The sequence below is a fragment of the Salminus brasiliensis genome, chromosome 23, assembly GCF_030463535.1.
Source record: "Salminus brasiliensis chromosome 23, fSalBra1.hap2, whole genome shotgun sequence".
Lineage (NCBI taxonomy): Eukaryota > Metazoa > Chordata > Actinopteri > Characiformes > Bryconidae > Salminus > Salminus brasiliensis.
In genome coordinates, this window is record NC_132900.1 from 5273563 (window position 1) to 5399818 (window position 126256).

At 41.5% G+C, this 126256-nt stretch overlaps 6 protein-coding genes and 16 non-coding genes across 24 annotated transcripts in view; 15 read left to right on the forward strand and 7 right to left on the reverse strand.

Moving 5' to 3' along the window:
* pde1cb (phosphodiesterase 1C, calmodulin-dependent b) overlaps nt 1-26702 on the forward strand; it is a 116204-nt gene extending 89502 nt beyond the window's left edge. For 2 of the 3 annotated variants that reach the window (XM_072668700.1, XM_072668702.1), the window contains 12 exons: nt 1-96; nt 304-444; nt 4868-4968; nt 6759-6887; nt 7887-7988; nt 10124-10244; nt 12731-12812; nt 14425-14545; nt 17397-17569; nt 19332-19556; nt 20314-20376; nt 21685-26702. The exon at nt 1-96 is cut by the window's left edge and continues 21 nt beyond it. In XM_072668700.1, coding sequence (XP_072524801.1) covers nt 1-96; nt 304-444; nt 4868-4968; nt 6759-6887; nt 7887-7988; nt 10124-10244; nt 12731-12812; nt 14425-14545; nt 17397-17569; nt 19332-19556; nt 20314-20376; nt 21685-21701 — 1371 coding nt within the window. In that variant the 3' untranslated portion in view covers nt 21702-26702. The remainder of the gene's footprint in view (nt 97-303; nt 445-4867; nt 4969-6758; nt 6888-7886; nt 7989-10123; nt 10245-12730; nt 12813-14424; nt 14546-17396; nt 17570-19331; nt 19557-20313; nt 20377-21684) is intronic. The other variant, XM_072668701.1, reaches the window with a different exon arrangement.
* A 15449-nt stretch (nt 26703-42151) lies between these two features.
* neurod6b (neuronal differentiation 6b) lies at nt 42152-43051 on the forward strand. The gene has a single exon (XM_072669114.1). It carries the CDS (start codon nt 42152-42154, stop codon nt 43049-43051), a length of 900 nt encoding a protein of 299 aa, XP_072525215.1.
* Nucleotides 43052-53762: 10711 nt separating this feature from the next.
* trnal-uaa (transfer RNA leucine (anticodon UAA)) lies at nt 53763-53845 on the forward strand. The gene has a single exon. It is a non-coding gene; the product is annotated as a tRNA-Leu (tRNA).
* A 428-nt stretch (nt 53846-54273) lies between these two features.
* trnal-uaa (transfer RNA leucine (anticodon UAA)) lies at nt 54274-54356 on the forward strand. Its single transcript has one exon. It is a non-coding gene; the product is annotated as a tRNA-Leu (tRNA).
* Nucleotides 54357-56435: 2079 nt separating this feature from the next.
* trnal-uaa (transfer RNA leucine (anticodon UAA)) lies at nt 56436-56518 on the forward strand. Its single transcript has one exon. It is a non-coding gene; the product is annotated as a tRNA-Leu (tRNA).
* A 1629-nt stretch (nt 56519-58147) lies between these two features.
* Nucleotides 58148-58230, forward strand: trnal-uaa (transfer RNA leucine (anticodon UAA)). Its single transcript has one exon. It is a non-coding gene; the product is annotated as a tRNA-Leu (tRNA).
* Nucleotides 58231-59425: 1195 nt separating this feature from the next.
* On the forward strand, nt 59426-59508 carry trnal-uaa (transfer RNA leucine (anticodon UAA)). Its single transcript has one exon. It is a non-coding gene; the product is annotated as a tRNA-Leu (tRNA).
* A 757-nt stretch (nt 59509-60265) lies between these two features.
* Nucleotides 60266-60348, forward strand: trnal-uaa (transfer RNA leucine (anticodon UAA)). The gene has a single exon. It is a non-coding gene; the product is annotated as a tRNA-Leu (tRNA).
* A 797-nt stretch (nt 60349-61145) lies between these two features.
* Nucleotides 61146-61228, forward strand: trnal-uaa (transfer RNA leucine (anticodon UAA)). Its single transcript has one exon. It is a non-coding gene; the product is annotated as a tRNA-Leu (tRNA).
* A 1197-nt stretch (nt 61229-62425) lies between these two features.
* On the forward strand, nt 62426-62507 carry trnal-uaa (transfer RNA leucine (anticodon UAA)). The gene has a single exon. It is a non-coding gene; the product is annotated as a tRNA-Leu (tRNA).
* Nucleotides 62508-63264: 757 nt separating this feature from the next.
* trnal-uaa (transfer RNA leucine (anticodon UAA)) lies at nt 63265-63347 on the forward strand. The gene has a single exon. It is a non-coding gene; the product is annotated as a tRNA-Leu (tRNA).
* A 795-nt stretch (nt 63348-64142) lies between these two features.
* Nucleotides 64143-64225, forward strand: trnal-uaa (transfer RNA leucine (anticodon UAA)). The gene has a single exon. It is a non-coding gene; the product is annotated as a tRNA-Leu (tRNA).
* A 757-nt stretch (nt 64226-64982) lies between these two features.
* trnal-uaa (transfer RNA leucine (anticodon UAA)) lies at nt 64983-65065 on the forward strand. The gene has a single exon. It is a non-coding gene; the product is annotated as a tRNA-Leu (tRNA).
* Nucleotides 65066-65641: 576 nt separating this feature from the next.
* trnal-uaa (transfer RNA leucine (anticodon UAA)) lies at nt 65642-65724 on the forward strand. Its single transcript has one exon. It is a non-coding gene; the product is annotated as a tRNA-Leu (tRNA).
* A 1200-nt stretch (nt 65725-66924) lies between these two features.
* On the reverse strand, nt 66925-67007 carry trnal-uaa (transfer RNA leucine (anticodon UAA)). The gene has a single exon. It is a non-coding gene; the product is annotated as a tRNA-Leu (tRNA).
* Nucleotides 67008-67727: 720 nt separating this feature from the next.
* On the reverse strand, nt 67728-67810 carry trnal-uaa (transfer RNA leucine (anticodon UAA)). Its single transcript has one exon. It is a non-coding gene; the product is annotated as a tRNA-Leu (tRNA).
* Nucleotides 67811-69233: 1423 nt separating this feature from the next.
* trnal-uaa (transfer RNA leucine (anticodon UAA)) lies at nt 69234-69316 on the reverse strand. Its single transcript has one exon. It is a non-coding gene; the product is annotated as a tRNA-Leu (tRNA).
* A 3038-nt stretch (nt 69317-72354) lies between these two features.
* Nucleotides 72355-72437, reverse strand: trnal-uaa (transfer RNA leucine (anticodon UAA)). The gene has a single exon. It is a non-coding gene; the product is annotated as a tRNA-Leu (tRNA).
* Nucleotides 72438-85132: 12695 nt separating this feature from the next.
* xcr1b.3 (chemokine (C motif) receptor 1b, duplicate 3) lies at nt 85133-86686 on the reverse strand. Its single transcript, XM_072668708.1, has 2 exons — nt 86602-86686; nt 85133-86509 (listed from the first exon to the last, which is right to left on the reverse strand). Exon 2 carries the CDS (start codon nt 86488-86490, stop codon nt 85459-85461), a length of 1032 nt encoding a protein of 343 aa, XP_072524809.1. The 5' UTR covers nt 86491-86509; nt 86602-86686; the 3' UTR covers nt 85133-85458.
* A 241-nt stretch (nt 86687-86927) lies between these two features.
* On the reverse strand, nt 86928-88297 carry xcr1b.2 (chemokine (C motif) receptor 1b, duplicate 2). Its single transcript, XM_072668707.1, has 2 exons — nt 88207-88297; nt 86928-88006 (listed from the first exon to the last, which is right to left on the reverse strand). Exon 2 carries the CDS (start codon nt 87996-87998, stop codon nt 86928-86930), a length of 1071 nt encoding a protein of 356 aa, XP_072524808.1. The 5' UTR covers nt 87999-88006; nt 88207-88297.
* A 1129-nt stretch (nt 88298-89426) lies between these two features.
* Nucleotides 89427-92714, reverse strand: xcr1b.1 (chemokine (C motif) receptor 1b, duplicate 1). The gene is made up of 2 exons (XM_072668753.1): nt 92580-92714; nt 89427-92493 (listed from the first exon to the last, which is right to left on the reverse strand). Exon 2 carries the CDS (start codon nt 92484-92486, stop codon nt 91434-91436), a length of 1053 nt encoding a protein of 350 aa, XP_072524854.1. The 5' UTR covers nt 92487-92493; nt 92580-92714; the 3' UTR covers nt 89427-91433.
* Nucleotides 92715-95798: 3084 nt separating this feature from the next.
* On the forward strand, nt 95799-120828 carry fyco1b (FYVE and coiled-coil domain autophagy adaptor 1b). Its single transcript, XM_072668900.1, has 18 exons — nt 95799-95883; nt 98227-98348; nt 98816-98922; nt 100423-100548; nt 103397-103503; nt 106649-106792; nt 107020-107113; nt 107695-109965; nt 110095-110187; nt 111028-111146; nt 111243-111410; nt 111567-111710; nt 112711-112922; nt 113896-114037; nt 114279-114389; nt 114621-114831; nt 115764-115873; nt 117087-120828. Exons 2-18 carry the CDS (start codon nt 98291-98293, stop codon nt 117160-117162), a joined length of 4293 nt encoding a protein of 1430 aa, XP_072525001.1. The 5' UTR covers nt 95799-95883; nt 98227-98290; the 3' UTR covers nt 117163-120828.
* Nucleotides 120829-126256: the final 5428 nt, after the last annotated feature.

Genomic DNA, 126256 nt, shown 5'->3' on the forward strand with positions numbered 1-126256 from the left:
GACGTCTTCGCTCTGAATGAAGCAAGTGGCGACCATGCACTGAAATTCATCTTCTACGAGCTCCTGACCAGATATGACCTCATCAGCCGATTCAAGGTGAATAAATCCTCCCATACACACACAATCTCTCTCTCTCTCTCTCTCTCTCTCTCTCTCTCTCTCTCTCTCCTCATATATTTACCCATCAGGGCTCATAGTGCCCATAGTGTGGTAGTGTGTAGTACTCTCTCTCCCCAGGCTCTAGGTTGTGTGTGTGAGATGTGTGTGATGTTCGGAGAGATCAAGTTTTTCTGTCTGTGGCAGATTCCCATCTCGTCTCTAGTGTCGTTCGTGGAGGCTCTGGAGGTGGGCTACAGCAAGCATAAAAACCCCTACCACAATCTCATGCACGCCGCTGACGTCACCCAAACCGTACATTACCTACTGCTGAAGACCGGCATGGTGGTAGGTTTACAGACACACACACACACACACACACAAACAGACACACACTGCAGAGTGAACTGTTCATTGCTGTAGCTCAATCGTGATCTTAAAGGGCCCATGTCTTATAAAACCACTGCTTCTCGCTTCTGTGCAGTAAAAGAAGGTGATGTACCGTGTAAACAGTGTTTACATTTCAGAACACGCTATTTACTCTTAAGTCCACACAATCCAGAGCCTGTTTTTAATTTATCATGGTTGTGATGTCATAACCATTAATATTTCTGCATATGATCAGCAGTGTAGCTCTGCCTATTCTCACTCTCTGAGCTTAAACTGCTATAAAAATATAGGCTAGTTAATCAGAGCAGTGGTCATTTATTTACATCAGTCACCACTCACTCATGTCACAACCCTGCTGGCCGGCTCAGACTGGTCAAGCTGGTCAAAGTGGATGAGCAGCTTAGCTTTTTTTCGAGCATATGATATGTTTTTGTTTGAGTTTGATGGTTATGCTGGTCTACCTGACCAAGCTAGACCACCAGTACAACCATGACCAGCATGACTAAGTTGGTGACCAGCTTAACCAGCATTCTAAGCTGGTCGACAAACATGACCACACTTCCCAAAATCAAGTGTGGTCACATGCTGCTTAACCATCTAGTTTTGCATCACCAGCATAGAGTAAGTTTTTCACCCACCTTGACCATTAAAACCCAGCTTAGACCAATCCCAAACCAGCTTGAGCCGGATCTTTCAGCAGGGAAACCAGACGGTTTAATTCTATGGGATAAAAAGAGGCTGACAAATGGTCATGTCTGAACGAATAGTGACTGTTCTTTGCGTAAAACCACACAAATGTTATGAGGGCAGTGCAGGTGCATCCTGTTAGCTTTACTTATCTTTGAGCTGTGTCTAGAACTCCACCTGCTGCCGCCTGAATTGATTTGATGTACACTGGATCCCATACTGCATCCCAGTAGAGTACACGCTAATACTGTAAGATACAGACTATATACTAATCTTAATAAAAAATAGTGCATGTACTAATTTGTTTTGGTACTAACCGGAAGTGATGATGCGTTGCCATGCCAACATACATCACTTGCATCATTATCTGCCTTTTTTTTTATAACAGTTGTTTAATTGTTCCAGACGTAAGTGGGCCCTGCCTTTCAGTTTCGTATTGCATTGTGGGATAATAGTGTCTATTGTAACCGTACTTAAAAAAACAACTGGTTCTGAGTTTGCATCCTGGATATTTGAGTATACTCAACCTTGACACTTCTAATATATACTAAATATATATACTAAATACTTCATACTCAAAAACTAGTTAGTATTGGATACACCCACAGCGTTGTCAGATTAATAAAAAGCCATGAAGTCCAAGTACCTCCATATGATCAGACTGTGGCAAGGATATTAAGCGATGTCTAAGGCTTTGAGTGTTCCCAGGACCACAGTAGCCTCCATCATTTTTAATTGGTTGAAGTTTAGAGTTGGCCATCTGGCCCAATTAAGCATGGTCAGGAAGTAGGTCCTGACCAGACAGCCTGCACTCCAATTGAACATATAGGAGCATTGTGTAGTTCTATAATTCCAGACTGTATCCATCTGTTTCTCTGCATACTGTTTTGGCATTCTTTCACCCTGTTCTTCAATGCTCAGGACTCCACAGGACTGACCACCACAAAGCAGGTAGTATTATTTTTTGGGGGGGGGGGTCAACATTCTCAGCACTGCAGTGACCCTGACTGACACTGTGTTAGTCTGTGTTGCGTTGAGATGAGTGGACTAGGCACAGCAGTGCTGCTGGAGTTTTTAAACACCTCAGCCTACTGGACTGAGAACAGTCCACCAACCAGATATTTCCAGCCAACAGCAGCGTCCTGTGGGCAGAGTGTCTAATAGAAAGTGGGCAGTGAGTGGAAAGAAACAGTGTTTAAACACTCCAGCAGCACTGCTGTGTCTGATCCACTCGTACCACCAGCGCAACACACACACTACTAACACACTCGCCACCACCATGTCAGTCAGTGTTACTGCAGTGCTGAGAATGCTGACCCACCACCCAGATACTACCTACCTGCTCTGTGGGGTCGTGAGCATTGAAGAACATGTGAAAGGAGGTTAACAGAGTATACAGAGAGAAACAGATGGATACAGTCTGCAGTTACAGAACTACAAAGTGCTCCTATATGGGCAGATAGTAGATATAGGTGGTGAACATGTAGGTCAGCATACAAAGTTCCTAAGATCACTGTCTGGAAAAGCCTGAGTTTATATGAGGGCTCGCTCTAAACCCCATTAGACTCACAGTACTTGTGATGCATGTGCTATTGTGGTCATATCCAGCACTTTTATTCGAGCCTTGTTTCCGGTAATCATTTCTAAACATGCTGCAATATTTATTACTCTTAGCTAACGACCCGTTATAATTATGAGCGCCCATTATCAGGCTGCCCCTCCGGGGCTCCAGGGGACTTGTGGAATGGCTTGTCGGTGCACCGCCCTCCTTTTCTGTGCACTTAATCAAGTTGATCATTTTATCATGACAGCTTGTCAGCAGCGCACGTTCTGCAGGCAGTGCTTTCTGCGTAACTGCATTATACAGAGGGCCCAGCAGCGCAGCCATCCATCTCACTCAGTCGCACTAACACACACACGTATGCAGAGACACACACAGGCCTTGAGTCTGTTTGGAGTCAACAGGTCATTCATTAAGCCGTTAGGGGGGTGGGGTGGGGGGGTTTGTCTTTTGCGAAATTGTCATTTCTGATTTTTAATGCGCGGCCAGCTTTAAAGAATCAGCGGTTAACCAGTTAGCTTCATACTTATCTGCTCACACACACACACACACACACACACACATATGCATGCCCTCATGCTAACAAATGCCACCACAGACCAGAAGTACACTATATGTCCAAATGTTTGTGGACACCCCAGTAGAATAGGACTCTCTGGAGCAGATAATCATGAACCTATTGGCACCATGCTGCCTAATGCCAGGCGTGGGCTAAAGGGGTATAAAGCCCCCCTGCATTGAGCTGTGGAGCAGTGGAAGAACTGTGTTCTCTGGAATGATGGATGGTGCTCCATCCAATACTTTTGGTATGAGTTGGAAAGTTGGGGTGATGAGTTGATGAGGTTGGGTGGAGATCATCCAACACTCTGACCTCACTAATGCTCTTGTCACTGAATGCAATCAAATCCTCACAGCAATGCTCCTCCAAAATCTAAGATATAACCTTCTTCTCTGGGCAGTGGAGACTGTTACTCCAACAAAAGCTGAATAAGCTTTTATTTAATGTCCTTGGTTTTAGAAGAAACAATGAATGAGCAGGTGTCCCAATACTTTTGCCACTTTAGGGTATATGTCTGAATGGCAGGCCTCCCTGGCCATTTGCTCCTACGTTATATGGATGAGGCAGCCAATCAGAACAGAGCTCATTTACATGTCCAGTTTTAAAGGTACAGTCTGTAATCTCAGAAATAGCCTTTTTAAATTCTGTAAATAAAGAATAAAGAGTCTGACAAGCTAAAAATTCATAATAAATCTTTATGTGTCAGAAAATCATATTTTGGGCAATAAAAACACAAGATTAGGAATATAAGCTATACATCACTGAAGTTTTATCATTAATTAATAAAACAATAATAAGCACTTATAATAAGGTAAACTGAGCTCATAGGCTTACTTGTAAAAAAAAAAAAAACATAGTGCATCCAACAAGACCAAAAACCTGGTAGCTCTTTTATACAGCAATACAAACCTGGTAGCTCTTAGAAATTGCTGAACAGCACACCTGTGGCAAAGTTCTCACACAAAGGTGTGTTTCTTGTATAGAAATATTAACAAATATGAGTGAAGTTATCCTTTTCTTAGTCTGTAAAAAGCATTGCATTGAATTTGATTTTGAACTTTTCTGAGTTCCTGTAGTGCCCAAAGTGTGATCTTCGTATGCAGATGTTAGCACATAAGACAGTTATGTGTTTTTTATCATTTTAGCATTTGTTCTGCAGTGTACGATGCCTGCAGTACCAATTTAGAAGGCCTTCTGGGAATTTGAGAAGCTTATCATTAGCCTCTAAATAATGTAGAGCGGCCCCACATTCAGCTACATGGTGGAAGTCACGACTCAGGATAAATGTGCCTATGGGCTGCAATTTTACAGTGTCAGATTGGTGCAGGACGGCTCGCGAAGCCACTTTACTGGGTTATTAACTTTTAACATGAAACTGAAGCAGAATTCACAGGCCTGGCCTCTTACTCATTAGACGACACAGTCACGATACAGATGAGAAAACCATCAGGGTGTACGAACACTCGCCACTGTGTTTGGCCTTTGCATTGTCTTTGGGTTTACCTTCATTAGCTTTTCTGCTGTGATTTAGTACCTCGTCTTTTCTCTTCTGATCATTTCTCCTCTCTTCGCAGCACTGGCTGACTGAACTGGAGATTTTCGCTATGATATTTGCTGCAGCAGTGCATGATTACGAACACACCGGAACCACGAACAACTTCCACATCCAGACCAGGTAAAGGCACCAGTGCCGTGGGCTTAGGAGGGTCTCAGTCATCCATCAGCTCCCATTCAGGTCAGAGTAGAGCACAGAGAGCAGAATTAATGAATAAAAAGTCAACCAAACGAGCAGGGAAAGCAGGCAGTGGGGTGTTGATGTGCCTTGTCAATAATGAACTGACCGGAGGCAGAGGGGAATTAATAGTGCAGAGTGTTTTGAATGGAAAGAGTGAGAGAATAATAAGAGAGTGCAAAGTTTTGCAAACTTGCTTGTGTTTTTTGTCTGGGTTTTTTATGTAAACAGTAAACTTTAGCAGTAAACTGTCCCTGGACCTGATGTTACCATTTGAACATGAAAAGGTTCACATTAATAGCATTTACACTCCTAAAACTGTAAAGACAGGAGGAATCTTAAATGTAGGCAATAAATCAATTAACTAGAGTAGCTAATATTTAGCTAACCTCAGCTACAGTAGTTGACATTAAACTAACATCAACTAAAGTAACTAATATTTAGCTAACATCGACTAGAGGAATTGACATTTAGATACCATCCTCTAGAGGAATTGAAATTTAGCTAACTTCAGGGAGAGAAGTTGACATTAAGCTAACATCAGCTAGAAGAATTGACATTTAGCTAACATCAGCTAGAGTAGTTAGCATTTAGCTAACATTGACTAGAGGACTTGACAGTTAGTTAACAACAGCTACAAGTAGTTGACATTAAGCTAACAAAAAACAGAGAAATTGACATTTAGCTAACATCGACTAGAGACGTTGACATTTAGCTAACATCAACTAGAGGACTTGACATTTAGCTAACTTCAGGTAGAGAAGTTGACATTAAGCTAACATCAGCTAGAAGAATTGACATTTAGCTAACATTAACTAGAGGAGCTAATATTTAGCTAACATTGACTAGAGGAATTGACATTTAGCTAACATCAGCTACCGTAGTTGACATTTAGCTAACATCAGCTACCGTAGTTGACATTTAGCTAACGAAAAACAAGAGAAATTGACATTTAGCTAACATCAACTAGAGAAATTTACATTTAGATAACATCCTTTAGAGGAATTGACATTTATCTAACTTCAGGGAGAGAAGTTGACATTAAGCTAACATCAGCTAGAAGAATTGACATTTAGCTAACATAAACTAGAGTAGTTAGCATTTGGCTAACATTGACTAGAGGACTTGACATTTAGTTAACAACAGCTACAAGTAGTTGACATTAAGCTAACAAAAAACAGAGAAATTGACAATTAGGTAACATCAACTAGAGACGTTGACATTTAGCTAACATCAACTAGTGGATTTGACGTAGCTAACTTCAGGTAGAGAAGTTGACATTAAGCTAACATCAGCTAGAAGAATTGACATTTAGCTAACATTAACTAGAGGAGCTAATATTTAGCTAACATCGACTAGAGGAATTGACATTTAGCTAACATCAGCTACCGTAGTTGACATTTAGCTAACATCAGCTACCGTAGTTGACATTTAGCTAACATCAGCTACCGTAGTTGACATTTAGCTAACATCAGCTACCGTAGTTGACATTTAGCTAAAATCAGCTACGGTAGTTGACATTAAGCTAAAATCAGCTACGGTAGTTGACATTTAGCTAAAATCAGCTACGGTAGTTGACATTTAGCTAAAATCAGCTACGGTAGTTGACATTAAGATAACAAAAACAGAGAAACTGACATTTAGTCAATTTAACTTCAGGAAAAGTAGTAAATATTTAGCTAACATCAGTCCACTCTCGTCTTGCTGCTATGCTCTACACCTCTGCTGTCCAGGTCAGACACGGCTATCCTGTACAACGACCGCTCGGTTTTGGAGAGCCACCACGTGAGCGCAGCGTATCGCCTCTTACAGGATGACGATGAGATGAACATCCTCTATAACCTCTCCAAAGACGACTGGAGGTAAGGGAACTCTCTCATCTATCATCTAACTCTATCATCTTCTACACAGACCTGTCTCCACACATTACTTATGTCTCCACATTCTTTATGCCGTCCTTCTCTGTCTCCTGTGGTCATGAAGAGATGCCCGTTGGCTAAAACTGTTCACTGTGAGCAATGGGAGAGTCTTTCAGCAGGGAGGAAGGCGGGGAAGCGAGACCTGATTCATCACCAGTTCAGCTTTTGTCTCTTCACATCCTTACTTTCAGTGGAGGCACACTATGCGTCCAAATATTTCTGGACACCCCTTCTAATGAATGCCTTCAGCTACTTTAAGTTGTACTCATTGCTGACACAGATGCAAATGCACACACACAGTTTCTCTAGTTCCTGTGGAGAAGTACTGCCAATAGAATAGGACTCTCTGGAGCAGATACACATGAACCTATTGGCACCATGCTGTCTAATGCCAGGTGTGAGCTAGATGGGTACAGAGCCTCCTAATGTTGAGCCGTGGAGCAGTGGAAGAGCTGTGTTCTCTGAAATGATGGTTGGTGCATTACTTGAATGCAATCAAATTCTCACAGCAGTTTGCTCCAAAATCTAGTAGAAAGCTGTCTTCCCTGGACAGTAGAGACAGTTACCCCAACAAAAGCAGGATCAACTATTTTTTAATACCCTTGATTTCAGAAGAAATAATGAGTAAGCAGGTGTCCCAATACTTTTGTCAATAGGGTGTACATTAATTGTATATACTGTTGAAGGTTTGGTTAGGTGGACTTAGGCGCTCGACTTCATTTCTGGTGATTTTGGTTTTCAGATAACTTCTATAAATCTTCCTCCACACCGTCTAGCGATGAATGGCCCATCATTCTGCTGCTGGTGATGATTTACAGTGCAGTTCAGTTATTCCACAGTTTACCCAGGAAGCTGTGCAGAAGATGGATGGGAGCATTTTTCCGGGTGCAGGTTCTGGCCCAGTTTAATAACTGTTTTGAATGTTTCCGCTGATGTTGCCAGGGAGTTCAGGGCGCTGGTGGTGGAGATGGTGCTGGCCACAGATATGTCCTGCCATTTCCAGCAGGTCAAAGCCATGAAGAACTTCCTACAGCAGCCAGAGGGGTGAGGATAGCTCTTCTCTTCACTTCTCTGCTCCTCTCCTATCTTCTCTCCTTTTCTTCTCTTCTTCTTTCTTCTCTTCTCTTCTCCTTTCTTCTCTTCTCTTCTCATTTCTTCTCTTCTCTTCTCATTTCTTCTCCTTTCTTCTATTCTCCTTTCTTCTCCTTTCTTCTCTTCTCCTTTCTTCTCTTCTCTTCTCTCCTCCTTTCTTCTCTTCTCTTCTCTTCTCCTTTCTTCTCCTTTCTTCTCTTCTCTTCTCTTTTCTTCTCCTTTCTTCTCCTTTCTTCTCTTCTCCTTTCTTTTCTTCTCTTCTCTTCTCTTCTCCTTTCTTCTCATTTCTTCTCTTCTCTTCTCTTCTCTTCTCTTCTTTTATCTTCTCTTCTATTCTCCTTTCTTCTCCTTTCTTCTCTTCTCCTTTCTTCTCTTCTCTTCTCTCCTCCTTTCTTCTCTTCTCTTCTCCTTTCTTCTCCTTTCTTCTCTTCTCTTCTCTTCTCTCCTCCTTTCTTCTCTTCTCTTCTCTTCTCCTTTCTTCTACTTTCTTCTCTTCTCTTCTCTTTTCTTCTCCTTTCTTCTCCTTTCTTCTCTTCTCCTTTCTTCTCTTCTCTTCTCTTCTCTTCTCTTCTCCTCCTTTCTTCTCATTTCTTCTCTTCTCTTCTCTTCTCTTCTCCTTTCTTCTCTTCTCTTCTCTTCTCCTTTCTTCTCCTCTCTTCTCTTCTCTTCTTTTCTCTTCTCTTCTCTTCTCTTCTCTTTTCCTCTCTTCTCTTCTCTTCTCTTCTCTTCTCTTCTCTTTTCCTCTCTTCTCCTCTCTTCTCTTCTCTTCTCTTCTTCTCTCTTCTCTTCTCTTCTCCTTTCTTCTCTTCTCTTCTCTTCTCTTCTCTTCTCCTCTCTTCTTTTCTCTTCTCTTCTCTTCTCTTCTCTTCTCTTCTCTTCTCTTTTCCTCTCTTCTCTTCTCTTCTCTTCTCTTCTCTTTTCCTCTCTTCTCCTCTCTTCTCTTCTCTTCTTCTCTCTTCTCTTCTCCTTTCTTCTCTTCTCTTCTCTTCTCTTCTCTTTTCCTCTCTTCTCCTCTCTTCTCTTTTCCTCTCTTCTCTTCTCTTCTCTTCTCTTCTCTTATCTTCTCTTCTCTTCTCCTTTCTTCTCTTCTCCTCTCTTCTCCTCTCTTCTCTTCTCTTCTCTTCTTTTCTCTTCTCTTCTCTTCTCTTTTCCTTTCTTCTCTTCTTTTCTTTTCTCTTCTCTTCTCTTCTCTTCTCTTCTCTTCTCTTCTCCTTTCTTCTCTTCTCTTCTCTTCTCTTCTCTTCTCTTCTCCTTTCTTCTCTTCTCTTCTCTTCTCTTCTCCTTTCTTCTCTTCTCCTTGCTTCTCTTCTCTTCTCTTCTCTTCTCTTCTCCTTTCTTCTCTTCTCCTCTCTTCTCTTCTTTTCTTTTCTCTTCTCTTCTCTTCTCTTCTCTTCTCTTCTCTTCTCTTCTCCTTTCTTCTCTTCTCTTCTCTTCTCTTTTCCTTTCTTCTCTTCTTTTCTTTTCTCTTCTCTTCTCTTCTCTTCTCTTCTCCTTTCTTCTCTTCTCTTCTCTTCTCTTCTCCTTTCTTCTCTTCTCTTCTCTTCTCCTTTCTTCTCTTCTCCTTGCTTCTCTTCTCTTCTCTCCTCCTTTTTTTTTGTTTCACTCTCTCTTCACTTTTATTCATTTTTTTCCCCATCATTATCTCAGTAATGTTCTCTGACATAAATAATCAACATGATATTTCACTGAACAGACCACATGAAGGAAGCAAAACACATCAACACACAAACAGGTGACGTATTAAATGGATAGAGAAATAAATAAGTCGTAAAATTACATATTGATATTTCCTGTTCTGGGAGTCAGTTCTGTTTTAACAGGAACAAATAAAAGGAGACAGCAGCGAAATGAGAAGAGCCAGAGGCCATAACACTCAGACATGTAACAAATGGTAGACCCAGGCTGGCCATTTCTGAAAGACCTGCTGTGCTTTTTTCTATTACCTGTCAGAAAAAAAATGCTGTCTGATCCCAAACATGCACACACTGCTGGGATGGCGTGCATGGAGTTTATTTGTGACCCAGTTTATTGTGTGTCTGTGTGTGTGTGTGTGTGTGTGTGTGTGTTTGCATGTGTTGCATATACAGAATTGACAAGTCCAAAGCACTGTCTCTGCTGCTACACACGGCCGATATCAGCCACCCGGCAAAGAACTGGGAGCTCCATCACCGCTGGACCACCTCACTACTAGAGGAGTTCTTCAGACAGGTGTGTGTCTGTGTTCTTGTGTGTGTGTACGCATGTGTGTTTGTGTATGTTGTGTGTTAGGTCTATGAGGTATGTTATTACTATAACCGGGTGCTTACACATACTGCATCATTACATATAGGTACATACATATGTGGTAAACATGACATATATTATTATTATTATATACACTATTTGGACAAAAGTATTGGGACACCTGCTCATTTGTAGTTCCTGCTTTTGTTGGAGTAACTGCCTCTACTGTCCAGGAAATAAGGCTTTCTACTCAATTCTGGAGGAGCATTGCTGTGAGGATTTGATTGTATTCAGCGACAAGAACATTACTGCGGTCAGGATGTTGGCCAGCTCATCCCAAAAGTATTGGGTAGAGCACCATCCATCATTCCAGAGAACACAGTTTTCCACAGCTCAATGCTTGGGGGCTTTATACCCCTCTGGCCCATGTCTGGAATTAGGCAGCATGGTGCCCATAGGTTCATGTTTATCTGCTGCAGAGAGGCCTCTTCTATTGGCAGTACTTCTCTACAGGGACTAGTCAAGCTGTGTGTGTGTGTGTGTGTGTGTGTGTGTGTGTGTGTGTGAGCATTTGCACATCTGTGTCAGCAATGGGTGCAACTAACGTAGCTGAATACATTCATTACAAAGGGCGTCCACAAACATTTGGGCATATAGTTTATACACATGGGGCGCATTGTTATTACTCATAGGTCCGTATGTATAGAACAAATATGGGATATATTAGTTTATAAGTTTATATAAGTACTTATTTACAACGTGTGTACAACGTCAGTAGGTGAAACAGCATGTTGTTCTGAGGGTGTTCGCTGTTCAGGAAATGGTGTGGAGCAGCAGATACGGTGTAAGAAACCCCACCACTGCCTCTCTTCTCTAAAGCTGAGTGGGTTCAGGGTTTGTGGGTTTTACCGCTCAGTAAATATGAAACTCTCCAGCTGACTAACTGCTTCTCCAGCTGCCTGTAGCATTTGTGATGCAGTGTGTGTGTGCTGGTGTGTGTGTGTGTATTTACAGTGGATGTATGTCTCTATGTATGTGTATCTGTGTCTGTGTATGTGTGTGTGATATGTTTCTGTGTAATAGAGACAAGAACTAAGAGGCAGATGGGGGAAAGTGTTCCATTTCTGTGTGTGTGAGTGAGAATGAGACTGTGTGTGGGTGTAAGTGTGTAAGTGTCAGCTGTACCACAGGTCTTGTGGCAATACAAAAGTGATGCTTTAACCCTTTATGCAATTTCTTAAAGCAACACTGTCATGCCATGACCTTCACATAGCAGCTTCAGAGTCATGCTGATGCTCCACTGACTGCCGTTCCCACTCCAGGCCAGAATGCTGCTCCTGCACTATGGAACACTGGTGGGGCAGCCTGAGACCTCTCACACTCGTGAGAACTGTGTAACGCTGCGTAATCTGATTCATATTAGTGTAAAATCCTGTGATATTACTTTACCGCCTCAGTCCACATGCTAGCAGTGGTTTTAAAGTAAATGACACTCCTCACCTGCACCTGCTTCAGTGTTCATACCCCTCTAGCCCAGGCCTGGCATTAGGCATGTTTAGGCATCATGTTTATCCGCTGCAGAGAGTCCTATTCAATTGGCAGTACTTCTCTACAGGGACAAGACAAGCTCTGTGTGCATTTGCACATCTATGTCAGCAATGGGTGCAGCCTAAAGTAGCTAAATGCATTCGTTAGAAGGGGTGTCCACATACATTTGGACATACAGTAAAGGTTTTTCTCCAAATGACAATACAAAAACAGCTCTAAAATGCCAGTACCTCACATATTTGTTGGCAGATTTATTAAAGAAACAGCATAATGCACCAGAACAGACCTAAATACAGTGCAAACTCTTTTGTTAGTTAGCAAATTAAAGTAGCATTATGCAAGAATTGATATTTCTTGCTCTTGGGCCCCCCTTACAGCTGGTGTATTTCTGGACATGCTGAGAGATACAGAACCGACACAGAAAGTACAGGATTTTACACCAATTTGACTCAAGTTACACAGCTCTCGCGATCGCTGTTCTGCCCACTTCACCAGAGTTACGTAGTGCAGTTAGCAGTGTGCCGATCCCGGAGTAGTAACGACAGAGATGCTGCTCTCTCTCTATTACAGTCAGTGGAGCTTCACAGTGATTTTGAAGTTGCTATTTTAAGATAAAAAATATTGCATACCGTTGCTTTAATATTATGATGTCTACATTTTTAAAAACCTCCACACTGGAGAGCTTTTGCAAAATCCTCCGTGTGGACTGGAGACCTCAGAGGTCTCAGTTCTGATTCTAGGGACACAACACTGATAGAAGCACCACAATTAAACAAGTCATGATATGATGCAGCATTATTACATGATATAAGGAAGTAGTTCGGGTCCACAGGCCAGATGATCTGCTTCTGAATCGTGGTAGTTTCCTGTAATGTCGAAGTGGTGCTTTAATCTCTTGATCTGTTTTTAATCTGTTTATCCAGGGTGACAAGGAGGCGGAGCTTGGACTGCCTTTCTCACCACTCTGTGACCGCAAGTCCACCATGGTGGCACAGTCGCAGATTGGTGAGTAGCACAATTGCTAACAAAATTTGCCTCTGCATCAGCTAAATGTGGCTAAATGTGGGACTCGGACCACAAGCTGCCCATGACCGCATTTCAGTCTCTCTACTTGACACCCAATCAGAGTGTGGACCATTCTGATTGTTTATTATGAATTATTATTGAATTATTATTATTATTATTACTACAAAAGTTAATGACTACAGTATATTAGTTATGTATATTTTATTACATATTATGATGTATATTGTTGTTCAAAGTACTGAATATTTAATAAAATATTGAATCAGTATATATATATATATATATATATATATATATATATATATATATACAGCTCCGTAAAAAATGAAGAGACCACCCTACATTATCATTCTCTCTGGTTTTACTATTTATAGGCAGTGTGTTTAGAGAAATTAACATTTGCATTATATTTCATAAATGACAACATTTCCCCTAAATTCCAAACAAAAATATTTGTTATTAAGAGCATTTATTTACAGAAATGACAACTGCTCAAAACAACTGCTCAAATAATGGAAATGAATGATTATAATAATTATAATGCAAAGAAGCTATTAACACAGTACTAATATTAGAACTTTTGAAATCACTATGGTGAAATAACCCTGACAGCCAATCACAGCTCTCCTGTCTTGGCAGGCTCTCCACTAGTCTTTCACATTGCTGTTGGGACTTTATGCCATTCATAGACTTCAAATTTAGGTAACTCAGCTTTGTTTGATGAAATGGCGTCTCATCAAAATGAAATTTGATGAGATGCAAATTTAAGAAAAAAAAATTAAGTGGTCTCTTAATTTTTTACAGAGATATATATATATATATATATATATATATACATATATATATATATATATATATATATATATATATATATATATATATCATCGCTCTCCGTTGAAAACCATGCATCTAAAAATGACGACTGTACAGAAGAAGGCAAAATTGTTCTTAATTTCCAATGGAAGTTTATTCTGAGCTATTTAGAGCATTTCTATTGGTCCATTATCCACATGGTGTACAGAAGCAGCTACAGGGTTTAAACCATGGAGAAAACTAAATACGAACAAAAATGGAGATTCATTGTTTTTTATTGGACAGCAGCGATGTGCTGTTTTGCATTAGTACACTCTAAGAAATACGGACCTTACCAATGGTTCTTTGAGCGGTGCCATAGTAGAACCACTTTTAGTTCCATAAAGAACCTGGTGGACCTCATTCACCAACCGTTCTTAAGAAGAAATGTCTTTTCGTAATCCACTTCCACTGTTTTTACGAAGATTCTGACATTCACCAATAGTGACGAGGACAATGGGACCCATCACTATTATTACTAATACACTAAGTATTAGTATATATATATAAGTAAGTATATATATTGGTGAATGAGGTCCCGTGTTTTGTATTAGAAGTGTGTGAAAGTGAAGAACCCTTTAAAAGTCAACACAAGTGAGAGCGAGTGACGCAAATGATCTTCACACTTCACACACCATCTCGATAGTGTCGACATCTCATGGAACCAAAAGTGCTTCATCTATGGCATTGCAGCAGCAGAACTGAGCACTGAGCACTTGTGTGATGTCTCCATATGCAGGCTTCATCGACTTCATCGTCCTTCCCACCTTCACCGTTCTTACGGACATGACGGAGAAGATCGTGACCCCTCTGATCGACGAGGCGGCCCACTCGGGCTTGGCCAGCTTTCGCAGGTCAAGGTCTGGAGTCTTTGGTCCCGTTTGACTGACATTACTGAGAGAGGTTTGCTCGACTGGTTTGCGTTTGCAGGTCATCAGACAGGACGGTTCGAACAGCAAAACGGTTGATTGAATCCATTCAGCTATCAGTGGGGCAGCTTCCGGCCTGGCATCATTATTGCATTGTGGCTAATGCACATTTCACTGCAGAGCGAACACACTGCGATGCAATCACAGCAGTCCGGATATCCGAGCCAAAGGGCTAATCACAAAAGAGTAGCGCAGCCAGACGTGGAGAGAGAGTGACCGCTTGCTGATTCGGCGCAGCGCCTGCTGGAATTACGATGCAGATTTGTGCTGATTAAACAATGGGGCTGGCGTGCATAATCACTCTCCTAATTCAGACAGCAGCTTTTGCTATATAGTGGCTGACTATGGCTTAATAAGACTGCCCGTGTGCCTCGACCCGTGTTAAGTTGTTCAGCAGTCTCAAATGAATTTGCTTATGTGCTTTCTGATGCTCTGTGGCAGGCTGCTATCTCTGAAAGTGGACGAAAGTACATTGCATTGTAATGTATTGCCTAGGCTTGGGCGGTATAACGGTAATACCATATGTACGGTTCCTCAAAACGAGGCCTGTGTTTTAAAATTCAAATTTCTCTTCTGTATCTATCTAGTACACGGCCAAATAAGCTAATCCCCCCATGTGCATATAAGACAGACACAGGGTGGGGGCGCTGTAGGTGATGTCACACCCAGATGTCCTAGTCTACTCAATGTGCCTAAAAAAACAATCTCCAATCAATCTCCATCTGCAGGTTAGGACTCCCCATTCTCAGACTTCTAATCATGGAAGACTGTGGTGTTGATGGGATTGAAACAGGCAGTTAGACAGTCGCTCCACTCTAGAGCTGTGAAGCAGTGTACATTCCTGTGTCTGAGAGAGACGGGGCAGGTAAATTTACTCAGAACTGGGTTTTAATGGAGTGTCATTTCACAGCTCTAGACCGGCCCTGTGGTCTAACTGCTAATCAACAACGAGGAGGAGATGAGTTCAGATCCCTATGAGGCCTCAGAGATCCATTGTCAGAAGCCTCCTAGTCTGGGGACGTTATATGATAAGGGGAGTTCTAACCTACCAGATGGGAATAAACAGTAAACAGATTGAGGGGGCGGAGCCATAGACTAAACAACTTACACAGTCTTGAATCAGATTTAAACAGCGGCAGCTCATTTACTGATTATTTTGATGCTCAGCTCAGTATGTGTTGCGGATTAAACTGAGATGCAGAAGTAAGAAATGTGAGGTAGGTGAACGCCTAACCAAATGAAATGCCCTGTAGTTGGCCGGACTTTACCTGTTGTAGTTTTACTTTGTGTTGTCCAATACTGCTACCAGTGTCTGCTGATATCGGTCTCCTTTAGAGACAACTAAGCCTTCGCTGAGCTATTTTTAATTGCAGCGCTAAATATGAGCATCTGAAAGTGTCATGCTCAGACACTCTGTCTCCCCATAGGAAGTAATGCATACAGTGCTGTGCAGAGAGACCCTTCATTTGCTTAATTTCCAGACAAAACAGCAATAAAGACTGAGGTCTGTAAGCCTGACAGGGCCCAGGTTGGGTTTAGGTTGGGTTCAGGTTGGATTTAGGTTGGGTTCAGGTTGGGTTCGGGTTGGGTTCGGGTTGGGTTAAGGTTGGGTTAAGGTTGGGTTCAGGTTGGGTTCAGGTTGGGTTTAGGTTGGGTTTAGGTTGGGCCCAGGTTGGGTTCAGGTTCATTTTGTGGCGTTTGCTTTCTCTGCTTTCCCTCTTGCGACTCTTGGGACCTGCGCTCTCTCTCTCTTTTTTAATCTTCCTCGTCTTCTTTCTCTTTTTATGTCTCTTGCTCTTTGTCTCTCTTGTGCGCGCACACACACTTTTCCTCCCTCTCTCTCTCTCTCTATATATATATATATATATATATATATATATATATATATATATATATATATATATATATATATATGTCTCGCACACTTTCCCCTCTCTCTTTCTCGTTTTCTTGCACACTCTTTCTCTGTGTCTTACTCTCACTCTCACTTACTCTTTTCTGTCTCTCGCGCTCTGGCTTTCTTGCTTGTGGGGGTGCACTCTCTCTGTCTCTCTTTTTTGTCCTCTGTCTCTTTATGTCTCTCACTCTCTCTCACGCTCTGTCTCTGGATAAGAGCATCTGCTAAATGCCTGAAATGTCTCATACTGTCTGTCTCTCGCTCTTGGGCTCACACACACTCTCTCATCCTCTTTTTTGTTCTCTTACACTCTCTCTCTTTCTCTTTCTTACTCTGTCTCTTTTCTGTCTCGCGCTCTCTGTCACTTGAGCGCTCTCTATCACTTGAGCACACACACTCTCTCCGTTTTCCTTTTCCTTTCCTCCCTTTCTGTCTATGTCTCTTTCTCGCTCTCTCTCTCTGTCTCTGTCTTTTACTCTTTCTCGTTGTCTTGCATGCTCTCTTTCTCTCTGTCTCTGTCTCACTCTCTGTCTCTCTGCCTCTCTCTCTCTTTTTCTCTCTCTCTCTCTTTCTTTGTCCCTGTCTCCTTTTCTTTCTCTCTCTTTTTTCACTCTCTGTCTCTCATGCTTTTTGGCCGCTCTCTCCCTCTCTCTTTTTCTGTGTCCCGCTCTTTGTCTCTTTCTGTCCTTTAAGCTACTGCGTTAGAGCTGTGTCCTCCCATCCAATGTATCCAATTACCTGAACATGCCTTAGCTGCTCAGCACCTGTCTCACTCATGTCCATCTTAAATGGCTACAGGTAGGGCTGCTGAGTGGGGCAACTGTCTAAGTGTTGGTCCTATCAGCGTGACATCATCAGTTGTGTCCTCTTGTTGTGTCCCTGCAGTCTGAGCAACATCACTGGGGAGGGGAAGCGGAGCAGTATGAACAGCGCAGCCTCAGAGAGCAGCGCCGCCCACAACTGCTCCCTGCTGGCCGTCGACCTCAAGCACTTCAAGGCCATCTGGAACGAGCAGGTCTACCTGAACCGGGAGAGATGGAAGGCTCGCGCTGACAAAGGTGTGCTAACACACGCAGCTTGGACTTGAGTAGTAGTACACTATATAGCCAAAAGTATTGGGACACTCATTCATCATTTCTTCCAAAACCAAGGGTATTAAAAAGAGTTGAGCGTGCTTTTGTTGGAGTAACTGTCTTTACGGCCTCTAAGGCTTTCTAGTAGATTCTGGAGGAGCCCTGATGTGAGGATTTGATTGCACTGAGGTCAGGCTGTTGGATGATCACCTCCTCAATTCATCCCAAAAGTACTGGATGGGGCACCAATCATCATTCCAGAGAACACAGTTCTTCCACTGCTCCACAGCTCAATGCTGGGGGTCTTTATACCCCTTTAGTCCAGGCCAGGCATTAGGCATCATGGTGCCAATAGGCTCATGTTGATCTGCTCAAGAGAGTCTGATTCTATTCTATTGGCAGTACTTCTTCACAGGACTAGGCAAGCTGTGTGTGTTTGTGTGTGTGTGTGCATCTGTGTCAGCAATGCGTGCAGCTTAACGTAGCTGAATGCATTCATTAGAAGGGGTGTCCATAAATATTTGGACATCTAGATTTTTTCCTGAGTCATTTTGGAGCATGTCTATTAGTGCATTCATCATGACACTCTGACACCATGTAAAGAAGAACTACCAGACTGAAATTAGATACAAGGATTATCAAATTAAAATAATTGTAGAAGGTAAGTGGGAATGAATGAATTAGTAAAACACAGGGCAGTTAAACACAAGGATGAATCTTGTTTAATTAACTCCACTAATAAGAGGATTTCATTAAAACATTGAAAAGTCTAATAATGTACTCTACAGACAATTAACCCCCTAAACCCTAGTCCTGTTATTCAGCCATTGTCCTAAAGGCGTATTAATGCCACTCTCTAAGCAGTGTCGAGAAAAACACTTATATATAAAACTCGTTTTGCTCAGAGAGTGGCATTAATAATAATAATAATAATAATAATAATAATAATAATACCCCTCTCTAAGCAAAACCAGTTCAATACAGCAGTTTTTCTCAACCCTGGTCCTGGAGGCACCCTGTAGATTCTGTAGATGTCCTGCAGATTTTAGTGGACTCCCTGCTTTTTCACACCCCCTGTAACTCTGAAAGGGCTTGTTAAAGAGCTGATTCGCTGAGTCAGGTGTTTTGGGAGCAGTGAAAGCACAAAAATGTGCAGGGCAGGGTGGCTCCAGGACCTCCAGGCTTCTGAGGGGAACACTGCTGTATAGTACTGAAAAAGGGGTTCCTTAACTTTGATCTTCTTGGTGCTACACAGAACCAGTGTTAAAGGTTCTGTAAAAAGGGTTCTCCTGTATTTGAAGAGCCATATAACCAGGCTAATGAAGCCATGTACAGTGCCTAGGTTCTGTATAGAATTTATAAGAGTGTACGAGTTTGGTAATGACTCTGAAACTCACATGTTATGTAAAGAAACCTTGTATCTCCAAAAAAGTAGCAAAAAACCTGCCTTACTTTCAATGGAAGTCACAATTTCTACAGGTCCATTTATCATGACATTTGTACACAATGTAAAGAACAACTGCCAGATTCCAATTATGTCATAAAGTGAAAAACTACTAAATTTAAGATACAAGGCTTTTTTGCATGACCAAGGTATGAAAGAGTGAAGGTGGGGGAAAAGGTGAGGAGGCCTTATTAGAGTATATGCTTTCTGATAGTGACTGATTATTAAGCTATAAGATTCATAACAGAATAATAGATTCCGTTTAAATTAGGGTTAAACTCTCTGTCTCTCTCCCTCATTCAGAGATGGAGGAGAAGGTCAAACGTGAGGCAGAGGAGAAGGCTCAGCTGGAGGAGGCAGCAGCAAGCCACGAGGGACACACAGAGCCAGAGACACAGCAGCCAGAACCAAAGAGCAAGGGGTCGGACCAGGATGACCCACAGCCTGGGGGAGTGAGTGGACCTCCGGAGGAAAGCCCCCACGATGGAAATGCGCAGAACAAGGAGGGCAGCAAGCAACTACACAACGGTAGCTGCTTTCATGTTAATGGTTATGATAACTAGCACTGACGTGTGTATTACAATGATATAGGACTTGTCAGCAATGATGCAAAATGTACATAATAAAATATAATAATAATAATAATAATAATAATAATAATAATAATCCTCCAGTCCATCCATTCATCTTCTTATCTACTTCTTCTTGGTCAGGGTGGTTGTAAGTCTAGAGCCTACCTAAAGTCAAAAGGCAAATAATAATAATAATAATAATAATAATAATAATAATAATTGTAATTCACCCCCCCATCCTAATACCCTTTCCACCCACCCATTCATCTTCTTATCCAATTCTTCCTGGTAAGGCATCTTCACCCACCCTTCCAAGTGAACACCCACCCACCTTTCCACTCAACAACCCACCCTTCCAACCAACCACCCACCCACCCACTAACCGACTCATCTACCCTCACATCCGCCTCTCACCCATGCATTCACCCTTCCAACCACTCACCCACCCTTCCACTGAACCCCCTCCCTTCCACCCAACAACCAACCCTTTAGCACAAACCTTCCACCCACCCTTCCACCACCCCATGCACCCCCATTCACCCGTCCTTCCACCCAGCCACCCACACTTCCAACATTGGGCTAAAAATAACATATAAATAATAATAATAATAATTGACATTGATAGTCACAGATCCACAGCTGTAGACCATGCCACCATCATTTACAGTATGTACTGTCCTGTCAGAGTGATGACACTGTTCTGTTAAAAACAGGGGAGGTGTCGGAGGAGCTGGGGTCACCAGGGAGTGATGAAGGGGAGGACAAAGCACTCAAAGGTATCACAACCGCTGTAACGCGCACTGTACTGATCTTGAATCAGCCATTATTGTGTCTCATAGTAGCAGTAGGTGTTTGCTATCCTCTAACCGTTCATCGGTAGTCAGCTTCGGACCACAGAGCCACCCTCTGCTAGGTATTACTGGGTGATTTGACCCACACACAGTCTACAATAGACCCTGACGTGTGTAAAAACCCAACAGCATCAGCGTCACTGCTGTGATGGCAATGATCCACTGGCCAAATAATATCTGGCCACTAGTGGTCCTGTGGTCAGAAATTGAGCAATAATGAATGGTGTAAAGGTGCTGACAGACTGTGCAGCAGCAGATGGGCAGTGCAGCACTCTGTAATTGCACGCCTTTACAGTGGACCTGCTGTATAAGGAAGGTGGAAATTGGAAAGTGGCCATTGAGTGGACATACAAGGTTGGAGTTTGGAATAACGAGTGGGTGGAGAGTGTAAATATTGTACTGTTGTATTGAGGGTATGTCCACTGCAGAAATGTATAAGAGCAGTGGGGAAACATGATGATTTTAGGCCATTTGTATTGGTTTGTCAGGGTTTCTATGTGTCCTGGAAAATCTGGAAAACCCAGAAATTTACCCAGAAACTTCTGGAAAATGAGAAAATTGTGGGAAGTGTCCTGGAAAGGTTGACCTATTGATCCACTGAGATTGCAAATTTTAGCTGTAGATGCCATATTAGTTAAAGTTTTAAGGTTGCACACAGGGCCACCATATAAGATGGCTGGGTTAGGACCACTCTAAGGCCCTGTGACTGACCGGGGCCCTAATTGAGTATTTTGGCAGGATTGTTGGGGTTGTGGGATTCAGTGTAATATCTTTTCATGGGGCCCAATATTCCTTGCAGTGCAAGAACTGTCTGCATGGTTATATGGCAGATACACCACCACCATGTTTAACAGTTTTTAAGGGTATACAGCATATACAGCCATTCATTAACACCACCTCCTTGCCTAAACTCTCCCTTACTGTCCATTCTGTCAGCTCCACTGACCATATAGGAGCTTAGGAGGAGCTATTGGAGGACTGACCCCCCCACAGAGCAGCTAGTATTATTTGGGGGTTCGGTCAGCATTCTCAGCACCGCAGTGACACTGACTGACATGGTGGTGGCGAGTTTTTAATGCTGCTGGAGTATTTAAAACCTCACTGTCCACTCTATCAGACACTCCTATCTAGTTGGTCCACCTTGTCGATGTAGGTAAAGTCAGAGACAGAAGCTCTGCTACACAGTTTGTATTGGTCAGTCTCTTAACAGTTCATTCCCTCTTCTGCTTACAGACACTGAAGGGGACTAGCCTGGCCTGTTGGTGGACTCTGACTGTGGCCAGGCCGCTGTGCTGTACACTTGCCTTCCTGCTCCTCTCCAATGGCCTGAGGAATGTTACTGAAGTTCCACAGCGCCCTCTGCTGGACGCAGCCCTTGCTTATGATGTCTGCTTTCCGGCCTTCTGTCTTCTTTCTTTCTTTTGCTCTTTCTTTCTGTCTTTTTTGGAAGGCCATCGGCTTGCAGTCTTTCTTCAGTGACTCCGGAGTTGGTTCTCGGCAGACGGCCAGCGTGTGAGGAGGCCGGGAGGCGGATACCACCTCTGTTTTCTTTTGTGCGCTCTTGTCTATTTGCCTGGAAATTTGCAAAGCAGAGCATGGCAGCCTGCTTCACCCCCATTGGATTGTTTTCCGCCCATTTGTTGCCCTTAAAAGAAACACATTGGGGGGGTGTGTCTTCCTGTATGTTGATACCCCTTTTCTTTTGCCCTTTTTTAATCCCTACATTCTTTTACTGGTTGATTTCTTGTCTGTTTCCAGCGTTTTTCCATCGGTGGCAGGTCTCTTCTGTTCCAATGGCTTTGTTTCACCTTGTTCATTTCATAGTCTATTTATTATTTCACAGCTTCACGTCTGCTCAGCAGCCTCGAACTCAAAACACGGCTCTTCCTAATTCTGCCCGGTTGCCTATATTGTGAGCCACGTTGCGAGAGGTGTTCACGGAGACAGACTGAATGAATGGCATTTAACTATATTAATATTATTTGTACGCTTTTTTTTAAGCAAACTAAGTATAATATCACTCATTGCCCAATCTGATACCACCTCCAGACATTCTATGCGGAAATCTGATATATGACAAATGGCCGATGTCTCTAGGTTATTAATTCATGTTAGAAATATTTTACTGGGCTCTGAGTCGTCCGGCGGACTAAGGCGCTCCCACTATGACCAGGGGATCGCTCTGAATCCCGGGTCATGCTGCCTGCCATCAGCAGCTGGAGCCTGAGAGAGCTCACTCTCTCTCCCCCCATTGCTTCAGTGTGCTGCGGTCTGGCATGGGCGTCTCCTAGCTGATGCATCAGAGCTGGGTACCCAGTGCTTTTCTCTGAGCCTGCTGGTTTCCTGGTGATGTTGCATCGGTGGCTGAATGCACATGTGTCAGAGTTCGGTATATAATATATAATATAAATAAATGTATTTATTTATATTATATATTATATTTAGTTACACCACCATATATGATGTTCACCATATATATATATTATTAAATATATGCCGGATCATTTATGATACACAGTAGGCGCATATATGGCCATATATCAGATTTCCATATGGGATATAGGATGGGTGGTATAGGATACATGTCAACAGCAAATCCGAGGCACTCTTAACTGAACTCTTAATCAGATGTAGTGACGATATGCATATGAAAACGGACACCCATGCTAAATTTGCAGCTGTGTTAATGGAATATGCATTAGGCCTTGCGTACGCCTCCCGGTCTGATGATGGAGTGTCGTTTATAAATGTGCTTTATTATTACATCCCCGGTGTAACCCAGCGCACACCGACGACATTAGCGCTCCTTTAGTGCAACACAGTGGTTCGGTTGCAATACCATGCTTGTACAGCTAATAGAGGACATGCGATATTAACCCACTGGCTGTGTATATGTATTTATATTGTATATTGACACACCTGTGGTTAGGCCTACGCTTTGATAAGTGAGAAAAGCTCTATGAAGTGGCAGTATTCCCTGATTCCCTCCGCTGTCCCTCTTTTAGTACGCCTGAATCTCAACGGACGTGGTTTCCCACCTCCTTCCTACTGCAGTGGTGTAACTAACGCTCAGAGTAAACACATAGTGAGTGACTCATCTGGCTCTTCTGTGCAGCAGATGCCTTTAAAATGGCCTGTTTCTGTTGACGGCAGCGAACAAGACCGTCACGCCGGACAAAGAAGGACAAAGAAAAAAAAATCTATTAGTAGCAACAACAGTCATTTAACCGCAGCGTAAGTAATCGTGCATTTGAACCACACCACTGTGCATCGTCGGCAATATTTACACCGATTTCTCCACCTGTTCTCTGGAAATACCTCTTCTTTCTTGCTCTCCTGTCCTTTTTTGTCCTGAGTAGAGTCGCTGACCTCTTCTGACCTTTCTATTGTATAACGTACCGACTATATTATGCATTTAAAAAACATACTACAACTACAATGTCATATGATAACACTGAGGGCCTGCTTGCTGGTACATTTGTAATTAATGGTGATTTGTGGATTCCTAGGTTCTCCTGTATGTAGTTTTTTTTTTTTTTGGTTTGGTTTTTGTCGTGTACAGCATTTACTCCTGTTACCATATCCGTAAGGCCTGAATTAGCATTTGTAAATAAACTGTATAGTTTCTTTAGTTGGGATATATTTTTTTTATCTGTACAATTGTGTCCAACTGTACACACCTATTAGTAAATAATGTATGTACATTTTGCTTTGGTTTGAGTGACGAGAACAAATCACAAGCACTGACTGGTGAGATTCAGCTTTTTAAAGAAAGGCGCGACGGCCGTTTGACCTAATATACAATTGCATAAGCATGTGGCGTTAAAGGGGAAGTTCACCTGATTTTCAAAACTGCTGAATAATTCAGTCCTGAGATGTGAACACAGTCATTCTGCGTGGATTTGATGTGAAATGCTCCGTTGCAGAGAAACGTCCTGACTAAGATTACGGTACAGTGGTGGGGAATGGAACCAGGCTTCACAATGTTATTTTCCAAAATGACCAGTGATCCCTAACATTGCTAATGAGTTTTATATGTGATGGTGATTATGACATTCTCTAAAAAAAAAAACCAAAACCTGGTATATCTGTAAAAAAAGGTGTGTTATTTGGGGATTACTTTAGTGTATTGCTGTGTATGGTCTATCACTCCGCCATGAATGTATGTTTTAGGCCTAAGCATTACCTCCATGGATAACATGCTTATGTGGGGTCTGTATGGGTTGCCCAACTGTCAACCAAAAAGTTTCGTCCATAGGTTCCATCTAGGCCCCACCAGGGTCAGTGATGGGATCAGGAGGGATTATACATGGGCCCTATCTGAGTTTTACTCTGTACATTGGGGCCTAAATGGGACCCATGTGTGATTAAGATGGGCTGTAACGATTGGGTCATTTTGGGAAGCCCAGCTGGGTCCCAATGACAACACATGCACAAACTCACTCAGAGCCTGTGCCCTCCTGGAACCCACCTAGCCCACATTCCATCGATGTGAGCCCCACATGAACATGTTGGCTGGCTCAGAACAATGTCTCAGACACCCAGATGCTTTTAGTTCAATAGCTATCTGTGATGCAGCTTTCAGACGTCTGATTCCATTCACCACCACTGTGAGGCACTCTTTAACCCCCTTAAGCACCAAAACCACAGAACTTTCCTTAAGATTTTCTTAAAAACAGCTTCACCCTCAGATGACAGATGGCAGACGGTTTCTTTAGAGTTGTGTTTTGGCTGAATCATCTTTGATCTGTGTGCTGTGGTGCATCAAGGAAATGATAAAAGGCTAATAATGTCATATAATACAAGGTCATACTGTGAAAATAGGCCTCTGAGATTCATCGTCAGCTATCTTGACTTTCCTCCGGAATTCACTAGATCCTCGGAATTACATGATCATGCTACAAGCGAGCTAACTGAAGGCTGCTACTGCCAAAGAAGCTTTACTATCAAGCTTGCTGTTTAACATGGGCTGTTATGATGGATATGTCTGGTCTAATGATGTCAGACCAGCCCTGGAGTGTTAGCTCACACTTAGGGATTATTCGTATTCCAGATTTAGTGGATCTACTGATAGCATGTTGATCATTAAAAAGGGAGAACGCTGGTTTAGGCCTGGAGTTCCTATTTTAGACGTGATGCTGATGACAAAAAGCCCACACAGCTTCAGAAATCTATATACTTAAAAACTTTAGGACATTAATTATATAAAATTATATATAATGAATCATATATTAATATAGAATGTATTGGTAATTATAAATGGCAATATATAGATTTACATTTATTAAATACCTCCAAAATAAGATTTTAGAGGAGGAGGAAAGTCAATGGAATGGAGGTCTTAACCCAAGTAATTTTGGAGCATTTCTATTGGTCCATTCATAATTATTTTTTTTTATTTAAACAGCTCAGTGTCCACAGAGTGTCTGTCAGACCACGTAAAGTTACAGAGCGGGGTCTGGTCCGAGTGCTGATCTCAGAGCAGAGTGCAGAAAAGCCTCCAACTGACTCAATAACTGCAGAACTCCAGACCTGCTGCTGCTGGTAGAGCTTAGAGCAAAGAGCAAAAGCTCTTGTAGGTGTAACGTGCAAGTGTCCCAATACTTTTGTCCATATAATGTATCTGCATATTTGGCCTTGTATCAGATTTTCATGTGGGATACTAAACAAATGCAGTCAGTGTACTTGTCCACCAGAGGGCGCCTAGTGAACAGCACAGACAGTGGCTCAAGAGTGAGCAGCTCTTCTCGGCTCTTCATGGGCTTGATGGCCTACAAAGCAGAGGAGGAACTTCCCCTGTATTCCCTTAAAATCTCACAAGTACTCTTTCCTGGAGGAATTTCAAGTCAATCGTTTTAATCCCTGGCACTTTTCCAGCACACAGCACAAATACGGATTCTAATAAAATTTCCAATTGATTTGAATGGCTTTATTTTGATGGATTACTGGACGGTTCATGCGTTTGTGTTTGTGATTTGTTCCGAAGCTCCTAACACTGTAAATCCTGCCTACATGTGATCATGCTAGGTTCTTAAAACTGGGACAGGTGAATGTTTGAACATTTTAATGAAGCTTTGGAGTGTGTGTGTGTGTGTGTGTGTGTGTGTGTGTGTGTGTGTGTGTGTGTGTGTGTATGGGGTGTGTGCATGAGTCTGGGTGTGTATAGGTGTGTGTGAGGGTGTGCATGTGAGCTGATAATGTGCAATTCTAAACGCTGACACTGTGATGTGTGGTGTGTGTAGAAGTCTGTATGATGGGAGGGAGGGAGGGAGAGAGAGAGAGAGAGAGAGAGAGTCTGAATCCATTGCGCTCTGTGACTGCACAGCCATCGTCCACAATAAACATGAACTCAAAGGGCTCAGAACAAAAGCGCCTCTTTTCCTTCCAGTGTGTGTGTGTGTGTGTGTGTGTGTGTGTGTGTGTGCATGAGCTGTGGGAGCCAAATCCTGACCCTACCATCTGTGAGCCTCAGCAGAAATGGAGCTCCTTTAACTGTCCTGTGCCTCAGCTTTCTGTTCTTGGCGGACAGAAGTGGAACCTGACCTGGACTGTCAGGTTCTGTCAGGTTCTGTCAGGTTCTGCCAGGTTCTGCCAAGCATGTCCTAAAGGGGTATAAAGCCCCCCAGCATTGAGCTGTGGAGCAGTGGAACACATGTGCTCCATCCAGTACTTTTGGGATTGGGAGTTAGGGAATTAGGGGTTAGGTAGGGTGGTGGTCATCTAACATCCTGACCTCGCTATTGCTCTTGTTGCTGAATGCAATCAAATCCTCACAGCAATCCACCGTCATAATCTAGTAGAAAGCCTTCTTTTCTGATTTTTGATTCTGGTTTTCAGTGAGTTGAAGTTTGCCCTGAGCTTACAGTAATTGGCCATTATATCAGAAACACCTGCCCTACAGGAGCATATTGTAGGTATTGTATAGAAAAGACCCACCCCAGGACCACCACTGACCTGATACAGTTTGGGGGGTGAGCTGTTCTCAGCTCAGCAGTGGCACTGACCTGGCGAGGTAGTGTGTGTGTGTGTGTGTGTGTGTGTGTGTGTGTGGTTCACATATGGCAAAGTAATAACAGTAAAATTGTCCAAATTCCCCCTTAGCATCAGCTTTGCCCCTACACTAGAAGGGTAAGGCCCAAACACAGGTTCTCTGACATATGTGAAGCCAGACAGGACCTCTTTTCCAACTGCTGAAAAGCTCCACCACACCAGGATATATATATATATATATATATATGCACTGCTTCACAGCTCAATGCTGAGGGGCTTTTTACCCCTCTTGCCCACGCCTGGCATTAGGCAGCATGGTGCCAATAGGTTCATCTGGTTATCTGCTCCAGAGAGTCCTAATCTATTGGCAATTTTGCACCACTAGATGTCACTGTCATTATGAGAGTAAAACCCAGTGTGTGTGCACTGGTGGTGTATGTGTGTGTTTGTGTAGGTAGTCAGGGCATGCATCTGTGTGTGTGTGTGTGTGTGTGTGCACGGACGCACTGCTATTTGCATATTTCTGTAGGGTTTGATGGAATTGCTTAATGGTTGTGTTTATCACATTGAGGGACTATCTTAACAGCAGGCAGGCAGTTATTTAATTATCTAGCAGCTGTTGCTCTCTGCAGCTTTCCCCTCCTTTCACACCAAACCTGCAAACGCGTCATTCTCCACACACTAACTACAGAGGAGCACAACACCAGGCTAGAGGTGAGCCAGCCAGGAGAGAAGTGTCACGGACACGCTGAACAAAGTAAAGTTAGGCCTGAGATCACAAACTTCCCTTCAAACTCAGTCGGTTATGGCTGACCTGATAGGCCTTTGTCTGTGTGAGAGTGTGTGTCTGTGTGAGAGTGTGTGTGTGTGTGTGTGTCAGGGCAGCTTTCACTGACTTTCAGGTTTAAAGATGACTCTATGTTTAATATGCATAAATATCATTTATGTAACAGATCTATAGAATGTTAAATATTTGACTAACAATATACAGATACACTATACAATGACAAAAGTATTGGGACACCTGCTCGTTCACTGCTTCTTCTGAAATAAATAAAAGGATAATATATATATCCTGCTTTTGTTGGAGTAACTGAAGGCTTTCTGTTAGATTTTGGATGAGCATTACTGTGAGAATTTGATTGTATTCATCAACAGGACGTTTGTGAGTTCAGGATGTTGGATGATCACCACCCCACCTCGTCCCCACCTCCCATTCTTTAACTAATGTGTGTAAGAAAGGCCGACTGCATGGCTAGGGGCTTGATTTTACACACCTGTGGCAATGGGACTGAATTCACCTGAATTCAATGATTAAGAAGTGCGTCCCAATACTTTTGTCAGGTAGCGTATCTGATCCATCTTCTACTGTAACTTTCATCATCAATATGAGTCATTAATACACTGCGCGCATGCAGGGCAGAACACGAGACGTGCAGATGCCAGCACTGACGGGGGGCCGTCCTGGGACAGATCCCAAACCTCCGGCGCCTCATTTTTCATATCTAATATATACTTCATATCTGTTTCAGGTGTAACATCTGCAGAGATGCGGAGGTCTCTAATCGGTGGGATATCCAACACAGACACACACACAGTGGAGTCACGGCTGCAGACACTACTTTCACTGCGATTTTTATTTCGATCTCTGTTTAACACGCGCCGCTCGATCACAATGGGATGGGAAAGTGAGGAGGCGCTGTACGCCCCCCAATCTGTCCCGTGCTACTAAAGCGAGGGTGTTAACACTGGCGTTGCAAACGGAGCTGTTAGCACCAAGTGTGAGACCTACCAGCAGTCCATATGCTGAACGATCAGAACAATGCTGCACGAGGGAAGGTGTTAGAACGCGTGTCGGTACGAAGGTTTTGTATGCACCCCAGATTTCCTCACTTTTGGACGCTTTTCAGACCAGTGGAACAGTTGTCGGAAAAGGCCTTTGGCTTTTGGAGAGGTCTTTAGGGATTAAAGCAACACTATGTTGCAATTGTACCTTAAAATAGCAGCTTCAGGATCATGTTGATGCTCCACCAACTGCAATTGGGAGAATGGCATCTCTGTCATTGCCACTGCAGGCCGGAGCGCTGCTACTGCACCATGGAATTTGGTAGAGCTGCCCAAAACCCCTCGACAAACCCCAGACAAGTTACCACCACAAGTTATTACACACCTAGTGCAGTTTAGTTCTATTGATTTCTATACACTGATCAGCCATAACATTAAAACCATCTGCCTAAAATTGTGTAGGCCCCATCAAGGAATGCAATCCACAAGACCTCTGTAGGTGTCCGGTGGTCCGTGTGGCACCAAGTCGTTATCAGCAGATACTTTAATAAGTCCTGTAAGTTCTTAGGTTGGGCCCTTAAGCATAAGCATCAATACACCTTGGCCACCCTGTTGCCAGTTTACCGCTTATCCTTCCTTGGACCACTTTTGGTAGGCATTGACCACTGCAGACTGGGACACTCCACAAGACCTGATGCCTGATGTTTTGGAGATGTTCTAATTACCCAGTCAGACGTCTAGCCGTCACAGTTCGCCTCTTGTTCTTGTTCTTGTTCCTTTTTTTCTGCTTCTAAAACCAACATTACCTTCAAGAACTGACTGTTCACCTGCTGCCTAATTTGTAGATCCCACTCCTGGACAGATGCCACTGGATCCAGATCATCACTGTAATTCACAGCTAAACACCACAGAGCTGAACACACAGATCCAGGAACAGTTTACAGACTGACAATACTTCCCTTGACCTGCCGTGACCTGCCTGCATTGTAGGCTCTGATACCAGCAGTGTTGGCAACTCCTCAGCAAGAAAAGTAGCTGGTTGAGTAGCTAGCTGTTCTAAAAGTTGCTAGAAGTCGCGAAAGGACGTCATCTAATTTACATAATTGTCCATTTGCGTGTCTTTGAAGCTGTAGAATAAAGGGATAACTTTGTGGGAGAGAAGAGAGACAGTAAAAACACCCCAAATATGTAAGAACTACAAATGAACTCTGAATAAATGAACTTTTTTGCCTTCATGACTCTAATGCTTTGCCCAGACTCACATTACATAAATTATTTTTACATAAATTACATAAATCAATTTTGTCCAGTGTTGTTAAATGTTAGCATATCAAATTGAATCAAGACTGTTATGTGGGGTGGAACTGCTACTCTACCTTCAGCCCTCCTCCTTTATCCAGGCTTAGGACCCTAAAAGAGACACTTTGATTTTTTTCTTTCTTTCTTTCTTTAATTTATTTTTAGGTGAGTTTTGAGATGAGTGAGTGAGTGTAAGTCTGTTCGGACTGTGAGACCAAGCACTGTGAGTGTTGTGGGACGGGGCTCACGGCAGCACCCGCTGCTGAGGACAGTCACTGAAGAACCTGTGTGCTCACCTCTGAGTCTCCAAAAGTCTCCAATGACACCAGAAAAAGTTGCTAGATTTGTCGCTAGTCGCTTAAAAAAAAGTCGCTAGAGGGGTCCGAAAAGACTTTGTCGCTAAGTTGGCAACACTGGATATCAGAGCTGAGTGTAGCTTCCTTCTTTAACTGAAGTTCTGAAGCCTGAAGATAGACGAAGCACCATCCATCATTCCAGAGAACACAGTTCTCCACTGCTCTACAGCTCAATGCTGGGGGGCTGGGGGGCTTTATACCCCACTAGCCCCCAGTGGTTGGTGTTGCGCAACAGATAACATCACTACCTGCCAGTGAGCTACCATGATATGTGGGAGATTAGGGTTCGATTCCTGGTCTGGGTGACTATGTTGCACTACACCAATAAGAGTCCTTGGGCAAGACTCCTAACACTACATTGGCCCACCTCTGTAATACAAGTAACCTTGTAAGTCACTCTGGATAAGAGCATCAGCTAAACGCAGTACATGTAAATGTAGTGCACATTAGCACATGGCTCTGTTTGCCTTTTGTCATTGTCTTCGCCTTGTCATTTGTCTCCCAGGTGTTCTCCATTGTAGCCCTGCCCCTTTGTTAACTCCTCTCAGGTGTCCCTCGTTTGTCTCAGTGCAGATGTAGTACCTGTGTTTGCTGTGGTTCTGGGGGGTTATTGTGTTTGTGTGTATGGGTCATGCTTGGGCTCCGGTCAGTTTGCTCCCTCTGTTTGTTTCAGTGTTTGCTCTGGTCATTTCCTGCTGTAGTTTTGTATGTGGCTATTTTTTATTAACACCATTACCCTGCATTTACGTCCTCCTCATCACCGCCTGCCTCCCAAATGTGACTGGTGGTTTGGTTTTCTGGTCCTGAAATGCTGAACATCAGCTCTTTTTGATGTTCACTTTTGGTTGGTTGGTTTTTATTTATGCATTTTGATGGATTTTGAAGCATGTTTTGGCTGGAAACCACCGTAGCAATCTGGCAACCCTCTATGCTCTAAATAGTGAGCTGGTTTCATATACAGCTCTAGTGCCAGGAGCGTTGCTAATGATGGAGGAGTTAGGAATGGGTGGGTTAACTGGCTGTACCAAATTGTGTGAAAACTGGAAGGGGGATAAACATTGTTTCCGAATTTCATGAGGAACGGACCAATAGAAACGCTCCAAAATGACCAAAAGGACTAATTGACTTTCACTGAAAGCTAAGAAGCTTTTTCCTTCTCCTTTCCGGAGACATGAGGTTTATGCATGACCTTGATGGTGGATTTTCTCAAAACTGCTTCATTACTCAATACAATACAGTTTCTGTCTCATCTGTGTTACATCCTGTTTCACATGGTCGCCATGGAAACCACAATATTTCAGGATTTAGAGTTTAATTTACTTTCTTCCCTCAATTTTCTCCATCATTTAATTTGCTGCTTCTTCCAAGATACAATTAAACACACTTTCAGAATGGTATAAAAAAAAAAACTCCCCACTGTCCTTCAGTACCGCTCAGAAATTCCCACCCGTCCCAATCAATCAACCAAAACCAGACACCCATCATTCATAATCCGGAGCGTCACACAGCTTCTTAACCAGCACGTCTGAACCTCGGATCTAAACCACGTCTCGCTCATAGGCTCTGAAGCTGGCTTCTAATGTAGGTTTGCTCCGGATTGATGAATGGTGTGTTTATAGAGGGCTAATAAGCAGACTGTAATTCCTCGGAGGCCGAGCGACAGCTTTTTGCTGCTGTAATGAGAGCTCTCTTTCTTTTCCTTTTTTTCCACGTGTGATTTGGCCCGAGGCAGAACAAAGTCGATTCTCTTCCTCTCGCCTCCCCCGCCCACCAGACCCAACCACCAACATGTTTACCTTATCCATCTTTAAAAACATATGAATTATTCATGACTCCATATTTCACTCATTAACATAACTGATTGGCTCCATCTGTGCAGTCGATTGTGTTCTTTAGCTGTTGTTGGATTTACTCGAGTTAATCCATATCCTCGGATCGGAGATTCATTGATGGAGAGGCTGGACAACTGGAAAAAAGGGAAGGAAAACCATATTGACCATTACCGCGCGAGAATTAACAGATTGAATTTGGCCTCCACCTTTAACCCATCCGTACAGTGAGTACACACATGCACACTAGTGAGCGTGCATGCCCGAAGCCGTGGGTAGCTATGCCTGCAGCGCCCAGAGGGCAAAGAGGGTTAAAGGCCTTGCTCCAGGGCCCAACAGTGGCAGCTTTCTGAGCCTCGGTATCAAACCCACAACCCTGTCATCAACTGCCTGGTGGGCTAACCTCTGAGCCACAAGAAATAGATGTCATAAGGAGGTCATCCTTGTTTTATTTCATCGATTTTACAGAATTTCAGACATTTTCAGCTCAAAATGGGCCTGAAAGTGTAGGAAAGTCCAGCACAGACATAAGTTCACCCTTCATTCAGTTCATTTCCAATCAAAACCAAAGCTGTTGAGTTCAAGCTGTTCATTTTCCAGCATCAGAACAACAGGAAAACATCCAAGAAATGAACACTCTACACTGGAGTCTTCAATTACTAAATCTAATAATGATAATTAATAATAATAATAATAATAATAATAATAATGATGATACCCTTTACCTTTGGTGCAGCTCCCATCCTTCTCAGGAGATCAACTTTCACTTCTTCTGCTGAGATATCCTGCTATCTCTGCTTCCTGCTATCCAAGTCCTGTCAAACAAATTCAATGATGTTGAGGTCTGGACTCTGAGGTGGTCCGGCCACTGTTCTGAGAGCAGCAGCAGCAGCAGCAGCAACTTCATTTGTCTGTTTTTGTTTCTCAATAAGAGCTTCATGATCAGACTCAGTGTTGATCAAGAAGCACAGATGAAAGTTGGCCTTCACCAGTGGACACACGCACACACACATACACACTAGTGAGCAAACACACACAGATGCCTGGAGCAGTGTGCACCCATTGTTGCAGTGCCTAAGGGGGCAGGCCTTGCACAAGGGTCCAGCGGTGGGGTATCTAACCACAGTTTTTCTACTGTTTGTCTACTGAGGGCTGCTTTGGTGGTCTACCAGGCCTTGCATGGTTGTTGGGGGCTTCCAATTTATCTGCATCTTTGAATCTTCTTTGATGATAAACAATAGAACTTTAAATATATTGTCATTAATTACAACTGCAAATGTTTTTTTTAAGTGATGGTAAATGATGGCAAATATAAATCCAGGAGTCTGGGTTCCTCAGAATATGGACTATCTATGGGATCAGAATAAAGACCACTGCTGTGTATATAATACTAGGCATATTGTATATTATTATATATACATTACACTGCATATAGATTTATAGATTTATCAAAAAAACCCACAATGTCCTAACTCTGAATTAAAAACCAACCTGCGTGTATGTGTGTGTGTAACTGGTGACCATTGTCATTTTCTCCACACACCTTTCTCTCAATCTGAGGCTCCACCTGGGCAGACTGGTATGGTGGCATATGGAGCAGGTAATTGGTAAGAACAGCACAGCTGCAGTGCACGGCTCTGCGGCCTGGCCTTCCCTAATCACACACACACATACACACACACACACAGCGGACAGCCCCCAAAAGTCCCACATGCACCGCTTTTACAGCCGTCTCTGCACACACAGTAATTACGCTGGATTAGGACTCCTACTGTACGCTGTGCTTTATAGGCATCATGGCATGGAAACTCAACGCTTGCTTAATTCCAAAGCATCTCCTACATCAAGGATTTCTCATGATCTGGTCTGCTGCTAATCAGGTAAACTACATGGACAAAAGTAATGGGACACCTGCTCATTCATTGTTTTTTCTGAAATTAAGGGTATTATAAAGAGTTTATCCTGCTTTTGTTGGGGGGAACTGTCTCTACTGTCCATGGAAGAGGGCAGTCTACTAGATTTGAGAGGATATGACTCATCCCTCCTCACTCATCCCAAAAGTATTGGATGGAGCACCAACCATCATTCCAGAGAGCACAGTTCTTCCATTGCTCCACAGCTCAATGCTGGGGGGCTTTATACCCCTTTAGTCCACGCCTGGCATTAGGCAGCATGGTGCCAGTAGGTCCATGTTTATCTGCTTCGGAGAGTCCTATTCTCACTATCCATGGAATCAATGGCATCCCTACTAAAGAACCCTAAAAAATCGGTTTTGGGTCATTTAGGGTCATTTCCACTGGCCCATTCATCATGATATGTTCACATAACAGACAGGGCTGAGAAGATTAGGTAAACTGTGGTATTTCAGTACTCTTATGAGCTGCTTAACCCCAGAATTACTGTGGGTTCTTCACTCCTGCAGAAACTGGTTGAATCAATGCCAGATAAATGACTGTGGATCACAACTATGAGTCACGTTATTGTGTTTGACAGGTAGACCAGCAGTCTGAGCCCGACCTGTACCCTCAGAGACCCCTCACACCTCTCTCCCACTCTCGTCTCATTGTGACGGGTCTTCCCCTTTCATTTGCAGCTCACCTCCTCGCGCTGTCCTTTAGAGCTGATAATGTGGTAATTAAAGCAGCTAGAGCTGTCATCACCATCATCACTCAGTTTCATTCTCACACCCAAGCAGAGGCAGTCCACACTGTCACTTAACCCCCCTAAACCAGCAGCCATGCTGCTTATTATGCTCTGCATTTCAAGACTTCACAACTATTATCAATTATTCGGTAAATTAATCAGTAGCTTCTGTACATTATAAATACATTATAAAGTAACTACTATAAACTATATATATATATATATATATATATATATATATATATATATATATATATATATAAAGTACTATACTATAAAGTAACTACTTTATAAATACATTATAAAGTAACTACTGAGTATTATTATCTATCAATTATTCTGCAACTGCTCTCAAATATTCAGTAGGTACTAGGTATCATTTAGTATCTACTGTGAATTATTCAGTACCATTATAAATTTCTAAGTAACTACCAAGTACTGTTTAATGTATACTATAAAATGATTTAGTAGCCACTATAAATTATTGGATCACGATTAAGTATTACTCTGTAGCACCTATAATATATTCAGTGAGTACTAAGTATTATTAAGTAGCTACTACAAATTATTCATTAAGTACTATAAAGTACTGGGTGACAAATACGTAGTATTCAGTAACTATTACAATTTATTCAGTACCTACAATAAATTATTCAGTAACTACTGTATATTAGTGTATATATTACTCATTTGCATCAATGGATCAGTATCTACTAGCAATTATTCTGTAACTACTATAAATACTTGGCTATTTTACTATAAATACTTCAGTAACTACTAAATTTGTTCAATGTATACTATAAATACTTTAGTGATTATTCAGTAACTAATAAAAGCTATTCAGTAGCTACTATACATTATTTAACTATTTTAAATGAGTTAGTAGCTACCATAAATTATTGGATGACTACTATGTATTATTTAGTCACTGCTATAACTTATTCAGTGACTACTAAGTATTATTCAGTAGATTCTATTATTTAGAAACTATTAAGTATTATTTAGTAACTACTATAAATTGCTCAGTAACTACTATGTGACTTGCATCAATGTATCAGTACCTACTATCAATTATTCTTTAACTACTATAAATACTTGGCTATTTTAAATGATTCAGTAGACACTGCTTTAAGTTATTCAGTGACTACAAAATATTATTCAATAGATTCTATAATATATTCAGAAACTATTAATAATAGTAAGTATGATTTAGTAACTACTATATATTATTCAGTAACTACTAAAAACTATTTAGTAGCAACTACAAATTATTTAATAACTACTATAAATGACTGAGTATCTTCTAGAAATGATTGGATGACTACTGAGTATTATTCAGTAGCTACTATAATATATTTAGTAACTACTAAGTATTATTCAGTACCTACTATAATGTATTTAGTAACTATTAAGTATTATTCAGTACCTACTATAATATATTTAATAACTATTAGGTATCATTCAGTAGCTACTAAAATATATTTAGTAACTACTGAGTATTATTCAGTACCTACTATAATATATTTAGTAACTATTAGGTATTATTCAGTACCTACTATAATATACTTAGTAACTATCAGGTATTATTCAGTAGCTTCTATAATATATTTAGTAACTACTGAGTATTGTTCAGTAGCTACTATAATATATTTAGTAACTACTGAGTATTGTTCAGTAGCTACTATAATATATTTAGTAACTATCAGGTATTATTCAGTAGATTCTATAATCTGTAACTATTAAGTATTATTCAGTAGCTACTATAATATATTTAGTAACTATTAGGTATTATTCAGTACCTACTATAATATATTTAGTAACTATTAGGTATTATTCAGTACCTACTATAATATATTTAGTAACTATTAGGTATTATTCAGTAGCTACTATAATATATTTAGTAACTATTAGGTATTATTCAGTAGCTACTATAATATATTTAGTAACTATTAGGTATTATTCAGTAGCTACTAAAATATATATTGAGTAACTACTGAGTATTATTCAGTAGCTACTATAATATATTTAGTAACTATTAAGTATTATTCAGTACCTACTATAATATATTTAGTAACTATTAGGTATTATTCAGTAGCTACTATAATATATTTAGTAACTATTAGGTATTATTCAGTAGCTACTATAATATATTTAGTAACTATTAAGTATTATTCAGTACCTACTATAATATATTTAGTAACTATTAGGTATTATTCAGTACCTACTATAATATATTTAATAACTATTAGGTATTATTCAGTAGCTACTATAATATATTTAGTAACTATTAAGTATTATTCAGTACCTACTATAATATATTTAGTAACTATTAGGTATTATTCAGTAGCTACTATAATATATTTAGTAACTATTAGGTATTATTCAGTAGCTACTATAATATATTTAGTAACTATTAAGTATTATTCAGTACCTACTATAATATATTTAGTAACTATTAGGTATTATTCAGTAGCTACTAAAATATATTTAGTAACTACTGAGTATTATTCAGTACCTACTATAATATATTTAGTAACTATTAAGTATTATTCAGTACCTACTATAATATACTTAGTAACTATCAGGTATTATTCAGTAGCTACTATAACTACATTTACTATATATTTTTAAACAGTGCTAGGAATTATTCAATAACTACAATTAATTACTTTGTAATGACTGAATTATTCAGTAACTTCTACAAATTATTCAGTAACATCTATGGACATATAGTGTACCTCGGCTGATCGACTGTATTTGAGGCAAGGGGCTGAACTTTCTGTTAGCTACATTAGCTTCGTAGCTTCAGTGCAGAACTAAAGAAGCAAACATGTCTCAGCTGATCGATCGTGTTTGAGGTGAAGGGCTGAACTTTCTGCTGAACTGGCTCACAACAAAGTTCTGAAGCGCTGGAGGAGTTCAGCAGGCCTGTGTGTGTGCATGTGCGTGTGTGTGTGTGTGTGTGTGTGTGTGAGCAGCACTGAAGTGGATGGAGTGGACGCACGTTTGGTCCAGGGTGACCTCTGCAGCTCTGGCAGTGTTATGGCAGCATTTAAATCTTTTATGTGGGGACGAGACCCTCTCTCGCTCCCTCTCTCCTTCAACCACACCATGATTTATTACCTGAAAAGAACAGAGAACTAATTAGTGGAGTAATTAATTATATACATTTGCATATTTGCATTTGCAATTAGTGCAGTCAACTGATTAGTGTGAGATGTGGAGTTTGACTCATCAGATGCTGGAGCTCGTGTGGATGTGTGTGTGGATGTGTGTGTGTGCTGGAGCGTAACGCATGGGACGCCAGCTGAGGTGGGCTGGGGGGACAGGCAGGATGGGTGTATGGGTGTGGGCAATGTGTAAGTAAGAAGTAAGGCCAGTATTCCTCCTAGCGGAAGGCAAGAATTCCCAGTTTGCTCCCAACACCTAGTTGCTGGTGCTAGATACTGTCCAAATGTTTGTGGACACTCCTTCTAATGAATGCGTTCAGCTACTTTTAGGTGCAACTAATGCTGACACAGATGTGCAAATGCACACACACACACACACACACACACACACACACAGCTCATCTGGTCCCAGTAGAGACGTACAGAACGTACAGAACAGAACTCAGAAACATGAGCTGTTGAGCTGTGGGGCAGTGGAGCTGGGTTCTCTGGAATGAAGGCTGGTGCTCCATCCAATACTTTTGGGATAGAGGAGTTGGGGAGTTAGTGGGGATGAGGTGGGGTGGCGGTCATCCACCATTCTGACCTCACTAATGCTCTTGTCGCTGAATGCAATCAAATCCTCACAGGAATCCTTCAGAATCTAGTAGAAAACCTTCTTCCCTGGACAGTAGAGCAGGATCAACTCTTTTAACACCATTGGTTTTGAAAGCAACAATGAACGAGCAGGTGTCCCAATACTTTTGTCCAGGGAGTGTGTTCTTCTTACCAACCTGTCTAAACCTCACCTTCACTGGCCAAAAGCATGTTCTGACCACTGGATGTTTATCAGCATTACACACAGTAGTCCTTCACTGCTGTGGGGCAGAGTGAGGGTCCCACTCCTGTCCTGTTTTGATGGAAATCAGCCAGATTTTCTTTAAACCTCCTTTTCCTTTTTTTCTTTTTACTAAATAATAATAATAATAATAATAATAATAATGCTTTTTTATTTGTGACCAATTGTATTGCTTTCTTTAAATGTGTCTTTATCATTTTATAATTATATTATATTTATTATTATTGTTATATAGTCTTTTTTATTTTTATATTTTACAACATTCTATTATATTTTATTCTTTTCTTATCTAATTCTATTGTCCTTTGTTCTTTCCATATTCACTTTAATAAATTCTGTCTTTTTACTTTTGTCATTTTTGTGTTATTAATTCTTTTGCACTTTGTTCTGTTTGTACTTTTTATTTATTTATTTTCTTTTTAACTGGTAAAATACAAAATTTCCTGTGTAATCTATTCAGCTCTATGTTTTTGTTTTGTTTTCTTCTTGACAGTTATTCTTGTAAACTGATTTATACTGTTAATAAAATACCAAAGGACCAATAGAAAAGCTCCAAACTGAGTAAAATCTTTTTATATTAACTTCCATTGAAAGTTCAGAAGGATTGTCCTTCTCCTGCAAAGCTGCAGTTTCCTCATCCTCTCCAGCTTCTTTATAATGTCTCAAAGTGAATTTGAGTGTGTGTGTGTGTGTGTGTGTATGAGCAGCCTCTCTGTGACCTGAGTGTTAGGTGCAGGCAGTGAAGACTGCGGTGTCCTTCAGCAGGCAAGCTAAGTGACAGCGCAGTGTTCCTCTGCTGGCTTCTCTCGGTGTGTGTCGGTGAGTGAGAGCCTCTCTCTGGCTGTTTCTGCACCAGATGATCAGTGCTGAGTGGAAACCCCTGGAGACACACAGACACGTGACCAGCAGAGCCACGAGACGTCAGTGGCAGATGGCAACGGGTACCAGAGCTGGCAGGTTGGCACAAGGAGAGAGAGGGAGGGGGGGGGGTCTGTGTAAGAGAAAATAAGCAATATATGATACGAGAGAAAGAAAGAGAGTTAATATGAGAAAAAAAGTGAGAGAGTGTAAGTGTGTGTGTGTGAGAGAGAGAGAAAGTGAGAGAGAGAGAGTTAGTGGGAGAGAGGGAGAAAGTGGGTGAGAGAAAGAGAGATAGAGAGAGAAAGGGAGTCAGAGTGGATGAGAGAGCAAGAGAGAGTGAGAGTGAGAGAGAAAGAGAGAGAGGATAAGAGAGAAAAAGTGAGTGAGTAAGAGAGAGATGGTGAGAGAGTGTATGAGAGAGAGAGTGTATGAGAGAGAGAGAGAGAGAGAGAGAGAGAGAGAGAGTGTATGAGAGAGAGGGGGGGTGGTGAGAGAGAGTGGGTGAGAGTGAGATAGAGAGAGAGAGAGAGAGAGAGAGAGAGAGAGAGAGAGAGAGAGAGAGAGAGAGAGTGAGTGGATGAGGGAGAGAGAGAGTGGATGAGAAAGAGAGAGAGAGAGAGAGAGAGAGAGCTTAAAGGAATCTCCTCCAGTCTCTCAGTAGCACATGGAAGCTGCTGATGAAGCCGAGAGGGATTTAGGACATGCAGACTAAACACTGAAGGAGAATCAGGTAAGACCCCAGACAGCGACTCACACCACAGCTATGCTTTTATATCTACATCCACACATCATATCATATCATATCATATCATATAATGCTATATGTAACATCTATAACCATCAGTGTATAATATACAATCTACTGTTCTTTGTTGTGTCTGAAGCTGCTGTAGGTGTGTAGACAGACAGACAGACAGGCAGACAGACAGACAGATATACTTTTATTTTTTCTCACTGCTGATTTGCTTGTGCTCTAATTATTATAGAACCATCATACAGAGGTTCAAAGCATCGTCCATTGAAACGTACTTAAAGAAAACACAAATGGTTCTACAGCATTTCTTTATAGAACTGTTTTCTGCACCTGACTTTTTGATAGACAGACAGACAGACAGACAGACAGTTTCTCAGCTTTGAGGATCGTTTCATTACAAGGAGTTTCTCCAAACATCTTCTGTAGAAAAGTGGAAATGGTCCAATCCAAGCGCAGCTCTTCTGTGACACTGCTCAAAAAACTCCTTATAGAACCAAAAGTGGTTCTTCTATGATCTATGATGTTCCAAGAAGCAAAAAGAAGCGGGACAGGCAGACAGACAGACAGACAGATAGATAGATAGATAGATAGATAGATAGATAGATAGATAGATAGACAGACAGACAGATAGACAGACAGACAGACAGATAGATAGATAGATAGATAGATAGATAGACAGACAGACAGACAGACAGACAAATAGATAGCTAGATAGATAGACAGACAAATAGATAGACAGACAGACAGACAAATAGATAGCTAGAGAGACAGACAGACAGACAGACAGATAGCTAGAGAGACAGACAGACAGACATATAGACAAATAGATAGCTAGAGAGACAGACAGACAGACAGACAGACAGACAAATAGATAGCTAGAGAGACAGACAGACAGACATATAGATAGATAGACAGACAGACAGACAGACAGACATATAGATAGATAGATAGATAGACAGACAGACAGACAGACAGACAGATAGATAGACAGACAGACAGACAGACAGACAGATAGACAGACAGATAGACAGTCAGACAGACAGACAGGCAGACAGACAGGCAGACAGACAGATAGACAGTCAGATAGACAGTCAGATAGACAGAGAGACAGATGAGTTCTGTACACTTTGTAGTTGTTTATTATTGTTTATTGTTGTTTTGATGATGTAGGGACCATGCTCACCGTGCCGTTTGAAGAATCAGAGGCTGCGCGCGAGCTCCGGTTCGGCGCGCCCACCGTGGGGTCGAAGGAAACGACTGAAGAAGAGGAAGAGGATGAAGAGGAGCTGGACGGGAGAAGAGGACCAAGGCGGAAGAGAGGAGGAGGAGGAGGAGGAGGGGGGTCTGTAGGTGGCACGGAGCGGACGCGCGTGCGGCGCCAGGAGGCGAACGCGCGAGAGCGCACGCGCATGCACGGCCTGAACAACGCGCTGGAGAGCCTGCGGCGCGTGGTGCCGTGCCACTCCAAGACGCAGAAGCTGTCCAAGATCGAGACGCTGCGCTTGGCCAGGAATTACATCCGGGCCCTGTCGGAGACGCTGCGCACGGGCACGCGGCCCGACCTGCTGGCGTTCGCGCGCACGCTCTGCGCGGGCCTCTCGCAGCCCACCACCAACCTGGTGGCGGGGTGCCTGCAGCTCAACGCCGCGCGCTTCCTCGCTGATCACGTCGGCGGCGTAGGAGAAGGAGAGGCGCATTACGACGTGGCCTACGGAGCCACACCCACCGGCCACGCCCACCACGCCGGCAGCAGCACCGGGACCATGGACAGCGGCAAGCCGCTTCGACCCACCTACGGCTACTGTTCCACGTCTTCTTACGAGCACGGCGGTGGGTACGAGTTAGGCGGCTGTGGCTCCCGGCTGGAGCCCCCCCTCAGCTACGACGGAATCTTCTCGTTCAGGACACGCGAGCACGAGGCGGCGGCGGCGGCGGCGGCGGCTGCTGCGGCGGCGGCGCGCGCCAAAGACTCCCCATACACACACAGTGGCGCGCTCACACACTTTCCCTACGAGCTCCACGTGCATCAGGCCTTCCAGAGCCAGGAGGAGCTTAACCAGAGCTTTCACAGCTAGACTGGGAACTGGGACTGAATTTCTGTTAAATAGGACTGAAGATTCATCAGTTAACCGCTCAAATGCGACGGTTAAAGACATGAAATACAGAAAAAATGACCCTCATTCACAAATGAGATTAAAAAATTGCAATTCGATTGCAAAACTGTAAACATGTGGAAGTTTTTCAATTCTATCAGACAGTGTTTAAAATGTATTCACGATCTTAACGATTAAAAAGAGAGAAATTTGTTGAATATCGTTGCTGTTAAACCCCGTATGTTCCAACCTTGTATCTCCAAAATGGCAAAAAACATCATAACATTCAATGGAAATCATTGTAAAATATTTTATTCCATTCCAGTCATTTTGGAACGTTTCTATTGGTCCATTTATCATTAAATCCAGACATAAGGTAAAGAAGCCAGACTAAAAGTATGTCGAAAAATGAAGATGACAAAAATGGAGATACAAATTTGGATGCAGGGTAAAGAACTGCTAGATTCACGTTGTTTCAAGCAGTAAAAAACACAAATAAACGCTTTAAAAACGGTTAAAATGTTAAAAACGAAACGGAAAGACGTAACAAATCATGAAACGTTTTTTTTTTTTTTTTTGTAGAAGAAAAACAAAAGGGAGCACAAGACATTTCACACTAAACCTCCAGCTGATGTAGCCTACATTTCCATATGTACTTCACAAATATTTTTTCTCTGAAAGCCTGATTATGTATGTGGTTTATTAATAGTGCTTATTTAATACAATCTGTGAAAACTTGCTGTTGTGGCCTGAACTGGGTTCAGTGACTGGTTGTTTACTGGTTGTTTACTGGTTGTTTACTGGTCGTTTGGTTGGAAAAGGAGAATCAGAGTTCAGTTTGAAACGAGTTGAGCTGAGACTTCATTCAAGCTTCGCTAAAATCTGGATCCTTTCAGCAATAAAGGGAATAAAAACAGGAGCTATGCAACAGAGCGAAGCTGCGCGCGTGGATGAATTTGAGCTCGTGTGGATATAAAAATAGTTGCAGTGTTTAAAAGGGGGGTTTGGTTGGTTGAAATCACACATTGTATTGATACAATCACGAATGTTTGTGGATAGAGTGTTTCTTTATATCAGTCTGAATCAGAGAGAGAGAGTGGGTGGGTGGGGGGGGGGGGGTTGGGGTCTGGGATTGTATTTTAAGTCAACATCAAAATTCTTAATAAATCCTGAATGTATCCTGTGATTATTTCCATTGGGTTTATTATTTTATTTTTGAATGCGTCACTGACTATAAAACTAAAAAGGGAAAAATATAATAAATCACAAATCAGCAAACACTGGGTCATTGAATCAATGTTGGAATGACGATCATGTATAATTTCAATGTCGATTCAGTGGTGAAGACTGTAATATTTTGTCTGTATAATAATAATAAAAAAAATCCCGTAATTTCAAACGCAAATTATAGAGTAATAAAGAGTTTTATTAACGTGTATTAGCTTTACCTTCCCCTTCTGACATGTATTTTATTTATTTCTGTTTATTTTCTCATTGCCAAAACTCTTCCAAAACGTTTAACGTTCGCAGTAAAAACAGTGAAACGTTGAGTTGAACGTTAAGGTTTGTAGTTTTGCTATTCCCACACTGAGGCGAATAAAGTGACGTATGGTGACATTATATAAGACGAGTTTACAGCAGAAAGGAAACAACTTTGAATGGAAGTCAATCTAAACCGATTGATTCTGATTTTGTAATTTTGGACCATTTCTATTGGTCAATTTATCAGACATTTTTTGACGCAATGCAAAAAACAACTGCTCGATTCATAATTTGTAGTAAATATTATAATCGCAGTCACGAAAAAATGAGTTTTTTCTATTTTTGAAGTGAATTTTGGATGCCCAAAAGTCTCTGGATGCCCAGAAGCTTTTCACTGTAAGCGCTGAACGTTGTTTTTCTCTCTCTTTCTACAGGTTTAATGACTCTCTATTTGGTAGAATCACACTGGACACACTGGACAACTGTTGGCCGGACACAAAATTCAGTTTTTAGATGGAATCTGATCTTTATGTTGAATAAAGATATGTTAAATGTTATTATGATAAAAAAAAGCTACATTCGGAGGTCACCAGAACACAAGACATAATAATAATAATAATAATAATAATAATAAAAATTCAATCATTAAGTAACTCACATTCAGTTGTTCCCCTCCACTCTGCAGTGTAAATAAAGGCAGTAAGGGGTTTTGCAGGACCGTAAGTCACTCACTGATTTTAGACCGTGTTTGTTAATAAATATTATGTATTATAATAAACGCCTTTACCGTTAGAGCTTGGTAGCCTCATCATTTGTGTGTGTGTGTGTGTGTGTGTGTGTGTGAACACGATAAAAAAGTGTGAGTTTCACAGTTGTGAAAAAAAATGTGAAAATTCTTTTTAGCTTCATGTGTTAATATTTACATTTACATTTACGTTAAAGCCATTTAGCAGACGGTCTCGTTCAAAACGGCTTACAGAAAGGCTTCAGTGTTTACTCAGAAAATATCCTAAGCTGGTTTGAATCGGCTAGGATCCAAAAGACACCTCTAAGCTTAGATATTACTAAATACAGAAGTCAGTATTTATTTTGAGTAAAATCCTAAAGATGTATTTAATGTTTAATTTCACCCCTTTTGAATTGGCAACGGAAAATGAATATATATATATAGTTATATGATAATATTGATGTGTATCTGCAAGGTTTGAGCTTTAAGTTTTAGGACAAACAAGTGTCGCTGCTGGTGGTTTAAAACCTCTTTGAAACCCAGTAAGCCAAATCCATTGGGACTGTCCGATGGGGAATACTGACGACCAAATAAACAACCAAACAAATAAATAAACAGGAAATAAACACGCGCAGTCCATCCCTCACATTATCAGTTATCATTAAATCAATCATTTAAGTATTGTTGTAAACTGGCCTTGTATCGTCGCTGTCAGGCAAAAACGTCCATCCAAAATCCATTTTTGTCGTTTTTCGCTGTTTGACATGATGTGAATCTGACAGCTTAGGTTTAGAAATAGAAATGCTCCAAAGTGGCTTAGAATATTGGAAACTGACTTCTATTAAAAGTTCAGAAGGTTTCGCCTTTTTGGAGATGTTTGATTGTGTGTGTGATAGTTAAAATTTGGGATGCGTTAATATGGGAATTCTGGGACGATCCCAGTGTTTACCACTGCTGATACACATATTTGTAAAACAAAGCAATTAGGACTACATCTTCCATGATCAACACTCAAACACTCAATGTATACTCAAAAAGCTAAACGCGTTCTGAATAGTACCAGAAACATTAGTGGAACCCTTTTGGTGCTATATATAGAACCAAGTTCCATTGTATTGCAGTGCAAAGGTTTTGAAGGATGACCTTAGAACCATTTTAAAGGGTCATACAAAGAACCACCTACGGTTTCACTGTGACAGGTGAAGAACCCCTTTCAAATGGTTCTTGTGTTGAGATGTAGTGGTTACATATATATATATATATATATATATATACATACTATATATATACTACATGTCCAAATGTTTGTGGACACCCCTCTAGTGAATGTATCCAGCTACTTTCTTTAAGTTGCACCTATAGCTGATGTGCAAATGCTGAGGAACACTGGCTCTAAAGCAAACCTCTGAAGACCAGAAGTTCCTACAGATCATGGCAGTCCATTACAGCAGCTGACAGGCAATGAGGGATGGAGTCTGTTTTTATACTCTACGTTGGGCATGAGGCCATGTGTCTATGTGGGATGATACTCAGACAAGACACTGTGTGTTTGTGTGTGTGGGTGTGTGTGTGTGTGTGTGTCCTTTGTCTGCTCTGACTGTGTGGGTTCCTGAGGTGTGTCTCTGAAGGAGCAGCAAGCCCTTTAACACACACACTTCCCCTCTCAGCCCCTCATATCCTCTCCAGCACGGAGACAGCGTGACAGCTGCTCTGCTAACAGGAGGGGGTGAGGAGAGAGAGCGAGCGAGCAAGAGAGAGAGAGAGAGAAAGAGCGAGAGAGATAGGATGAGAGTCTAGGGGGACTGGGTTGGCAGTCGTGCACAAGCCCTTCTCCTTGGTATGGAGGTTAAAGTGATAATGTCACCAAAAATGAAAATTATACAGTTTGTAAATTTAAGCTACGAAGGTAATGTAGCTAATTAGCAATGGAAGCTAATAGCAAAGTCCTTGTAGCCAAGTCACTGTTCACTGGGCGACTATCTTTGCAGCACCATGGGCATGGCTGTTTCCAGTGATAGGGCACCTGGCTCCTATCTCTATGAATGGGAAAAGGGAAAATACTGAAAACTGAAGGTCAAATTATCTGCGCTTTATTATTTAAATCACTGATAAACCCTCAAGAAAAGTTCGAATAGGGTCAGATCTCAACATGTAGGAGGTGGAGTCCTGACCAGTAAGATGATTGGCCCATTTTGTTAAAAAACAGGCCTCTGGCATGTCATGTCACCCAGAGAAAGCAAGGGCAATTGTGCTCTCTCAGGCTCTGGCTGCTGATGGCGAAGCAGCATGACCCGAGATTTGAACCTGCGATTCTCGGGCCACAGTGTCAGCGTCTTTGCCTGCTGAGCTCTTATTTTTCAGAGTAAGTCTTACAGTAATACGATGAAACTGTTCCTTAGCTGTACGTTTTAGCATTACTGTTAAAGATGCAGTATTACTGTTCTCCAAACCTATGGGTTTTAAAGTGGGGTCTGCAATTTTTAATCATAATTTTATAAACTTTGATCCAAAAAAGGCACCAAAGCAAACAGCTGTACTAAATTGCTACTAATGCCTATTAGTAATTAGCCTTACGTCACAATAGCAATAACCTGTTAGCAATATACATTGAGCAGACGCAACATTAGCACCACTGACAGTGAAAACACTGATTATCTTTATCTACAGGTGCAGGATCTGTCAAAGGGTTGGATATGTTAGATAGCAAGTGAACAGTCAGCTCTTGAAGGCGATGTTGGTGTTAAAAGCAGGAGAAATGGGCAGGAATTAGAACCTGAGACACTTTGACAAGAAACAGCAGCCAGACAACTGGGTCAGAACATCTCCAAAAACATTGGGCAGGTCTTTTGTGGGGTGTTCCCAGTATGCAGTGGTCAGTATCTACCAAAAGTGCTCCAAGAAAGCACAACTGGTGAACCAGCGACATGGGAGTCATGGGCACCTAAGCTTTATTGATGTGATTCATGGAGGCCCCACCTCACAAATGACAGGACTTAAAGGATATACTGCTAGCGTCTTGGTGCCAGATACCACAGGACGCCTTCAGAGGTCTTGTGGAGTCCATGCCTTGAATGGTCAGATCTGTTGTAGCAGCACAAGGGGTACCTACTCAGTATTAGGCAGGTGGTACTAATGTTATGGCTGATCAGTGTATATTCACAATCTTCCCTGGGTTCAGCTCTACAGTGGCTCTACTGGTTATTAGGTAAACCTAATTCATTCTGTACTGGAGTGTATTTGGCATGACAGTCCCAAATACAACACTCCACCATTGGCATGCATCCATTCATTGTATATTATATTGTATATATATATATTGTAATTTGTGGATTAGCTGGAGCTCAGTAGTGTAGAATATTTTAAACTGGAAACTAGTATGTCGTAACTCCAATAAAACTAAAAAAGTTTAAAAAGCTAGCCCCACCAATCAATGTAGTCAATCAAATCAGCCGAGACATGTTTGATGTCTGAATTTTGGTTCATCTTAAATTTAATGTTAATTTAATTTTTTTTATATTAAATTCAGGCTTCTACAGTGTTTAGCTTAGCGATGTGCTAATGTCCAGTACTGAGAAAGTACTGAGGAAATTAAACTAACTGGTATTCATGATCTTCCATGACTTGTTAGCTACATTAACCTCATAACTCCAGTTACAAAATTAAAGAAGCAAAGTTTGGGGTCCGAATTTTACTTCTCGACTTTTTCTCAGGTTCTTAAACCTTAATGAAGCTATAAAAACAGTGCTGAGAAAGTACTGAGAGAATTCAGGCTTCTGCAGTGTTTAGCTTAGCGATGTGCTAATGTCCAGTATTATGGTTAACAGGATATCACATAGGTTCACAACCAACATAGGCAAGTTTGTTTAATGTAGCTATAAAAACAGTACTGAGAAAGTAGTGAGGAAATTCAGGCTTCTACAGTGTTTAGCTTAGCGATGTGCTAATGTCCAATATTATAGTTAACAGTACATCAAACAGTCAAATTTGTCAAATTGAGATTATGTTATCGGGTTTGTCGTTATATATGTTATTTAGGTAACTGGTATTCATGAGCTCCCATGACTTGGAAGCTACATTAACCTCATAACTCCAGTTGAAGAAGCAAAGTTTGGGGTCCGAATTTCGCTTCTTTAGTTTTACTCAGGTTCTGAAACGCTAATAAAGCTATAAAAACAGTGCTGAGAAAGGACTGAGAGAATTCAGGCTTCTGCAGTGTTTAGCTTAGCGATGTGTTAAAAAAGTTTAAAAAGCTAGCCCCACCAATCAATGGCTTTTGTTTTTATTTCCAAAAGGACACATTTGGGGCGGAGCCTGATTAGGTCAGTTAAGGTCAAAAGAGAAATCTGTCCAACCAAGTCAATACACCATCAAATGCGATTGGTTAGGACATCACTAAATGTAGATAAAAAGGACAGGGTCCCTCTGAGGGACCAGCTAAAATAAATAGCCTGTTAATATCAATCTGGGTGATTAAAAGTGAAAAATGTTCTGCCCTCATAACGGTGATTTAGTGCTTTGAACCTCCTTTGGCTGCATCCGTGAATAATGGTCGAGGGGGGAAAAATGGGCACTTTTTTGTCACGTCGTCAACCCTCTCCAAAATTTCCAGGCCTTCCTGGGGCCACAGATGGCCTGGGACGTGAAAATCTCCCCATTAAATTCCTAATAATCATTTCTCCTGTGGAATGGGAGAGTGTGGGTGTGAGAGAGGGAAAATGTGTGTGTGTTGGGGGGAGGATTTGGTGTTTTAATTAGATGGCTTTAAGGAGCCGAGGTGGTGTGGAAGCGGCGCATCGTGGGACGGCGAGACCTCGGAATGTCACCACAGCAGCAGCCGGGGGCTCATTTGCATGGCAGATCTGAGGTCGGCTTGGCAGCGGGCCTGAGAACCGCAGAGTAACTTCAGAAGCCGGGGATGTGGGGCCTGGCTGCACTGGGCCAGGTGGGAGGGAATGCTGGTGGGAGGGCATGGGAGCTCCTTGGTAGAGTATACACCCAAAACGTGTAGGAAATGTATAATAGGGGTTGAACCATGACGTCAAAGATTTTACAGGTTCTATAATGTTTATAGTCACATTTTATTTGAATTACATTAATGTAGAAAATAATAGTATTATTAGCACATCAGCGCTGCCGAGCAAAAATAATGTATTTTCTGTTTGTCATTTTTATTTAATTTCATGATGAATAAATAAAATATAAATAATAAAATAAAATATTTGCATTGACTTTCATTAAAAGCTGAGCAGCTTTTTACTCCTTTTTTAAAGCTACCATTTCAACGTTTTCTGCAAGACAAAACCGATTTTTCGTAAAAGTAAATAAGTCCAAAAAAGACCAAAACCTCATGTTTACACAATTTTCCACTTATTTTAAATGTAATCAATCAAATCAGCCAAGATATGTTTGGCGTCTGAATTTTGGTTCATCCTTTTTGCACTGGAGCTGAAATCTAATGTAGCTATAAAAACAGTACTGATAAAGTACTGAGAAAATTCAGGCTTCTACAGTGTTTAGCTTAGCGATGTGCTAATGTCCTATATTATACTTAACAGTACATCAAACAGGCTCAGAAAAATTGAGATTACGTTACCCGGGGTGTCGTTATATATGTTATTTAGATACTTAACTGGTATTCATGAGCTCCTATGACTTGGTAGCTACATTAACCTCATAACTCCAGTTGCAAAATTAAAGAAGCAAAGTTTGGGGTCCGAATTTTACTTCTCTACTTTTTCTCAGGTTCTTAAACCTTGATGAAGCTATAAAAACAGTGCTGAGAAAGGACTGAGAGAATTCAGGCTTCTGCAGTGTTTAGCTTAGCGATGTGCTAATGTCCAGTATTATGGTTAACAGGATATCACATAGGTTCACAACCAACATTGGCAAGTTTGTTTGAGGTTATTCGTGATTTAGGTAGATGTAGGTATGCGGTTAGCATCATGCTAACTGGTTTTCATGAGCTTTTATGACTTGTTAGCTACATTAACCTCAAAACTCCAGATATAAATCAAAGAAGCAAGGTTAGGACAGATCAAACTGGTCAACAAACTGGACAATAACATCTGAGGTAAAGGTAAAAAACTGTGGAAATGAGATGTTTTACCAAAATATTGGTTTAAAAAGATTTACTTTCTTTGAAGTTTACTTGTGGGTAGCAAAAACAGTCAGTAATTAATCTTTATATGCTAAATTCTTTTCATCTTCTACAAATGAAACAGATTGCTTTCATATTACTTTGCCTTTGAGACTAATGTGAATGAATGATCTCTGTTCTGATTGGCTGACATGGACTATGTCCCCCAGACTGAAACACTCCTTATAACTTCAAAGTGAATGGGCAGGGCTAAAATGCCCATATATGCTGTATATGGAGGCACTGGTTTTTCTGGCAGTGCACCGTTCCTCCAACTATGAATTACTGCAGATGAAAGTTAGCCTAGCTTAGGCTAAACACTTTGTGTCTTTTGTGAAGTTACAACATCACATAAAACCCTTCTCTTAAAGTATAAAACCTAGGAGGTTATTCACATATGGAAAAATGGGAATGCTTCGGGAGGGTCAGTCGTCCCAGTGTTCTTACGGGGCTCTCAGCATATTCAGCTCCTCTCATGCCTGAGCTGGTCTTTTGTCTGGGAGTCCATAGAGACCCATGTTGAACAGAGGCGTGCTCAATAGAGTGGCCCACCCCTCCTCTCTGCCAAATCTGTCACTGCTCTATAGACATGCAGTGACTGGGGAGAAATCAGCAACACTGGGTCATGGAACTCAGGAGAGTAATTGTGGACATGTCACCTGACAAGCTCGCTGATGAAGCAGACCCTTGTGTTTGGTGTATTGTGTTGTAGTTCAGCTTTTATTCTCAGTTCAGATGTTCAGTCTATTCTGAATAACAGAAATCACACTCAACATCTGTTCCATTACGGTGAATTAGGAACACACAAGCTCTGATTTGAATGCAAGTTTTCACTGATTTAAGTGTTGTGGGATTTAGCACAGCCAGCAAAAGATAATCATGGTCATATCTACCTTGTGCTAGCATATAAAAGGGAGCATGTGTGATTTGTAGTAAAAGTGTGGAGGCTGGAATAATCTCCACAGGGTCAGAGACAGGGTACAGAGTTTGGCAATGTCTACTTTAGGAGGTGTAGTCATAACACCCAGCTAAAAGGCTGACCTGGCTTAGCCTGGCTTGGTGCTTGATTTTATACTCCTGTAGCAATGGGACTGAATTACAAAAAAACTGCATTCAATGATTAAAAGCTGTGTCCAAATACTTTTGTCCACACAGTAGAGTTATGAAATAATTGAATTTCGGGAGGAGGAACATGCCTGAATCCACTCCTTGTCTGAGTGTCTATGACAAGTCTATGCAACCCTCCACCACCCCGTCACCTCCCCTTGAACCCTGTCACATCAGAGGGGGACGCCAGAGCATCTCATAAACATCAGGACAGTCTTGTGTTTTTTTTTTTGGTATGCAGTGATCAGTACCTACCAAAAGTGCTCCAGGGAAGGACAACAAGTGCCATGGGTCATGGACACCCAAGACATGGATGCCCAAGATTGACGTGATCCATGTAGGCCTCACCTCGCAACTTACAGGACACATTCAGAGGTCTTGTGGGGTACATGACTTGATGGGTCCAAACTATTTTGGAGCCATGAAGGGTACATTCAAAATGCTAGGCAGGTGGTTTTAATGTAATGGCTGATTGGTGTTTAGGGAGATTTAAATAGTATAGATGAGAATTCTATCATTTACACACATACATATTTCATTAATAATTCATAAATGAAAGAAATTAATTATTATAAGTGTTTAAGACCCCCCCCCCCTCCCAAAAGATACCAGATCTGGCTATTGCTAAATTCCTGTATGACCTCATGCTAGTCTTGCCAGCAATGAAGAATGCAGCCCTGTAAAGGTTGTAAAACCTTAAGACATCGATATGACTGAGCAACCAAATGTGCCTTAAGGATTAGGCTGTGGGCACACTTTTCAAGGTCCAGGTGTTCTTGACCTAAACCCTCGGCAGATGTGAGTGTGTGTTTTTATGCTAGTAATTACAGAGCTGTGCACTGGTCCAACAAATGCAACCAAGTCAAAGTCATTCAGTGTCCTGGAGTCTGAGGATACCTGCATTTGCATGGAGCAGTGGACATCAGCTCTGCTCTCGGAGATCTCCCTTCTCCCTTCTCTGAAATGTTCTTAGCAATGGTGGAGAATCATTTGTAGATTATTTGACTCAGAACCTTTTAAAAATGGTTCTTTATAGGACCAAAAGGGTTCTATTATTGCTAAAGAACCACCTTTTCCTTTGAGTGTACGAGTAGGGTTGGTGGCCTTTGTTGTGACTGTCCATGCTGACCATGTTGGCAAGAGCAGATTCATTTTAAGTTAAGCTGGGGATTAAGTCCAATTACAGAACCAGCTCTCATTGTGTACAGTCATCCATCCACATAAGACCACTAGCTGCTGCAACCAGGATGGCCGAGTGGTTAAGGCGTTGGACTTAAGATCCAGTGGGCAAATGCCCTCGTGGGTTCGAGCCCCACTCCTGGTAGAATTGTTATGGTTTGCATATTGAACCTAACTAAATACACACACTTTATATCATTAAATTGCTCAGTGCTGCCAGAGATGCTGTAATTGAACTGTTCATTGTCTTGTGGGTTTGTCCGCCAGCATGCTACGCCAACTATGTATGTTTCATTTGATTAAATGTTCACAACACTCACATTAAAACAATTCATTTAGAAAAATAGCAATAAATAAATGATAATATTTTCAAAATAAAATGACTAAGAATCTGTTGACGTTTTATGGTTGTCCTGTCCGCCATGTTGTCAAATCTGCAGAGGTGGAGTCAGACTCTCCTACTCATTAGGCGGACCTGCCCCATTCTTCCAGACCAGGCATGTCTCAGACCGCCTTCACTGAGCTTACAGCCCAGAAGCAGAGTGTATTGGAAAAAGTGTCAGCGTTGAGAGGACCAGGATGGCCGAGTGGTTAAGGCGTTGGACTTAAGATCCAATGAGGGATTGCCCACATGGGTTCGAACCCCACTCCTGGTAGATATGTCATTATTAGTAGAGCAACTACCTTATTAGGCAAACCAGGCTTGTCTCAGACCGCCTTCACCGAGCTTACAGCCCAGGAGCAGAGTGTTTTGCCCTCTGGATTCCCAGTTTGTCCGGTAAGCAGACGCTCTAACAGTAAAAGTGCAGCTCATCTAAGTTCCACTACAACTCAGCTACTCCAGATAATGAACAGAAACGGCACCGTGCAGCTCCTGCCGACAACCGGTCTATTCCAGCCTATTCCTAAATGTATCCCCGCCTTTATACGATAGAGCAGAGTATGGGTTTAAAAACATTTCTGGCGTTTAGCCTCTTAGCTTCAGTGCAAAACAACAGAACCACACCTGTCTTGCCTGATTGATTACATTCGGAGTACAGGAACACACCATCTATTCCTTTACCCTCCGCCAGGGAAGCTTTATGTGCAGCTTTACTTCTTCAGATTTGGTTTAAACCCCAACTGCTGTTCCCAGGAGCTGAACTCAACTCAGTTAACCAGCCATCAGTAAAAACCCTTCTTCTCACTTCATCAGCAGGCTCTCAACAGCTATTAACATTCCAGCCAGCACTTCTCCCGTCCTGTCCGCAAAACGCACCTCTATCATTCAATCCCATGAAGCTCCTCTCTCCCTCCCATCCTCTGGGATCGTGCCCGTCTCCGGGGCTCCACCCCCTCCCCACCTGGGACAGCCATAGGAGGGGAGAGAGTGGGGAGCAAACTTGGGCCGGATCCAAAAAAGCGTCAGGCGGGACACGCATGGTCTGCTGGAGGCTGGGACTGGGGCGCTAATGGGCCCCACAGCCGGCAGCGCCACCTGGGGATTCGAGGGAGGGGGAGGGAAGGAGAGAGGGGTGCAGAAATGCTTCAGAGAACTGAAATTGATGCTGTTTTTCTCTCTCCTTCAGGTTTGAGTGGGTGAGGTTGAGCTGCTGCAAGGTAAAGTAGGATAGTCAGCCTAACGTGGTCGGTGACTTGGTTTAGCTGGGCATTTTGATCAGACTAAAGAGGACGTCCATCTTGGGATTCATTCGGCTTGTCTGTGTGTTCATTGGAACGGGAGAAGAGCAGGCTAGCTAATAACAACAAAATAGTTAAAATGGTCAAATAGCATTAACATTGTTCAAACACTGCCTTGTTCATATGTGAGTATTGGGTCTATACCTGACTCTGAAGGTGAAGATTGTCAGTTGAATGGTATTTGGCCGTTCACTACAAAGACTCGTCTAGTCAATCATATATTTTTTCCAATAAAAATAAAAATCGGTAAAAGAGACGCTGAATCTAATGAAAGATTGTAGACTATTTTAATTACCAACATTTAACGTCAGGCTGCCATATGGACTACTGGAATATAACGATTACTGGCATATTTATGTTAAAAATAAGCTCTAATAGCATATTTTAGTATTTTTACTTATATTTAAGGCATTTAGCAAAAGTGCTTCACCGTTACTCAGAAAATACCCTTAGCTAGTTTCTATAGACTATAATCCAAAAGATGCCTCTAAGCTTAGATGCTACTAAACACAGAAGTCAGTGTGGAGACTTCAGTCCTCGACTACAGTTAGTCTTGGAAAAGATGGGTCTTTGGTCAGTGTTTAAAGACAGCGAGCGACTCCCAGGGGAAGTTCTTCCACCACTTCGGTGCCAGGACAGAACGGTGTTAGTTTGTTTTTCCTGCTCAACAAACAGGTCTTAGTAGGTCTAAAGGGAAGGACTGACCTGGCCTATAGAAATCACAAGAATCACAAAACTATTGCGCCTTCATTTTTCCAGACATGTCCTCATTTTGGGATGTGTGAAAACTGTCCAGTTAGGATTATCAAATTGTGTAAAAGTGTATTTTCACCAGGAGGTGAAGCTGGATTTAAGGTCCAGATTTAAAAAGCTCTTGGATTGGATTACACCCCTGATAAGTTTAAACCTATGAATCACTCTGGAAAATAATCTTCACTAAAATGTTGCTGTAGCTTCAGTTCATCAGTGTCTGTCTGCTTATATTGGAAACAGTTTCAACTGTAGTCTTTCTGACTGTTTCAGTCATCTGTTCACCCACTGGCAACTTCAGGACAACCAGGATGGCTGAGTGGTTAAGGGGTTGGACTTAAGATCCAATGGGCAGTTGCCCATGTGGGTTCGAACCCCACTCCTGGTAGCTTCTTTGGTTCAAGGGAGGAACTGCAAGCTAAAATATTAAAAGAGCTATTTTAGGGGAAGGATCATAAACAGTGATACTGAAGATAATCAGTGAATAATCCAGTCACTGCTCTTTCTTGTAAGCAGATTGATTAGGAAACGTCCTCTATTATACAGCTGAACTAAATATTACACTGGAGGCCATGTCAAACTGACCAAAGATAGCCTAGCCTGCATTCAAGGAAGGCTCCCATTGTCTAGTCAGAAACCTACTAGCTAATAGTGAATGAAAGTATGACCGGGATAAATCTGTTATGTTTTAGAGCTAAGCTAGAAGCTAAACTAGCAGTAAAGCTGAGCTGACCAAAGATAATCTAACTGCCATAGTTCAGTTAAAAAGGCTGCTAACAGTGATCAGACTGCATTAGCATTATAATATGGACAGTAGTGTTGAGCTGAGATAGTCTGACTTCAGTTCAAGTAAGGCTGCTGTTGTTTAGTGAAAAATGTTTAGTCAATTAGAAGCATTGTAACTGCTCAATGCATGTAAGCATGTTTGGTCAAGCTATTTTGTAAACTTGCAAGACAATGGTAACTCAACATGGTAGAGTTGGACAGCATAGTGGATAACAGTCTCCCTGCAGAAAGAAAATCAAAGGTCACTTCAGACACTTCAGAACTGCAACAAGATTTTAGGAAGTGAAAGCTCATTAAATGAACAGCCCTAGAACCATAGTTAGCAAGTAGCTAAGCAAGTAAGCAAGCAGCTGACGTCAACCAGGATGGCTGAGTGGTTAAGGCGTTGGACTCCAATGGGCAAATGCCCACGTGGGTACGAACCCCACTCCTGGTAGCATGCTTGTGGTTGATGTAAGGAGCCTGATTGGTAGCTTAGAAAGCTCAACTCCTTCAATATCAGAGGTAATGTTGAGCTGTTAAAAGTGTTGTTCTCATGTTATTTATTTCATTTCAAGTATTCAAGAGTATTTTTATCTCAACCCTTTTTCAGAACTTTATGGAATCTGTTTTGAACTGGCAAACAGGACAGAACCAGGTTAGAGTTGGATGGCATAGTGGATAACACAGTCTCTGTGATTTACAGTGTTTCAATCTAATGTTCTGACCACAGTCTTAAATGTTAGTCCCCATCTAACATACTGGTCACTAGAAATGACACAATATCTCTATAGGCTCAGGTGCCACCTCAGAATGATTTCAGTCATATTTAAGACATAGGCGGGTTCATCTTACACTGGGAAATCACACATCTAAAAGCTCCCCTTTGGGGTTCCATGAGGTTGCGTTTTAGGACCACTGCTTTTTCAGTTTAGGAATTAGATTTCTAAAAGCTGCATGTCAGATATTTCTGTGTGAACTATCTATTTATCTACAGGTAACTACCAACTACAGCTTAATCAGGACTAAACTCAGATCCTGATCTCTCCTCAATTCCCCATTTGAATAATGTTACCAAGGTTCAGTCCATGAATTACTCTGGATAAGAATCTTTACTAAAAATGTAGCATAAATATGCTAGTGCTGTAGCTTCAGTCATCAGTGTGTCTATCTGCTTATATTGGAAACAGATTGAACTGTAGTCTTTCTGACTGTTTCAGTCATCTGTTCACCCATTGTCAGCTTCAGAGCAACCAGGATGGCCGAGTGGTTAAGGCGTTGGACTTAAGATCCAATGGGCAGTTGCCCACGTGGGTTCGAACCCCACTCCTGGTAGCTTCTTTGGTTCAAGGGAGGAACTGCAAGCTAAAATATTAAAAGAGCTATTTTAGGGGAAGTTCATAAACAGTGATACTGAAGATAATCAGTGAGGAATCCAGTCACTGCTCTTTCTTGTAAGCAGATTGATTAGGAAATGTCCTCTATTATAAAGCTGAACTAAATATTACACTGGAGGCCATGTCAAACTGACCAAAGATAGCCTAGCCTGCATTCAAGGAAGGCTCCCATTGTCCAGTCAGAAACCGACTAGCTAATAGTGAATGAAAGTATGACTGGGATAAATCTGTTATGTTTTAGAGCTAAGCTAGGAGCTAAACTAGCAGTAAAGCCGAACTGACCAAAGATAATCCAACTGCCATAGTTACCCATGTGGGTTTGAACCCCACTCCTGGTAGCATGCTTGTGGTTGATGTAAGGAGCCTGATTGGTAGCTTAGAAAGCTCAACTCCTTCAATATCAGAGGTAATGTTGAGCTATTAAAAGTATTGTTCTCATGTTATTTATTTAATTTCAAGTATTCAAGAGTATTTTTATCTCAACCCTTTTTCAGAACTTTATGGAATCTGTTTTGAACTGGCAAACAGGACAGAACCAGGTTAGAGTTGGATGGCATAGTGGATAACACAGTCTCTGTGATTTACAGTGTTTCAATCTAATGTTCTGACCACAGTCTTAAATGTTAGTCCCCATCTAACATACTGGTCACTAGAAATGACACAATATCTCTATAGGCTCAGGTGCCACCTCAGAATGATTTCAGTCATATTTAAGACATAGGCGGGTTCATCTTACACTGGGAAATCACACATCTAAAAGCTCCCCTTTGGGGTTCCATGAGGTTGCGTTTTAGGACCACTGCTTTCTCAGTTTAGGAATTAGATTTCTAAAAGCTGCATGTCAGATATTTCTGTGTGAACTATCTATTTATCTACAGGTAACTACCAACTACAGCTTAATCAGGACTAAACTCAGATCCTGATCTCTCCTCAATTCCCCATTTGAATAATGTTACCAAGGTTCAGTCCATGAATTACTCTGCATAAGAATCTTTACTAAAAATGTAGCATAAATATGCTAGTGCTGTAGCTTCAGTCATCAGTGTGTCTGTCTGCTTATATTGGAAACAGTTTGAACTGTAGTCTTTCTGACTGTTTCAGTCATCTGTTCACCCATTATCACCTTCAGGGCAACCAGGATGGCCGAGTGGTTAAGGCGTTGGACTTAAGATCCAATGGGCAATTGCCCACGTGGGTTCGAACCCCACTCCTGGTAGCTTCTTTGGTTCAAGGGAGGAACTGCAAGCTAAAATATTAAAAGAGCTATTTTAGGGGAAGGTTCATAAACAGTGATGCTGAAGATAATCAGTGAATAATCCAGTCACTGCTCTTTCTTGTAAGCAGATTGATTAGGAAATGTCCTCTATTATAAAGCTGAACTAAATATTACACTGGAGGCCATGTCAAACTGACCAAAGATAGCCTAGCCTGCATTCAAGGAAGCCTCCCATTGTCCAGTCAAAAACCTACTAGCTAATAGTGAATGAAAGTATGACCGGGATAAATCTGTTATGTTTTAGAGCTAAGCTAGAAGCTAAACTAGCAGTAAAGCTGAGCTGACCAAAGATAATCTAACTGCCATAGTTCTGTTAAAAAGGCTGCTAACAGTGATCAGACCGCATTAGCATTATAATATGGACAGTAGTGTTGAGCTGAGATAGTCTGACTTCAGTTCAAGTAAGGCTGCTGTTGTTTAGTGAAAAATGTTTAGTCAATTAGAAGCATTGTAACTGCTCAATGCATGTAAGCATGTTTGGTCAAGCTATTTTGTAAACTTGCAAGACAATGGTAACTCAACATGGTAGAGTTGGACAGCATAGTGGATAACAGTCTCCCTGCAGAAAGAAAATCAAAGGTCACTACAGACACTTCAGAACTGCAACAAGATTTTAGGAAGTGAAAGCTCATTAAATGAACAGCCCTAGAACCATAGTTAGCAAGTAGCTAAGCAAGTAAGCAAGCAGCTGACGTCAACCAGGATGGCTGAGTGGTTAAGGCGTTGGACTTAAGCTCCAATGGGCAAATGCCCACGTGGGTACGAACCCTGCTCCTGGTAGCATGCTTGTGGTTGATGTAAGGAGCCTGATTGGTAGTTTACAAAGCTCAACTCCTTCAATATCAGAGGTAATGTTGAGCTGTTAAAAGTGTTGTTCTCATGTTATTTATTTCATTTCAAGTATTCAAGAGTATTTTTATCTCAACCCTTTTTCAGAACTTTATGGAATCTGTTTTGAACTGGCAAACAGGACAGAACCAGGGTAGAGTTGGATGGCATAGTGGATAACACAGTCTCTGTGATTTACAGTGTTTCAATCTAATGTTCTGACCACAGTCTTAAATGTTAGTCCCCATCTAACATACTGGTCACTAGAAATGACACAATATCTCTATAGGCTCAGGTGCCATCTCAGAATGATTTCAGTCATATTTAAGACATAGGCGGGTTCATCTTACACTGGGAAATCACACATCTAAAAGCTCCCCTTTGGGGTTCCATGAGGTTGCGTTTTAGGACCACTGCTTTTTCAGTTTAGGAATTAGATTTCTAAAAGCTGCATGTCAGATATTTCTGTGTGAACTTCATCTATTTATCTACAGGTAACTACCAACTACAGCTTAATCAGGACTAAACTCAGATCCTGATCTCTCCTCAATTCCCCATTTGAATAATGTTACCAAGGTTCAGTCCATGAATTACTCTGGATAAGAATCTTTACTAAAAATGTAGCATAAATATGCTAGTGCTGTAGCTTCAGTCATCAGTGTGTCTATCTGCTTATATTGGAAACAGATTGAACTGTAGTCTTTCTGACTGTTTCAGTCATCTGTTCACCCATTGTCAACTTCAGAGCAACCAGGATGGCCGAGTGGTTAAGGCGTTGGACTTAAGATCCAATGGGCAGTTGCCCACGTGGGTTCGAACCCCACTCCTGGTAGCTTCTTTGGTTCAAGGGAGGAACTGCAAGCTAAAATATTAAAAGAGCTATTTTAGGGGAAGTTCATAAACAGTGATACTGAAGATAATCAGTGAGGAATCCAGTCACTGCTCTTTCTTGTAAGCAGATTGATTAGGAAATGTCCTCTATTATAAAGCTGAACTAAATATTACACTGGAGGCCATGTCAAACTGACCAAAGATAGCCTAGCCTGCATTCAAGGAAGGCTCCCATTGTCCAGTCAGAAACCGACTAGCTAATAGTGAATGAAAGTATGACTGGGATAAATCTGTTATGTTTTAGAGCTAAGCTAGGAGCTAAACTAGCAGTAAAGCCGAACTGACCAAAGATAATCCAACTGCCATAGTTACCCATGTGGGTTCGAACCCCACTCCTGGTAGCATGCTTGTGGTTGATGTAAGGAGCCTGATTGGTAGCTTAGAAAGCTCAACTCCTTCAATATCAGAGGTAATGTTGAGCTATTAAAGGTATTGTTCTCATGTTATTTATTTAATTTCAAGTATTCAAGAGTATTTTTATCTTAACCCTTTTTCAGAACTTTATGGAATCTGTTTTGAACTGGCAAACAGGACAGAACCAGGGTAGAGTTGGATGGCATAGTGGATAACACAGTCTCTGTGATTTACAGTGTTTCAATCTAATGTTCTGACCACAGTCTTAAATGTTAGTCCCCATCTAACATACTGGTCACTAGAAATGACACAATATCTCTATAGGCTCAGGTGCCATCTCAGAATGATTTCAGTCATATTTAAGACATAGGCGGGTTCATCTTACACTGGGAAATCACACATCTAAAAGCTCCCCTTTGGGGTTCCATGAGGTTGCGTTTTAGGACCACTGCTTTTTCAGTTTAGGAATTAGATTTCTAAAAGCTGCATGTCAGATATTTCTGTGTGAACTTCATCTATTTATCTACAGGTAACTACCAACTACAGCTTAATCAGGACTAAACTCAGATCCTGATCTCTCCTCAATTCCCCATTTGAATAATGTTACCAAGGTTCAGTCCATGAATTACTCTGGATAAGAATCTTTACTAAAAATGTAGCATAAATATGCTAGTGCTGTAGCTTCAGTCATCAGTGTGTCTGTCTGCTTATATTGGAAACAGTTTGAACTTTAGTCTTTCTGACTGTTTCAGTCATCTGTTCACCCATTGTCACATTCAGGGCAATCAGGATGGCCGAGTGGTTAAGGCGTTGGACTTAAGATCCAATGGGAAATTGCCCACGTGGGTTCGAACCCCCTCCTGGTAGCTTCTTTGGTTCAAGGGAGGAACTGCAAGCTAAAATATTAAAAGAGCTGTTTTAGGGGAAGGATCATAAACAGTGATACTGAAGATAATCAGTGAATAATCCAGTCGCTGCTCTTTCTTGTAAGCATATTGATTAGGAAATGTCCTCTATTATACAGCTGAACTAAATATTACACTGGAGGCCATGTCAAACTGACCAAAGATAGCCTAGCCTGCATTCAAGGAAGGCTCCCATTGTCCAGTCAGAAACCTACTAGCTAATAGTGAATGAAAGTATGACCGGGATAAATCTGTTATGTTTTAGAGCTAAGCTAGAAGCTAAACTAGCAGTAAAGCCGAACTGACCAAAGATAATCTAACTGCCATAGTTCAGTTAAAAAGGCTGCTAACAGTGATCAGACCGCATTAGCATTATAATATGGACAGTAGTGTTGAGCTGAGAGAGTCTGACTTCAGTTCAAGTAAGGCTGCTATTGTTTAGTGAAAAATGTTTAGTCAATTAGAAGCATTGTAACTGCTCAATGCATGTAAGCATGTTTGGTCAAGCTATTTTGTAAACTTGCAAGACAATGGTAACTCAACATGGTAGAGTTGGACAGCATAGTGGATAACAGTCTCCCTGCAGAAAGAAAATCAAAGGTCACTACAGACACTTCAGAACTGCAACAAGATTTTAGGAAGTGAAAGCTCATTAAATGAACATCCCTAGAACCATAGTTAGCAAGTAGCTAAGCAAGTAAGCAAGCAGCTGACGTCAACCAGGATGGCCGAGTGGTTAAGGAGTTGGACTTAAGATCCCATGGGCAAATGCCCTTGTGGGTTCGAACCCCACTCCTGGTAGCATGCTTGTGGTTGATGTAAGGAGCCTGATTGGTAGCTTAGAAAGCTCAACTCCTTCAATATCAGAGGTAATGTTGAGCTATTAAAAGTATTGTTCTCATGTTATTTATTTAATTTCAAGTATTCAAGAGTATTTTTATCTCAACCCTTTTTCAGAACTTTATGGAATCTGTTTTGAACTGGCAAACAGGACAGACCCAGTGTAGAGTTGGATGGCATAGTGGATAACACAGTCTCTGTGATTTACAGTGTTTCAATCTAATGTTCTGACCACAGTCTTAAATGTTAGTCCCCATCTAACATACTGGTCACTAGAAATGACACAATATCTCTATAGGCTCAGGTGCCACCTTAGAATGATTTCAGTCATATTTAAGACATAGGCGGGTTCTTCTAACACTGGGAAATCACACATCTAAAAGCTCCCCTTTGGGGTTCCATGAGGTTGCGTTTTAGGACCACTGCTTTCTCAGTTTAGGAATTAGATTTCTAAAAGCTGCATGTCAGATATTTCTGTGTGAACTATCTATTTATCTACAGGTAACTACCAACTACAGCTTAATCAGGACTAAACTCAGATCCTGATCTCTCCTCAATTCCCCATTTGAATAATGTTACCAAGGTTCAGTCCATGAATTACTCTGGATAAGAATCTTTACTAAAAATGTAGCATAAATATGCTAGTGCTGTAGCTTCAGTCATCAGTGTGTCTGTCTGCTTATATTGGAAACAGTTTGAACTTTAGTCTTTCTGACTGTTTCAGTCATCTGTTCACCCATTGTCACCTTCAGGGCAACCAGGATGGCCGAGTGGTTAAGGCGTTGGACTTAAGATCCAATGGGCAATTGCCCACGTGGGTTCGAACCCCACTCCTGGTAGCTTCTTTGGTTCAAGGGAGGAACTGCAAGCTAAAATATTAAAAGAGCTGTTTTAGGGGAAGGATCATAAACAGTGATACTGAAGATAATCAGTGAAGAATCCAGTCACTGCTCTTTCTTGTAAGCATATTGATTAGGAAATGTCCTCTATTATACAGCTGAACTAAATATTACACTGGAGGCCATGTCAAACTGACCAAAGATAGCCTAGCCTGCATTCAAGGAAGGCTCCCATTGTCCAGTCAGAAACCTACTAGCTAATAGTGAATGAAAGTATGACCGGGATAAATCTGTTATGTTTTAGAGCTAAGCTAGAAGCTAAACTAGCAGTAAAGCCGAACTGACCAAAGATAATCTAACTGCCATAGTTCAGTTAAAAAGGCTGCTAACAGTGATCAGACTGCATTAGCATTATAATATGGACAGTAGTGTTGAGCTGAGAGAGTCTGACTTCAGTTCAAGTAAGGCTGCTATTGTTTAGTGAAAAATGTTTAGTCAATTAGAAGCATTGTAACTTCTCAATGCATGTAAGCATGTTTGGTCAAGCTATTTTGTAAACTTGCAAGACAATGGTGACTCAACATGGTAGAGTTGGACAGCATAGTGGATAACAGTCTCCCTGCAGAGAGAAAATCAAAGGTCACTTCAGACACTTCAGAACTGCAACAAGATTTTAGGAAGTGAAAGCTCATTAAATGAACATCCCTAGAACCATAGTTAGCAAGTAGCTAAGCAAGTAAGCAAGCAGCTGAAAGCAACCAGGATGGCCGAGTGGTTAAGGCGTTGGACTTAAGATCCAATGGGCAAATGCCCACGTGGGTTCGAACCCCACTCCTGGTAGCATATTTATGGTTGAAATGAGTGACCTGATAGCAGAGCACTGGCGGAGTATGTACTGTTCCGCTGAAAGAATGATGATTTCTGAAGTTTATTGACATTAGAATTCAGTGAATAAATGTGCACTAACATCTAAGTTTCTGATGCTTGTTTGTCTTTTTAGGCGGTTTCTGAGAAAATTGAGCTGGCTTTGGACAAAAGCAGTGAGATTTGGGGACAGCAGCCCACATTGGGTTCTGTAGTGTCCATCATGAAAATATCTTGAAGGCCCAGCTCTCATTGTTTACAGTCATCTGGCTGCCCAGAACAAAATGCTGTGAACAACCAGGATGGCCGAGTGGTTAAGATCCAATGAGCAGTTGCCAACGTGGATTTGAACCCCACTCCTGGTTGCATGTGTATGATTGAGGTGATTGAGAGCGTGTAAAGCTGGTCTTTGTTTTGCTAAGGCAATGCTTAGGCAGTGATAAGCTGCTAAAAGGATCATAGAATAATTACACAAAACATTGTTTATGATTTCTGAAGTATTTTAACTTTAGAATTCAGTGAATAATTGCGCACATAGGAGTGCTGACTTCAACCAGGATGGCCGAGTGGTTAAGGCGTTGGACTTAAGATCCAATGGGCAATTGCCCACGTGGGTTCGATCCCCTCTCCTGGTATTTTCTTTTGGTTTAAGGGAGGAACTACATGCTAAGGTTAAAAAAAGAGTTACGTTTGGAAGTAGTGCCCATCACCAGGTGTTGGACTTGGGCAAATGCTCCTGTGTGTTCAAACCCCACTCCTGGTGTGATGTTTAGAGCTAACGGAAGCTAACATTCACCTCTAGGTGGTTTCTGGGAGAGTTGAGTTTGCTTCAGCAACAAGAAACAAGTAGTACCAGCTCTCAATGTATCCAGTCACCTGGCTGCCCAGAACAAAGGCTAATAAGTGACCAGGATGGCCGCTGGTTAAGGTTGTTGGGCTTAAGATGATAAAAAGTAGTGAGATTTAGGGAAAGCAACCCACATGGAGTTCTGTAGTAAAAGCAATGGTTCTCTTATGGATCACTCCAGAACCATTTGAGGGCTTAAACAAAGAAAAAGTCTTGAAGTACCAGCTCTGTTTGTCCACAGTCATGTGGCTGCCTAGAACTAAAGGACATGATACATCATGATGGCTGTGTGGTTAAGATCCAGTGGATAAGATTGAGATGCTCTCAATCAGGCTCTTCACCTTAAACATAAACATGCTACCAGGAGTGGGGTTCACTACGTACTTCTCCAGTGCTCTCAAAAGAGGTTCAATATAGTTCTGAAAAGTGTTCTCTGATTCAAAGTTACAGAAACTGAGATATGACATCCATCCTTTTAGTAGCTCAACACTCCACCTATCAGGGTCCTCACATCAACCATAAACAATCTACCAGGAGTGGGGATTGAACCCACGAGGGCATTCAGCCATTCAGCCATCAGTCCAACACCTTAACCATTCTGCCATCCTGGCGGTTCAGTTGTGTCTTTCCTGGACAGACGGGTGACTGGACACAATGAAAGCTTGTACTACTTCCAGATGTTTACTTTGTTTAAGCACTCTTGTTGTGTCCAGTCATCTGGCTGCCCAGAACCAAAGTAAGAACCCAAAAGCAGGATGGCTGAGTAGTTGCGGTGTTGGACTGAAGATCCAATGGGTAAATCTGCACATGGCTTAGAGCTTGGTGTTTGTTAACACGGCGACAACAGAACGTTCCCTAACCAATCTGCTTACAAGAGCTTTGAGTGACTGAACCCTGCTCTGATTATCGTCCACATCACAATTTCTGAACATGCCTTTAAATCAGATTTGCACTTTAGATTGTAGTTTCTCTCTTAAGCCACAAAAGCTACCAGGAGTGGGGCTCGAACCCACATGGGCAACCGCCCATTGGATCTTAAGTCCAACACCTTAACCACTCGGCCATCCTGGTGGCTCTCTGCAAGCACCTGATTTAGTTCAGCTTCATATTATATCAATCGATCCCTGATCAATCTGCTTACAAGAAAAATTAAAGATTGGACCCCTCTCTGATGATCTTGCTCCTAAAGTACCTATTTTTTCACTTTAGCTTGTAGTTTCTCTGTTGAGCCACAAGAAGTTATAAGGAGTGGGGTTTGAACCCAGTTTAACAGAATAGATGGTTTGTTAACTTTTATCAATAATTTATTAATAAATCTGATCAGAGGAGGACGGATCGGGTCCTCCTTGTGAGTCTTGGTTCCTCCCAAGGTTTCTTCCTCCAGCTCTGAGGGAGTTTTTGCCACTGTCGCCGTTGGCTGCTCACTAAGGGGCCTTTGATCTTTTATATCTTCTTACGTTATTTCTTTTTTTCTGTCTTTTACTAATTACTAATTATGTAAAGCTGCTTTGTGACGACAACAGTTGTAAAAAGCTATACAAATAAATCTGACTTGACTTGACTTTCAAACACTGGCTTTTGCAGTGGTTTCATACAGAACCCTGATCACTTCAGAACCATTTGAGTGCTCCAACAATGAAGAGAGTATGAACAACCAGGATGCCAGAGTGGTTAAGGCCAAAAGAGGTTCAGCAGAGATATTGAGAATTACACAGCTCAACACTGCCTATGATGTTAATAGAGAGCTTTAGGATCCACCCATCAGGTTCCTCCCATCAACCACAAACAATCTACCAGCAGTGGGGTTTGAACCCACGTGGGCAAACACCCATCGGATCTTAAGTCCAACTCCTTAACCACTTGGCCATCCTGGCTGCTCAACTGTCTTTTTTCTGGACAGCCAGATGACTGATTGAGAGCTGGTACCACTTCCAGATGTTAACTCTTGTTGTGTCCAGTCATCTGGCTGCCCAGAACCAAAGAAAGAACCCAAAAGCAGGATGGCTGAGTGGTTGAGGTGTTGGACTGAAGATCCAATGGGTAAATAACCACAAGGCTGAGAGCTGGTGTTTGTTCCTTGGTGGGCTCTGGTAGAGCTGAGCATGGCTTTTTTTTTATTTCTCATCAAACGCTGCCAGCAGTGGTGTTTTAATACATGCATTTATCCACTGAATTCTAAAGTTAATATGAATCAGAAACCATAAAAATGTTTTATGTAAATATTCTTTCGAAAGAGGTTCCATATAGTTCTGAAAAATGTTCTTGAACCTGAGGCTCTTCACCTCAACCATAACTACGCTACCAGGAGTGGGGCTCGAACCCACGAGGGCATTTGACTAGAGTACTATGGTCACCTTATTGTCTTGTGTTTAGTAATGTCTAAGCTTAAAGGTATCTTGGAACTATAAGTCTATTCTAACTAGCTAAGGTTTTCTTGGGTAAACAGCAAAGCACTTTGTAAGTTGCTCTGGATAAGAGTGTCTGCTAAATGCCATAAATGTAAATGTAAACGTAAATTTGCCCATTGGATCTTAAGTCCAATGCCTTAACCTCTCTGCCATCCTGGTTGCTCTATCAGTGTTATTCTGGGCAGCTGGATGACTGTAGACAATGAGAGCTGGAACTTCTTCCAGATGTTTTCTTCTGTTTGAGCACTCAAACGGTTCTGGAGTGATCAGGGTTCTGTATGAAACCACTGCCTTTACTATAAAATCTGAAGAACTTCATTTAACTGTGTTTATCTTCAGGTGTTAGACTTAAACTCCACATTTTCTCTATGCAGTAAGATTGTGCTAGCCACTATGCTATCCAACTCCTCCACGGTTCTGTGTTGTTTGCCATTTTAAATAAAACACTGGACCAATCATGGTAAACAACTCACAGAACCTAGTAGTCAGTGATTAGAAGGACTATATTTGAGAAATGCTCATGCTGTCTGATCACTATTAGCAACATTTTGAAGAATGGCATCTGTGGTCAGCTCAGCATTACTGCTAATTTACTTCTAGTTCAGCTCTAAAATACAACAGAATTACTTTCATTCAGTATTAGCTAGCAGGTTTTTGACTGGCCAATGAGAGCCTTACTTGAATGCAAGCTAGACTACCTATGGTCAGTTTAACATGGCTACAACACAACAGGTTCCCTAATCCATCTGCTTACAAGAGCTTTGAGGGACTGGATCCCGCTCTGATTATCGTCCACATCACAATTTCTGAACATGCCTTTAAATCAAATTTGCACTTTAGCTTGTAGTTTCTCTGTTGAGCCACAAGAAGTGGGGTTTGAACCCAGTTTAACAGAAAGTGGGGTTCGAACCCACGTGGGCATTTGCCCATTGGATCTTAAGTCCAACGCCTTAACCACTTGGCCATCCTGGTGGATTTCTGGAAGCTTTATAATATATTATATCCTGATATTAATCCTGATCAATCTGCTTACAGGAAAAATGAAAGATTGGACCCCTCTCTGATGATCTTGCTCCTAAATAGTTTCTCTGTTGAGCCACAAGAAGTTACCAGGAGTGGGGTTTGACCCCAGTTCAACAGTATAGATGGTTGTAAAAAGCTATACAAATAAATTGAACTTGACTTGACATTCACATACTGGATCTTAAGTCTAACACCTGAACCATTAGATTTGACACTTCAGAACTTGAAAAGATAAACACAGTTAAATGAAGTTCTTCAGGGGTTCTTTAGTAAAGGCAGTGGTTTCATACAGAACCCTGATCACTTCAGAACCGTTTGAGTGCTCCAACAATGAAGAGGCAATGAACAACCGGGATGGCCGAGTGGTTAAGGTGTTGAACTTAAGATCCGATGGGCAAATGCCTGCGTTCGAACCCCACTCCTGGTAGCATCATTATGATTGCGGTAAGGAGCCTAATTGAGAACTTATAAAGCTGGTGTTCATGTTAATGTCAGAGGCAATGTTGAGCTGCTAAATTTCATATCATTTAATTTCAAGTCTGAAAGAATATTCACATAAATAATTATTTATGATTTATGATTCATATTAACTTAACTGCTGGTAGCTTGTTATGGTTTCTTTAATGAGTTTGATGCATCAACAGTCCAAGATGCCAAAATGGGAAAATCTACATAAGTCCTATTAGGATTATTCCCATAAATGGGAATTTTACAGGAGAAGGCCAAAATAATCTTACCTTTGAATGGAAGTCAATGTAGAAAAAGAGCTTATTCCAACTCATTCATCCAGAACTATGTACCCAGTGTTCAGAGCAGCTACAAGGTTCAAACAAAAGGAGATGCATGTTTTTTTTTGGACAGCAGAGATATGCACTATTGTGAAATATATAGGCCCAATCCTTTATGATGTATATGGCGGTGATGATGGTATATGTCCAGACAAATGCGGTATGGGTCCACTCGCTACCCCAGGGCAGTGTAGAGGATAAACTAGAGTGACTGGAGTAAAATACATTACCCTGAATGATGTGAGAAAATGCACTTTCCCCTCTCTGTCAAAGAATTCTCAAAGCCCAAGGTGTGAAAACAGTCCCCTGCGTAAACTGCGGGTGTCAATTTAAATAGGATGATACTATATTTATAAAGACAAACAAAGAAAAACATAAATTATTTCATTATAAGCTTGTTAGAAGCAAAAATCTGGGTTGGGAGAGCGAGAGAGCGAGAGAGAGAGAGCGAGAGAGAGAGAGAGAGAGAGTCGTAAACAGCTAGGGCAGGTGTTGACGATGCAAATGAAACGGATGACAGATGGCGAGCTTCTCTGTCGCTCACTGTGCGGATAATGGATGAAGGTAATCAAATTCCTCTGTGGCTTTGTGACTTTCTCCACAACTTTGTCATCAATAGTGCCATCAAACGCTGCCGCATAACCGTCTCAAGAAACAAGAACACACACACTTACACACACACACACACACACACTTACACACTTACACAGTCTTTCTCTGCCTTTTTTATGTAAAGATCATAAAAACGAATGTATCGGTACTTCCAGCAAAGCGAAGCAGAAAATCTGAAGTTGCTTTTATTGTTTTTCTCGCAGTTGAACGATACACCATGTGGCCTTCCAGGGTGGTAGCTTTAAATTCAGCTTTGGATTAATGGCTTTGAGGGGAAGGAGTGTGTATCGCAATGCATTAATCAACAAACAAAGGAAGGAAGGAAGGAAGGAAGCAGTGGTCACATTATTACTGTATTTATGGCTCATTGAAACCTTTAGGACAGGTTAAATCAGTACTCAAACCCTAACGCCGGCACAGCCCAACCCACCCTAATTTTACTACCAACACCACATGTCCAAATATTCGTGGACACCCTTTCTAATGAGTGTGTTCTGCTACTTTAAGTTGCACCCATTGTTGACACAGATGTGCAAATTCACACACACAGTTGGTCTAGTCCCTGTAGAGAAGTACTGCCAATAGAATAGGACTCTCTGGAGCAGATAAATAAACATGAACCTAAAGGCCCCATGCCTAGTGTCAGGCATAGGCTAGAGGGGTATACAGCCTCTCAGCATTGAGCTGTTGAGCAGTGGAAGAACTGTGGTCTCTTAAATGATTCCTACCAAAACTTTTGGGATGAGTTGGGATGGGGTGGGCTGGTGATCATCCAACATCCGGACCTCACTAATGCTCTTTTCACTAAACGCAGTCAAATCCTCACAGCAATGATCCTCCAAAATCTAGTAGAAAGCCTTCTCCCCTGGACAGTAGAGACAGTTACTCCAACAGATGTAGGATTAAGTATTTTTAATGCCCTTGATTTCAGCAGGTGTCCCAATACTTTTGTCCATATAGTGTATGTTATTAAACAATATTCCATGTGTATTATATATGTGCTAAATGTGATAATAATTTATCTTGTGTTTTATATATGAGTTACCTAAGCATAATACCTAAGCATAATATCCCATATGTATTATATATGTGTTCATACAGATATGTAATGATACTATATCCTACGTGTATTATATATGTGCAAGTACCTATATGTAATGATACTATATTCTATATTTATTATATATGTAGTCAGTGATTACAATGTCTATATTTGAGAAATGCTCATGCTGTCTGATCACTATTAGCAACATTTTGAAGAATGGCATCTGTGGTCAGCTCAGCATTACTGCTAATTTACTTCTAGTTCAGCTCTAAAATACAGCAGAATTACACCAGAAATATTTTCATTCAGTATTAGCTAGCAGGTTTTTGACTGGCCAATGGGAGCCTTACTTGAATGCAAGCTAGACTACCTATGGTCAGTTTAACATGGCTACAACACAATAGGTTCCCTAATCCATCTGCTTACAAGAGCTTTGAGGGACTGGATCCCGCTCTGATTATCTTTAGCAGCGCAATTTCTGAACACGCCTTTAAATCAAATTTGCACTTTAGCTTGTAGTTTCTCTCTTAAGCCACAAAAGCTACCAGGAGTGGGGTTCGAACCCACGTGGGCATTTGCCCATTGGATCTTAAGTCCAACGCCTTAACCACTCGGCCATCCTGGTGCCTTCACAGTAACTGTAAGGCGTAGTTCAGCTTCATAATATATTAATAGATCCCTGATTCATCTGCTTACAAGAAAAATGAAAGGTCGGACCCCTCTCTGATGATCTTGCACCTAAATCACCTATTTTTCACTTTTCAAGTACCTATATGTAATGATACTATATCCTATATGTATTAAATATATACAAGTACCTATGTGTAATGACAAAAAATATATTTACACTTACACATACTATACTATATATATTATAGGTACACATATACAATGCATATGAGGTATTATGTGTATCTACATATACTGATAATATATGTCACATGTAATATATATGTGCAAGTACCTATTTTTAATAATACTATGTCCCATATATATTATATACGTGCAACATTGTCTCTGTTGGTACAAATCCATCTACCACAATATAGTGGAGGAAAAGCCAAAAATTATTTAAAAGTAAATAATTAAGCTGTTTTAGAGCATTTCCGTTCATATGTTCACAATATAAAGGGCATAAATGTAAACATTTTTGAAATTAATAAATTAAAAAGTCAAAATATGAACATAGCAGGTTTGGTTTGGACATGTGAGTATCCATATGTAACAATACTATATTCTATACATATATGTGTGTGTTTGTGTGTGTGTATGTATCCATTTGTAATAATCACATATTCAAATTATATTACATAGTAAATATAAGCAGCTATATGTAATAAGAATAAGTGTGCTGTGTATCTCATAATACATATTTCTCAAAACTGTAATGTGCCACAAAGGATGTTATATCCGTCATCATGGCAACATCAATCAGCTACTTCACTATGAATCATACGAATACATGTGCATACTTATTATACTCAAAAATAAACATTCAATTTGATTATTAATAAGAAATAAAAAAAAACAAGCAGGAGTATGTGCATGTTGGGGAGGTGCAGGTGGATCCGGGGCGCTCAGAAAGAAACAAGACTTTCACAGGTTTGATGTTTTTTCTTTTGCAAATGTATCGATGTGCTAATTACTCCTAACACGGTTTCATGGCACTACGACATATTGGATAAGAAAGGTGTTTAAATTCAAACTTGGGGAGGGTTCATGTGTGTATATCTGCGTGTGGGTGCGTGTGTATTTAGCACAATATGGGGACCAGATGTCCCGAGCATGGTGAAAGCATGGACATTTTGACACTTTTTTTTTTTTTTTTTTTTTTTTTAAAGTGATCAAGGCCAAAGACCTGAGGCTAGCTTTGGGAGTGTTTAGTATTTAGAACAGTGCAGCACTTCCTCACAACGACAGGAATACAAACTTCTCTGAGAATGAGTGTGTGTGTGTGTGTGTGTGTGTGTGTGTGTGTGTGTGTATGTGTGGGTAATACTTGTTTAGTTATTGTTGCCTGCTTGTTCTCAGCCTGTTTTTTTTTTTTTTTTCGTTCCTATGCTAAGTTGCTGTGGCAGCGTTTTACATGACAGGTTGTTGGTGGTGTCAGAATAACACCTCTAAAGGCCTTCATAGTCATTGGCTCCTGTGAATGTTCTTCCATAACTTCCATAACACATTCAGATTGCACTGCTTTTGAAAGCGTGGCAGATCAACTGGAATGTTTCCTTACATTTTTCTCTGACATTATGTGAAGTCAGCAGGAGGTTTTTAATCAAAAGACTACGGTTGGATGAAGGCACAGTATATCCAGGACTTAAAGCATGCCAGCGTCTCATCTCGGCATCTAATTACTTACTGCATCACATACCTGCCTGCAGTGCTTTGTAAATAAACAAGCTAATTGGAGGAACGACATGAAGTTAGCGGGGAAACCATCTAGAGTCCAGACATAATCATCTATGGGTGCATATATATATATATATATATATATATATATATATATATATATATATATATATATGTTTACGTATAGAAATGACAATGCCATTTGAAGGTGCCACGGGTGACAGAGTGCCACTATCCTCGGGCATGGCTTCCAAGCTGCCATTCGGTGCCGTCACACCTTACTGCTTTTAAAGATTGCCCTGCAGAGCCATCAGGGAGCGCGACGCAGCCTGGCAGCCCAGGAGATTTACAAGGCTGGAGCTGTGCCAAGAAAATGCCCACCAGAGAGTGGGGAGGTGGGGGTATGGAGGGCTCAAAAAATCCCCTCCCTGCACCCTCCAGAAGGGCACACTCAGAAATGTGGACTCTTTCCCATAACCGTCCCGACCTGATCCCTACGTCTACCTGCATAGCCAATCAATTACTCCGCCTCGCCCAGCGGGGTGTATGCGCATACATGAAGGCCTACTTTAGCCCTCTCCCAGCCTGTGTGCTCTGAGCCACATAAACGACAATGGAAGACAGAATGTAAATGAGGCTGTTATTACGCAGTTGCCTTCATCAAGCCGGCCCTGGAAAGACTTCAATGGCCCTGATGAATATGCATGCAAATTTGTTAATTAAGTTAATTATTCTGCCGAAAAAATGCATTCGTCTTCCCAAGGACATTCCGGCAATGATTTTAACATGTTTCCACCATTAGTCATGCACTGTGCAGTTTAAGCTCACTCATGTCCACTTATTTATGTATTTATTTATTGACTTATCAGAAATGTTTTGCGGATGAAATAAGATAAGGTATGTGGTGGTGTGTACATATGTCCTGGGTACAGTGTGTTTGATAAAAAGCATTAGATCACTGTTTTAACAGAAAATTCAGTCGTCACAATGTAAACAACGTCATTCAGAGTGAGGTTTCGGTGAGAAATGGTTCATTGTAGAGAAACTCACCTACTCTGTATTGTGGTGATGAATGAAACAAGGGGTCGTGATGTCTACAGCACAAACATAGCCATTTTATTTACCATCCAAAACCACCACTGAAGCTAGTGTGCCTCTTATAAGGTTATATACGTAAAATTGGTGATGGTAAAATAGTGGGAAATCCAAAAAAATATGTTTTTCAATTACTACTTTGTCTTATAATGCCACGAAAAGCTTTAAATATATATATTTGGACCAGAAGCATAGCCTTCAACTATTGTAAAACAATGTCTTTGGCAACAGACAGTGTTTTATAAGACTTTGGTTTAATAACACATTGTAGCTTTGAGAGGTATTACGCTCTTCAGACATCTGGCTCCATTCACCACCACTGTAATCAAGTTGGACATGGTCAAATTTCTCTAAAATGGAGCATTTCACACCAGAATGCTCTGAATGACATTGTGTATTTCTTAACTGTGTAATTTTACAGCAATTTTACACAACTGGTGAACTTCCCCTTTAATCTTGACTTAAAAAAATTTTTCACTAAAATAGTTCTGGACCATTTCTGTTGGTTCATTCATCATGAAATGTCCAATGTAAAGTTACCAAATGTCATAAAATGTTGCATTAAAAAGCTCGGCAGGTATAGACAGGCTTATCAAAATTAACGACCCTGAACCATAGCCTTAACCCCCTGAGTCTCAGCCTCAACCTGAATGGCTACATCAGATCCCCCGCAGAGATAAACTGATCTAAAGTAATCAATAACGAGGCAGAACAGCTGCACAGACTGACCTACGGACAAGCAGTCAGACTGAGCGACGGTGAGGAGGGACGTTGTTATGACAAAGATGAGATTAAAACTAAGATCCTTTAAGGAACAGATGTGTATCTGACTCAATTAAATCTACACCTGGCATTTTAAATTCCTTTAATAAACCGCAGCATTCGAGTCAGCTTCCAGAGGCTGAACATGATGTTCTGGGAGCTAAATTAGTAGAACAAATAATAAGGCCAGTAATAAAAACTTATCTCTAACATTATTTTGATTAAATATAAAGTAGAAAAAAGGAAAAAATGCAGTTTTGCTTTATTTTTATACAATTAAACAGTCTTTTAGGTTCTGTACCATCCATGTCGGTGAAATAGAAATCTATAGAAACGTCATCATAAACTATACAGGTTTTTTTATTTTTTTAGCAATTGACAGTAGCACTCCTGTAGTTCTGGCTTTATAGGTTGAGCTCCTGTAGTAAACAATAGGCCCAGTAAATGTCTGAATTACGACAAAGCTCCTGTAAAGGTTACTCCACCTCCTCCTCCACCCCCTCCTCCTCCTCCTTCAGTGCATTAAAACAATTTGATTGTGATTTTATTTCAAATTGTACAGTATAAAAGATTCAGGCCTCCTGAACCTGAGTGTGCACAATAATAACCAGTGGTCAGTAACCATAAAGTTTAAAAACACTGGCTGAGAGAGATTTAGCATGGGATGGTTTAACCTATAGACTAGAATTTGAACCTCTGATCTCTATACTAACCATGCTACCTTATCCTACCTTTACCCCCTTTTATCAACTAGCTATGTGATTTCATAGACAGGCCTACAAACTATGTGTGTCATTCACACCTCACCTAAGTGAGGCTTCTTATCCGTAGATCAGGGTTTTGGTGTGAAATGGTTCACTGTAGAGAAACTCAATAACTCTGTACTGTGGTGGTGAATGGAACAAGGGGTCGTGATGTCTACAGCACAAACATAGCCATTTTATTTACCATCCAAAACCACCACTGAAGCTAAATGTGCTATTTAGATAGATTTAACACGGGATGGTTTAACATATAGACAAAAATTTGAACCGATTAAATACTCAGTGTCTACCTCTGATCTCTATACTTTAACCATCCTACCTTTACCCCCTTTTATCAACTAGCTATGTGATTTAATAGACAGGCCCAAAACTATGTGCATCATTCACGCCTCACCTAAGTGCTGAATTAATAACCACATATAATTTACCACAGCCAATGAACACCGTGTTACTTGGTTTTGCCATAAAACTGTAGAAATCTTGTGTTACGTATGATTTTAGTTAAGTGGTTTGGTCATTTTCCGTTTCTATACCCTTGTAAATTAGCATGCCAGCTAGCTCTGTTGCCTTAGGCTTCTGTCTAGTTGACTAACTGGTGTTAGCGTAGCTAATTTTGCTAATTTTAGTTGAGATTAGAAAGTCTGACTTTAGGTCAATTCAGACTATTTACGGATGCTTGTGTGTAGCTGGATAGTTAGCTAGCTGGTGGCCAGATATGAGCCCTAGGTCCTGGTTTAGCTGTTGGATTGCTTGGCTGCTGCTCGCTGCCTTCACTTTGGAGCTTTAGCCTGTTCATTGACACCAAAGGCATCTGAATAAAGACTACTACAGCTAACTGATGTAATTAAGAGTACTCTGACTGCTTTTAAACATCGTGCTAAAAGATGTGAGCTCTGTGTTATAGGGGGAAGGTTATGTGTGTGACTGTAATGTCAGCAGTTTGGTGGGTGGTGTGTAATTGGTCTAACTATGTGTAATTGGTCAAACCTGCCCTTGTTTTTTACACCTTACTGCTAATAATTTCAACTATTCGTTTAGCCAAGGGTCTTCTTATCCGTAGGTCAGGCTTTTGGTGTGAAATGGTTGGTTCATTGTAGAGAAACTCAATAACTCTCTATTGTGGGCTTGGGCCTATTGTTTACTACAGGAGCTCAACCTATAAAGCCAGAACAAGGGGTCGTGATGTCTACAGCACAAACGTAGCCATTTTATTTGTAATTTTATGTACCATCCTGGGACTGGGGGGTACTTAAGGAGTCTCGACACTATTGGAGCCTTCAGGGCGCCCTGCGGTTCCTCTTTGGTCTCAGGTGTGTTTAGGTCAGCTCAGGTGATTCACCCTCATTCAGGAGGAGGTTTTCCTGGTTACTCACGTGTCAAGTGAGACTCGCTCGCTTTTGGTCTGGATACTCAGGTCACTCACGCCCCAGCAAGGCCACCCACACTCGCAGCAGCACACTGCCGGTTTAGGTTTGGCCGGCCTTGCCGTTTGGTCTAGCTGCTGGTTCCCCAGCTCTCCTTGTCAATGTATTGAGCGCTGCTCTAGTGCCCGCTCAGCTCCCAACTCCTTTCAGTCCCAGGTTTGTTATATTCGCCATTTTTGTTCTCACGTTCTGGTTGTGTTCACAGTTTTGCCCTCTTATTGCTGCTCATGTTCTTCGTACTCTTGCTTTCTATGTTCGTTTTGTTGAATAAACCCTCTTGCATTGAGTTCCATCTCTGCGAGTGGTCATCCCATCTTGGTCTGGCCTAGCACGCCATCACAGTTTCAAAACTACTTCAAGTAGAAAAGTAAAAGTAATGGAAGGAAAACAAAGGCCGAAAGCTTAGGCCGCACCACAGGGGTCTATGGTGCACTACCCCCCCCCCCCCCCCCAAAAAAAACCCATTTCTCTAAAAGCCAGAATGAGGAGAATGATCTATTAAATGTATCTGATCTGCCCATTGAAAATGAAGCATTTCAGTAATATCAGCTCTATTAAAGGAGCGTCTCTGTGCTCTACTGAGCATTAACATGAGCTTCATGGAGGTAAATATGAGGAGTCGTTGTCTAGAAGTTCTGTAAAGCTGCAGAAAGTCAAACTTCAGAGGCGTGTGATCAATAAGCTTTATTGGAATGTAAATGTGGGGCTTAGTCGGGACGTTTCACTGCAGCTCTCTTGAGTCTCTGCCACGGACACAGTCTTCATACTAGACTACAGACGTCTGCTGTGAGCTCGCTGGAGAACGACGGGACGTGATATGCAGGTGTGATGGATCGCTTATAAACCAATAGTGAGTCAGAATGGTGTATGTTTATATGTATTTCTTAGCAACAGTACAACACACACTACTAACACACTCTCCACCACCATGTCAGTCAGTGTCAGTGCTGCAGGGCTGAGAATGCTGACCCACCACACGAATACTACCTACCTGCTCTGTGGTGGTCAGTCCTGTGGGGTCCTGACCACTGAAGAACAGGGTGAAAGGAGGCTGATAATAGATTCTGCAGAGAATTAGATGGATACAGCATGGGATTATAGAACTATTGGTCACTGATTTAGGTTCATTTTTATTTAATATGATGATATTTAATGTTTTTACAAACAGAAAGACACACACACACACACACACACACACACACACACTTAAATGTACTGTATATTTAACTAATGTGTGAAACCTTGAATTGGGGGGATTCAGGGCTTCGCTATTTCCAGTGTAAAGGTTTTAGGTATCAGCTTCAATACATAATTACCAATAACTGGTAACTGCAGACTTAATGAAGGGAAAAAAAGTAAATAAAGAAAGAAGGAGCCCCCCAAAATAGAGGAGAGGAGTGGGTACTGAGGGCAGAGAAGGCTGATGAGACGCAGTCGAGTAGAAAACAACAGCTGTTTAGCTCCTGGCTACGAACCTAAGTAACACATTTGCCAGGGAGGTACGGAGACAGTGAAGGAGGATGTCTTTCAAGGCAGGTGGAAACAGATGCGGTACATTGCTTTATCCATTCTCCACCCTCCTACGCTCCTCACCAACTATTTATAAAATAGGCTTCAGCTCTAGATGTTTCATGATGCCACTGACCTCAGCATCAACGACAGGTAGCGCATTCAAGGCCGAACGCAGTAGTGACCCTTATAAGAAATGAATGTGTCATTTTTAGGGGACGTGGTTCTTTTATCATCTGTTAAATCTTGCTATCATCATTAAATCCAAATACATTGAGAAATCAATCATCAAATTTGATGGCCAAGAGTTAGACTCTTTTTTTAGACACTTTGCATATCATGGAAAAAATACTAATTTCCTACTGTAGAAGAAAACACCCTCTTTATCTTCAGCTTTTTATAGAGATGGTGTGGGATGTTTGCTTCCAGAGTTTGCTGGTGATTAATGAAACCCTTTCTTGGAAAGTAAAAAGTGAAAAGTTCCCTGTGCCACTGGCTGCAACGCAACCCCAGTGCTTAACAGTTGGAGAGGTGTTCTTTTCATGAAACTCAGCACCCTTTTTTCTCTACCTGGTATCACGTCTGAAACGTAACCACGCTAAAGTCAACTACATAAACTACTAAGATAACTACTAGATAAAAGTTGCCTAGCTAATTACTAGCTTTAGTTAGCTAAAATGCTAGCTAGCAATTCACTGCACAGTGCTGTAATTAACGTGAACACGTGTTTAACCATGTGGTCGAATGGTAGCGTGTGTTCATCAGACCCCTTATGAAACACGCAATGCTGCAAATGGTGCTAGCAGCTATCGAACTACATTTCCCACAATGCCTTCGCAGCGTGGGGTTGCATAGCGAGTTAAACGTGGCTATATGTACGTTTTAGCCAGCACAGTTTTTTAGTAGCATGGTTATGTGTCAGGCGTGATACCAGGGTGACTCAGATGTACACAATATGTCCAAATATTTGTGGACACCCCTTCTAATGAATGCATTCAGCTACCTTTCGGTTGCACCCATTGCCGACACAGACATGCAAATGCACACTCACACACAGCATGTCTAGTTCCTGTAGAAAAGTACTGCCAATACAATAGGACTGTCTGGAGAAGATCAACATAAACCTATTCTATTGGTTCCACGCTGCCACCACCTAATGCCAGGTGTGGGCTTAAAGGGGTGTAAAAGGGGTATAAAGCCCCCCAGAATTGAGCTGTGGAGCAGTGGAGGAACTGTGTTCTCTGGCATGATGGTTGGTGCTCCATCCAATACTTTTGGGATGAGTTGGAGATGATGATGATGTGGGGTGGTGATCATCCAACATCCTGACCTCACTACCACTCTTGAATGCAATCAATCAAACCCTCACAGCAATGCTCCTCCTAAATCTAGTAGAAAACCTCCTTCCCTGGACAGTAGAGGCAATTACTCCAACAAAAGCTGGATAAAGTCTTTTTTAATATCCTTGATTTCAGTAGAAACACTGAATAAGCAGGTGTCCCAATACTTTATTCCACATAGTGTTAGTCACTCTGGCTGCCATGTGCCACAAATGTGTCTTGGGGCTGTCCTCCCACAGCTGGCACAAATTTGGGATTAAATGAGGTAACCTAAGCGTAATTTCTGCAAACAAATAAGCATTTAACAAGCAATTCTACAACTTTTGCGAGCAGCTGTACAGGTTAAAAGTTAAGTTGGGTAGAGTGTGGGCTGAGCAAGCCTGGTGAAAAACGCGCTCCGTGTGTCTATTAATTACCCGCTTTAAGACATTAAGAAGGCGCCGTATCTCATAAAGCTGGGGTGTACAATCCCAGTCTGCTAATTGCTGTGTTATTGAATCAGGAGTGTAATAGCAGGGAAAACGGCGCACAGGCGCCCCAGGACTGCAATCCAACAGCCCTGACATACTGTCAGGAATTGGCACGGTTACAGACGTGGTTTTATGGTTAACATTATAACGTTATTATAACTTCATTAATCAGATGTAGAGCGGAGTCCTATTGGTCTTGATGTCCCCAAACAACAGGACAAAATGCAGAGACAAAGCCACAAGCTCCTCTCTTCAGCTCTGATGGACTTTATTTTTAGAATTGAACCTAAAAATAAACCAAAATATGAATTACTTTTGAGTTAATTAGCTTCATTAATTTATTAAACATCGTGCAAAAAATTCGTGCAAAAAATTTTGCTACAAAATAAAAAAAGTCTGGTAATTTGTGAAAGTGAGGAACCTGAGGAACCCTTGAAAAGAAGCTGAAGAAGCTTCACTTAATGTTCTGTACCAATTTATGGGTTTTTGAGAGATGCCACATATGAATCAGCTTCGGTTCACTAAAGAACCATGTTTCTAAATGAGATTGTGAGCATAAAGAACCTTATAAAGGCTTAAAGAACTTGCCCTTAATGTAAAGCTTCATTACCATTACAAAAAAGGTTTTTCAGGGAAGCGATTGTGGTTCTTTTATGGCATGATTTAAAGGACCTGATGGAGAACCTTTCTTTTTTAGTGTGGAGAAAGTGTATTGCGGTGTATGCAGTTCTTCATATTCATGCATTTACAAAAATGGTTCTTTAAAGAATCACTGAAATGTTCTTTTTTCATTACGGAACCAAAGGCGGTGGATGTTCCATTCAGTAGCATTAGCTTCATTAGCATCTCCACAAAAAACAGACATGCAAAATGTGAACGTCTTGAGCCTTGGGCATAAAAGTCCAGTTCCACCAATCAGCCATAACATTAAAACCTGAAACTGACTCCAATGGCATCAGTCAAAGGGTGCAGGAAAAATGGGCAATCATAAGAATCAGAGCCGCTCATGGATGGCCTGGGTCAGAACATGTCCAAAATGTCAGGCAGGTCTTCTGGGGGTGTTCGCAGGTTGCAGTGGTCAGAGGAAGGACAACCACCCAAGGCTCTCCCTGATGGGAACCATGGAGGCCGCGTCTCACAACCTACAGAACTTACAGAAAGGATCTGCTGCAAACGTCTGGGTGGCAGATGTAACAGGACACCTTCAGAGGCCTGGTGGAGTTCATGTCTTGACTGGGCAGAGCATGGGTTATGGTGGCACGGAAGGGATCTACACAATATTAGGTGATTTCTATGGTTTCTATGTTATGGCTGATCGATGTATCTGTACATCTTGGCGACAGTCTGGACAAATCTGATTGGATAGCCTCACAGCAATGAGAGGAAGGTCATTACTGCACTGTTTAGCACAGATTGAGCTCTATTCTCTATTGCCTTTTGGAAGCAGCAGTGAAAGTGGATGTTTATCCCCCCTCAGCCTCCTTCAAACCAACCTTAGACTACTCAATATGCCAGCAGTTTTTAAAGCTCCTTGTTCATGTGCTTTAAGCATGCTTTGGGGGGCATTGACCCAACATTTGCTTATAGGCACTCAACACAAGCTACACAGATACAGAATGTCTCTTGGCATTTCTCTCTGTTGTTAAACCCACAGTGTCTCCAAGCGGTTCAGACCACTGCTGCCATCTACTGTAAAGCAGAATGAACTTTTGATCACTTGCAGCCGAGCCTGAGCTTTTTTCTTTGGACCGGTGGAGAAAGCGCTGCTCGGAAACTTTCTCTTATTGCAACATCCCAGTCGTTAGATCTGCTTTTCGCTCTCATATCCTTTTCAGTTGTTTCAGTGTAACTAAACTCAGCATTTCCCTAAATCTCCCTAAGACTAATGAGATATATATATATATACATTCTCTGAATTTGTCTAAGCTAGCTTTGCTTCTAAGTTAGAGGAAATTTCATTAGTAAATGTAGATGTTGATGGACAAATAATGGACTGAGGCTTATTATCCAGTAACTAATATTGGGTAATAAGGATATGTTTGCAGGTTTTGGACAAATTCTAATGATATAATATAATAATATAATATAATATAATAATATTATTATATATTATAATTTGTAATTATAATTTAAAAAATATCTGCAGTTCTGCAAGGTCAGAGAACATACTAACCCAAAAAAACCTTAAACTTCAGATGGACATCAATGGACACTAATGGCTTATTATTCCTTAACGAATGTAAAATCTGTGCTAAATCGTATACTTTTTCCTTAAACTTATTACCTAAAGCTCATTACATTGGTAATAAGTATAAGGCAGTTCATCCGTTCAACCAAAGAAAATATACTTCATGTAGTAACAAGTGATTGAAGTGTGTTTATTCCACTGAAATAAATGCCCCGAATTAGAACACGATTCATTTAAAGAGTCGAATAACAGTTCAATTCACTGTTACCACGTAAAGTGTTGTTTTTTTTTTGGTTATACGGATGAACCGGACCACCAGTGGTTCTAGGCTTCTATAACTTAGGAAAGATGTTTTTATGTAAATACTGAACTATAATTTTTGAAGATTTGATATTAAAAGACACTCAGTTTAAAAGGCCATGTACACATCTGAGGACATTCTTTAAACAGATAAACAACAATAAAGAGTTTTTTTTACTTCATTTATTAAAATCTAGTCTTTTGGTCACGCCTGGCATGTCTGATTTTATAAACGAGGAAAAAAAGTAAATTTGAAATTTAAATTAAATTTTGAAAATGAAATAATAATAATAAAAAATCAACATTACATTTACATTTACATCACTCGGCAAACAGGGGTGCTGCCAGGGAATTGGAGATTTTGGGTCCCATAAAAAAAAAATATTAGACTGCCCCCACAACTCTAACAGTGCTTCCAAAATACTCAGTTTAGGCCCTTGTCAGTCACAGACCCATAGAATCATCCCAATTTTTTAGTCTGTATAAACGGCTGTTTGAATTTACATATGCACTTAAATGTCTAAACAATACATTTTATTATATCAAATAATAGTAACACAAATCTTGTCCAAACTATTAAACATATAAAAATCATTGTTGAAGCTGTAACATATTTTATTCATTATTATTATTAAACCACTTTTATTTTTTTATGAAAACACTTTTAATCACAATTAAATAATGTCAATTCAACATGCTATTTTTTTCATTGTACAAGATTGTGTAGGATGATTTTGGCATTTTTACCTTCATATCATACTAAATGTAATTGCTGGATATAAATGGGTTAAGATCAGTAGCTGAACAATAGTGGCTGTGTTTATATTAATTTTTTATTAATAATTTTTTTTTTTTTATTATTCTTATCACTTAATTGATCATGTTAAATCTAGTCTTTTGGTGAGGTTTGGTGTGTCTGATTTTATGAAGAAAGAATAGTCTCTAAATTTAAATATAAAATAATAATAATAACTCTAACATTACATTTACTGCACTCTGTAAACTATATACTATATATTTACAAATTGACTTCAATGTGGCCAGCAAATATATAATATTCTATGATATTATCTTAACACAATACTTATCCAAACTGTCGAACTAAACATAAAAAAGCAGTTATGAGGATGTATGATATTTTATTCATTATTGTTTATTGCATCCACTTATACTTATACTCTTATACACACAAATAAATTATGCAAAATCATTCATTCATATTTTTTGTAAAAGTTATAATACAGTACAAGATTGCATCACTTTAGACCAATCTGGCACTTTTCCCATATCAAACCAAAATGTAATGGCTGGACATGAAGAGGGTAAGATCTGAGCAACAGCTGAACAATAAGCCAATAAGAGTTTGAGCGGCTAATTTATCAGGTCCATATTTGATCGGATGGTTTGTTGCAAATGCTTCTTGGAGCAAATACTCTCAACACCCATCACACACCCGTCATGGCCTGTCCAGCGGCAGGCGTTTCTCGCTCTGATAAATAGCTAAAGCCACTGCTCAGTCGCAGGTATCTCCTAAACCTTACCCCGCCAAAGATCTGGATGAGTGGGTTAAGGCAGCAGTGGCAGTACGCCATGATATGAGTTATATAATAAGAATAGGCCAGACCTTTTTTCCAGGAAAACGTGGCCATCCCCAGTTGCATCCCCAGTGAGTGCAGGAAAAGGGTAATGTTGTAAGGGGCCCAGCAGATGAAAAATCCTATGACAATGCACAAAATCAGCCACACAGTGTGCTCTCTGTTCCTCATTTGACAGCGCAGGATGGTCATCAAGATCTGGGAATAGCAGAATGTGATGATCAGGAAGGGTATGAGGAAGAAGACCGAAATCTGAAGATAGTTGGCAATCAGCTCCACCTTCACTGACTCAACGGCGAGGATGCATGACAAACCGTCAGGACCGTTTTCAGTCTTTGAAAGAAGGACTTCATACAGACTGCCACTGGCTGAGAGCACCCAGACAATAGTGCATGTCAAATGGGTGTAGAATGTCCCACTGTGAGCGTCCAGCAATGAAGTTCGCAATGCATGCACCACAGCCATGTACCGGTGAACCGTCATGCAAGTCAGGAACATCATGTAGCTGTACAAACCCAGAAAGATGGTTCCACTGAACAGCCTGCAGGCCAGCTCCCCGAAGACCCAACCCCAGACGTGGTAGATCGCCCAAGGAACCAGCGTTAGGATGAAGATCAGGTCTGAGACGGTCAGGTGCAGGAGCAGCAGGTTAGCGGAGCTCCCCAGGCCCCTGTGCTTCACCAGCACCCACAGCAGGAAGCTGTTTCCTGTGAGGCTAACGAAGACGATCAGGCTGTAGAAGACGGCAGTGACTGTGCCTGCGATCTGCAGCCCCTCGTCTTCCTCTGGTGAGGGAAACTCCACTCCGTAGGAATATGAGTAGTTGAAGGTGTAGTCAGTGTAGGAGTCTATGGAACCATTGAAGACTTTTGGCCCGTCCATCAGTGGTGAGATATATAACCTGAAAGGACAGGTTCTTAAGATAACTGAGGACCACCACGATTATGAAATAATTACCCCCCAAAAAAACCCCAAGCTTCTAGATCTTCTTACCTTCAATAGATCCCTCTCTTAAAATCGCCTGGACTTGACCTAGATTGACTTACAAGACTTGTGGTCAGAGGCGCAGGAGACAAGACTAATTAGATCATATGTCTTCTCTGGTCCAACCCACAACCCACAACCCACAAGAGATGTTTGTATGGCTCTAGATAAATGGCTATGCTTGACTTTTCTGTGGGCATCAATTTGTTGGAAACCACGCCAAAGCGTACAGTCAGTCAGTAGCTGCACATAATCACACGTTGCAAAAGCTTTTATTAACATGAGGAGTTGTACCCGTTTTGGGTGCTGGTCGTCTCAGCCATTGTCCTCATCTCCTAAAGTGGTCTGAGCTCCACTCCATTCTGATGCTTTCCCTCTCGCTCCACAGCCACCGAGTTTTGTTGGACAACGTTGGAGTGGCTGGGCTCGGTGTGTCTATCCTTGCGCAGAGCATGCCTCAGTTCAGGCGAGCAGAACAACAGACTGGACAGGATTTTCTGGGACCTTCCCCTGAGCATGTACAGCATAGGGTTCATGCAGCAGTGGAAATAGGCCAGGATGCGGCAGGCGATGTAGGCCTGGTTCAGCTCAACCTGCTTCCAGCATTCCTCTGGGTTGTACGCAGCCTGCAGGATCATGAGGATGTGGTAAGGCCCCCAGCAGATTACGAAAGCCACGACGATGCACAAGACAACCAGGACCGTCCTGTATTTCTGCTTGGCCGAGGTCGACATGAGCGTGTGCAGGATCTTGCCGTAGCAGAAGATGATGATTGCCAGTGGGACGAAGAAGAGCAGGATGAGCTGCGTGTAGTACTCGGTGTTGTCCTCCTCTTGAGAGGAGTCAGCAGTACAGGTGTATCTGTGAGCAATAACTAGAGCCTTGGAGGACAAGGCATCTTTCAGGCAGGCTCCTATACTAATGACCCATGCACCTGCACAAGCCGCTCTTGCGCAGTAACGCCTGCGCCTGCCGGTCAGCCACTGACTTCGGACCACAATGGCAAAGAAGCGGTCTACTGTCATGGCGGTCAGCAGAATGAGGCTCCCGTAAATTCCCACGAAATAGGCCCCGGTTAGGATCTTACATGCAATGTCCCCAAAGACCCACTGGTTCAGGTGATCCACAGCCCAAAAGGGAAGCGTCAGCGTAAACAACAGGTCAAAGATAGCCAAGCAGAGTATGAAAAGCATGGTGACTCTCTTGAGGTCCTCGAAGCGGGCCAGGCTATAAAGGAGAGCGCTGTTCCCGAGGAGGCTGATGCAGCAGATAGTGATATAACTTGCTGCTGTGAAGTCGTCATAACTCTGCAGTTCACAGGCCTTGATTAATGCATCTCCAATCTCGTCACTATAGTCATCATCGTACGTGTCATTCAGACTGTTACTGCTGTTATTGACCTCCATGTTAACGTCTTTAAGGGAGTGACATGGTGGAAACAGAGGGGTAAATGAAAGGAGAGAAGCAATTGTCCGGGTTACAGTACAGATACAGTACAGACACAGTACAGATACAGTACAGACCTTAACATTTCATTAGCTTGTTTTACACATGATCAGATCCTGCTCTCAAAAATGACCAAATTGACAGAGGAGAAGCAGAGAAGATGCCTACCTCAGTGTCTGAGCGGGCGCGGATGTGAGCAAGTTGCAGTCTCACAGGAAGAATGAAGAAGTTTTTTTGGTGAAGAGCACTTCCTCTTTTTTTCTGCTCGGCTCTTTTTTTTTAACTAAGAAAGAAAGGAGGTGCTTTTTTAACATCTAGTTTTTCTAGAAATAAGTGCTTGGAGATTAAGTGATCATATTAACATCGTATAAATGTGTCATTCCTAGAAGGACCTAGTAAATGGATGTAGTGATAAAACATGGTTTCACGGAATATTTTCAGATGTTTGAGGTCATAATTTGAAGGATGTGTGATTATCATTAAGTATAATGCACTTTATTTTCATTTTCTACTGAATATGAATATAAGTTTTGATTAGATTAGATATGATAAGACTATATGAGATCATCCTTTAATTGTCCCACAGTGGACAAATTCATAGTGTAACAGCAGCATGGCACCCATTAATAAAAAATAACTAACAAATAAAATATTAAACTAAAATAAATAATATTAAAACTTTTTCTTAGATCTAATTATCATCTAATTTCACATTAAAACCATATTGCACATTGGTGTGGTACGTTTAAGAAAAATGATTCTGCACTCTGTAAAAAGTCTAGTGTATGTGGTTTACCTGGAGCAGCATTGGTTGTACAGTCTAACAGCAGCAGGAAGGACAGATCTGCCCTGACACTCCTATACACACTTGGGGTCAAGCAACCTAACACTGAGGGAACTGCCCAGTGCTGATAGAAGGCTAAGAGTCATTCTCCAGCATGGATACTAACTTGTTAAATCCATTAAACCCTTAAACATCTGTAAACAAGCCCACACTTCCATCAGTTTCATAGGCCCTAATATAGAACCTTGTGGAACTCCACACAATCCTGTAAGATAAACAGCCGCAGTTTTCTACACTTAAGGATTAAAACCTGAATTATTAAGCTGGAGTTTAAGGGTTTAAGATTCTCCTTTCTCCCACCACCTGCACCTGGATATTCCAGAACGGAGCTGGCCCTCTTAATGAGTTTGTCTAATCTCCCCTTTTTCTGCCCCAGCATATCTCTCCATAAATATAGCTGTTCTATAAATACAGATGACTTGAAATAGAAGCTTATTCAATTGCTTTCCATTGCAAGTCTCGGGAAACCAGCACCACGAGGAAGTAAAGAAAGGGTTAGTCAGATAATTAGTCGACTCTACACCAGACACAGTTTCATTCTCATGTTTATTCACATTTGCTTATCCAAAACAAGCTTCGCATTTAGTCATGTCGACTGAGTCGCATTCAGGTCAACCTTCTCTGATTTAGTGATTAATATGCGTATATGATGATAAATGTACAATCACATTTGCTGCAATCAAAAACAAAAACAGTCTAAGGAAAAACAGTAAGACAGAAGTTAAGGATCCTGTATAAGTTTTCTTTAATGCTCTCAAAAACTGTGGTTTCATTTTCTTACTTTCATTTTTCTATTCTGAGAACTGGGGCTGCACAATATATCATTTCACCATGCACAGTGGTGACACTGCAGGATGTGCAGTCATACAATAGGCACATTAAATCATACATGGTAAATTGCACATGCTACAACTTGATACAAAAGGAAAATTCACATTCGCATTCCGTAATATATACACCAGAGGTGGATTATATCTGCTAGGGCTATACAATATTGATATATACGATATTGAAAAAAATACTGACACTGCACTTTCTATCTCTCTCTCTCTCTCTCTCTCTCTATATATATATATATATACGTTGCTGTATTTTTATATCACTCTCTCTCTCTCTCTCTCTGTATATATATATATATATATATATAGAGAGAGAGAGAGATAGAAAGAGAGAGAGATAGAGAGCGAGAGAGAGAGAGAGAGAGAGATAAAAATACAGCAAAGTTCACGAGATTTCACCAGAAGTCAGTGATCCAACATGTCATGAGCAGAAGGTGATGGTGATGAAGGCGGCAAGGTATAAGATGTTTTGCTGGGTAATGCCAACCAGCCTCGATTGGACTTGGTCTAACTGCAGTAAATCATAGAGCGACCATAGGACTGGACAAAATGGTAAAAATACTATATCACAATATTTAACGACCTTTTTAACGATACACAATATTTATCACAATACATGTAGTTCTTAAAAACTATTGTTATACTCTCCCTTACTAAATACAGTGATTTTATTCAACATCTGCTGAACTGCATCTAATTAAACCAGTCTAATTACACTGTTAGTAATGATATCTGCAACTGATCAGTGTTTATTAAGCACTAACAAAGCTTATTGTCATCCCGATAAAAATGTATCACGATACAATAAAATATCGTCATATTGCCCAACTCTAGGCGACCACCATTTTCATTGGTCTCAACTGTGAAGATGGCATGGGGGGCTGCAGCGCCGAAGCTCATCATCCAGACGATCACAGAGATCACAAAGCAGTGGTACGGTTTCCTGTCCCTGTAGCAATGCACAGTCATTGTGGTTAAAAAGGTCATACTGCTGTCATTTAAAGCAGACAGCTTTGCAAGCGTCATCTCCGAATGTCCACAGGCCCAAGACGTGGTAGTGGGCCCACCAACTAATGCACTCTGTGTATCCAAGATTGGAGTAAAATAAATGATATTGGGCAGATATTGTACTGCTCTGGCAGATCTGTCATGGAAAATGAGACCAAAAAAAAAAAATTTGCAAGATTGAATTAAATTTGCTTAATGGGACAATGTACATGTCCTGCAATGTTACTATTGCAGATTTCACACTGTGACGATAATGACAATGCCCAATATCATCTCTTTTACTCTTATCTTGGATATACAGAGAGCACCGCTAATATCACAACATGCTGGATCATTGACGTCTGAAGAATTCTAAAGAAAACTCCTGTATTTTGTAATATTGCAATATAAACTGCAAAAAAAACAGAATATCGCAATGACCATTTTTTCCACTATCGTGCAACCCAACCAAGAACAGTTTGACCGGCTTCACAAACACTGAAACTATGGCGAGTGTGTGGTCTACTACACTTCACTTCAAGAAATGAACCAGATCGAGTCCAACAAGCGCAACAAACAAAGTCCATACACTCCGACTCCGAATGTGTGGCACAATTAAGTTCCTACAACAATTTCTTTTGCTGAACAGCACCAAAAAAAAAGCAACAGGTTATACATGCGACTGATTTAAGGTCATCTGAAGGTTGCCGAACGCTTTCTTTTAGCTAGTACATTGAGATTTCTTCCCCGTTTGAGTAAATGAGTTGGCTGTGCCGGTTCTGAGGCTCATCCATTCTCTTGCAGATGTTCCACAGCATCTTCTTCAAGTGGGTTCTGAACTTGATCCCCATGAAGACGTAAAAGACTGGATTTAGGCAACAGTGAGAGAAGGCCACCAGACGAGAGATGGTAAGAACGTAGTCTACGGTGGTGCTGGTGTCGCATTCATTCAGTGGGGCGACTTCCCAAGAAATCAAAGAGTCCAGAAAGATGGCCATGTTGTACGGTGCCCAACCCAGGAAGAAAACCACCACAATGCAGAGGATGAGCCTCACGGTCTTGCGGCGGGTGTGGGATGTGGGTCTGAGAAGCCGGATGAGAATCTGACTGTAGCAGAAGGTGATGGTGATGAAGGCGGTGAGGAAGAAGATGTTTTGCTGGTATATGCCAACCAGCCTCCACTGGACATTGTCGTAACTACAGTGAAGTTTAGGGCTACTGCCATTGTCATTGGTTTCCACTGTGAAGATGACGTGTGGGGCAGCAGCGCCGAAGCTCATCATCCAGATGATCACGGAGATCACGAAGCAGTGGTACGGTTTCCTGTTCAAGACGAGCGACAGAGGATGCACCACGGCCATGTAGCGATGCACAGTCATTGTGGTTAAAAAGATCGTACTGCTGTAAAAGCCCACGAAGAATATGAAGTTGACAGCTTTGCAGGCAGCATCTCCGAATGTCCACCGGCCCAAGATGTGGTAGTGGGCCCAAAAAGGCAGGCCGACTGTGAAGACCAGGTCAGAGACGGCCAAGTTGAAGAGAAAAGCATTGGTCAAGGATCTCAGATTTTCGTATTTGACCAGGACCCCAAGGACCAATGCATTGCCCATGCAGCTTAACACAATGACCACTGTGAAAAAGACAGGGGTAACAATTGCTCCAAACTGGACTACTGTAGTCTTATTGCACAATTCGTCTTCATAGTTCAAATCATATTCAACAGTGCTGTATTCTGTAGGGTATGAGTTGCCAAGAGTTGTGGCAACATTCTCAGCCATCCTTTTTCTAATGAAGAGAAAGAGGCAAATGAGTAAAGCAGAAAGGACCAAATGATCAATAAGCGCTTAAAAAAGGCAAACACATTTCCGTACCTTAATTAAGAGTTCCAAGGTGTTCTCAAAAACAGGTTTAAACCGATTGAAGGTCATTGGAGACTTCTGATACTACATCGATTCCCTTTTGAAACCTTTAAAAAAAGGCAGTGTTCTCAAAAAGATTCACACCCAACTAAACGCCAATCAGATGAGTTTTGGAAACTCACTTGACTTTAGTTGGTTTGGTAATTTTGCTCTCTGGTAGCAGGACCCTCAAGCTGAACCAACTCAAGAAATGTAGCTTACCACTGAGGAGTTCTAAGGGGCTCTAATAACCACTACATAACCACAGTGCAGAGGCTGAATAGTTCCATAAAGAAAAGAAAATAGATAGACGTGAAATATGTTGTCTTGAATAGTGGCTAACTAGGCCCCAGGGTCTGGTCTCCAACCCAACATGCAATACATAGGGATAGAGCAAAACATTTGAACTGTCAATGGGGGTCAATGAGGGGTCAAAGAAACGCCAGTCTAGAATACCAATGTCATGCTGATGGAGCCACAACATGAGGTTTAAGACCACAGGCAACTAGATCTTACCTCAAATTTATTCCTCCTTGAAGGACCAACCTTGCACACAGCAAAGAAGGACACTCAAAGAAGGACACTCTGAGTAAAATGGCCACCCAGCCCCGACCTCTCAGAGTAAAATGGCCACCCAGCCCGACCTGCTGGAAGATTGCCCGCTGAGGTCCACTCTACCTGCGTCAGACCAGCTGCCACCTACCAATCCGACCATCAGACCCCCCACCCACCACCACCCATACCAGACCAGCGGCTCACCCTCCTACCACTGCTACCTGTTTAATGACCATGTTAAAACCTAAATGGACTCTTAACTATCTGCCACTATTAAAATCACCACTATTAACTATCTGCTGTATCTGGTTTGGTCATTTTTATCAGTAATTTATTAATAGTTCTGATCAGAGGAGGAGGGGTCGGGTCCCCCTTGTGAGTCTTGGTTCCTCCCAAGGTTTCTTCCTCCAGCTCTGAGGGAGTTTTTCCTTGCCACTGTCACTGCTGGCTGCTCACTGAGGGTCTTTGATCCTTCATGTCTTCTTACGTTATTTTTTTTTTTGTCTCTGTCTTTTACTAATTACTAATTATGCAAAGCTGCTTTGTGACGACAACAGTTGTAAAAAGCTATACAAATAAATCTGACTTAACTTGACTTGACTCATCATCAAACTCCACGTGTTGGACGTAACTCCATGCTGAGAAGACAAGAAGACACAACATATAATCACTAAAACAGAGTGGGCAGAGCGATGTATCCTTGGGTGTTTTTTCTTAACGAGGGTCTGTGAATACACACAGCATATTTAAAAAGACTTGAATTTCTGCTGAATATCAGACATCAGAACTCTCTGGTGCTACGTGCTCATCCTAGTTTCAGGTCAGTTTGAAACTAGGATTAATGGTTTCAGTGGCTGGTGGTTTATGAGGGGGGTTTAATGAAACATTCAGACAGCTTTCAGGTGATCATAAGAGTTAAAGCTCTAGGACTATGCGTCTGAATTTCAGTAATATCAGTAATATTGATGTACTGGACTGCTTCGCTGATGCTCACACAGTTTAGACTAAATGGCACCTAAGAGAACGTCCTATGGTGTTAGATGCTGGACATGCTAAGATGGTCCACTGCAGATTTCCAGGAGGGGAAATGTTTTGTCATGTTTTCTTAAGAATGCAATGGAAGTAATGCAGAGCAGTTTGCTGTGAAATGCACTTCTGTGAAAAACACTTCTAAAGAAGAAAAAACGTAAAACGTGTTTCATGATGCTCGAGACAGTTCATTTTACGTCAGATTTGAGGTACGGTTTCGGCCAGTAGCATATTGTCACTGTCCAGTGAAAACCATGTATCTCCAAAATGGGGTTTTTACATTAATTTCAAGTAATCTAGAGCATTTCTATTGGTCGAATCACACAGAATTTTAGACACTGTGTTCAGAGCGGCAACAGGGTTCCATGAAGAAAACCAAAAAATTAACAAAAATGGAGATACATGGTTTTCATTGGACAGCAGCAGTGTTTAGCAGCCATTCATGGCAGAGGGCTACATGCTAGGCATTGCAAGGCCAATCAGTGACAATCCAAAATCGTTTTCCCCCTAAAATATCATAATTTTAAGATGATTTAAAATGATTAGCTTCTCAAAAGATGTGTGTAGATTCGCTGGTGCTTTATGGACAGTAAATAAAATTGGGTGGTCGAACAAAATTGGGCGGCCCTTATCTCCACCACTGTGAATTTGGAGCATTGTAGTTTCTCTTTAATGCCCAATTTTACCATTCCACAACTTGTTTTTAGTTATTTATTTCATATAATTCACTGAAATAAATATTTCAATTAATAAACCACACTTTACTGAGGTTTTTAGTCTATTTAAGCTGAGTTATCCCAACTATTAGCATCCCTAACACTGGCCACCACCAGTCACATGATCTCTGTTTACCTCTGCAACCAAAGTAACCAATATCATGTTGTTAATATGATAATTTTACCATTATTTAATAATTATTAGCTTCTTAAAAGTTGTGTGTAGATTCGCAGATGCTTTATAGACAGTAAATAAAGCTGTGCTGTATAACTTTTTTAACTTGTATATTTTATATCATTCATTTAAATACATATTTTAATATATTCAAAAGTGTGGTTAATAAATGCAAATATATTCATATTTTCAATGAATTAACCGCACTTTTATTCTACTATTGACATCCCTAACACCACCACCACCGCCAGTCACGTGATCTCTGTTTACCTCCTCTTGCAACCAAAGTAGCCATGCTTTTCCTAAAATATCATAATTTTAATAAATTCTCCAATAAATTATTTAACATTATTAGATTATCAAAAGTTGCGTGTAGATTCGCTAGTGCTTATGAACAAAAAATACAATTACTTTTTAACTTTTATATTTCATTTAATTAATTTATTATTATATTAAAATATTTAATATATTCAAAAGTGTGGTTAATACATGTAAATATTTAATATTTTAATATTTTAAACAATTAACCGCACTTTTATGGAGGTCTGTAGTCTATTTTAGGATGAGTTATCCCAACTGTTAGCATCCCTAACACTGGCCACCACCAGTCACATGATCTTATTTACCTCGTCGTGCAACCAAACTAGCCATGCTCCCCAGCCAGGCGCTCGGATCGCATCTCCCTGATTGGCTGAGGCGCCTGTCACTCAGCGCCTGGTACCGCCCTCCAGGAACGCTAGCAAGCTTCTCCCAGCTGAACAGTAATCGATTTGGAGGATCAGCTTTCCTCTGAGGAAATACAGTACGTCTCTACGCTTGTTTATCTGTCATTCTGCCGTGTACCGTATCGATTCTTTGTTGGGGTCTTAAACCGGCCATGTCGCGCGATGACAGCGCGGGTTTTGTGGTCAGATTTCTCCCTGGAAGTGGGGGGATCGCAGCAGCAGCAGCAGCAGCAGGTGCACTCTCCTCCCCCGTGCGGAGGGTTGCGCGGTGTCTGTGCTGGGGAGGTGGGCTGTGTGTTTGAGGTTAATGGCCTGGCTCCCAGCTTGACGTTTTCGTCGTGAGCAGAGTGGTCAGGTCAGACTGGTCTGGACCTCGTCATGAAGAGCAGAAGTGTGGCTGAAGAGTTTTAGGAGTTTTAGGGCAACTCTCCTCACACTGGTTTCACACTTAACCAGTAACACTGCTAGTCTCTGGCTCAGCCAGTGGCTTTGCAGTGACCAGGGTTAGGGTTAGTGCAGACTGGGGTGTCCATCAATAATCATACATCAGCTGACAACTTTCAGACTTTAATATTGTTAGAATTATTATATATGTATATTACTGCAATACTTATATTATTAATAATTATAATATAAATAATGCTAAACATTATTCCTTTTCTTATTACTAGTATTATCATTGTAATAAGTATATATAAGTATAATACATATTATATTGTAATTATTAAGACATTATTTTTTATTATTGTAAGACTTATATATTATATATGTATATTATTGAAATACTTTAATATATATAATAATTATAACATAAATAATGCTATTAAAACATTATTATTACTAGTATTATCATTGTAATAAGTGTATATATATATATAAGTATAATAAATATTATATTGTCATTACTTTATTATAGTTTACACGATTGTAAGATTTGTATATATTTTAATTATTGTAAGACATTATTTTTTATTATATATGTATATTATTGCAAGACTTATTAATAACTCAAAATAATTAGATTAAACCTTTTAAAATGATTATTATTGTAATAATAAGTATATATAAAAGTATAATAAATATTGTATTGTCATTATTATTATTATTATTATTTACATGATTGTAAGATTTGTATATATTGTATATTGTAAGACATTATTTTATTATTGTAAGACATTATTTTAATTATTGTAAGGCATATATTTTTATTATTGTAAGACTTTACATATTTGCATTACATATTTGTGTTATTGTAAGACTTTTATCATTGTAAGACTTTTTATATATTTTATTATAGTAAGACCTATTATATATTTATATTATTCTAAGACATTTATTTTTAGTATTAGTAGACTTGTTTTATATTTTAAGTATTGTAAGATCTATTTTTGTTATTGTGAGACTTATTCTATATTTCTATTATTGTAAGGTGAGGCTGGGCGATATGGTAAACAATACTATAGCACAATATTTAAAGACATTTTTCACTATACACCAGAGTTATTACAAAACATTTAATCACAGACAAAAACATCAGTAGTGACAGATTCTTAAAAAACACTATTCAGATCCTCTCCTGTACTGAATACAGTGATTTATACTCAACATCTGCATCTCTTCATCTAATTAACCCAGTCTAATCACACTGTTAGTAATGAAACCTGCAGCTGATCAGTGTGTATTAAGCACTAACAGTCTCCTCAACAACAAGTAGAGATAAATAGGATGTTCTTAGAAAGCCCTGGCAACAATCTCAGAGTGAGTGATATTAGATATATTGGTTAGATTGGCAATATTTCTCTTGCCGAGATATACTTTTTATGTAGTATGAAGTCCAGAAAGTTAGGAGGATTCTAGAGGGCTGTGACTGACAGGGGCCCAGTATTTTGGCAGAATTGTTAAGGGTTGTGGGGCCCAGTGTCATTTCTTTTCATGGGACCCAAAATCCCTGGCAGTGCCCTGGGTTGTAGCGTTTGTGAGTCAATAAGCATGGTTGTTAACAGTAGACTGTTGAATGGCTGGTTAAATGATATAAACAACAAATGCATGTAGTATATTAAATAATACATAAAAAAGCTATAGAAAATAATAAACTTTCATTTAATTTGATTTGATGTTATTTATGTTGGCACTTCTTCACAAGTTTGCAATCTGCAAAACAGTCTGAGAAGGAAACCAAAAACAAATATTGTGGGGAAAGAATGATAATGAAGAAATTGTTGTATATACTTGAATAAAAGTAAAATAAAATAATAAAAATGCAAAAAGAAAAAGTAACTGTTTGTTTTTATGACTGACAGTAAAACTGTCACACTGTTAAAAAGTGAAAACTGTTAAAAAGGAAGTGGTTATTTGTCACATCTTGTCTGTTTGGGACTCCCTAACCCCTTCTTTGTACCTTCTGTGTGTCTTTCATACAGCGGACAGCATGCTGACAGAGTAAACCTGTACCCCTGTAAACTACCTTCATCCTCTGGCTTCACTATGGCATCAGTAACAGTTGGGGAAAATCAGCTCCAAAGGATTATCAGGGACTTGCATGGTATCCAGAAACACACAAACACACTCAGTCATTTCTGTTTGATTCAGTCTGATAATGATAAAGTCATCAGCAGTAAAGTCAAAAAACATTCTTGAAATAAATACACGATATGGACAGAAGTATTGGGACACCTGCTCATTCATTGTTTATTATCCTGCTTTTGTTGGAGTAACTGAAGGCTTTCTACTAGTTTGTATCCTCACAGCAATGCTCCAAAATCAAGTAAAAAGCCTTCAGTGGACAGTACAGACAGTTACTTCAACAAAAGCAGGATAAACAGTCAATGAGCCAGTGTCCCAATACTTTTGTCCAGATAGTGTATTTATTTCAGAGGGTTTTTTTTGGGGACTTTTAGACTTTGGTGATATTTCATTGGTGCCACATTCAGGTCTTAAAAATGGCAGTTGTGTACTTGTCCATATCAAGTATGTTTATGTGCTATGATATTCATGTATCTTCTTGTGCAGACGCTGTTGCTGAGTTGAGTAAGGAGCATGCAGAGAGTGGGGAACCAATCACAGATGACTGCTCCAGTCTCCACAAGTTCTCCTCTAAACTGGAATACTTACTGCAGGTATGGCGCTCTAGTTACACTCGTCAGGACGGTTTAGTAGATTATAAAAATGTGTGAAATTTACAGGGTAAATACTGTAAAATAACAAAAGCCTGCAAATGGGGAAAAATGTGAAACGGTAAATGGTAACATAATCCAGAAACTAGATCATTTTTTTTCATTATATATTATATTAAATATATATTATATTTATTCAATTTAATTTTTACAGTAATTATTTAATGTAAATAGTAAAACTTTGTTAAAAATCTACCTTAACGAAATTAAAATAGCGTCTGCTTGATTATAATGCAGGCCCCAGGTACAGCTGGACCAAACCATCAAGTAAATCTCTGGCAGCCACAGCTGCCAGTAATGTAATGCTGTTAATTTAAGGGTAATTTAGTGCTTATTAGTGTTTATTTACTGTGAAATGTACCGATAAATACTGTTAAATAGCTAAAAGCAAAATCCTGTAAATGAAATAATTGGAAAACACTGTACATAACACATGGAATAATGGGAAATATTGTTAAATAGTATATGTAATAATAAGAGAAATGTGCAATCAACAAAGCAGTCTGAGAGCAAAACAAATAAAATGAAAGTCTAAATATCCAGACAAGTAACTGTTTGTTTTTACGACTGAAAAAAGAGGTATGTGGAACGAATGACAATTTACAGGGTTAAAGGTTCTACAGAGTGAACTATTGTTTTCTGGATTTACTGCAGCTAAAAAGGCAATCCTACAAAACTGGATTACCCCTGGACTTCTCCAGAATCGTTCTGGGTTGTTAACTTACTTAACATAGTAAAACTTGAATGTACAGCTGCGCGACTTAACCATGCTAAGCATATGACTGTTAAAACATGGCAAATGTTTGTGTTACATATTTTGGATTTCATCCCTTATTTAATTTTGTGATGTTGTACCTATGATCATTGTAACTGTCTATGTCTCTTATGTGTGCTTTTTGCTATCGTTTGTTGTTTTGTAAAATAAAAATTCTTCATCACAAAAAAAAGGTATGTAGAATAATGGGGAAGTACTGTTAAATAGCTAAAGCAAAATCCTGTACATGGAATAACAGGAAAACACTGTTTCCAAAACATCAAAATATTGTCTTGATCAAAATGCTGTTTCACTGTACAAAATATTCTATATTATAAAGTATTTAAGTATTATATCTTATAATTATTATTATATAATATATAAGATCTGATATATTGGCCGCAGGTTAATTTGGACAATTGATTTCTATTGGAATAAGGGCTGAGAATTGCATTACTGAGGATGTGAAGTGATATTGTAATCAGTTAATATGTTGTGCCCCCAACTCCCCTACATGTTGACTATAGTGGGCATGTCCTATTTACCTGACTTACTCCCTCACTGCTCTTCATAGCTTGGTTATAGTTCGAAATCCCGTATGGGTGAATCTCTATCTGTCAGCTGTAGCTGTTTGTTATCATTTGACTAAGAAACATCTTCTAAAACAACGCCTGTTTCTTCTCCTCCAGTTTGACCAGAAAGAGAAGACGACCTTTCTGGGCAGCAGAAAAGACTATTGGGACTATTTCTGCGACTGTCTGGCAAAGATAAAGGGGGCTAATGACGGGATCCGCTTTGTCAAGTCTATCCCTGAGGTAATCCATAGCATGTGTGCCCCAGACGGCACATATATACACACAGACACACACTTGGAGTTGGTTGTGGTCAGGCTTGATGGCATCCACATCTGATTGCTCTTACATTTCTTGAATAATTATTTTATTTGTTTTATTTGTTTGTTTTCTCACACTCCTCTGCTCTTCTCATTGGAACGTCAAGCAGGAAATCTCAGCCTGAGGTTGGTTATGTGCTGTAGTGCTAGAGCTCAGAGGATAGAAAACAGTATATCTAGATGACATGCTCTACTTACACAGCTACATAGTTACGTAGTTGTGCAGTGTAGTTATCAAGGCAAGGAATGTTGTTCTGTCGGTTCCTTTGAATGCTTCACATACCTTGTAGAATGACAGTAGTAGAGATATCTGTAAGACTTTTGATTGTAGGGCTTCAGCTGACCTTTATTGATTAGGAAGGTAGAGGGAAATGTAAGACCCTGTCTGATAAGAAAGGTACTTGAGGTTAGTGACTCAGCACAGAAATAGTGTCTTGGCAAGTGAAAATATCTTATGTAGATAATATAGCTACCTAATATTTCTCCTTTTGAGATTGTTAGGTATCACACAGATGGTCCATTTCAGCTTACGCTCAGCTGATTGTGTATTAAATGTAAGAGAACTCTTAAGTTGACCACAAATGACTGTTGATATCTATTGATAACCTAACCTTAACCTTACCCTTGAATCACCCCTAAAACCTATCAGTAACCCAGACCTTATCCTAAACCTCAAATTTAACCCTAAACCCAACCCTAAAAGGGTAGGGGTTAAGGTTAGGGTTAGGTGCAGGTTACATTCAATAGGCAGTCCTTTACATTCAACGTAGAAGTCAGTTGCCTTTAATAGACAGTCAGTTGAATGTTAGTTGAGTGTCAGGTGAGCATCTATGAAAACACCCACTGATCACACTCAGTCAAACACTATGGAGCTGGTTGTTGTCAGTGTGTGTGTTCGTGCACTGTGGGCTTGATTGAATATAAACCATATCTAAAGATTCTATTCTGATATTATTCTAGCACACTGCACCACTAGTTCTTGTATAAACTTACAGTTTAACAGTTTAATATGTATTTTTTTTCTATTTTTATTTACAGTTTTGTCCAGATAAAAATAATTTTATATGATATTTATTTTATGGAGGAAAAGGAATTCATTCAATCCACAGAATCCACTGAATTAATCAAAATAATCGACAAATAGTAGTTAGTGGCAGCCCTAAAAAGAACCAAATAATATGCCTTCAATTAGGACAAAATGAGAATTATTTAACATATTGACTATATTTAAGGTCATTTCCCTTGCCATGAAAACTTTTTTCTCATCTAAAAACCATAAAATGGCACAAATATTTTATCTCTGCAATTTCTTGATTGCAGAAGTATCAAAGGAAGTTGTTGTATTTCATGATTTCATGTTGATGACACACTGAATCATTTTCTAAAGAATCGTAACTGAGGTCTGAGGTTTACACTTAACACGAACAACATCATAAGTGGCTGTGAAACAGACCTAGAAGACTGTGCCAGCGCATTAGGAGAGTGGTAGACTATGAGTAGTCTCAGTGCTCGTACCAGGTCAGGTAATTCGGTCATGCTGATTTGGCAAGGCCTGGTTTGGCAAGGCCTGGTTTGGCAAGGCCTGCATCTCCTCTGAGAGACTTCCTCCTGTAGATTTGTTTCCATAGAAGATCCAAACTGCAGTTATTCATTTTCTCCTCTTTCTTCTTTTAAGATTTGCATATGTCCTCACAGCTGACTGAGAGAGATTTCAGTGAGATGCCTTTAGCACATGACAAACAATTTGACGGAATCCCGGTAACACAGCGAGTGTGTCCTCCGTCAGCTGCGGCATGGCAGTCCCATCTGCCGGCCGTATGTTCTTTAATTTGGCCACTTACTGTAATCCAGCCATCTGCTGTGCTTCTGGGTGAGTCACACACTCACACAGTGGGCTGGCGGTGGGTAATCTGGTAAGTCCGCTCAGAACTTTTAACCTCCTCACCTTAGGATGCTGGTTTTTGCCTTTTAGGGTTTTTCGGTGCTGTCCGTGATGTGTGTATGCCTTGTAGGTTTCTAAAGGTGCCATAATTTTCTGATGTATAAATAGTAAGCATGTGACCCTTTAACAAGCCTATTTACCACCCTGTTTTTTTTTTTTACCTCAGATTAAAAAAAAAGATCATCTCTGATGGCTGGTTTGACTGTTCACAGTCTTACTAGATAGCGTAGCTGTCCTCTCAGCGCGATGTGCCGTTAGCAAGCTGACGAGATTGTCCCTGGGTTCGCTTTTGGCTTTCCTAGCACCAGTTTGGTTCAGCTGAGGGAGTCGGATGATTGAGAGAAGAGCTGGTAGAGCTGGTATGTTAGCTTTTAGCCTAGCCCTGCTTTCGCTTCTCCATGTATCACATGGATCATGAGTTTGCAGACACTGGCTCAGGAAGAGCTACTGTCACAAAGCCTGGTTCCCCAATATTAGCATCCAATATTCGCATGACTAGCAGACTCTGGAGGTGTTGTTCTGCTACCCAGTATCAGCAACACCATATGCCACCAAAGTCCGATGCTCCAAGGAAGAACATCCGATGAACCCGCGACAGGGTCATGGGCACCTAGGGCTCACTGATGCTCATGGAGGCCTCACCTCGCAACTTACAGGACTTGAAAGGTCTGCAGCTAACATCTTATGTCTCTACAGACACCTTTAGAGATCTTGTGGAGTCCAGAATGCCTAGAATGGTCAGACGGATTGTGGCAGCACAAGGGGTCGGAGTCAGTATTAGGCAGATAATGTAATAAAATGACTACTTCTTTTTGTGTGTGTGCTGCAGCTGAAGACGTCACTGGGGAAAGGTCGGGCCTTCATTCGCTACTGCCTGGTGCACCAGAGACTGGCAGACACTCTTCAGCAATGCCTTATGAACCAAAAAGTCACTTGGTAGGTAAACCCGCAAAGACAAAAACAGTTCATTTAAAAATGTATATTATTGAGTAGTTTCAGTAGTTCATACTACAATAAAAATGACTGAGGAGCTTCTCGTTCTGAAGAAAGTAGTGAGATCTTGTCTGTGAGCTAGTCTGAAGAACAGAGCTCGGTTCCTCCAGGTTTCTCCTGGACGCCCCCCAGTCCAGCCAGCACAGCGTGGAGGATGTGTTCAACTCCACCAGCAGCAGCAGCAGCAGCTCACCTGATTTACCATCATTAAGCCCTGATTTACCACCAAACCAGGTGTTGATCTGAGGAGAACTCTAAATAATACTAGACTCCATGAGGAGAACGTCTGATGTTCCAATGATGAACACAGTGATGGAAAACCACCACCACTTTTTATACAATTTTTATTAATATTTATTATAATATCAGTGTTTTACTGAGCAAATAAACACTTACTGCCCCCAGATAAGCAGCTTTTACATACTAATAATCATAGAAGGCTAAACTGTGTATATATAATATATATATATATATATATATATATATATATATATATATATATATATATATATATATGTACACACATACATACATACATGTATGTACATGTGTGTGTGTTGTCCTACAGCCTTGTGATTTCAAAACTAGTATCTGCATCCAGTCTGTTGGATCAACTGAAGTGAAAGTTCTTGTTAGAAAATAGCCGCAGAAGAATGGGGAAGCGAGCAGTGACTGGAAGAGTACTGGTTGCGTTAGTGTTAAAGTTCCATCAAGTCACAGAAGGCTTTCATTTCAAGTAAAAACGACTCTTCTAAGAAACTGCTGATGTCGGGTAAAAGTGGTCATGGAGGACTGAATGTACTTCCACCTAACACAAACGGTGTGACGTTAGGTGCGAAGTAAGTTGAGCAAAACAGCTGAACAAAACATTCTGTAGATTGAGTTCTCTTTTTATTTTAAGAAAAACTATAAAATTTGAATAAATAGAAACAAAAAGTAGTGGTTTCACATCACTGCTTTCATTAAAAGTAATGTAGATTGAATGAATGACTGAATTACTGTATGTGTCACTATACTATACTTGGCCTCTGCATTTGACCCATCTGTGGTAGTGAACACACACACACACACACACACACCTAGGAGTAAGGAGCACACACACACACCCAGAGTGGTGGGCAGTCAACTCCAGCGCTCGGAGAGCAGAGAGGGTGAAGGGCCCGGTTGTCGAACCCACAACCCTGTCATCAATAGCTGGAGCTCTAAGCTGAGCCGCCACTGCCCCCTATGTCACTATAACACTTAGTTCTCCCACATTCTTTATTTTCCCCCAGAAATCAGTTTTTAACCTTTACTCTGCTCTGTCATAAGAAGGCAGGGCTACACTTAGGAACTAAGTGATTGACAGCCTGGCCCGGTCATCTGCAGGGGCTGCATGGCGCCCTTTCTGTTCATTACCTGGAGGAACTGAGTTGTAGTAGAACTTGCTTGAGCTGCACTTTTACTGTTGAAACTGTTCCACTTCCCGGAAAATCTGCTCGGCTTCTGCGCTGTGAGCTTAGTAAAGGCGGTCTGAGACACAAGCTTGGTCTGGGAGAAGGGGGATCTACCAAATGAGTAGGTGAATGTGGCTTTACTCTATTCCTCTGGTTGCAGATTTGATCACATGGCAGACAGTTTTGGCTTCATTTCTATAGAATGGAAGAGAAAGGAAGCACGGCGTCCTTGTTTTCTGTAGTTACCGGTTCTCAGGAACAGTGATATTATAATAAATATTAATAAAATTCATGCAAAAGCATGGTTCTCCATCACTGTGTTCATCATTAGAACATCTCCAAAGTTCTCCTCATGGAGTCTAGTATTATTTAGAGTTCTCCTCAGATCAACACCTGGTTTGGTGGTAAATCAGGGCTTAATGATGGTAAATCAGGTGAGCTGCTGCTGCTGCTGCTGCTGCTGCTGCTGCTGCTGCTGCTGCTGCTGCTGCTGCTGATGGAGTTGAACACATCCTCCACGCTGTGCTGGCTGGACTGGGGGGCGTCCAGGAGAAACCTGGAGGAACCGAGCTCTGTTCTTCAGACTAGCTCACAAAATTACTAGCTCAGACTAGCTCACCTATTTCTTCAGAATAAGAGACTCTTGCTCCTTTTCACTGGATTTATGTTCACCTGCATCCGTTCTGATGAGATCTGAAGCTTCTACAGTAAAAACTTTCCTATTGCTGAGAAACACAATCTGAAATAATGTGATTAGGTGCCAAAAGCAGTAAAAGCTAAAAGTAGCTTTGCCATCAGCGTCCGGAATCTGAGAGAGCACAGTTGGCCGTGCTCGCTCCAGGTGTGTGGATTAAGCGATGTTGGCCAGCACAGGCTTCTGTTAACTGGTGTGGTGGAGCTTGGGACCCAACACGTTCCCCCAAGTGTGTCGCCTGCCTGGTGATGCTGCATCAGCGGAAGTTTGAAAAGAGGTGTTGACCAACATTGCACAAATCGGAGGAGACGTGTGTTAAGTCCTTACCCTCCTAGTGTCGGGAGCATTGCTAGTGCTAGGGGGAGCTACGGACTGGGCGGGTTAATTGACAGTACTGAATCAGAATTGGAAGAAAAAATTGAATAAATTCGACAAATTATGCAAAAAAAAAAAAATTAAATAAATATTTTTGCAAATCCCAAAGAAGCTTAAGCAGTTGGAGCTAATCCGTTACGCAAGTTTCTTCTTTGGAAGAGAAAGAGTTTGACATTGCCAGTTAAACATTGGAGTCCAATCTGCAGTTTTAGTGCCTCAAATTTGTGCTGCGTTGCCAGATAATTGTGGAATAAAATCTTACGATGCAGTTCTGGCTTTTTTTAAAAGCTTGCAATGCTGAAGAGTATGACTAAAAACACAGTTCATAAGACCTCAGCTTGAATGCCAATTTCTGTTCCCTGCTGGAGTTTTACTTCTGTCTGAAATTACAGAGCAACTCTTTCTTCCTCTTGGCACGACACGCAGAGCTTGTTTATGAACCTTCACAGTGTTTAGGAGTAATGAAACTGCTCATTTCTATCACTTCTGCATACCTGATCGCATTGGAACGCTTGTTTGGAGTTGTTTACAAGTTTATATTAAGATATTTAGATATGTGATGGCCTTTTTTCTTTTCATGCAGTGACTGGTACTACGCCCGTAGCCCCTTTCTGAAGTCCCACCTCAACGCTGACATCATCAATCACCTGTATGAGCTGAACGAGGTCCAGTTTGACGTGGCGTCCAGAGGATATGATCTAGACTCGGAGTGGCCAACTTTTGCCAGGTTGTGCAGGCCGTTTTCCTTTTTTTTTGGCTTATGCTCACTAATAAGCAGCTGGTTGAATAAAGCAACGGTGGCCTTTAAAGCTGGTCCTGTCCTGTATATTACCTATATACCGTTATATACCGCTGGGACTAAAGATTTCAGTAGAGTAGCCATAATCTCAAAGGACACAAGTGTTTTTCCAACAGTATTTTAATTACAGGTATGTTTGTCTTTGTGGGTTGTAGGAGAACTCTTGGATCAGCAGTATCCTCTGTTCACGGGTGGAGACCGCCTAGCCGCTGCTCCAGTGTGACCAGCCTGGTCAGCAACTACTCACAGGTTCACTTTCATTTTAATTTGTTCTGCACAAACAAGCACAATCTAATACAATGTCAGCAAAATCATCCACTATGTGTCCAAATGTTTGTGGACACCCTTTCTAATGAACACATTCAGTTCTTTTACGTTGCACCCATTGCCGGATGCACACGGCTCAGTACACAGCTTATCTAGTCCCTGTAGAGAAGCACTGCCAATCAAATAGGGCTAATCATGGACCTGTTGGCACCATGCTGCCTAATGCCAGGCGTTGGCTAGAGGGGTATAAAGCCCCCTAGCATTGAGCTCTGGAGCAGTGGAGCTAACTGTGTTCTCTGGAGTGATGGATGGTGCTAAATCCAGTACTTTTGGGATGAGTTGGGGAGTTGGGGATGGGGAGGTGGGGTGTTGATCATCCAGCATCCTGACTTCATGAACGCTTTTGTCTCTGAATGCAATGTAATTCATACTTCAGAGCTCCAAAATGTAGTGAAAAGCCTTTCCAGGACAGTAGACAGGTTAGACCCCCCTGATTTCAGGAGAAGCAATGAATGAGCTGGTGTCCCAATACTTTTGTCTCTAAATTCGTTCTCCTTTTGTAGCAGGCCCCAGAGTTCCTCCCCGGCCCAGACTTTGGCACCAGCTTGCTTGGGGATCTAGGAGAACTAGGAGAACTCTCTTGTAGTGCCGCAGATGACCTCCGCATTGAGCTTGACCAGTCAGAGCTACGGCAGCAGCAGCTTCTGGAACAGGTCCGTGTGCTCACTGACGAAGCTGCGGAGTTAAGGCAGGAGGTCAGTGATCTCCGTGAGAAGCTGCTCACTGCTGAGAGAGACGATCAGAAGATACGTAAGAGGAGTGATCTGTCCTCTGACTCATTCAGGAAGCAGGAGGCAGAGAAGGCCAACGGGCAGTGGACTGAAGACCTTGAAGCCGACTCACAGGAGACTTCAAGAAACCTTGAGGAACGACTTAGCATTGCAGAGAACAAGAACATGGAGCTGCTAGCTAAGTTAGATGGAGCACTGAGCGAGAAAGGCCAGCAGGTGGCCAGCTATTGCGATTCGGCCTGGAAGATCCAGGAGCTGCTGAGCAAGCTGAAAGAGGTGGAAGTGGAGAGGCTGGAAGCCAGGCGTGAGAGTGAGGATCAGAGCAGGAAGGCTGAGAGGCTGGCCCAAGAGCTCAAGGCTCGGGAGGAGAAGCTGAAAGAGAGTGAGGAGAAATTTGCCAGGCTTCGAGCATCCGTTGAGGAGGACAAAACCACAACGGTTCAACAAGCAGGTGAGCTCCAAGCGGCTGTCAGTCGCCTCCAGGGGGCACTGTCTCTTAAGGAGCGGGAGGCAGGGAACCTGCACACCCAGCTGCGGGACGTGCAGAGCTTGCTGGAGGAAAGAGAGCGGCAGGTGGAGGAGATAAAGAAGGAACGTGAGGATCTGCAACAGAAGAGCGCTGGCCTAAAGGTGGCACTGGATGGTCAGATTGCATCACTGCAAGAGCAGCTGAAATCGAAGAGGACAGAACTCTCCGTCAGCACTCAGAAGGTCCAGCAGCTGGACGCCCAAAGCCGGAAACTGTCCGGACTCACCCAGAAGCTGGAAAGCCAGAGCAAAAAGCTGGATGAGTACAAGACCCAGTGCGCCAATCTCATGGAAATCAATGCCAAGTTGCTTCAGACGGTCAAGAGGACTGAGGAGAGCGGCAGGGAGCTGGCCCAGAGCAGGGTGGCCATGGAAAGAGAAGTAGCCACTCTGAAAGCCTCAGAGAAGGAGCTCAAAGCCCGGCTGGATTTGTCAGGGCTTGTGGTGGAAGAGAGGGAGAAAAACCTCCTGGAAGAAAACCACCGTCTGGAGGAGAGCCTCCAACAAGCCCGGATCGAGAGCAGCACGAGGGAAGTGGAGATGATGAGGTTGGAGAAGGACGTTAAGAAGCTTCAGGTTGCTCTGAAGGAGAGACATGAAGGTCTAGGTAGTAGACAAAGTTCTGAGGAGGGTGAGTCAGGGTCCGACACACTCTTGAATATTGTCAGAGGTGAAGAGGACGCTATGGTCAGGAAGGTAGAGCAGAACAAAGACCTCTACCTAACCCAGAGCTTTGAGACTGGACAAGCGGCCTCTAGGCTTGCCCTAGCTGAGGCCCAACTGGACCTCAACATGAAGGAGGTGTCCAGGCTCCAGGAGGAGGTGGTGGAGCTCCGGGCCCAGGTTCAGGTTAGTGCTGATGAGAAGATGAAGCTCCAGGCACTGCAGGAAGTGACCGAAGCCTCCAGGGAGGACCTGCGTGCCCAGGCTGAACAGCTCAAGGCCCAGGTGGAGGAGCTGAACCGCCGGCACATTGAGGAGCTTCTTCGCTGCAGAGAGAGAGAAGAGGCATTGGCAAAGGAGCGGGACAGTGAGGCCCGGTCCAGATCCGAACTCCAAGCTCAGGTGGCGTCCATGAGGGAGGACCTTCGCACACTGAAGAGGCAAAACAGCACCCTGGCTCTGGAGAACGGAGACGCCCGGGAGGCCCTGCACAGGGCCAATACTGAAACGGCAGAGCTTGGCGTGCATGTGTGCATGTTGACCGGCCAGAACGAGGAGGCTCAGCTGCGCTGGGAGGAGCTTTCGGACAGACTTCGGGAGCTGGAAGAGGAGGCACAGAAGGAGGCCCAGACTCTTAGCCTCTCAGTGGATACCCTAAGCAAAGACAATGCCCGGCTGCTGCAGGAGCTGAAAGAAAAGGAGCAACTCTCCAAAGCTGTGCAGGAACTGCAGGACAGGCTGGAAGAGGTGCAGAAAGAGGCCAGGAACCTGCGGGAGGGCGGCCAGAAAGAGGTGGATGCTGTTCGGCTTCAGCTGAGTGAGGAATCTGTGCAGCACCAGAACCAGATAAAGGTTGTTATCCTAAACTTTGCTTACTTAATAGAAGTTTACTGAGTGTACAACACGCTTGCACATCACGGAATGAGACTTGGAGTTACCGACACTGATCTGACTGTTGCAAGCCTTGTTGTCTGTGTACAGGTTTTGAATGAGGAGCTGCAGGGAGTGAGAGCTCAGATGGATGCCGAGCAGGCGAAGGTGTTCACCCTGGGGACCAAACTGGCAGAGCTTGAGGTACAAGCTTCCACAGGGATGTTGCCCTGGGCAACCGCATCTGTTGTCTAATTTGCAGCTCAGATTAGCACAAGGATGGGCAGGATGTAAGCACTACCCAGACACTGGTAGAAGAAGTGTGTGCTACAGTATGGTCAGGTGTTTAAAGCAACACTATGCAGCATTTTACCCTTAAAAGAACGTTAAGGGTCCACTGACTTGTAATGGGTCATTTTTGTGTAACATTTAAAAGGATGTAAGTACCCAAGCAAATTATTTAAAAACATCTGGGGCCCAGGGTGGTCCAGTGGACTAAGGCGCTGTCCATGACCAGAGCATCGCTGGTTTGAATACTGGTCAGGTCATAGCAATCGGCAGCCGAGGCCCAGAGTGGGCACAGTTGACCTTGCTCTTGCCTGGGTGGGTAGATGGTGCTCTCACCAGCATCGCAACACACCAAAAATAAGTGCTACGTATGGGTTGGGTACTAATTGACAGTCCAAATTGGGGAGAAAATGGGTGAAAATCAGTTAAATAAACATCTGTTTGCAGGGGATTGATGAGTCTATCCCTAATGATGCCACATTATTGTATACATTTATTCTAATATTGTGGACTAAGCAACCAAACACATACTACCCTGGGCTTAGAGGTTCCCAAAAACCTCTTATCTCAAAGATCAGTGTTAAATGGAAAAGTGAGCATCACATGAAATGCTCTCCAGTTAATTCCTGTGAAGGTGATCTTAATACCATGAAGCATTTGGGCTCAGATAGTTAGCTTTATAATATCGTAAATATTTTGCACAGGGTGTGTTTATGTGTTACAATACTTAACTGTGTATTTTGTGTGTTTCTGAAGGCTGTTAACAGCAGCTACGGTCAGATGATTGAGGAGAAAACCACCTACATTGCAAACTGTGATGCTCTGCTTCTACAGAAGGAAGAACAGCTAAACCAGATGAAAGGGGATTTGTCTAAGTGAGCCAATTCAGTGACGCATTTCAGACAGCCGAGTTGTGTCAGACGTTTCTGGGTGTTTGACACTTATGTGTGTTGCGTTTGTGTCTGTCTCAGAGCTCAGGAAGAATTTGCCCTCGCCCAAAAAGCCTGTCAGGACCTCAGTGAGAACCTGCGTAGAATTGCCTTGGAGAAGCAGACGTGCGATTTGAAGACGTCTGCGGAGTTGGATGATCTTTACCGCACCAAGAGAAACCTGGAGGAGAGGCTTATCGAGCTTATTAGGTACCGTAAGCCTGTAGCCACCAAGTTGCGGTTACATTCAGAATAGCTGCACCACTGCCTTAATACTAAACAGCATGTCTGAGTTTCCTCCGTCATTTGGCCTTTGTAAATCTTTTTGAAGAAGTGTCATTTCTAGCTTTCTGGCGCCCCCTGCAGGGATAAGGATGCACTGTGGCAGAAGTCAGACGCTCTGGAGTTTGAGCAGAAGCTGAGAGCAGAGGAGCAGACGGACAGAGATTTACCCTACTGCCTTAGCTGCCACACGCAGTTCAGCTGGTGGCTGCGCAGACACAACTGCAAGTAAGCAGCACATTCCATTTTCCACTGTCTATACTGACAACAACTGTGGTAAGAGCTACCTGTAAGAGGTCCCATGATGACATTTTAGGACTGTTGGAGACTCTTTTACACATCTTGTGGTCTGCTCATGGGGCTCTGAACTTGCTAGGATGGTCTGACCTGGCCATGTTGGCTGTGGTTTGTAATGGTCTCCATGTGTAAAGGACTTAGCGGACAGTGGAATGACTGATTTCTGATTGTTCTGGGATCTTTTTAAACCCCTTCCCAGACTCCCATGTATCTACAGCCTCAGCCTTTCTGAAGGCTGCAGAGAGCTCTTTGGATCTGGCCATGAGGTTTAAGTAAGACAGACTCCTCCAGAATCCTCTCGAACCATGTTCTAAACCATGAGCTGGCTTTTACCTTATTAGAAATACTGCATTTATATTAAGCATATTTTACAAATGCTATTTCAGACACCTTCAGTTGCCTCCATTTCTCAAATGATCATCAAATGAAGATCACATATGTTAAAAAAGACAAAAGGGTTTCTTGTGGTGTCCTATATTTTCAAATGACTGTATAAGACCAGTAGCAATATGGTAAAGTTAATTCAGTAGGTGGTCTTTTATTATTATTATTATTATTATTATTATTATTATGCACAAATGTATCATATAAAAGTAAAGGTGCACGTATTTGTCACTGTACTATGTACCGCAAAATGTGTCCTCCGCATTTTACCCATCTGTGGTAGTGAACACACACATTCACACACTAGTGAACTAGGGGCAGTGAGCACACACACACACACCCAGAGTGGTGGGCAGCCAACTCCAGCGTCTGGGTACCAAACCCACAACCCTCTCATCAATACCCCGGAGCTCTAACCGCTGAGCTACCACTGCCCACCCCATATGTTATAAATGATGGCCTCAACTAACTTGTGAGAAAGCTGGTGTAGTTCTAATGTTTTTTTGTTTGGGGGCTGGGGGTGGTTTTGGTCTTGTCTTGTTGTTAGGCTCTGTGGTCGTCCCTTCTGCTATTACTGCTGCAGTAATACAGTCAGCACCCAGCATGGCGGCAGTAGAGAGCGCTGCTGCAAGGACTGCTACACTCAGCACAGCGCAGTGGTTGAGCGCCACCCTCAGGAGGAGCTGGGCAGTCCTGCTCACCCACCGTACAGCCCTTTGGCATCTACTCCTACCAGACCCAACATGCCCAGCGTCACAGGTGAGAAGTTAGGGGTTGCTTCAGACCTTGAGGGCAAGCTCTGTTTATTTATTTATTTATTTATTTATTTATTTTCTTGTATAGTTTATTAATGATTAATTTAATACTCCACACCTGGCTCGGCGTCCGGCCTTTTATGGAGTTTCTTGTGTATTTGTATAGGTGGAATTGCACATAGTAGATATTGGCTCCCGAAAAGCTCACAATCTAAAATCACATGACTGCAGTTTTTTTTACTAGTAGAAACTCTAATTTCAGAGATCCATTGATCCAATTTTTTTCAGCTTCAGCTCTACAGATCCACAGATCTGACTAGTCACATCGCTAGAACCACATATCCTTAAGCCTAAGGATACGAATGCGTCGGCGTGTTGATGTTTCTTGATGTGTCTATTAATATCTTTGTGATAACACAGCGCTCAAATGTGGTTCAGACATGTCCTGATTCTGTAGAGCCGACCCGAGTCTTTGCATGGTTGTTTAGGGCCCATTTTCTGAACTCATGTTTTTCCTTCCTTATGTGAGTGGATTTTATCTGATCTAAGATCTGATCTGATCTGATCTAAGATTCTATTTTTTTTAGCTGTTTTAAATCCACATGAGAGAGAGAGTATTTCACAGAGCAGCCTGGGAGTGTTGTAGAGCTGTCAGAAGTAGAAAATCACCCTCAACATTCAATTCAATGGAAAAACTGGACATTTGAGTGCATTTCCAATGATCTGCTTCTGCTGCCACTCCAAGCCTAATTCAGCCCAGCTCCCAGACTCTACATTTGGGTATATCTGACATGTAAAACATGCCCCAACAGAGTGTGTGGCTGTGTGATCTCAGTGTTTCAGGGAAAATGTGGCAGAAATGACTTAAGTGTGTTAAGTGATCAGTGGATGCTTCTCATCATGTTGCCGCTGTGATGACTAGGGACCAGTTGGTCTCAGATGTCTAATAAGCATGATGTGCTATCTCGTCCACGCAGTGGCGCTGCAGTGCCCCCGTCCAGACGACGCAGCGTTCGATATCATCACAGACGAGGAGGTGAACTGCATCTACGACGGAGACTCGCTGCCCTACACCACGGCTCTGACCCCTGGGAGTGCGCAGCAAGGCCAAGAAGAGCTGTGAGTTCCACCACCAACACAATATCCAGTTGCCATAATAATTGGCTGATATAATTACATACAGTAATAATTACTGATACAGTATAAATACAGCCTGCAAGCCTGTAAAGGTCATTTATGCTCAGGCGCAGTGGTTTAATGATATTGAAAACATCGATTCCAAACTTTTAAAGGCTGGAATGTGTCCCAGTAAGAGAGTTTGGGCAGTGTGTGTTAAATGCAGTTATGTTGAATATTACAGGAGCAGTGGAAGTGCCAGTGGTGGTGATCTCACAGCGGAAGAGTCGCCGGAGGAGCTGCTGGCCTCAGTGCAGGATGCCGAGATCTGCCTGCTCAAGTCTGGAGAGATCACGTATGTGCACATACTGTATAAGCACTATCAGACCAATCAAAAGAGCATATAGATCACTTGATAGTAGTGTAATATATCACCACAATACAACCAAAATGTTTAAGACGCAACCTGATGCACACTGACATTCTGACAGATCACTACAGGAAGCATATATGGCTTCTGTATGCTGCATGTAATCACCTGTTGGGTGACTGTGTGTGTTTGTGTGGTGTGGCTGTGTCCTTACAGGCTGTCTGAGGCATTCTCCGTGAAGGAAATTGCTGAGTTTGGAGAGGACTTTAGAGAGCTCTTCATCAAGTCCAGTTGTTACAGCCTGATTCCCATCACTGTGAACAGGGCCGGACCCACCATCAGCTGGGTTTTCTCCTCCGCACCTAAGAGCATCTCCTTTAGCGTGGTTTATCGAGAGAGTGGGGAAACGCCGCTAGAGCAGGCCAAGGTAACTCTGCCCTCCTTTCCACTGCTGGGCCAAATGGTTGCTAAGGCTGTGACGTGCCGCTCCACTCCGTTATACATTTTTATAGATGTAAGATGCCAAGTATTGCTTTGGGTCTGTTTGAAAGTAACTGAGGAATGAGGTTTGACGCGAGTGTGTGACGACTTTGACTTTGACTTTGGCTTACAGTTAGAACTACGGACCCAAGTGTTTAGAAAGCGTTGTAGGAGTGAAAAAGGCACGGGTGCTTAGAACCGGTCAGCCCTGCAGTGGAAAAGTGGCCCCTGACCATCCCATTCAAGCTCAGAATTATTCTTCAAGAGTTATGTTCAAGAGAAATTGATGTTTTCCATCACACCATTTTGGTTTCAGCTGAATAAATGGGAAGGTTGTAGAGCAGCTACAAAATAGAGCAGTTATAAAATAAATTATTTATTTAATATCCACATAATAAAAATATAATTAATAACCAAAATGCTGGTTGAATGTAATATAGTACTTAAAAATAACCTAGTCTGATTAATTTCCTTCAATTTTGGATCAAGTTTGTTGTTTTAAGTCCCTATAAAGACAAATGTTTTACTTTTGGTAAGTTTTATGGTAATTAAAGTATGTGCTGTGGATGTCATTTACAGTATGATTACCAAAATTATATTTAAAATATAATTTTACATGTTACATATTTGAACATATAAACATTTGATCTTCATTTTTACAATTTTGAGAGATACATTTTTTCTGATAAAATATTCATATTTAATCTATTTAATCTCATAAAACCCTTTTTTCTGTAACTGTAAACAGAAAACAGTAGATTTTTTTGGTGTCCCAATTACGTGATGCTGTTGGACGTATTTCTTTTTTCTAATTGCTATCTTTCAGAGAGTGTTCATCCTCTCACCGGCTCTCTAATGCTCTTTCTCTCTGTCTTGCAGGTCCTGATCCCACTAACCAGGTGTAACTCTCATAAAGAAAGCATGCAGGGTCAGCTGAAAGCACGCAACCCTGGAGAATACTCCCTGATCTTCGACAACTCCTTCTCCAGGTCTGCATTCACAGACCCTCTGGGATGTTTGGCTACGTCTTTTTTTTACTTTACTTTCCTGAGGCAGATTGAGTTACAACATACACCGATCAGCCATAACATTAGTTATGCCTAATATTGAGTGAGTCCCCATTGTGCCGCCACAACAGAGCTGACCATTTGAGGCATGGACTCCTCAAGACCACTGAAGGTGTCCTGTGGTATCTGTATCAGTGGCTCCAGTATGTTAGCAGCAGGTCATTTAAGTCCTGTAAGTTGTGAGGTGAGGCTTCTATGAGCATCAGTGAGCCTTGTGTTCATGATCCTGACGCCGGTTCACCGGTTGTCCTTTCTTGGAGAATGTTTGGTAGGTACTGACCACTGCGTACTGGGAACATCCCACAAGATCTGTCTTATGTTTTGGAGATGGTCTGACCCAGTCTGTTGTCCAGCCTTCACAGTTTGGTTCTTGGTTCTTACGCTTGCCCATTTTTCTGCTTTTAACAACACCATCACCATCAAGAGCTGACTGTTCTTTTACTGCCTAATGAATCCATCCCTTAAAAAATGACGCTGTAGATGAAGATGATTAGTGTTTTTACAACACCTGTCAGTGGTACTAATGTTGTGGCTGATCAGTTTATATCCTTAATAGAAGAAAAACAATAATTAGGTGGGAAAAAAAAGATTGAGGTCAGGACTTTGGATTGACTGTTCCAAAAGCTTTATCCATTCCACAACCACCTCTGGTGTGTGTTTGGGGGCCTGATATGGGTTTTGGTTCATTGTTAGAACATCCAGTAGTGGTCAAGTTTTAACTGTTTAGCTGATCCACTTTGTGCAGTGTACCAGTTTTGCTGGCAATGGAACATTCCCTTGATGCTACCAGCACCATGCTTAACAGTTGGCCCAGTGTTCCTGGGGTTGAATGTCTCTTCTTTGGTCATTGTATGCACAAAAAAAAATCTATAATTGTTTCCTCTGTCTCATCAATGTACCAGTTCCAATGGCAACAGAACGATCCCATTATGCTACCACCACCATGCTTAACAGTTGGTACAGTGTTCCTAGGGTTTAATGCCTCATCTCTGGTCATTGTAGGCCACTGAAAAACAAAATCCTAAAGACCGGAAGGCTTGAAACGCGCTGGAGTATTCCTTTAACAAACAGTATATTGTGGAGCCCTAACCTGAACACTCCCAGCCTCCATGTAACTGTGGCTTTCTCTCTGCAGATTCATCTCAAAGAAAGTGCTGTACAGACTCAGCGTGGAGCAGCCGGTGGTGTACGACGGCAGTGATTGTCCGTAAACAAGAAGCGCTACGTCGCGCACACACACCCTAACACACTTGCACAGACCTCTGTCTGTACTGGATTGAGAGGCTAGTGGTCTTTTGAAGGAGCTCTGTTGAGTTGACTCTAATGACGTACCTTCTTAGCCTCTTTCACTTTCAGGACTTTCATGTGGTCACTCAAAAGCCACAATTCATCCTGAGAGCATTAAGCCCTAATGCCATATCAGCACACACTGAACAAAGACATCATCCAGTGCCACAAATCAAAAACGGCAAGCTTTAAAAGTTAATATGGCACCTCGTCTGCCCTCGGGGGGACTATAGTGGCTGGGATAAAGTGACGATGTGGTCAAACCCACTGACCTGTAGTGGACTGTGTGGTCAGTAGAATAGGTTTAGCGTGAAGGAGGGTTTTGATACAACACATGCACTACAAATACTAAGCTTTATTACTGTGCTGAGTTGCAGGGAAGATGTTGAATGTGGGATAGTAGCTATTTTTTTAGATACAGTGTTGATCAGATGATCATAAATGGGAGATTATGGACTAGGACGTCAGCTATATCTGACATGCACTACTGTTGAAGAGTTTGGAACCTATATTTTCAATAGAAAACTAAAGTGGCTGCAGATAAATGTATAAAAAGTAATTAATCTTTAATTACAAATACATTTAAATGATGACTGGAGCTGTAGAGGATTCTGAGAAAGTTCTACAGGAGTTACGTTTTGAGTAGATCGTTATAATCCACTGTAAGGAAATCATTACAGTATATTTTAATCACTTAAAACCTTCTTGTTGCACATACTTGAAATAGTGAGTAAAGCATAAAAAAAAACCATTGTTGACAACTAGCTGACATTACAATGTGAACGTTCCTGGCCGTACACTATATGGACAAAAGTATTGGGACACCTATAGGAGCTTTTATGACATCCCATTCTGTTGGGCCCCTTTTGCTCTAAGCTCTAACAGCAGCAGCAGGTCTGGAGCTCTGCAGTTATTGAGTCAGTTGGAGGCTTTTCTGCACTCTGCTCTGAACTCAGCACTCGGCCCTGACCCCGCTCTGTAACTTTACGTGGTCTGACAGACACTCGGTGGCTGAGCTGCTCTCTGTGAGCTGTTCCTCCTAAACTCTTCCACTGTTCAATAATAACACCACTCACAGCTGATGGAGGAAGATCTAGGAGGGAGGAAACTTCACCAGCTGACTTGTTGTTGTTGTTGGTGCAGTGGTGTCTCCTATTGCATACAGAACCACGCTGGAGTTCAGTGAGCTCTTTAGAACCTCCCATTCTTTCACTGATGTGTGGAAAGGCAGACTGCATGGCTAGAGGCTTGATTTTACACCCATGTGGTAACACGACTGAATGAAACACCTGAATTCAGTGATAAAGAGGTGCGTCCCTTTACATTTGTCCTGATGGTGTATTCATTACAGTTCATCTTATCATATATCATATCATATATCATATCATATATATATATAGATAGATATAATATGATATATATCTATCTATATCTATCTATCTATCTATCTATCTATCTATATATATATAAAATGTAATGACTTGCTGGGTCTCTAAAGCACACAGTATCAACCACTAAATGCCTCCCACCTCCCATAAGCAAGATAATACACTCAGCTAGCTTCGACACGCTCCCCAAAACTGTGTTTTACTTGCAAATATGCACGACACGATTGAAGGTCAAAGAGTTATCATGATTTTCTTTTCTCACTAATATGCTGTTCACTATTTAATAACTTTTCTTTTTCAGTAGAACATCTGTTACTGTATAGTTATATATGAAATAAGTTCTTAATATGACGGAATGATCCCAAACTTTTGAACAGTAGTATATGTGATTTGCTTCATTTCAGATTTCTGTCAGAACTTTAGTAAATGATTTTATATACATGCAATCTGTAGATAATAATCTGCACATAAAGAGCTTTACAATGGTTTTACATGGATTACGGCTATTCGGTAACTGATGTGTGGGAGACAGACCACACCTGAAATTGGTCATCACACTGCGGGCAAGTTTCCCCAGACGGTTTTCCAGCCTAGTTGTGGACTATGATTTTCCTTTCAGTTATTTTTTTTTTATTTAGTCCAGGACTAGGCTTAATTCCAGTCTGGAAAACCAGCCCCGGATTGTTAGAAACGAGGAAGTGAGGCCATATATAGCAACCGGATCGCTACAGAACTGATTATCTATGCATGAGTCTGTCCTTCAGAGCACAAAGTTCAAATCTTCAAATAAATAAAGGTGCTTCATATGGTTCTTTGAGACACTTTTGGTTCACATCATGTTTGTAATAGACACACTATACGTCCAAATGTTTGTGGACACCCCTTCTAATGAATGCTTTCAGTAACTTTAAGTTGCACACATTGCTGCTGACAGATGTGCAAATGAACACACACATATACACATAGCTTGTCTAGTCCCCGTAGAGAAGTACTGCCAATAGAATAGGACTCTCTGGAGCAGATAAACATGAACCTATTGGCACCATGCTGCCTAATGCCAGGCGTGGGCTAGAGGGGTGTAAAGCCCCCCAGCATTGAGCTGTGGAGCAGTGGAAGAACTGTGTTCCCTGGAATGATGGATGGTAGAGCTCCATCCAATACTTTTGTGATGAGTTGGGGTGGTGATCAACCAACATCCTGACCTGCATCATTGAATGCATCAATCAAACTCTCATAGCATTGCTCTAAAATCTAAAATCTAGTAGAAATCCTTCTTCCCTGGACAGTAGAGACAATTACTCCAACAAAAGCAGGATAAGCTCTATTATTTTTTTTTATGCCCTAGATTTGGAAGAAACAATGAATGAGCAGGTGTCCCAATACTTTTGTCCATATAGTGTATTTGTAAATGGGAAGTATTTTACTTGTGTGGGTCTCTTATCTGGCATCACTTAAAGAACTATATGAAGCACCTTCTTTTTTAAGACTGTAGCAGTGTAACAGACAGCACAAATATTCCCTCTCAGAGTTTCCTTAGGCGTCTTGCAACCACTACCCGTATGCTGAGCTGGGGCCTGCGACTGTAGTAGCACAGGCAGGCCGTAATAAGAGGCAGAGCTGCTTCCCTGGCAGCCATATTTCCGTAATACAGCTCGCAGTGCGCTTCTGTTCTGCTGATGTGGGGCAAAAATTTTACAAGCAATATCCTTATTTTGCTGCTGGTGTTTCTGTGCTCTGTTCAAACAAGACTCCATCTGTAACTCAGCGGGGCGAACCAGGCCGAACCCGTTCACAATAAAAACAAAGGAAGCAGCCGTGTTTTTAGCTGTTTCGTTATGGATGAGAATGTTTACTGCGTTGAGCTGTTGGGCTGTCAGTTTTGCAAATGTGCACTTTCTGAGTCTGTTTTCCCTCCTGTAGACCTTTTTATAGGGTTTCTAGCAGCAGATCTGTCTCGTTCTTCACCGTAAATAAAGTAAAACACTGGAACACCATTTACGGTTACACAGGCTGCTAGGGCCCCAACAAAGCACCTGCAGATTTATGGTCATTGGCAGAAATACAGATTTTCATGATGTGACTAAGACAACATTTTATTTTTTCTGAAAATGCCCCAATGCTACACTATATGGACAAAAGTATTGGGACACCTGTTCTTTCATAGTTTGTTCTGATCAAATTAAGGGTATTAAAAAAGAGTTGATCCTGCTTTTGTTGGAGTAACTGTCTCTACTGTCCACAGAAGAAGGTTTTCCACTAGATTTTGGAGGAGCATTGCTGTGAGGATCTGGTTGATGCATTCAGAGACAGTGTTTAGTGAGGTCGGGATGTTGGATGATCTCAACCCCACCTTATCATCCCCCAACTCCCCAATTTATCCCAAAAGGATTGGATGGGGCGGCATTCACCATTATACCAGAGAACACACAAAAGTTCCAATGCTCCACAGCTCAATGCTGGGGGGCTTTACACCCCTCTAGCTCACACCTGGCATTAGGAGGCATGGTCTTTCTGGAGCAGATAAACATCAACCAATTGGCACCATGCCTTCTAATGCCAGGTGTGAGCTAGACCTAGCACTAGCAATGCTCTCAGCACTAGGAGGGTAAGGATGTCTTTTCCGATACATGCAAGCAAGCCACCACCTCTTTTCCAACTGCCGTCAATGGCCGGGCAGCCAACATGTACACAGGTCCTCAGCTCCACTGCACTTGCTAACAGGCACCTGTTCCGGCCAACATCGCCTTAGATGGATGAAGGGTGCAAACACAGCCAATTGTGCAATTGTGCTCTCTCTGACTCCGGCCACTGATGGCAAAGCAGCATGGCTCGGGTATACAGGGTATACAGCAGCAGACATACAGGGACTAGAAAAGCTGCAAATCTATGTCAGCAGTAATGAGCGCAACTTAAAGTTGCTTCATGCATTCATTAGAAGGGGTGTCCACAAACATTTGGACATACAGTGTATTTTAACAACCGAACTCGCTGTTGGACACAGTTCATCTAAATGAAGCTGAATTTCACATTTGGCTTCAAACAGGTATGTATTGGACTCTAATCTGGAATTAGCCCCCCGTGATAAGCCAGCTTTGCACTGTAAGCTGGGAAGCTTTGAAGAAAATGCTGCTGAGTGTTTCCTGAGATCATCTCTGACTCCCTGGCTGCGTTCTGATGGCGGTTGCCTGTGGTTACAGCATCGGTAGGGGCAGGAGGGAGGGGTGTCCATCCGCTGCGTCCAGCCATCTTCCCCAAGGTTAATGAGCTCATTGTAAACCAGAGCACATCCTCCAAACAGCCTTGTATGCCTGCCACAGAGCCGAGCTTTACCCTCTCACACACATGCATTCAAACAGAGAGAGAGAGAGGGAGGAGGTATATTGGGGGATGGGGGCTGGAGAGAGACGTGAGCTGAATTTCAATGCAGGAGCCAGCATGAAACACACACACACACACACACACACACACACACCTGATGCATTTGTGTGTAGCAGAACTAATAATCACCAAGTATGAGTTCATTTCACATGCATGTAAACATCCAGAGAAAGAGCCTATATTCCAGTACTGCACTGTGTGAAGGTCAGAGACCAGCCATGAGAATCATGCATGGCCTGGGAGACCACCAAAACTGCCCCCCCACCCCCCATCAGTTGAACAGCAGTGAAACCTTTCATCTTGGAGGGAGGAGAAAATCAAGCTCCACTCCTGCTTCAGATCTTCAGAACGTCTTCAGATGTTTCTGTCCTTATACTTCCTCTGTGAGAAGATCAAGAAGCTCAACGCTGTGGGTCTGAAAGCATGTGGAGCTGATTAGGAAGCTCTTACTGAGAAAAGCAAGCCGACAAAAGTGCAAGTAAGCTGCTGGTGCTTGCAGAACAAAGGCACACCGACACCAGAGTCCAGACCTCACATCATCATAGAACGTGTTTGGTCAGTCTTGACCAAAACAATCGTACCGAGACCCCTGAGAAGAGGTGGGTCTCAACCCAGTCCCAAACAAATCCTTGAGCGGAGAACATAATCTGACCTAGATCCGACCCAACGATCAGATGTACTCCTTAAGTCTGAGCCTAATGGCTTCCATATAGAGACGTTATGATCGATACAGAGCCTCGAAGCAGTGTCGGCACAGCGATTCAGTTAGGGATGCACCGATCCATCTTTTTCTGTTCCAATACGGATATCGCTACATGAATTTTGTGTATCAGCCGATTTCCCGATCTATAGCGATCCGATACCATAGTCGAATAATTAAATAATTAATATATCTCACTATGTGTGAGAGACTTTAGCATTTAGGCATTAGCATCGACTTAAACATTACTAACTTTGTAAAACAAACTAACAAACAAACAGATATAAATGAACCCAATTTCTGTTTATTTGTTGACTTATTCTGAAATTCGAAGTCTGTGAGACTAAGGAGGAGCTAGCAGCCCCTCCCTCCACACTTCCAACAGGCACCTGTGCCAGGCCAACATCGCCTTAGATGGATGAAGGGTGCAAACACAGCCAATTGTGCAATTGTGCTCTCTCTGACTCCGGCCACTGATGGCAAAGCAGCATGGCTCGGGTATACAGGGTATACAGCAGCAGACATACAGGGACTAGAAAAGCTGCAAGGCTATGTCAGCAGCAATGAGTGCAACTTAATGTAGCTTCATGCATTCATTAGAAGGGGTGTCCACAAACATTTGGACATACAGTATATTTTAACAACCGAACTCGCTGTTGGACACAGTTCATCTAAATGAAGCTAAATTTCACATTTGGCTTCCAACAGGTATGTATTGGCCTCTAATCTGGAATTAGCCCCCCGTGATAAGCCAGCTTTGCACTGTAAGCTGGGAAGCTTTGAAGAAGATGCTGCTGAGTGTTTCCTGAGAAAAACAAACTATCAGATATAAATGAACCCAATTTCTGTTTATTTGTCTCTAAAATATTAATATATTAATATAATATATTAATATAAAACTGTGCTGGACCTCGGCACAGTGCTGCCTGGGATCAGGACTGAAATTTGAAGTCTGTGAGACTAAGGAGGAGCTAGCAGCCCCTCCCTCCTCAGTTCTTCTTACATGGAAGCGAGCTGGATTACTCACTGAGGGATGATGACAGGGCGAGGGCACCACACCTGCTGTTTGCTATGATAGGTGTATCACATCTGTAGGTTACTCTGATCCTGAGTTATGAAGCCTAGAATAGTGGATACTGGATCAGACTAATAATCCGATATCAGATCCAGCTAATACTGTTAGTATCGGGGCTGATGTCCAATCCTAGTATCGAATCAGTGTGTCTCTAGATTCAATGACTCGCTCCAAACACTAGAGTCATGTGAAAACAGTCAACGAAGCTTCATTACCTCACTGAAACCACTTCCGAGGTGAAGACTTTTATACAAACATTTATACAAAATTTTGTTTGTAAACTGATCCATAAATAAAAAGACATATTTATAATAATATCAATAAATATTTTTACCCATTGACACCCACGTACCCGGAGGAAATCTCAAATTCAAGTGTTTCCTCGTTTTCTCAAGAAATACATTTATGACATTTGCATGACGAGAAGCTAATATAACAGGAAAATTCATGTTTTATTATAATTTCCTTTGTCAATGAAATATATTCGATAAAGAATGATATGACTGATTATTTAATAATTATTTAATGTTCAAGAGATCACATTTGTGTAAATATGTTTCAATGGAAACAAGACAATCATTAAGAAACAGTCAAGGTAGGAACTTTAACTGGACAGTAGGTGGCAGGGTGGAGCCAGGTGTCAAATGCTTCAAAACACTGAACCATGTTTCCATAGAATTGATTGAAAAAGCTTCGTAATGGCCACCACTGCTTCCACAGCCAGGTGTAAACCTTGTATACTGGCCAGCTAATTACAAGAGCTATGAACAAATGCCGTCTCTGCTGCTGCTCCATGTTAAAGAACACAGGACCCAGGACCACACAGGACCCAGGACCACACAGGACCCAGGACCTTCTTCCTGTATTTACTTTCTTGCTCCCGCCCCAGACAGGCCTGACCAATAAGCGGAGAGAAGGTTCTCACGTGGTTTGTTGTGACGCTTGATTTCTCTACAAGTCTACAACCTCCCTATCTGATCTAGACCAGAGCAAAACCAACTACAGATGTAAAAACGTCCTCAGAAGGAACAGTTTTTATTTATTTATTTTTTTTTCGAAGTCTTCGAGTCTTCGGAGAAGATTGGAAGCTGTAATTAAGGTAAAGATGGAGCTCTAAGCACTCAAACTTCTAAAATTACATTGAGTTTTGGAGGTTTCCAGGTCTTTTAGGGTGAAATTAGAGATTCCATTACTCAATGAATCACTTCCTGAAGAACTGTGATTGAATTGCTGTGAGGCCACACTTCTACACCTCTAGTCACAGGCCCTGAAATTACAGCACTCTACAGGCTAAAGCAGTAATTGACAGGGGTCTAATGCGTGCATCAGAAACCAGCGCCGGTAATGAAAAGCACTGTAATGACTCCAGCGTGCCGACGTGCAGAGGCTCGCACTCCAGCTAAAGTGCCGGATGTGACTCGTGTGCTAAAAAAGGGTCATCAGTTTCCTTCGCTTCCAGTCAGATCTACCCGGCCATTCATCAGCTGCAGTGTTCGGGGACGACTTTGCCCTTTGCATTGGAATCCACGGCTGCCGTTAGCCGGGTGAGATTCGTTCGAAATCTGCAGCGATGCCTCAGGAACACTACCGACCTCATCGGTCATGCAGAGGTGTAGCGTGAAGGTCTGGGGTTCCCACACTTGGGGCCCTTCAGGTAGTTTTTTATGATGCTCGGCTGTGAGTTAGATCTTTATTCACAGAGTTCGCAAAGACTGAGAATCCTGCAGGGTCCCTGTTTGAAAGAATTATTTCCCATCATGCTCCTAGTGGAAGATTCAGTTGAGGAGAAGAGCAACTGTTGGACGGTGGAGCTGAAACAGAAGCAGCTGCCTAAGCCCCGCCTTCTCACTGCCACTGTTGGTCTACATGTACCTGCTACTACATCAACCATTGGTCAAACTACTTAAACCCCGCCTTCTCACTCTCGTCATTGGTTTACATTTACCTGCATCTACATCAAGCATTGGTCAAACTGCTTAAGCCCCGCCTTCTAATTGCCGCTATTGGTCTACAAGTACCTGCATCCACATCAACCATTGGTCAAATTGCTTAAGCCCCGCCTTCTCACTGTCGCTATTGGTCTACATGTACCTGCTACTACATCAACTATTGGTCAAACTGCTTAAGCCCCGCCTATTTATTTATTTTAATTTTAATTTAAAGACACAAGAAATGAAAGGAGATGATTTAGGGCTATAGGTTATTAAGGCTGTTTATTAGTTTTGGTAAATGAGTAAATGTTTATGTATTATGTTCATTATCAAAGCTGCATGATTTTAGCAGTATTTAACTCCCTCCTACTAAGGCCTACGTAAAGCCCCCCCAGCCTTAACATCCCAACCATAGCAGATGCCCGTGTGTCCCCAGTGTCCTCTTTCTTTAAAAAAAAAAAATATATATATATATATATATATTCACCCTAGCGCATCGGATATGATGTGATTTCAGCCCGTTCACACTGGCCCGTTCACACGGCC

Coding starts and splice junctions, on each gene's coding strand:
- neurod6b (XM_072669114.1), top strand. CDS start 42,152: ATGCTCACCGTGCCGTTTGAAGAATCAGAGGCTGCGCGCGAGCTCCGG.
- xcr1b.3 (XM_072668708.1), bottom strand. CDS start 86,490: ATGGACGGGCCAAAAGTCTTCAATGGTTCCATAGACTCCTACACTGAC.
- xcr1b.2 (XM_072668707.1), bottom strand. CDS start 87,998: ATGGAGGTCAATAACAGCAGTAACAGTCTGAATGACACGTACGATGAT.
- xcr1b.1 (XM_072668753.1), bottom strand. CDS start 92,486: ATGGCTGAGAATGTTGCCACAACTCTTGGCAACTCATACCCTACAGAA.
- fyco1b (XM_072668900.1), top strand. CDS start 98,291: ATGGCATCAGTAACAGTTGGGGAAAATCAGCTCCAAAGGATTATCAGG. Junction 98,349..98,815: donor GATTATCAGGGACTTGCATG/GTATCCAGAAAC, acceptor CTTCTTGTGCAG/ACGCTGTTGCTGAGTTGAGT. Junction 112,923..113,895: donor CAACATGCCCAGCGTCACAG/GTGAGAAGTTAG, acceptor TCGTCCACGCAG/TGGCGCTGCAGTGCCCCCGT.